The following is a 126,213-nucleotide window of genomic DNA, read 5'->3' on the forward strand; positions in this document are numbered from 1 at the left end:
ATTACTATTACATTATCAATAATATGCTGTAATTGATACAAGCTACATACAGATGTCTTTTTATATGGCATAAAATACATAATTTATACATTTTTCTATTGCATATAATACACAGTATATACAAATATTTGCATAAATATTAAACACCTGTTTTCTATAGCACATAATACATATCAGATACACATATTTACATACGTACTAAATACACATTATACACACATCAGAATAATTTATATTCTAATGCTTTAATATAATGATAATAATTAATGGAATGGAATGGAATGGAATGGAATAGAATAGAATAGAATAGAAAAGAATAGTGTGATATATATTACAATTTATAATAATATAATATTTATTTTGCATAAATATTAACTACCTACTTTCTATAGCACATACTACATATCATATACACATATTTACATACTTATAAAATACACGTTATATACACGTTAGAATAATTTATATTCTAATACTATAATATTATTTGATAGTACTAATAATGATGTTATGATAATTGACGATAATGTGATCATAAGCAATAATGATATGATATGATATGATATGATATGATATTATTATATAATCCCTGCCTCCATATATAATTATAATAATAATATACTATATTATTAATTGTTAAATAGACGATATTATTAATTATAGCATGTAGTATAATAATATAATGTTATGTTATATAATATAATATAATATAATATAATATAATATAATATAATATAAATTGTAATACATTATTACATTTCATTACATTACATTACATAATAAATATGTAATAATATGCAATAAATAGATAATAATATAATAATAATCAGTAATGCTGCTATGATAATAAACAACACGATGACAATTAACAATAACTATTTTCCTATTCCTCTGCTCCCTTACTCCCCAAACAAAGCCCTTTCCCCCCCCGCGCCAGGCGCGCAGCAGCGCGGCACTATTTCCCTTGGCGGAGGGATCTCGGCGCGCCTGGCAGCGCGCAGGGATCCGGGCGCTGCGCTCCGTCAGTCAGCGCCGTCAGGCGGCGCCGGGACGCGGCGGGCGCAGCGCTGAGCGGAGCGGCCACGCCGGGCTCGGCTCCCGCGCCCTCCCCGCGCCCGCAGCCCCGGCCCGCCGCTCCCTCCCGCCGGTGCGATGCTGCTGCCGCTCGCCGTGCTGCCCTGCGCCTTCGTCCTGCTGCGGGCCGCAGGTACGGCGGGCCGGGGGCGCGCCGCGAACAATGGGCTCGGGCGGACCCCGCGCTGCGGGGGCTCGGCGGGGCCGCGGGGTGGCGGAGACAGGAGGAGGAGGAGGAGGAGGAGGAGGCGGCCGAGCCGGGCTGGGCTGGGCTGGGCTGGGCTCCCCCGGGGCCGGGCTCGCTGCGCGGGGGGCGCAGACAATGGGCGCGGAGGGGATGCTGCGTGCGGGGTCGCGGCGGGCTCGAGGATGCTCCCGCGGCCGCCGCCCTCCGCCGCCCGCCGGGGCACGGACGCGGCCAGGGAGGGAGCCAGGGATGCGATCGCCGTGGAGCGGCTGGAATAATAAAAGGAGAAGGAGGAGAGGGAGAGGAAAAAAAAAAAAAAAAAAAGAGAAAAAGGAGGGGCGCGGGGCGCTGCCGTTGTGGAGCGGCCCCGGGCGCGAGCCGTGGTGCGGTGGCCCCGCTGTGGCCGCTCGGTAGCCGCGGTGACCCCCCCGGGGTCGCCACCGCCCCGGGTTCGGGAGCGGCAGGTGGGCTGGGAGCGGCGGGATGGAGCGGCCACACCTGCGCCGGCCCCGCCCCAGCCAGCATCCCTGCTCCGAGCCGCATCCCCGTTCCGAGCTGCATCCCTGCTCCGAGCTGCATCCCTGCTCCGAGCTGCATCCCTGCTCCGAGCCGCATCCCTGCTCCGAGCCGCATCCCTGTGTGCTCCATCCCCGCTCTGAGCTGCATCCCCGTGTGCTCCATCCCTGCTCCGAGCTGCATCCCTGCTCCGAGCTGCATCCCCGCTCCGAGCCGCATCCCCGCGTGCTCCATCCCTGCTCCGAGCCACATCCCCGCTCCGAGCTCCATCCCTGCTCAGAGCCGCATCCCCGTGCGTTCCATCCCCGCTCCGAGCTCCATCCCTGCTCAGAGCCGCATCCCCGTGTGCTCCATTCCCGCTCAGAGCCGCATCCCCGTGTGCTCCATCCCCTCTCCGAGCCGTTTCCCTATGCTAGCCATCCATCCATCCGTCCGTCCGTCCGTCCGTCCGTCCCTCCTCCCCGGCGCTGTCCGTGCCGGCGCTCCCCGGGGAGCGCTCCCCAGCCGCGCTGCGCTCCGCCGGTGTTTGTTCCCTGTCCCGTCCTGTCCTGTGCTCCTCAGCCCTTGTGCCCCGTCCCCGGGGAGCATCCCGGGCCGGCGGTGCCATCGGCCCCTCGCAGCTGTCCCCGCGCCTGGCTGCGCTCCGGGATTTCCCCGGTGCCGTGTCCGTGTCCCCGCGCTCCCCGCAGCTGTCCGTGTGTCTGTCCTTGCCGTGCTCCCTCCCTGCCTCCTCCCCACGCTGAGGATTTTTATCTCCTTAAGCAATTACCGCCGCTGGGGCTCTGTCTGCGTTCTCGGTGACAGTGGCTGTCGCGGTGACAGTGCCACCAGTGTCCCCAGGGCTGCTGCCAGACCCGAGCCACCTGTTTAACATCACCGCCCCCCCTGCGCCCTGCCCGGCTCTCCGTTTAGCCTCTGTTTAATTCAAATAAAAACCAGGAGTGCTCGTGAGGGGCTCTGTGCATGGCGGGGGGGTCGCGCTCCCGTTCCAGCCGCTCCTGCCCTGCCCAGCTCCGCATCCTGCCCGGCCACACCCTCCCATCCCCGGGGCTGCACATCCCTGACACATCTGACACATCTGACACATCCCCGCCGCCCTTTTCCGCTGGGGGAGGCCACAATAAAGCGCCTTGCTTTGGGGATTTTTTTTTTGGTTCTTTTTTTTTTTTTCCCCCCCAGGGGAAATAAATGGGAGTAAGCAAAAGAAAAATTATCTGCATATCATCTGTTGCCCCACTCGAATACATGTTTATCCAATAATAATAATTATGAATATGGAGACTGCCTAGGGAGCTGCACAGCTGGATCTGTTAAATCAGCACAAAATGGAGAACACAAAAACCAAATAAAATATTAAAAAGCTAGAACAAAGCAGCAGCAGTGTTTATGGTGAAAGCAGCACCAAGCACATCCAGCTCTGCTTTCCACCCTAAAGGATGCTCTGCTTGTGTTCCTTCTTTTTTTCCCCCACTCTGTGATGGAGGAGAAGGAATTTTGCTTTGAAAGCTGTGGAGATGTCAGTGCAAGAGGGTGTTTTATTTATTTTTATTTATTTTCTGATTGTGCTGCTATAAAAACCCTTAAGCTTAAATGTAAGAGGAGGCAAGAGGGAGATATTCATCAGTGAGGAATCCCTGAGGAAACTGTTATGTGAGCACAGTTGTGGGGTGGGCTCCCAACCAAACCGTGTCTTTTATGGCTTTTAGAATAATTCCACATTTCGTGTGTACCCCCGTGGCCTGTGGTAGTGATGATTTATTTTATTTAGTCTGCTGTAAAATTAAAACGTTCTCTGATAATGTAGAAGCTGATTTATAGACAGAGCAGATGGCTCCTCTCCTTTCATGTGCATCCTGAGAACTGCGGTTTCCTAAAGAATAGAGAGGATTTTGTATCAACTTTATCCCCTTGACACATGAACTTGAAAATTCCCCAGCTGACTCTTGGGCTGGGTTTTGTTTTTTGGCTTTTTTTTTTTTATTTTGGGTCTTCAGCGTGTGGGTTTTGTCAGAGGTTTATTTTAAGGACATTTCACATGAGTAACTCCACAACTACCCGGTTTTTAAGTGTTAAACATTGTGGCTGCTCTCCAGGCTGAAAGTGCCTTCACTTTTCCTGGCTGGGCTCCAGAAATGTATTTTAAGGATAACTGCTCTGCCTGGGTGCAGGCGCTGGGCACAGAACGCCAGGGGGGTTTTTTGATGGTTTTCCTGCTTGTTTGGGGTGGGAGGGCGATGCCGTGGATTTCCTGCACGGGCTGCCAGGGAAGCAGAACCAATTGCTGGGGGAGGAGGAGGAGGAGGAGGAGGAGGAGGAGGAGGAGGGGATCCTGCATCTGCTGCCATCAGTCTGCGAGGAGCAGAGGGACGGCTCGGGGAGGAGACAAAGCCCAGTTCATTTCCTCGTTTCAAAGGCCATGCTGCGGTTTTCCTCGCTGTTTTACACACCTGGTGATAGCAAAAAGGCACATTTCTGCGGGTTTTTGGTGGGTTTCTGAGGTGGTTTTGGAAACATCATCTTTGCAGTGTGTTCAACGTGAGATGGGCACTGTGAACTTCCCCAAATGCCTCTGCAGGCAGCCTGGGAGGAGCTGCTTCCCCTGGAATTGTGTCGTGGCTTTTGTGCAGGGAATTCTGAGAAAGCTCCAAGGATCTGATGCCAGCAGGGCAGTGTTTTCCAGGTGCTCTGAAAAGAGGGCGTTGATTTCTTTGTTTATTTCCCAATTCTTCCCTTTCCCACGGATGTGAGACAAGCAAAGCCACTCGCTCGTGAATGCTCACTTTGAGAATGACAGGGAAACAGAAATGTGCTTTCCTTGCTGTTTACAACCTGGGAGAATGGGGATAACTGGGCTGAGGGTGTGTCTGGCAGGGAACTACGGCTCCCAGCAGCTCCCCTCTCCTGGCTGGTTCCTTTGCGCATGTTTTTCGGGAATTAATGTGATTAAAAAAAAAAAGAAAAAACAAAAAAAAGAGCCACCAGGCAAATAGACTCTGAGGCATCCAAATCACAGGAGCAAATGTGAAGGTCAGCTCTGGGCTGGCTGTGGCTCCTTTTGTTTAGGAAAACACATTAGCATGGAGCAAAGGGCTGGCTGTGCACGGGGATGGAAATGAGCAGGGCTTGGCAGCAGGGCCCTTCTGGGTTCCTGGTGGGGAAATGCAGCTGCTCATTAGCAACGATGCCTTTTGAAGTGACCCGGAGCCAAATGGCAGCTCCTGCTCCTGCCTGCCTCCGGGATTGGCTCAGGCAGCCACTGCAGGGAGGTTTTCATGGGGGTTTGGGTGTGCAGTGCGCGTGGAATGGAGGGAAATAGATCAAAATCAAGGATAAAATTCAGATTAAATAAATGTATGGCTTTAAATCCGGTACTTTTCGCTGTATTGATGGTAAAGCAGATAATCCCTCTCCATAGGGTTGGTGATGCAGATTCCAGACCTTCCCAGGGTAAATGGCACACGCAGGATGGAGTCACCATCCCTGGAAGTGCCCAGAAAATCCCTGGAAGTGCCCAGAAATGGCACTTGGGGCAGGGTTTGGTGCTGAACACGGTGCTGTTGCAGGGTTGACAGTGACACTTGATGATCTTCAAGGTTTCTCCCAACCTTAACAATTCTCAGTTTCAGCAGGAATTTCCTCATGGGAAGGGTTAAACCCGGGCAGGGCTGCCCTGGGAGCTTTGGATTCCCCATCCCTGAGGTGTCCAGGGAATTTCTGGGCAGGGTGGGGACTGCTCACAGCTCAGACCTGATGGCCTTGGGGGGCTTCTTCAGCCTCAGTGGCTCTGACTCCATGGCAAACCTTGTGCCACAGCACCTTGGGCTGTGCAAGGATCTGATGCTGCCAGGGCTGCGTTTTCCAGGTGCTCTGGAATGAGGGTGTTGATTTCTTTGGTTATTTCCCAGTTCTGTCCTTTCCCATGGATGTGACTCACTTGTAAAGATGGACCTTTGGAAATGACAAGGAGCAGAATTGTGTTTTCCTTGCTGTTTATAAACTGGGAGAATGGGAATAACTGGGCCCCCAGGGCAGGACTCCCCCCCAAGGGAGGTGCTGACATCTTCTAAAATCCCCAAAGCCACCTGAAAACGTCCCCAGAGCATTTTTTGGACCCTGTTACAGCTTTGGCTTCTGAGCTTGCTTTCGACCCAAGAATTTGAGTACTGGAGGTGCATCAGCTAAATTCTGACTGGGACAAATGTGGGGCATCAGCAGCCTCAGCCCAGCTGCCGGAAAAGCTGATTTTTGGGGAACAGCACACAATGGGAGGTTTATCCTGCACAGCAAGTGCAAATTGCTTTAAGATTCCTCTGAAGAAGCAGCAGCAGCAGCTGTGGGGTAGAGTCACATAGAGCTGTGCTTAAGAGCAGGGGGAGTTATCTGAATTCTTCAACGTGAATAATAATTAGGATGGAGAGCTGAGCAGCAGAAATCACAGAGCAAGAGCAAGATAAAAATTGTGCTTGTGCCTGAAGATGAATGTCTCCACTTGCCTCTGCAGAAACAGAGCTGGGCTTGGGAACTGGGGGGGATTTGCAGGAATCTCTGTTTGCTCTGTAATTGCTCAGTGTGGGTTCAGTGCTCCTGCCCTGCCCAGGGATGGAGGCACCAAAGGTCCCAGGTGAGCTCAGGCTGAAAACCAGGTCAGAGATGGGACAGAGCCCAGGGCTGGCAGGCCCTGATCCCATTCCTGCTGCTCTGGCCCAGGCAGGGCCATGTCCCACCTCTGATGCAAGGAAATCCATTTGGGGCTGCAGGCAGTAATGGGATCTGTGTCAGGGCTGATCCATCCTCTATTTTCATCCAGATCTTGTGACAGGACAGATGCAGGGAGTGTTGGGAAAATGGGAGTTGGCTGGGTCAGTACAGCCTGGGAAGAATAACGTGGAAAAATATTTGGGAAATCCATTGAAGTGGTCGATTTCTTTAAAAGGGAAGCAGATTTGATTTATTTTGAGTTAAAACAAATGTCCACCACTTCACCAGGGCATCACTGGCCAGGACAAAATCCATTTAAAGAAACTCTTGACTGCTTGAATTGTTGCAGAATTGTCCATCTCATCATGTCTTGAACAGAAATATTTATGTATATATTTTCTTTCTAGCTGAGTTTTTAAGGCTGTTACAGCCATTGGGTCAATCAGGGTAGGTGCTTTCCACAGTTGGTTGTTAAAATCAGGCGAGTTGGGTTAATTCTCTAAAAATCCACCTGCCTCTGAGTGCTGAGGCCACGTTTGGAGTGTGGGGTCCAATTGTGGACCACAGCCAGTGGATTTCCTGCAGAGGGACTGGAGGAGCATCTTTGGTGTGAGGAGAGGCTGAGAGAAGGCCCCAGGGGACGTGGATGTGGACAAATCCCTGCTGGCAAGGAGTGAGGACTGCCAGGATCTCCCAGCAACAGAGCAAACTGGAATACAGCACAGCAAATCCTCTCTGCACAGATGAAAACACACCAAAATCCCTGTTTTCTTTTCATTTTTATTTTTTTATTATTATTATTTTTGTTGGATGACTCCTGGACCAGGCTGAGTGGGGAAATTGTGGATCCTCCATGCATGGACCTTCAGAACACACCTGGCCAGACCCCTGGTGACCTCCTGCCCTCCCCTCCTGCACTGGATCACCTCAAGATGTCCCTTCCAACCCAATCATTCTGTGATTTTCCTACCTCTACTCTTATAAAAACAGTTATAATAGAAGCTTATTTGAATATTTAATCCACTTTTCCTTCTTTGTTTATGTTCATGACATTTATCACCCTTGAACCTTTCGGATGAACAAGAATTGTTAATTGTTTGTTGCTGGTTTATGGTTAATTGTCATTTACCACATTGATTAACTTGAAATATGACTGCAAAGACATGAATGGGAGTGTGTAAATCTGTTACAGAAATGGAGAATTGTGTGAAAGGAAGGGTTAGAGGAAGAAATGAGCCAGGTGACATTGAGGCCACGTTTTGGGCAGAGTTTGGTCAGAATCAGTGAAATTCAAGGTCCTTTGCAGAGGAGAGCCCTGGCTGAGCTGGGGAATTGAGGAGGTGATAAATGGTGAAATAAAGTGATGAAGATTTTAGACAATGGAAATAGAAAATCGTTGCCTCCATATTTGAATGGGCTTTCCCAGATGTTTAATATCTCTTGTCCCAAAAGCAACTGTATAAAAAATACTTTAAAATGTTACTACAACTGCAATATATTCCTGCAGAATTTAGTTAATTGTCCCTGAAATCAAGCTGTAGGATTGTAAATGTCCTTGTTTTATGGAAAAAAAACCCCTAAAAATTTATTTACAAAGTGCAGTTCTTTTTACAGTGAAGACTGATGTGCATTAAGCATTCAAAAATTGAAATCCCATTGTTTTCCCAGCACCTTCTTATGTGGGATATTCAAGGCTGGGTTTGAATAAAAGCAAAGGAGGAGCAGCCACTTTGGAGGTGTTGGCACAATATGGGCAAACTGGGCTCTGATTATGTAATTATTGCATATTTTAAAATAGGAGCAGCCAGATTGGTGGTGTTGGCACAGTATTGGCAAACTGGGCTCTAATCTGTGGCATTATTTCATAATCTAAAATAGGAGCAGCCAGATTGGTGGTGTTGGCACAATATGGGCAAACTGGGCTCTAATCTGTGGAATTATTGCACAATTTCAAGCAGGAGCAGCCAATTTGGAGGTGTTGGCACAATATTGGCAAACTGGGCTCTAATCTGTGGCATTATTTCATAATCTAAAATAGGAGCTGCCAGATTGGTGGTGTTGGCAGAATATTGGCAAACTGGGCTCTAATGCATGGAATTACTGCACAATTTAAAATAGGAGCAACCAGCTCGGAGGTGTTGGCACAATATGGGCAAACTGGGCTCTAATGCATGGAATTATTGCATATTTTAAAACAGAAGGAGCCAGATTGGTGGTGTTGGCACAATATGGGCAAACTGGGCTCTAATGCATGGAATTATTGCATATTTTAAAACAGAAGGAGCCAGATTGGTGGTGTTGGCACAATATGGGCAAACTGGGCTCTAATGCATGGAATTATTGCATATTTTAAAACAGAAGGAGCCAGATTGGTGGTGTTGGCACAGTATTGGCAAACTGGGCTCTAATCTGTGGCATTATTGCACAGTTTGAAACAAACACAGCAGGGATTGAGGGCAGCTCGGGCTGGGGATGCTCGTGGTGGTTCCTCAGAGCCCAGCCTGTCCTTGCATATTAATCACCCTCTCAAAGGAGCTCTGATGTGCATTGTGCAGGCTCTGGGATTGTGGTGCTCAAAAGGGTTTTTATTCCATTCAAGTGGAGGGGCTGAGAGCAGCAGAACCCGGGCAGTGGCTGGGGAAGGACTGCCCCGAGTGCCCGGAGCTCTGCCCTGCCAAATGGGCACTAAACTCTCAAATATTCACCCCCAGGTCTCCCTGGCTCTTCTGGCAGCTGGGGGGTAAAATTAAATATTGGGCAGCTGAGATTTCAGCAGGCCAAGATCGAGGTCTTGATCCCGTTGGGAAAATTGGAGGGGGTAAAAGTTGGGGAAATGTCAGATTTGTGAGTTGGGAATAACAGGATTTCTCCCAGGTAAAGGTTGGGGAAATTCAGATTGTGTGGGTTTGGAATAACAGGACTTCTCCCAGGTAAAGGTTGGGGAAATTCAGATTGTGTGGGTTTGGAATAACAGGATTTCTCCCAGGTAAAGAATGGGGAAATGTCAGATTTGTGGGTTTGGGAATAACAGGATTTCTCCCAGGTAAAGGTTATGGAAATCTCAGATTGTGTGGGTTTGGAATAACAGGGACTAGCACAGCATTCCTGTGGTGATGTGGTTTTGTGTGACTTCAGCTGCTGCTCTGGGGCAGTGTGAGGTGAGGTGTTAATGAGCTGTGTCTGCGTGAAAAAATCCAGAAAAGGGGAGATTTTGGCTCCTTTTCTTTGCACAAATCTCAAAAACCCTGTAGATACTGAAACATGGACTTGAGTGAGCAGTAGGGATGTTTCAGTGGGTGATGTTGGTATTCTGAAGGAGACAATGGGCAGATAAAAAAAAGAAAAAAAAAAAAATATATATATATCTATCTGGATGGGTACAGATGTACATACAAATGTTCTAGTCCAGGAATTTTGTACAATGAGTAGAGAACTGGGCTGCAGGCTGTGCCTGTGAGTTACCACCAGCCCATGGTATGAAGAGAGGTGAAAACTGATCCTGGTTGTGCTGGAGAAAACCTTTTGTTGGAAGGAAAAATCTGCATTTCAGACAAGCAGTGAACTATCCCTGTGCTCCCCAAACGCTGTTGTCCTGGCTTTGTGTTTAATCAATATTATTGAGCTGTTTGTTGAGCCCTCGGTGTCTCTCTGCTCCTGCTTTTCCTCCTTTTATCAACTCTCGGGCACATTTTCTTACACTTGATTATTTGGTTCTGTGAGAGCACTGGCAGGGTTCCCTGCTAGGGTGAATTTCAGCAGTGAACTTATGGAAAGGAGCAATTCCAAACAGGCACCCAGGGAGCTGAGAAAGCCTTGAGGGACGATGTTCAGCCTGGCCTGAGGTTGCTTTTAAGGTCTTTGTGGAAATGAGTCACTGGAGTGGAGCTTTTGGTGTGTTTGTTGTTGTTTTCTGTGCACAAAATGGCATTTTCTGGGCATGTTTGTAGGGAACACGAGGGATTTTAGTGTGATTTGGTGACATGGAGAGCGTTTTTCTGCTCAGTGTTCATTTTTGCCGTATTTGAGTGAGAATTGTTGGGTTTAGGTGTGCATGTTTTGGGGTGGGAACGGGTGGATTTTCATGGTGCAGCAGAGCCCTGCCTGTGTCACTGCAGTCAGAAGGAAACCCCCAGACCACCCCTGCCAGCCAATGTTGTTGTTCTCCGTGTTCAAAATGGCATTTTCTGGGTATTTTTGTAGGGAACACGAGGGATTTTAGTGTGGTTTGGTGACATGGAGAGCGTTTTTCTGCTCAATGTTCATTTTTGCCGTATTTGAGTGAGAATTGTTGGGTTTAGGTGTGCGTGTTTTGGGGTAGGAATGGGTGGATTTTCATGGTGCAGCAGAGCCCTGCCTGACACAGGCAGAAAATCCACCCATTCCTACCCCAGACCACCCCTGCCAGCCAATGTTGTTGTTCTCCGTGTTCAAAATGGCATTTTCTGGATATTTTTGTCGGGAGCACGAGGGATTTTTGTGTAATTTGGTGATGCTTTAAGGCAGCAAGACAGGGAGAGCATTTTTCTTCATTTTTGCTGCATTTGAGTGAGAATTGTTGGGTTTTTGTGTGGGTGGTTTGGGGTAGGAATGGGTGGATTTTCTGCCTGTGTCACTGCAGTCAGAAGGAAGCTCCCAGACCATCCCTGGCAGCCAATTCCCATTTATTTCCCTGATAATCCCATTTAAAGCCCATTGCACTTGCAGTGTTTGGAGGTGAAGTGTAGCAGGAAATACTGAATACAACCAACACTGGTATTTCCCTTTAGTGAGAGCTGCCTTCAAATGGTTTTGAATTAATTGTGTGCAGGCTGTGGCACTGCTCTGGTAAAGCACTTAGAGCCCACCTGGGTGTGCTCTGAAACCCTCAAAATAACCAAAATAAAACTGATTTCAAATTTCTTAATGTGCATCACAGATCCCATGCAGTCCAGGGGATCAAAATGCTCAATCATTATTGGCTAATTATAACATTGGAGGATTTAATTTTGCATTTTTCACTGTGTTAACGGGGAGGGGAAGACACTTTGGGCATTTTAGCAAAACACAACCAACAGCTGCTTGGCCAAGGAACTTTTTTAATTCTTGGGAGCTGCAGGAGCCAAAGGAACAGAGCTGGGGAGTGTTGCAGTTGTGTCTGCAGCAGATAATCCCCAGTGCAGCGTGGAGCAGACACAGGAATTACTGCACACTCCTAAATCCTGTGCACTTTAATCTCCCCATGATCTCTGGGAATGCTCACAGCATTTATTCCATTTATTCCTTTTATTCCTTTTATTCCTGGCTGGGGTTTGTTGGGAATGAAGGAGGGAAGCTGTTATACACGAAGGGAATAAATTTTAAATTTATTTATTGTGGACAGCTTGCAACAACTTTTTTTTTTTTTTTCCCTGTAAAAAGAGCTGCAGATCAGAGATTTAATTTATATTGATTCACAATGGCTTTGCCACTGGGTTTTATTTGGGATGGGCTTTGGCTATTTTGCTCTCTGATTTTTCTCCATTTCTCTGTGAAATGAATATTTCATGAAATACAAGCAAACTTGGAGTGGTTTGTGCTTCATGGACAAAAATAACGTAGTGCTGCAGTGATTGTTTGTAATTTTAATTTCCCACTGCAGGCTGGCATGGCTGTTAGCTCCAGAGCAGGAAATACTGTGAAATATTTCTGTTTAGAGTAAAAGTTATTTAGTATAAACACTAGTAAATAAAAATTTATTTAGTTATAAATACTTTTTATGGAATAAAAGTTATTTTTGTCTAGCAATGGGTGTTTCTGTTGCTTTCAGGATGCTTTAATTCCTGGCAAACAAGGTGGGATTTTTGTGGTGTGCAGTTTGGTTTTGCACAGTGTCAGGCACCAGGAGGTAATTCCTGCTTTTATCCAGTCCCAGGGAATACCCAGGGAGGAATCCAGGAATTTTTCTCGCCTGCTCTCAGGTACTGAGGGATCCCTATGAAAATTCCAAGTGCCTCCTTGAGTAAAAATCAATGTAAATCTGCACAACGACCATTTATTTTTAAATAAATCGCTTGTGCTGATCTTTCTTACACCTGGTGAAAAACCAGGCTTTTCATTGAAAGGGAAAATGGGATTTTTTCTCCCACCCAGGCCCTGCCTGGCTGCTCCCACTGCAGTTAATGTGACCTGCTGTGTGGGTGGGGAGGGAAAACACAAAAATTGATGTAAACTCTGCTTTTTTCCTTGCTGGGTGCTCTGAGGAGCTCTGGGAGGGTTTGAACCAATCTCTCAGCATTTTGTGTGTCCCACACAAAAAAATCTCAACATCATCAGCAAAGCCCTGAGCAAACCCAGCTCTGAGGTATTTTTTCACTCAGTCTCTTTTCCAGGAGAAAACTGAACTTCAAACCCTTTGATTTTTTTTAAAAATCTCTTTAAAACAGTCTTTTTTAAAACCACACAAGTTCTGGAGCAGCTTTTGCCATTATTTTATTGAATATTCAAAGTGAAAAGGTGCCCTTGGAGCAGTCCCTGGAGTGTGTTTGCTGTGGGTTTTTGATGTTCTGGGCAAACACACTTCAGGAATTTCTGCTTTTATCAATGGCAGTGCTTGGTGTTTGCTGGTAAAACAACAGTAGAAATAAATGCTGATAAAAACAAGAGTAGAAATAAATGGTTTATGCCCAAGCCTGTGGGATTGCATTATTTTAATGTGAAAATAATACCTTGTGGGAGATGGGGGAACTCTAAAGGCTGCCTTTAGGACAATCTCTGTTAGTGCTATCTAATACAATAAATTACAGCTTTTTTTGCTTTTTACTAGGTGTGCTTCAGTTTCTGATAACCTGTCCCTGTTTTAGTTACATTTTACCTATTAATCCCCCCAAAAAAGCAGAATGTGCCAGAATGTGCAGATGAAATCCCAAGTTTTGAAATCCATCTTATTTTGGTTAAAAGAAACCATTTTTATATGAACAATTCTTGCTTCATGAGACTGGATCTGGATTTAAATGCAACCACAGAGCCATTGTGGACCATTTTTGTTGTGTTCAGCCCTGAATTTCAGGACCATTTTTGTTGTGTTCATCCCTGAATTTCAGGACCATTTTTGTTGTGTTGTGCCCTGAATTTCAGGATCATTTTTGTTGTGTTCAGCCCTGAATTTCAGGACCATTTCTGTTGTGTTGTGCCCTGAATTTCAGGACCATTTTTCTTGTGTTCATCCCTGAATTTCAGGACCATTTCTGTTGTGTTCATCCCTGAATTTCAGGACCATTTTTGTTGTGTTCAGCCCTGATTTTCAGGACCATTTTTCTTGTGTTGTGCCCTGAATTTCAGGACCATTTTTCTTGTGTTCATCCCTGAATTTCAGGACCATTTTTCTTGTGTTCAGCCCTGAATTTCAGGACCATTTTTCTTGTGTTCAGCCCTGAATTTCAGGCTCTGGTTTGTAGCTGCAGGCACTCTGGCAGGTCTGGAGGGTGATCAGTGCCCTATCCCAAAGCTCCTGTGCATTCTCAGGAGCTGCTTTTTATCAGCCTAAATTGGTCCATCCAAAGCAGCCTGGAAATAAAAATAGAAATCCCCCACTCCTGGTTTGGGCCCTGCATTATTGATGGGTTCCTGCAGTGTCCTCTGTGTCCAGGAGATTTATGGGGTGTGATTTATTATTTAGTGGCACATGCAGAAGCACCTCCAAGCATTAAAGAAACAAAAGATATTTCCTTATCAGGCCAAGGGTTCTCTTATCTCCTTTTCCTTGGAGATTGCAGCAGCAGTGGGAGCAGAGGAATTCAGCTGGAGTGGTGAGTGAAAGCAATGCTGCTGATTCCCTTGGAATTTAGCACTTTAAATGGATTAGAACTAAAAATATCCCTGCCTGGCATTGCGTCAGAGCCTTCCAGAGTATCTGCATTTCCATGTTTGATGGCAATTTCCAAAGATTCCCACGTGGGAGCTAAGTGGGAGCCAGGGTTGGGAATAACTGTAAAATTCCTGGGGGTTGCTAAAGTGGGAGCAGCGCTTGGGAAGGAGAAGGTGATTTTTGTTATGGACAAAATAAGGTGGTTTTTGTTCCAGACAGGTGTGGAATTGTGTCCTTGGACATGTGGGACAGAATGGGGTTGTAACTTTGGGGTGGGATCTAGCAGCATCTGCTCCACCACATCTTGTTGGTCAGTTCTGTTGCCACTGAATTCACTCATTGCTCACGGTTTGGGGTTTTTGTTGATAATGGTGTGTGAACACTGCATTAGGGGTTATAATCCCAAACCCCAGAAATGGTTCTGTACCAGTGGAAAGGGAAATAATCACATTTGTGCTTACCTAAAGCCTGGAGTTTCACTACCATAAGGGAAGGGTTTGATGGAGCTTGTGGTGTGTGCTCCTGCTCTGTTTGGACAAATCTGACTTTCCTAGAGCAGAGGAGTGATCTTGTGAAGGGGCTGAACCAGAGAAACACAGAATCCCACAGTGCTGATTGGGGTGCTTTTAATGAAAGGTGGTGGTACCACCATGTTAAACATCCTCGTGCATTATTAATTCTAAACTGCTGGAAAATCCCCATAAACCAGTGCAGGATTTCTTCCCCTACACTGAACATTTCTGTTGATTTTTGGCCCGTATTTTGTGTGACTGCAGAGCTGTTGGCTGCACGTTCAGGAGCTCCAAAGGTGAGTTTCTGTTGATGCTGGAGGTGTGTTTTGGGCCCCATGTGCTGGTCCTGCAGCTTTGTGGAAGGTGAGGGGAGCTGAGCAGTGTTAAACTCCTCAGTTTGCCTCATCAGCTGCCTGCACTGCAGGGAAGGCTCTTTGAGAGGCTGTGAATTCCAGACAGGTAAGATTTGGAAGCTGTGGTCCAGGTTAACATTTTGGACTCCACTAGATGGCACTGATTTATTGTGCTGTTGATAAAAAACCATCAAATGCAGTGGGAGACTTTTATTTTTTGAACAGGAACCATAAAGGAGGTGATGAGGATGCTCAATATTTATTTGTTTGTCTGCTGGGTGCATTGATAGTTTCCTTCATGACCTCCTGCTTCTGATGAGGAGTTTTGGATGGAGTGGGTGTATCTTTTAAATATTTAGCACTGGGAAGACATCTCTAAATAAACACCTGGTTTTTCTTATCCTCTTTGTGTGGAAGGAAGAAGCTGGGCCAGTGTTGGTGCAAGCATCTGGGTTTGCCATAACTGTGTCTCAAACCATCACAGAATCCAGGATAAAGAGAAATTCTTCTCTTTCTGATAAGAAAAGAGTGTTCCTGGTGGGTTACAGTCCCACAGTGCCACTTCTGGGTGACACCAAAGTGATTTCAGTGTGTTGGTGCTGAGGGCACTGGCTGGGAGCAAATAATGAATGATTCCAGTTCCAGGGGCAGAAATGGCTGCCCCTGAGAGTTCTTTTGGTAAATTTGGTGCCCAGATTCTCCCCAGGACCTTCTGTGTGCTGCTGCCCAGGGTGGGAGGGCAGAGAATCTGTAATTCCATCTCTGCTGTCCTCTCCCTGCATCCCTTGGGCTGTCCCTGGAGCATCCCACATGGAGCAGGAGCTGTTCTGCTCAGCATTCAGGACACTCCATGAGGATAAACCTGGGCTTAGGCTTGGTTCCACCTGGTTCTCCTCCTGTAATCTCCTTTTGCTGGCAGCTGAGGGGAGCTGAGCAGGGCTGCAGCTTGGCCTTGCCTGACTCCAGCACTGGTGGGCGTTTGGATACGAGAGGAGTTGTTCTGCAGGGAGTGTGCATCTCTCCCTCTCCAAACCAAATCCTGCCTGTTTCCTTGCCTTCCTTCCAAGGCATCTGCAATTCAATGGTTTCCCAAGAGATCAGCCTCTTTCTCTACTGCAAAGATCAGTTCTGTGCTTGTGCTTGGAGGGGTGAAGCCTTTCAGGAGCCTCAGATGGATCCAGCAGTGATTCCCCAGAATTCAGCGTTTTGTGGGTGCTGCTGCCTCCTCCAGCTGCAGTTTTTGGGGCTGTGTGTGGGGTTTCTGCAGCTCCCTGTGTGTTTCCCTGGGGAATTTGTGTTTCCCCTCCCCAGAAGCTGCATGGAGACGTTGGCAGGGCTGAGCAGGCAGGGCACTGCAGGGAGGCACTGAAACCCAGTTTTGTGCAGCTTTTGTGGTTTCAGTGCCACAGAGCTGGGGCTGATGTGCTGATATTCCCTGTCTGCTTTGGGGGTTCTTGGTGGTTTTCCCTCCTCTCAAACTGGAGGTTCAGTTGTTATTTGGCCTCAGTGATGTTTCTCAGGCCCAGCTCACTGCAGTCTCTGGGACTCCTTCCTGGGACATTGGCAGGCTTGGCTTTTTCTAAATATTATTTTTTTTTCCTTTTGACACCATGAATTTTTACATAAATGTATGAATTTTACCCTTGGTGGGGAAGTATGGGGTGATGTGTTCTGGCTTTGAATTAATTCCTAATACCATTGTTTCCTAACTCCGTGATTTATATCTATTCCATTTCATTCTGGGCTTTATACATTATTAATTCCTAATTCCATTATTCCCTGACTTTTTCCCATTGCCTTTTTTTTTTCCTTCTTTTTCACAACGTTTGTCTCTTGTTTGCTGCCTACTGAAGCTTTGATGTTCCTGGATAAATGGATTATTATTAAATTGAATGGATTATTAATAAATTGATCATGTGCAGTGCCTGGGAACAGCCTGGCTGTCCCCAGGGCTGGGTGGGGACCAGGTGCTTTCTGTCCCTTGGATCTCACAGGTCTGGTTTATCCTCAAATAAATTCATCCAATAATAATAATTATTATTATATATAATTACAATTAAATATAATAAATAAATAATTATAATACTATAATATATATAATTAATAATTTTATTATAAATAGTTATAATATAAATAAATTTATCCTAATATATCCAATATAAATAAATGAGGATGAAGGGGAAAATTGTCCTCATTGAAGAGGGGAAAATCCAGCTTAATTCAGAGCAAAGTGTAATTAAGGGGGAGAGTAAATTGGCCCAAAAAGGGGGGACTGAGTGGAGCATGGCTGGGGCTGAGGGGTTTGTGCTGGTGGTGGGAGAATCAGGCAGGGCTGGCTGGGGACTCCAGGCTCCCTTTGCTGTTCTGTTTTCCAGCACAGAAGGTGGAATAGTAATTTATTATCTGACATTCTTGGCAAACAGATGGAAACCACTCTGCCTGTGAATTTGCAAGGGAAAGGATTCTGGGAGCAGGCTTTGCATATGTCCTTCCCCCCTTGGTTTTTGTGCATACTTAGGAAAACAACAATGAAGTCATTCCTCGTTGTTGGAAGGAAACTTGTGTGGTGTTCCCACTCCTGCTGTCAGGATGGGTAAAAGAGACATCCACTCTGAATGTGGCAAGGGGATGGAAGAAATGGGAATAAAATGAAGCTGAGAAGTGCAGTGAGCTCTGCGAGTTCTGCTTGGTTCTCGTCCCACATTTGCATTTTGTAGTGTAGAATAAACCTCTCTGTTTGACGGTGAAGAAAGAAATGTTAAGGCTAAAAACATCTAATTAAGAACGAGCAGGAGTGTAGAATAAACCTCTCTGTTTGATGGTGAAGAAGGAGGAGATGCGAAGGCTAAAAGATCTAATTAAGAAGTGAGCAGGTGAACAAAAGGCTCAGATCAGTGAGCAGTGAACGTGCCCTTTGCAGCACTGACATGTTTGTGTTGTAGTTCGCCTTTGTTTGTGCTTTTCTTCAAGAGGGCAATTAATTAACTTGTTTCTTTGTTTTGCTGGGCGGGTTTTGCCTTTAGTGAGTTTCACACCAGGGAGTTCTCAGCCTGCAAAGATGAGAAAGGGGCTCTGGCTTTGGGAGGGCAGATAAGAGCACTTGGGAACGGGGATTTTGCAGTTTTGGGTAATTAATTGCCCTCTGGGTGTGTGAGCAGGCATTGCAGAGGTTCCTAAAGCGCTTGGATTGTTCAGGAACAGCAGCCAGGGTTTGTGGCTGGGGCTGGAGCTTTCCCCTGCAGAGCACAAAGCCTGGAGGAGGCACTGGAAGGAATCAGCCAGATGGGTGCTTAACCTAAATCCCCTGAACTCCCTGGGGACACCTGGCCCAGGCTGCTCTCCTGGCTCCGAGCTGCTGTGGGAGCTCTGTGAGTGCTTTATTCAACATCCAGGGTACGTGAAACGGCCCTGAGAGCTCCTGGAGGGGGAAGAGCTGCTCACAGTGTCAGGGAGCCATAGAGGAGATGGCACCAAGATCTCCTGGGCAATCCCAGCAGGAACCAGGGAGATTCCCACTCACAGCTTTGGGGATGTTTGGCTTTCCCTTCTGGCTGAAAAAACAGCCATGGCACGAACGTTGACTATAGATCAGTGGGAATCTCCCATCCGTGCACCACCAGTGCATTCCCTCCCATTTTTTACATCAATCACTTGGATCTGTCCATCCCATTTATAGTGACTTGGATCTATCCATCCCATTTATAGTGACTTGGATCTGTCCATCCCATTTATAGTGACTTGGATCTGTCCATCCCATTTATAGTGACTTGGATCTATCCATCCCATTTATAGTGACTTGGATCTATCCATCCCATTTATAGTGAGATACAGAGATTGAAATGAACATTCAGATATTTTCACCATCTCAGTGCTCATTTCAGTCTCTGCACCTCTGCCTTTCTGCTCCCCACCACAGCAGAACCTGTTATCTCAGAATTCCACCCCTGAATTTCTCCCTGTGCTGCCTGGAAGAGGCAGAACGGGAGATGCCAGCACAGTGATTCCCCATGAAAACAGCAGCTCCTGCCTGACCCAGGGCAGGTTCCTGCTGCAGGAGCAGAAAATTTCCTTCCAAACCCTGGTGCCAATTCAGCAGAGCCGGGCAGGACCCTGTCCTTGTTCTGGTGCCCATTAGGAGCAGCTGCAGGCTGGACTTTGATGTCCTGCAGGACAATGGGGTCGCTGTTCCAGCTCCAAATGCCTCTCCTTGCTGTGCTCTTTGTCCGGGGGCGCTGGGACTGGGGAGAACGTGAGGGGCAACACGAGATGGAAATCCCAGGCAGGAAATGGCTCCCAAATGCCATCACTGGGATGTCAGGGTTTCAGCAGGGATGCACTGGGAGGCAGCAGAATTTTAATGCTGGCAGATAAATGAGGATGAAGGGGAAAATTGTCCTCGTTGAAGAGGGGAAAATCCAGCTTAATTCAGAGCAAAGTGTAATTAAGGTGGGGGGGGGGGAAACTTCTGGCGTAGATGGAGAGAGCTGAGAGATGGCAGGAGGAGTTCTTGTGCACAGATGAGATTTATCTATTCCTGTCTGGTTTTCCTAGAGAATGTGCCCACCTTTTCCTGGGGTATTTTATGCAGTGGACAGACAGAAATTCTGGGTGATCCCCCTCCTGATTTGGGCAGCGAAGGAGGAGCCTCTGTGCAGGAAATCTGAATTTCTGCAAAATGAGGTGCTTTAAAAAGAGCAGGAAAAGCAGAGGTGGTGGATCCTTGTGGTTGTGAGGAGCAGGAATTGGGAGGGATTGGGATGGGATAATTGGGTGACAGAACCCCCATCCAGTGCTTCGGGTTAGGGCTTGCTGTGAAATAACACCAAAACAAGATATTTCTGTCCCTTTTCTCCCTAAAATCTCTCATAATTTGCCCCAAAGCCTGGCTCATTAATCTCAGCTCCATTCTCCTTTGTGTTTTCCCCAGAGCTCTGTGGCAGGATCCCAGTGAGTCACCTTCTCCCAGGGTTTTGTTGCCGTTCCCTCAGTGACAGGAGTGACTGAATTCCTGCTTGCAGGCATGTAGGAGATCCCACATCCCTGCTGCCATCTGTTACCAAACTTTGAGGGTTCTGTTTTTCCCAGTTTGCAGCAATTTGAGGGAGAGTAGGGGAAATAGGAGCAGGTGATTAAAAGGAGGATTTGAGTGATGCAAAAACATTGGTGGAATGACCAGGAAAAGAAGAGTGCCTGCAGTGGGGCTTCAGGAAATTCAGCAGCCTCTGACAGAAGATGGTTTTAATCAGATATTCTGACTGTATTCCCCCTGTCATGAATCAAATTTCAGTTTATTTATTTCTTTATTTTCAGTGGTGTGTGGCTGTAATTGCAGCTCATTATCTCTGTTGTGGTGAGGGCAGGGCTGTGGATGTCCCAGGAGGTGCAAGCTGATCACAAAAATCACCTTGCACGTGAACTCTGAGTGCCAGCCCGGCCTCCAGAGTGCATTTTTTAATGAGCTCACCCCGTGGAAAGATCCATTGTTCCCTGCACAGACAATTGCTGGCTTGTGATGTTTGCAGTTCTCTGCTTGGCCACAGTTCCTGGCTTCTGTGGGAATTATCCTTTGGGTTTGGCTTTTTCTTCAGCAGATACAAAAAAGGAATAAAATACATCCAAATACATCTTTAATTATTTGTGTTTTAGTCATACAAAGCTCCCACTTCATTATGTGGTGCTCAAAGCAGACTTTTTGAGCATGGATGAGCAAACAACACTTTGTGTTTTTCCCACAGGGGAAGAAAATGTTTCTTCAAACTGAAATAATCCCCCGTCATTCATGAGTCAGGGCTGATTTTAGGAAGGAGTTGATTGGACATGAATTACGTAGATGCTACTCCAGAGTTGAAATTATCTTGGGTTACTGTGGGTATTTTTATCTGTGCAGCTGCAGGATTGAAGGCAGAACTGTGCCTACAGCTCTGCTTTCTGTAAAGAGGAATTTATAACAGAACATTTTAATTTTTCCCTTCAAATATTCAATTAGCAAGCTTTGATTTTTTATCTTTTTCTGTCGCACAGACAGATTCCACCTGCACTTTGGATTCCCTGACCACGCTGACTTAGGCACCAAATCCTTTTTCCCCTCATTGCCGGAAGAGTGTGAATCCACTGGGCACATCTGTCCCCAGATGTGGGGGTCAGCTTTGGTTCAAGGTCCTGCTTTTGGCTCTTGAGCTTGGGGTTATTTTGGGTATCTCAAAGTGGAATTGTGCTTAAACCTGAGTCAGGAGCAGCTGGATCTCAGCAGGTCCCATGCGGGGCTCCCGGGGCTCCTCAAATTCTGGTTTTCTATACCCTAAACCCTTTTATCTTCTTACAGCCTTGATTTTTTTATTTATTAATTTTTTATCCTCTTACAGCCTTGATTTTTTTTTATTTATTAATATTTTTTTCCCTAGAAGGCACAATACATTTATTAAGAGCTGTGAATGATCTCGTTCATGCGTTTTTGAACCCTTTGGGGAGGAGCAGCCTGAAGTTGTGTTCTGGTGTGTCAGTGATTGCCCAGAATCGTGGGCATGGCAATCACAGATCAGCTTTGGCTGCTGTGCCCCGTGTCAGGTATTATTAGCTGTGCTGAGCATCCAATCCATCCAAATCCAGCAGCTAATCCCCTTGTTTGAGGGAAATTTTAATGCTGCCCGGTGTCAGAAATGTTTGTTGGTGCTTCTGTGCACGTCGTGGGGCTCCTGAGGGTTTGGGTTTGAGTTGAGGATGGTTTTGTGTGGTGGAATGTCACTTGGGCTGGGCTGGGAGAAGGAGTTAAATCAGGGTAACAGTGACAGCTCTGGGAGGACAGAGCTGGCTGCTGCTGCTGCTGTGTTGGAACTCAGCAAGCTGAGCATTGTTGAGGTGCAGAGGGTGAGCAGAAAAGCCTCAGCCAGGGGAAAGTGATGAACTGAGGAAAATGGTGAACAGGAGAAAATGATGAAATGAGCAGCGTTGTTTAAAGAAGCCCTTGCAGGCCTCCCTGGTGCTGTCAGTGTGGCAGGCACGGTCTGGAGCAGGGAGTGCTGTGCTCTGCAGGAGCTGTGTGTGTGCACCTGCCTGATGTGCCACTGCAGCAATCCTTCACCTGGCAGCCAAGAGATCAGAAAATCCAAATATCTGGGTGGGTTCAGCCCAGAATGAGCTTTGCTGAGCATTCCCAGGCAGGGTTCCAGGGCCCTGCACTGCTGCTGGGCCTCCTGCACTGCTGCTGGGCCTCCTGCACTGCTGCTGAGGGCCCTGCCCTGCTGCTGAGGGCCCTGCACTGCTGCTGAGCCTCCTGCACTGCTGCTGAGCCTCCTGCACTGCTGCTGAGGGCCCTGCACTGCTGCTGAGGGCCCTGCACTGCTGCTGAGGGCCCTGCACTGCTGCTGAGAGTCCTGCACTGCTGCTGAGGGCCCTGCACTGCTGCTGAGGGCCCTGCACTGCTGCTGAGCCTTCTGCACTGCTGCTGAGCCTCCTGCACTGCTGCTGAGGGTCCTGCACTGCTGCTGAGCCTTCTGCACTGCTGCTGAGGGTCCTGCACTGCTGCTGAGGGTCCTGCACTGCTGCTGAGCCTCCTGCACTGCTGCTGGGCCTCCTGCACTGCTGCTGAGGGTCCTGCACTGCTGCTGAGGGTCCTGCACTGCTGCTGGGCCTCCTGCACTGCTGCTGAGGGCCCTGCACTGCTGCTGAGCCTCCTGCACTGCTGCTGAGGGCCCTGCACTGCTGCTGAGGGCCCTGCACTGCTGCTGGGCCTCCTGCACTGCTGCTGAGGGCCCTGCACTGCTGCTGAGGGCCCTGCACTGCTGCTGAGCCTCCTGCACTGCTGCTGAGGGCCCTGCACTGCTGCTGGCCCAGCCTGCAGAGGCTGCTCCTGATGGAGCAGCTCCTGAAGGCGCTTTGTGCTGCACCCAGGTGTTTTTCCTGCATCCCAGGTGTTTTTCCTGCATCCCAGAGGTCTGTCCTGCATCCCAGGGGTTTTTCCTGCATCCCAGGGGTTTTTCCTGCATCCCAGGGTGTTTTTCCTGCATCCCAGGGTGTTTTCCTGCATCCCAGGGTCTGTCCTGCACCCAGAGCTGCTCCTGGTTCCAGGTGTCTTGTCCTGCCTGATAAATTGGGATATTCCAGGAGGAATTTCCTGCTCTTAAAAACCAAATTTTTGGAGCATCTTGCAGAGCAGGCCCTGAGTTTCTGGCTGTAAAATCAGTCAGGCTGGGTGCCCCTTAGAGCATCCTCGTGCAGAGCCTGATGTTGACTAAATGTGCATTAAATTGTGTTTGCCTGGATATCCTGTTAGCCACAGCTACCAGCACCTTTCATAGCCCCATTAACCCTTTTGGTGGCATTTTCTCTCTGCTCTGTGCTGTTCTCTGTTGCTCACAGAAGTTTTTGCCATCTTTGTATTGAGCTCTTCACCCTCAGGTGCTTCTGGAAAACCCTGAGGAGATGAAACTGAATTTTGATTTAGAATGTTTGTTTTATGAGGTCTGGATTTCCGATTGAATTTTTTTCAATACAAATTTCTGATTTTTATTTTTTCCCAATAAAAACCCTTCTCCTGGGGAACCTGAGCCCCACAGTTGAATTCCTGCCTCCCCTGCCACCCACAGGCTTGGCCAAAAATGCCATTTTTAAAAACTCTGCTCAAATGGTGTAAAGTGAGTGTGAATCTCCTGCTCAGCACAGATGCCCTTTTCCAGCTCTGGGGTTCCTTGTGCAAGGAAAACCATCCCATGCAGCCAGAGGAGGAAATTATGGGATGCCAGCAGTGCTGTATAGGAGCCTTTCAGTGCCTGCCCACAGAGCACTTCCAGAAAAACTCAGAGCCAACACTTCCCTTGGCAGCAGCTGCTTCATTTTTATTTTTTTTAAGTTAATTTAAATTATCATCTCCTGCAGAAATCCTGACTCAATGTCCTTGGTTTGAGGCTTCTCCAGCCCAGGCACACGGGGCTGTTCCTGTTGGATGTGAGCAGCTTCAATCCCTGTCAGTCCTTGATTGTGGGGAGCATTTTGGCACTGCTGGGAGTTGATTTATTATTATTTTTCCCCCCTCCCAATAACGTGATGTTGCTGGAATTTTCCATGAGTGGGAAAGCTTGTCCTTGGCTAATTTTTGTTTGGAAGTTTTGTGGTTGAGGGGGTTGGGAGCACAGCCTGGGATAACTGAGAGCAGCTGGGATATCTGAGTGGGGTGGGGAGGCTGCTGAGTCCCTGGGGATGGGGGATCCCTCCCAGTGTCCCCCTGCAGCATTTTGGGGTCACAGTTGGCTTCCAGGCTTGTTATAACTGGAGATGCAGCTGATTTTTACCCATTTTTCCCTGCTGAAAAAAGCCATTTCTGAGCCCTCAGCCAGGCTGGTGTCCCTGGGCACAGATTTCCCAGTTCTGTGTGCAGGGAGGGAGCTGGGACAGCTCGGTCCTGCAGGGAATTTCTTCATTCTCCCAAGGTGTGGGGAGCCCACAGAGCTTCCCTGCGTGTCCAGAGTCTGCCAGGGACAGACGTGCAAATTGTGGTTAAAAATGGATAATTGTGCCAACAAAACAGGCACTGGGCTGTGAAGGGAACACAGTGTGCCTGTTCTCAGGGCAAGAATTGCAGTGTTTGGGTTTCTGATGGATTTTTAATTGCTATAAGCAGCGCCCTGCGTGTGTGTGTGTGTGTGCAGGACTCCCAGGGGCTGTGCTTGTTTGACACATCTTCCTTCCCATGAATTTCCAGTTGGTTTCTTTTCTCTTCCTGTGCCAAAGGTGTTTTCTTCCTTCTGAAGGGGATTTCGTGATTCATTCAGGCAGAGGCTGCAGGGCTGCTGACTTTAGGGTCACTTCCCAGCCTTTTTTCGTTGGGGAAGTGCCCCTTGGATTATTCCTGGAGGAGCTGCAATTCTCCACCCGCTCTCACCAAGCCTTACCATCATCATCCTCACTGGCCAGAAATGGGGATTCTCTGCACATCTGCCTGGGAGGGAGCCCTGCGAGTGCTCCTGGCTGTGATTTGTGACCCTAATGAGGGTGGCAGTGTCCCACAAGGACAAACCCCATTTCCATTTCCCTGTTGTTCCTGTCCAGTGGAGGCTCCCAGAGCTGGGGGCAGGATTTGGCTGCACTCTGTGCCTTGTGATGCCCCAGAATGAACAAGAGACCCATTCATGGCTGGAGTTTCCCTACAGAGACAATAGGGAAAATAAGGAAATTGTGTCACTTCTCATCCCCAAACATATTTCAGTTTGAATTTTCCTTGTTCTCCCTCTCTTCCTGGGTTATAAATCAGATTGCCTCTCCGTTTTTTGGGTTGCTCCCAAGGGCTGCATAACATTTTTAAAGAATAGAATGGATATTCAGTGCTTTTAAATGACAGAATGTATATTCAGTGCTTTCAAATAACAGAATGTTTATTCAGTGCTTTTAAATAATAGAATGTACATTCAGTGTTGCAAAAAAACCCCTTGGGATTGTATCTTGGGAGTCAGTGGCTGTGTGGGATCCTTGACTGTGACATTTCTCAGTGAGAAATCTGCCTGCTGAAATGGATTATTGAATGGGACTCATTGGAAAACAAGCACAGCTATATATCATTTACTTTTGAAGGGAAAGAATGGTAAAAAATGGCCTAAAAACAACCCAGAACTGCTTTAGGCTTTAACAGCTCCACACCCAGATAGGAAATGTTTGTGGGCTTGGGGAAGGTGCCTGGATTTTTAATTAATGATCAGGAATTCCAATTCCATCAGCTGTGCCCCTGCAGGATCCCTTCTGCACAGCCTTTCCCTTCCCTCTTCATTTTCATTGCAGCTCATTTTTTCCTGGTGTTTCATTCTTTATCATCTGTTCCCTTTTCAGAATAATTAAGGAATGAAACATATGATTTATGGCAATTATCTTGCACATTAGAGGGGGGAAATACACAGTTTGTCTGGTTGCTTTGGTGTTGCAGTTTGCAGAGTTGATAAGCAGCCCCAATTTCCTGACACATTCATTTTTCAAGTTGTTTCAAGAGAATCTGATGTGACACAGTGAACAAAAGACTAATCTAATTTATCTTTTTTTATTTTTTTCCTCATCTCTCTCTCATCCCTGTCATGTTTCTGCTTGGCTGGCTGCATATGCGGATGGGTTTTGTGGTGGCGTTTCAATTTTGGGGTGGGTGCTGAGGCAGGGAACGTGTCCTCCCCTTCCTTGTGGTTCCAGAGTGACACCAAAGCCTCTCTGGCTGTGAATTCCAGAGCCAGGGATCAGTCTGGGAGCAAAACTCTCCCTCCCTGCAGAGACAGACCTGTGGGGTTTTATAGGATCAGTCTGAGAGCAAACCTCCCCTTCCTGCAGGGACAGACCTGTGGGGTTTTATAGGATCAGTCTGGGAGCAAAACTCTCCTTCTCTGCAGGGACAGACCTGTGGGGTTTTATAGGATCAGTCTGGGAGCAAAACTCTCCTTCTCTGCAGGGACAGACCTGTGGGGTTTTGTAGGATCAGTCTGAGAGCAAACCTCCCCTTCCTGCAGGGACAGACCTGTGGGGTTTTGCAGGATCAGTCTGGGAGCAAACCTCCCCTTCCTGCAGGGAAACACTCGTGGGGTTTCCTGTGATCATTTCCAGTGAACAGCAGCTGAATTGATCAGGTTCTGATCAGTGAATTATCAATGAATCAGTGAATTACCAGGTTCTGATCAGTGCATTGATCAGGTTCTGATCAGTGAATTCTTGAGGTGCTGATCAGTGAATTGATCAGGTTCTGATCACTGCATTGATGAGGTTCTGATCAGTGCATTGATCAGGTTCTGATCAGTGAATTACCAGGTTCTGATCAGCAAATTGATGAGGTGCTGATCAGTGAATTGATCAGGTTCTGATCAGTGCATTGATCAGGTTATGATCAGTGAATTCTTGAGGTGCTGATCAGTGAATTGATCAGGTTCTGGTCAGTGCATTGATGAGGTTCTGATCAGTGAATTACCAGGTTCTGATCAGTGAATTACCAGGTTCTGATCAGCGCATTGATCATGTTCTGGTCAGTGCATTGATCAGGTTCTGGTCAGTGAATTATCAGATTCTGGTCAGTGCATTGACCAGGTTATTATCAGTGAATTACCAGGTTCTGATCAGTGCATTGATCAGGTTCTGATCAGTGAATTACCAGGTTCTGGTCAGTGAATTACCAGGTTCTGATCAGTGCATTGACCAGGTTATGATCAGTGAATTACCAGGTTCTGATCAGTGCATTGATCAGGTGCTGATCAGTGAATTACCAGGTTCTGATCAGTGCATTGATCAGGTTCTGATCAGTGAATTACCAGGTTCTGATCAGTGAATTACCAGGTTCTGATCAGTGCATTGGTCAAGTTCCCAGTGCCAGAGGTCCCTGACAATCTCTTTTACACCATTCCCAACTTCTCCACTGCCTGCTCCTGGTGTCCCTTTATCACCCCAACCAAATCTCAGCTGCCTGCAGAATCAGCTTGGTTGGGTTTTAATTCCTTTCCAAGGGGTGAGGAGTGAACTGTGTGTGTGGAAGGAAGCTCTGCAGACAACAAATGCTGTTTATGTGCTGCTGCTTTGCACCAAGGCTGGGCCCAGCCTTAGGAAGTAGCTGAGCCCTGAAAGGAAAGACTGAGGGTTTTTTTCCTAATCCTGTTTTATCTTGGCAGCAAGAACAGATTTTGCAACTTCAATAATAATAGATTTTGCAACTTCAATAATAACAATAGTAATAGTAATAATACTAATACTACTAATAGTATAATTTTATTTACTAATAGTATAATTTTATAAACTAATAATTTTATTATCAATATCATTATTATTATTACTATTACTATAATAGTAATAATAGATTAGTAATCCTGTTTTACCTTGTGGCAAAATCAGTTCTTGGCAGGAAGAATAGATTTTGCAACTTTAATAATAACAATGGTAATAGTAATAAAATAATAATAATAATAATAATAATAATAATAATAATAGTAGTAGTAGTAGTAGTAGTAGCAACTTTAATAGTGCTGACCCCCAGGCCTTAAACACAGGGATTTAGCAGTGCCTGGTGGCTGTGATGCAGGGAAATGCCATTTTCCTTGCTGAGCTGTCAGCAGCGCAGTGGGGTTTGGTCTGTGTGTGTTCACCTCCACGATCACAGGGATGGCAGGGGATGGGGACCTGCTGAGGGACAGGATTGCTGCTGGCACTGGGCTGTGGCTCCTGTTCCTGGCCAGAATTGCAGTGATTTGGGTGTCAGGAGCCTCCAGTGCCCTGGCAGGACTGGTGCCCTATTGGACTTGTCACCAACATCAAGGAAATATTAAAATAACCAGCCAGGCTGAAGCAGCACAGGAGGAACACAAGGCTGGGCAGGGTTTTGCTCAAGGTAAAGCAGAATGTCAGAGTTCAGAACAGCTTCATCATTCCAGTAATTGAGGCTGGAAAAGCTCCTGTTCCACTCTGCTGTCCCCTAGACCCAGTCTTCACGCTGCTCTCAGATACTGGGTATTAGATAAGGTTATTTCACCACTCCTCTTGCCTGGCAGAATTTGCCACTTATGAAATGATTCCATTTAGCAGATTAGTTTCTGTAACTGCATATTGCTTTTCATTAAAATTTCATGGGGCTTTTATTTAACATGCACTGGAGCCTTGTTTATGTGGGACCTGTTGAAGACAAAGTGGATTAGGCCATTTAAGCCATGTATAATCCATTCCCCATGGGCTGGTGTGTGCTGCTGCCTGCCTGCTGCTCATCCCTGTCCGTCCATCCATCCACCCACCCATCCTGAGGAGCAGCAGCTCTGCATTTGCTGCACAAGGAATTGGCAGTGCTTTAATTGCGTGATAACGAACTTGTTCCAGGCCTCTCCTCAGCTGACTTCCAAATTTTGCCCAGTTTTGGCCCTGGAATGGTGCCAGTTCTTGTTTGTAGGAGCTGGCTGCTCCTCACATGGAGATTTCTGCCCTGTTTTCGTGGGTTGAGGGCAGGTGTTTGTTACTTTGGAGGCTCCAATTTGTTTAATGCTTTGTCCACTGTGGAATTTTTCTTCACTTGGGGTCACCAAATGTGGTGGTGTTTGAGGGTCCCCAGGATGAGGGAAGAGATGAGAATCTTGACTCCATGTTTCAGAAGGCTGATTTATTATTTTATGATATATATTATAGTAAAAGAAAAATGTATATTAAAATTATACTAAAAGAAAAGAGAAAGGAGACATCAGAAGGCTTGAAAAGGAAAGGAATGGAATGAGAATAAAATCTTGTGACTGACCAGAGAGTCTGAGACAGCTGGGCTGTGATTGGCCATTAATTAAAAACAACCACATGAGACCAATCCCAGATGCACCTGTTGCATTCCACAGCAGCAGACAATTCTTGTTTTTCTTTCCATCTGAGGCTTCTCAGCTTCTCAGGAGAAAAATGCCGGCAAAAGGATTAAATATAATGTGTCCGTGACATTCCACTGTGTTCAGCTGAGTCAGGAAGGCCCTGCTCGGGTTTGTTGTGTTTATTCCCACCTTATTCAGTGCCTGTCACACAGGCCAGGGCTTCTGGCGCTGAACTGGGGCAGGATTTGATCCAGTGTGGGTTGCACACATTGGCAGCACGGGAAGGAGCCCATGGGACACGAGCTCGGGGGCTTTGTGCCATGGCCAGCCCTGTGTGTGCCCCAGCACGGAGAGGATGCTCCAGGAGCCTGGGATTAGTCTGGGCTTCAGCTTGGGGTTCACTTTGGGCTTCAGTTTGGGGTTCATCTGGGCTTCAGTTTGGGGTTCACTTTGGGGTTCAATTTGGGGTTCATCTGGGCTTCAGCTTGGGATTCAGTTTGGGGTTTCATTTGGGGTTCACTTTGGGGTTCACTTTGGGACTCATCTGCACTTCAGTTTTGGCTTCAGTTTGGGGTTCAGTTTGGGGTTCATCTGGGCTTCAGTTTGGGAGTCAGTTTGGGGTTCATCTGCACTTCAGTTTGGGGTTCAGTTTGGGGTTCAATTTGGGGTTCAATTTGGGGTTCATCTGGGCTTCAGTTTGGGGTTCAGTTTGGGACTCATCTGGGCTTCAGTTTGGGATTCAGTTTGGGGTTCATCTGAGCATCAGTTTGGGGTTCAATTTGGGATTCATCTGAGCTTCGGTTTGGGGTTCAGTTTGGGTTTTAGTTTAGGGTTCAGTTGCACTTCAGTTTGGGGTTCAGTTTGGGATTCATCTGAGCTCCAGTTTGGGGTTCCTCTGGGCTTCACTGGCGATGGTGGCACCTGCAGGAGTGGTGAAGGATGGAGAACTCCTGATTCATGCTTTTTTTTTTCCTGATTTTTTTCATGCTTTTTCCCTGGTTTTCCCTGGTTTTTTGCCTACTTTTTCCTGCTTTTTTCCTGCTCCTCCTGAGTCCTTGCGGTGCAGCCGAGCCCGTGGAGGAGCCCTGTGCTGCTGAACTGGTGCAGCCCTGGTGCTCCTGGGGGGTGCTAATAGCTTAATTGTCACTTGCAGCTCCTCTTGATTTTCAGCTTCTTTATCCTCTGAAAGGTGATAAAATAAGGCCAAAAAATCCAGAGGCATTTTCCTTTCTAAGCCTCCTTTTTCCAGGCTTCTGAAATGTATTTATGCACAGGGCTCCTCCTAACAAAGGCCTCTTTGAGGGTCCTGTGGTCGTCTAACATTCCCTCCTTTCACATGAAATTAAGGGCTGTGATTTACTGCAGTGACCTGAGTGCCTGAGTGCTCTCATTTACAGCCAGCACGGCTTTTTTTTTCCCCTCCCCTTTCTTTTTTCCCCTTTTTTCTTTCTTTTTTCTTTTCTATTTTTTCAAATTTTTCCCATTTTTTTCTTTTTTCTCTTGTTTTTTTTTTTTTTTCTATTTTTTCTCTCTTTTTCCTCTTTTTTCTCTCTTTTTTTTCCTCTCTTTTTTTCTTCCCTTATATGGGATCTGTAGGATTTTTTTCTATTTTTTTCCTTTCCTTATGTGGGATTTTTCCAGGTTTTTTCCTCTCCTTCTGTGAGACCTGTAGGATTTTTCCTCTTTTTCCTTTCCTTATGTGGGATTTTTCCAGGGTTTTTTCTCTCCTTCTGTGGGACCTGTAGGATTTTTCCTCGTTTTTTTTTTTTTTTTCCTTTCCTTCTGTGGGATTTTTCCAGGGTTTTTTTCTCTCCTTCTGTGGGATCTGTAGGATTTTCCTGGGTTGTTTTTTTTTTTTTTCCTTTCCTTCTGTAGGATATTTCCTGTTTTTATTTTTATTTTCTTTCATTCTGCTGGATTTTTCCTGTGTTTTTTTTTTTCTCTTTCCTTCTGCAGGATTTTTCCTGGTTTTTTTTTCCTTTCCTTCTGTAGGATTTTCCCTGGTTTTTCCTCTGCTCCTTTTCCCTGGCAGGTGCTGGAGGAGTCCTTTGAGAACCCGATGGAGATCCCATTAAAAGCTGGGTTAATTGGGAGCTGTCTGCACTGCTCAGCCTGGCTCTGAGCAGCTCCACAGCTGCCTCTCCTGGGAGCTGCTTTATTGCAGCAAATACAAATTCAGGACAAGGATTTGCACAAGGGAAAAAGGGCCAAAGCTGGGCTGGGCAAACAGGAATTGATTCCTTTCCTTTAGTCATGACCGAGTTTGTGATGGGTACAGCTCAGACCAGAGTGTGACGTGTCTTTGATGATGTTTTACGCTGCCTTTAGCCAGATTAGCTGTAAAATAACAGGTGAAAATGCAGTTTTTTTAGCCAGATTAGCTGTAAAATAAAAGGTGAACATGCAGTTTTTTTAGCCAGATTAGCTGTAAAATAACAGGTGAAAATGCAGGTTTTTTAGCCAGATTAGCTGTAAAATAGCAGGTGAAAATGCAGGTTTTTTAGCCAGATTAGCTGTAAAATAACAGGTGAAAATGCAGGGTTTTTAGCCAGATTAGCTGTAAAATAGCAGGTGAAAATGCAGGTTTTTTAGCCAGATTAGCTATAAAATAACAGGTGAAAATGCAGTTTTTTTAGCCAGATTAGCTGTAAAATAACAGGTGAAAATGCAGGTTTTTTAGCCAGATTAGCTATAAAATAAAAGGTGAAAATGCAGGTTTTTTAGCCAGATTAGCTGTAAAATAACAGGTGAAAATGCAGATTTTTTAGCCAGATTAGCTGTAAAATAAAAGGTGAAAATGCAGGTTTTTTAGCCAGATTAGCTGTAAAATAAAGGATGAAAATGCAGGGTTTTTAGCCAGATTAGCTGTAAAATAAAGGATGAAAATGCAGGTTTTTTAGCCAGATTAGCTGTAAAATAAAGGATGAAAATGCAGGTTTTTTAGCCAGATTAGCTGTAAAATAAAGGATGAAAATGCAGGTTTTTTAGCCAGATTAGCTGTAAAATAAAGGATGAAAATGCAGGTTTTTTGCCGAGTCCCAAGCGTGGCTCAGCACAGGGGCTGCTGAGAGCGTCCCTCTGCAGTTTATTATTCTTGGCATGCAGCACCAACCCTCTGAGGAGCGCTGCAGTCCCCCTGGGCAGGGACATTCCTCTCTGTCCTGCTCTGTGTCCCTGCCTTTGCTGCAGGAAGTTTTTCCTCTCCCGTTTCCAGCCTGCTGCTCCCCGGGATGTGGCAGTGCAGTTGTGCTGCTCTGTCATCCTCTGTCTCCTTTTCTTCCTCCCGTTTTTATCTGTCCTTGTCCGTCTTGTCCTTCACTCCAGCAGGAACAAAACTCCCTTTGTGGCGGCAGACGCGGTGCCAAATGCTCGGAATAACTGTAGCAGTGCACGAGTGAATGTAAACCGTAAAAGGGCCAGTAAATTCCTTTTAATGCCATCCTATAACAACCAGAATTCCCATTTTAATAACTAGGGCAGGGCAAGGCTTGACCTGGTTGTTTGGTGCAAGCATTCACTTGCTTGGCTGGGTTCAGAGATTGTGTGTTCAGCTCTGCAGCCGTTTGCTGTTAATGATGCTGCATTCATTAACATCCTAATGAGAGCCTGGGCTCCCTTCCTGGGCCAGATCCTTCCCTTACCTGAGTCCCTGCTCTGGAGTGCAGCTGATTTCTTGTGTCTGGGGAGGGGAAGGGCACTGGGGGCACATGGATCAGCCATTGCTCAGAATTTATTATTTTAATTATTTTAATTATTATTAATAATAAATAATGGACACTTATTATTATTATTACACTATATGTACATATAATATAATACATTAAAATAATATATTATAATACATATATACATATTAATATTTATACATTATATGTACATATAATATAGTACATTATAATAATATATCATAGTACATATATACATATTATTATTATTTGTACATTATATGTACATATAATATATTATAGTACATTATAATAATATATTATAGTACGTATATACATATTATTATTATTTGTACATTATATGTACATATAATATATTATAGTACCTTATAATAATATACTATAATACATATATGCATATATAATACGTCTGTATACATATATACATATATTATAATACATATAATATATTATAATCATATAAAACATATATACATACATAATACACGTATATATACATCTATAATATATTATTACATTGCTGTTTGCAGTGTTGCACAGGAATCTGCTTTGGCATTTCTGGGGGGTCACCATGCCCAAACTGAGGCCATTCATTATTCAGGGAGGATTTGCTCTTAGTGCCAGCTCTGCCTCCTGCTGTGGAACTCCTGGGTTGGGTTTGCATTTTGGGCTGACCCAAGCAGAGCAGAAGGAGTTTGGGATGAGTGGACGAGTTTTGCTTTGCCATCAGTGGCTCTGGGGAAAGGAATGTTGGTTATTTTACCTCTCTCGGTCTGCATTGTGCTCGTGCCTCTTGCAGCCTGTCCCAGCTGCTTTTTTCTGCTGGGGAGGGGCCACGTTGATGGGATTTCATTGTGGGACCCAGGAATACAAAAATAAACCCTCCCAGCCCCACTGTGGCCTTCATCCCAGCAGCAAGCAGTTGTTAGTGGCAGCAGAAATGTGTCCCAGAGATGCAGAAATAGCAGTGGCAGAGCTGGAGCAGGCTCTGGGCAGGGGCCCCATCTGCTTCTGATAAAAATGTGGGGAGAGAAAATGCAGAAAATACAAAAAATACAGAAAATACAGAAAAGGGGTGGCTGCTCCCACTCCTCCCTTTCTGTGTCTGCCCAGAATCTCAGGATATCCTGAAGCCACCAGGATCAGTCTAGTCCAGCTCCTGGCCTGCACAGACACACAGAATCCCAGCAGAGAGGGTTGTTTGTGCAGCAGAAAGTGAATTAATATTGCTTTTCCACTTGCTGCACCAGCTTTGATGCCAGCTCTTTCTCCCTCATCAGGCATCCTGGAAAATGGGAACACCAGGTCCTTTTTGCCCTTCCATGGCCATTAACCTTGTGCTGTGTGCCTGAGCCCAAGTGTTTTCTGAATTAGAGTGGAAAGTGCTGCTGTCCTCGGGTGCAGTGCTGGTTCCTGGCTCTGTGTGTAATGCATGGCACAGGTTTGTGCTGGGAATTTTGGAGAATTTCATTGGGGTGGAGGAGGGCAGGGTTGGAATCCTGTGCTGTGAGCGCCTGACTTGCAGGCACAAAGAAATTGGGTTTAATTTCACTGAAATTTGGTTTCATTTCACTGAAATTGAGTTTGATTTCACTGAAATTGAGTTTAATGTCACCGAAATCAGGTTTAATTTCACTGAAATAAAGGCAGTTTCTTGGCTGTCCTGACCTGTCAGAATCCAGATTATCCCCAGTGAATATTGGGGCTGAACTGAGCCATTCCTGCAGGTTTTGCCTTTGTTCCTTTCTGGATCCTTTGAAGGAGCAGATCAGCAGAGTGGTGCTTTCTGACCTTAAAATACATGGTTTAGGAGGGCAGAGCCCCCATCCCTGTGTAATTCAGGAAACTGGCAGGAATCCCAGTTTTCATGGGCACTTACAAAGGATTATTTCATGTGCTTGCTGGGCAGGGGATGAAGGAGGGAGCAGGGCTGAAGATGTTTTCCTTTTTATTTTTCTCTAAGGAATGTTCAGTTCTCCACTTCCATTGCCACTGAAGAATGTCAGGGACATTGCTCATCCTGTCAGGATTTTCTGCTGCAGCCTAGACCTGTTCTTTGTCCTTTCTGGCCTTATTTGCCCCAGTTTACACCAGTATTGTTTTTATTATGAACCAAAAAACCTGCATTGACCTTTTATTGTCAGATAAACTCAGGAGGTTTTGATTTGTGTGGGGTTTTTTCCTCATCTCTGTTGATAGGGGAGGGTTTTTATATCCAGGTTTTCTCAGGGAAAAGGTGACATCCTGAACTCTGTTTTTGGGAGATGGTGAGAAAAGGGCCTTGCAAATAACCAAAGGAATGTGGGTAACAAAGAACACAAGTTATTATTTAATAGAAATTGTGGGAAGAAGGTATTCCAGTTTCATCCCTTCCAGAACCTTCTGCCATGGCTGTTTTTGTGATGCCTGTCCCCACATTTGATGGGCAATGTTGCGCTGTCCCAAATGAAGTTTTTGCACTGATCAGATTCCAATTTTTAGCCTGAAATGATGGGGAGAGTTTGCAGCGTTGATTTCCCCTCTTGTTCCTGCTTCTCTGCACAGCCTGGGTGAGGCTGGGGAATCAGGGCTGGGATTTGGGCTGGAAGAGCAGAGATGGGCTCTGGTGATGAGGATGGGAGCAGGATGTTGGATCTGGGGTGGGTGGGCAATGTTGTGTTGTCCCAGCTGAATTTTCGCACTGATAAAATTCCATTTTTCAGCCTGAAACAATGGGCAGAGTTTGCAGTGTGATTTTGCAGTGTGTGAAACGATGGGCAGAGTTTGCAGTGTGTGATTTCCCCTCGTATTATTCCTGGTTCTGGAGTCAGGGCTGGGATTTGGGCTGGAAGAGCAGAGATGGGCTCTGGTGATGAGGATGGGAGCAGGATGTTGGATCTGGGGTGGGTGGGCAATGTTGTGTTGTCCCAGCTGAATTTTTGCACTGATAAAATTCCGTTTTTCAGCCTGAAACGATGGGCAGAGTTTGCAGTGTGTGATTTCCTCTCATATTCCTGGTTCTGGAATCAGGGCTGGGATTTGGGCTGGAAAAGCAGAGATGGGCTCTGGTGGTGGGGATGGCAGCAGGGATATTGGACCTGGGATGGATGGGCAATGTTGTGTTGTCTCAAATGAAGCTCTGCACTGATCAAATTCCTCTTTTCAGCCTTGAACAATGGGGTGGCAGCAGGATATTGGATCTGGGATGTTCAGCTGTGTCTCTCAGTGCTCCCTGGGGATGCTTTAAAGCAAAGAGCAATTAATGGTGGTGATTGCAGGGGGGTTTTAGTGGGGCAGGAGTGCTGGCCAGGCTCTGGCACTCAGCACATCGATCCCTTGTCACTCTGGGGACATTTCCATTCTGCTGCTGCTCTCAGAGGACGTTTCTCTGACTCCTGCTGCCTTTTCTGGCTGTTCTCTGTATTCCAGAGCAGTGCTGCTGTTCTTGTGCTGTCATTTCACACCCAGGGGAGGAGCAGGGAGTGTGGGAGGGCAGGAATTCAGCAGGAATCCTCAGGTGCTTTAAAGGTCTTTGCCCTCACAGATCACTGAGCATCTCCTTCCCTTCCCGTTCCCTTGCAGTGAGTGCTTCTTACACTGTAATTCCAATTAAAACATTGCAGGGACCAGGAAAACGTGGCAAAGCTGATTGGATGAGAGCCCTGTTGTTAGCATCAGCCAAAGACATCAGTGTCCAAAGTCATCTCGGGATGAGGAGATGAATCTCTGTGGGTGCCTTCTTCATTTTATTGGGGTTTTTCAGAGTGTCAGGCACCCAGCAGCAGCAGGAGTCTGATTCCCTTTTCTTCAGTTTTCCCTCTATCCTGGATTTTACTGCAGAAGGAGAGGTGTGAAAATCCAGTTGTGTTTGGAGATCACTGGAGGTGTGAAAATCCAGTGAAAATCCATTTTGTGTTTGGAGATCTGGAGATTGTGTCTTGGTGCTTTCTTGCAAAAATATAATCTAATATAATTTAATTAAATTAAATTATAAATTTCATAAAATTTAGTAAATTCTTGCAAATCTTGGAGTAAATTCTTGCAAGTAGGAGTAAGTTATCCAGTTGTGTTTGGAGATCACTGGAGAGAGAGGTGTGAAAATCCAGTGAAAATCCATTTTGTGTTTGGAGATCACTGGAGATTGTATCTTGGTGCTTTCTTGGAGAAAATTCTTGCAAGTAAGAGTAAGTTATCCAATTGTGTTTGGAGATCACTGGAGGTTTTCTTTTGGTGCTTTCTTGGAGTAAATTCTTGCAAGTCTTGGAGTGAATTCTTGCAAGCAGGAGTAAGTTACTTCAAGGAGTGTCTTGCTTGTAGAGACGGAGGGAGGTTCAGAGCTGAGCTCCCGAATTTCTCTTAAATTCTGGGCACAAAAGCTCAGCTGAAGCCTTTTTGTGTGCCTCGCACAGCTGATGGGCTGCAGTGATTACATTTCTTGTGCTGTGAATTCCCCTGGGTTTCCAGGAGCCTGCCCAGAGGCCAGGGATGAGGGGATGAGGGCTGAAGGTTTTTCCTGGCTCCTGGCAATCCTGGCAGTGTTTATCCTGTCACTCACAGCTGATGCTCAAGGCCTTGCACCCCCTGGCCGGGCTCAGATTCTTTTTGTTCCTCCCTTGGCATCACCTGGTTCTGAGCTTCTGTAAATGATGTCTAAATCTGGGGTTGTGTGAACGGTTCCTGTCATTGGAGGGGCTCTGATTTATTGCCTTCACCTTGGCTGTGCTGTGCAGACAGAGCTGGAGGGGTGGGCAGCAGAGAGCAGTGAACAAGCTCAGTTCTCCCTTGCCTAAAGGGATCTTTGCTTCCTATGCTTGCTGAGCAAACAGAGCAGTGGATCAGCATGTTGTTCTTCCCAGCCTTCTGCTTTGGTTATAATAATATTCCAGTTTTTATTGATGATTCTGATAGCCCTGATTATGTTCTGGAGGCTCTTTCTCTTGCAGTTAACACACACTGAAATGTTACCCACAAATTCCAGTGGCACTGCAGAGGACATCAGAGAAAAGAATGGGAAATAATTCTGATCTTTACTTGTTGTACTTGTTGTGAACTTGGGAGATGTGTTCTGGAGATTTCTTTAGCAAAGGCTGCTTTCTTAATTTATCAGTGGTGACATTCTACAAATTCTACACATGAATTTCCTGAATTCTACTCATGAATTTCCCAAATTCTACACATGAATTTCCCAAATTCCACTCATGAATTTCCCAAATTCTACACATGAATTTCCCTCATTCTACACATGATTTTCCCAAATTCTACACATGAATTTCCCAAATTCTACACATGAATTTCCCTCATTCTACACATGAATTTCCCAAATTCTACACATGAATTTCCCAAATTCTACACATAAATTTCCCTCGTTCTACACATGAATTTCCCAAATTCGATACACGAATTTCCCTCATTCTACACATGAATTTCCCAAATTCTACACTTCAATGGTGATGGTGTTTGGATTGCAGGACCAACTAGGTCTCGTTGCAATGTGTTTATGAGAGTAATGGTTTTTTTTTAATGGAGATTGGTTAGTTTTCTGTGAATCATGAAGTTCATACTAATTATTGCCCCTTGCAACAGCACTTGAGGATGAAATCTGGGGCTGGGGGTGCTGCTGGGGAGGAGTGGGGCTGGCAGGGAGCAGGGGTTGCTGCCTCTGAGGAAGAGGAGCAGCTCCTCCCTGGAGCCCCTCCTGCCTGACAAACAGGAATTTTGTGCTCCCTGCATGTGAAAAATGCCTATTTTATGATTGGCTTTTCCCAAATATTCAAATGAATGTTATATGTGCTGTGTTAGAAAGTGATGCTGTGTTAATTCCCTTAGGTAGTGTGTTAAATATAGTTTTAGGTTATAACATAATGTTAAAGTAGAAACTGTGCTATGTAAGATACTTTTTAAGAAAGGACTCACAGTGAGATAGCAGCCACAGGACACATGAATCTTTCAGAGAAATGGAATTTATTGCTCCCTTATCAGCAGAAATGAACTCCTGCCTGCCTTGCTCAGCCCTGCAGAGCTGTCAGGATTCAGAGGAAGAAGCTGACCCTGCCCAGCCAGAATCCTGTGTTTGAGTGGAATTTCTGCACCATGGATGAGGTGTATGAATATGCAACAGGCTGTTGCTTTTAAGGGTTAATCCTCTGTTAACGTGGGTCCTTTTTCGGGCTGCCCAGAAAAGTTACCCAGACTGTCCCTAACTCTTTATTTCTATTGTCTCATATTGTCCTAATCCAAATTGTCCAAATTATTATTCCTCTAATTCTATTGCTATTTTTATAACCATTTGATTACTATGAAACTTTTAACATTTTAAAACCAAGTGATTGGCATTTTTCACACTGCAGGATGCAGTTTGTGCTGCTCTGCACCCTGCCAAGACAACCTGGCTGCTGCAAGAGCAGCCCTGAGTCCTGTGCTTTTACAAATCCTGCTTCTCTCATCTGCTCCAGGTTCTTCCTTCTCACCCACCCAGATTTCTCTTCCAGCATGAGATTGTAACTTGCTTGGTTTTTAATTAAAGTTGTCCATCCTCTGATTTAATGGCTCCATAAAGCATCCTGGCTTACCCTGCCTCAGGTAAATGAAAATATTTGCTGTGGTAAATAGGACTATTAGTTTTATGATCCATAGCAATAAAAAGCTTTTATCAAGAATGTCATCAAAAGAGGCATAAAATTGTGTTCCATGTAAAAAACACTGAGATGTCTGGGAAGTTTTACTGCAATTCATAAATTTCTGTAGGGAAAGGTGTTAATAGGATCATTTTTTGCTGTGCCTTGTGGTCATTTAAAAATTAAAAGCTCTTGTGAGCAGATCCTGTACAAGGAAGTGATGGGGTCACAAGGTGGACATAATTGGAATTATTCCCTTTTCCCTGCACAGATTCCCCACATCAGCTTGGCCGTGTCGCTTTGCTCAGGAGCAGAATAATCCTGACTGGAATGGAGCAGAGGAGGAGTCTCTGAGGGCCCTGCCTGTGCTTTTGTGCTGCCACTGCTGCCTGGGCCCTGACTGCAGCCCACCCATCCCTGGCACTCTGAAACCATCCCCAGGGATGGGTGGGCTTGGCTGGGAGAGCCCCCCTGTCCCTTGGGGGTGCTGGGTGAGACCCCCAGGCCAGGGGGCTCCTCAGTGTCCAGGCTGGGCCCTTTGATAGAATAATCTGAATTATGTCAGCTCTGGAAGTGAACAGCAGTTGGTTCCTCAGTGTCCAGGCTGGGCCCTTTGATAGAATAATTTGAATTTTGTCGGCTCTGGAAGTGAACAGCAGCTGCTTTTCCTGCAGCAGGGACTGAATTGCCCTTCTGCCACCCCCAGCATCCAGCAGGTCCTGCTGGGAATGGGGAATCCCGGTGGAAATGGGGATTTTTCCTTTGGGGTGTCCCTCCCCTGCAGGTGAATTTGGTGTCTTTGTTTTGGGGTGTCCCTCCCCTGCAGGTGCCTTTGTTCTTATTTTGAGATGTTCCTCCCCAGAGGTGGCTTTGGTGTCTTTATTTTGGGGTGTCCCTGCCCTTCGGACCCCTTTATTTCGGGCTGTTCCGTGCTGCTCCTGCCCTCTCTCCGGGTCCTGCCATTGCCCAAAGGGCTCCTCCATCCCCGCCTCCCGTTCCTGGCAGATTTAGGAGCGGTTGCTATGGCGACGGGGCAGGAATGGGATCCGCAGCCCAGCTGGGATCAATCCCAGCTGCTGCCTCCTCCTCCTCCTCCTCCTCCTCCTCCTCCTCCTCCCGAGCGCTCGGCGCATTTTTAATAAAGTGACCGCGCTCAGGAGCCTTGTCTTTGTCTTGTTAAGCCTTTGTTGTGCATTAAACCCCCGGGGCTTTCACCGTAATCTGCTGCAAATCCCGCCCTTGCTCCATGTGCCCGCCGCATCCAGGAGCTGCTTCCTTCCTGGTGGTTTTTATTCCTGGAATTGGGTTGAGTTGGTGAATCGTTGCTAGAAACGAAGGGAATTAAAGGTGCAGCCTGTGAGAACGGAGCCAGGGGTTCGGTGACACCTGAGTTTGTCCCTGCTGGGCTTTGTTTGCCCAGATATTCTGGATGTTTTGATTTTGGGTTTTTTTATTTTGGTTTTTTTATTATTCTGGTTTTTTTTATTCTGGATTTTTTGTATTCTGGGTTTTGTTGATTCTGGTTTTTTTTTTTTAAATTCTGTTTTGTTTGGTTTTTTTTTTTTAATCCTGGGTTGTTTTGATTCTGGGTTTTTTGTTTCTGGGTTGTTTTTTATTTTTTGTTTTTGATTATTTTAATTATTATTCTGGGCTTTTTTATTCTATTTTTCTATTTTTTTTAATTTATTCTGGGTTTTTTTGATTCTGAATTTTTTTTTTTTTTGATTCTGGGTTTTCTCTGGGCTTTGTTGCAGTAATGCATCATTTCCTGGGTTACCTGTGACAGAATTCCTGCTCCTGGAGACCCACTCCAAGGCAAAGCCCATCCAAATTCCCTCCTGGGCTCAGAGTGGGAGGGAGGGAGAGCCCTTAGAGCTTAGAGGGAGCTGCAGTGTGGGCACATCCCTGGGGATGTGAGTGTGGGGACACCCCAGTGCTGGAGTGGGGTGAGGATTCCAGGAGGTGAGGGTTTCAGAAGGTGAGGATTCCAGGTGAGGATTCCAGAAGGATTTCAGGAGGATTTCAGGAGGTGAGGATTCCAGGTGAAGATTTCAGGAGGTGATGGTTTCAGAAGGTGAGGATTCCAGAAGGATTCCAGGAGGATTTCAGGAGGTGAGGGTTTCAGAAGGATTTCAGGTGAGGGTTTCGGAAGGTGAGGATTCCAGGAGGATTTCAGGAGGTGAGGATTCCAGGTGAGGATTCCAGAAGGATTCCAGGTGAGGGTTTCGGAAGGTGAGGATTCCAGGAGGGTTTCAGGAGGTGAGGATTCCAGAAGGATTTCAGTAGGTGAGGATTCCAGGAGGATTTCAGTAGGTGAGGGTTTCAGAAGGTGAGGATTCCAGGTGAGGATTCCAGGAGGATTTCAGGAGGTGAGGGTTTCAGAAGGTGAGGATTCCAGGTGAGGATTCCAGGAGGATTTCAGGAGGTGAGGGTTTCGGAAGGTGAGGATTCCAGGAGGGTTTCGGAAGGTGAGGATTCCAGGAGGGTTTCAGGAGGTGAGGATTCCAGGAGGATTCCAGTCCTTGCTGAGCTCCAGGTGGGCCCTCTCAGGGTCAGTGCTGAGCTGCTGGGGCTGGAAAGGAGCAGTGCTTTTGTGGGAAGGGAGGGATGCGAGGGGCTGAGCTCCATTTGTCTGAGGGAGTAGAAGCCCACGGTAAATCCCTAACTGGGTGTGTTTAGTGTTCCAGGATACTCCTTTTGTGGAGCCAGAGCAGTGTGAGCACTCGTATTCCTGTTCCAGGTGTGTCACCTTTGGAATTTGGGCAGCCACAGACCCAGTTGCCAACAATTTACTTTATTTACTTTATTTCCTTTATTTCCTGCCCAGGTACAGCCTCCTGCCTTAAGCTCAGCCTGAGCCCAGCAGGGACACAGCCTCCCTGCCTATTATCAAAACCACGGCTTAATTTGAGCTCATTTCTTTTGTTGAGATGCAAAACTAATTATATTGAACTACAGATGAACAGGAAGTTGCATTAGCAAATTTGTTGTCTTTTCTTTTTTTTTTTTTTTAATCAATGGGGAATTATTCAGCATTTTTTGGGGGCTGGGGAACTTTATAACCAGATAAAAGATATGGGGGAGGGCAGAGCTATAAAAAGTGTTATTGTGTGATTATGAAGAGGGCCTTTTAATGCAGTTATTATGTGATGCTAAAAAGGCCTTTATTGCTTGAAGTTGGAAGCAGAATACAAATGGGCTCGCAGTGTCTATTAAACGAAGAGTGGAAAAAATAGTCCCCATTTCCCTGAGCTGCAAAGCAAAAATAACGATTAAACAGCGATTAAAATCAGCAGAGCTGGCTTTGTGTGTGAGCTGAGGGTGGGCATGGTTGGTGAGATTGCAGGTGTGAAAAACGCCAATCACTTGGTTTTAAAATTCCAAAAGTTTCATAGTAATCAAATGGTTATAAAAATAGCAATAGAATTAGGGTAATAATAATTTTGGACAATTTGGATTCAGACACTCAGAGACAATAAAAACAAAGATTTAAGGATAGTCCAGGTACCTTTTCTGGGCAAAATAAGCCCAAAAAGGGCCCAGGTTAACAGAGGATTAACCCTTAAAAGCAACAGCCTGTTGCATATTCATACACCTCATCCATGGTGCAGAAATTCCATTCAAACACAGGATTCTGGCTGGGCAGGGTCAGCTTCTTCCTCTGAATCCTGACAGCTCCTCAGGGCTGAGCAAGGCAGGCAGAAGTTCATTTCTCCTGATAAGGGAGCAATGAATTCCATTTCTCTGAAAGATTCAGGTGTCCTGTGGCTGCTATCTCAGTGAGAGTCCTTTCTTTAAAAAAGTATCTTACACAGCACAGTTTCTATTTTAACATTATGTTGTAACCTAAAACTATATTTAACACACTGCTTAAGAAAATTAACACAGCATCACTTTCTAACATAGCACATATAACATTCATTTGAATATCTGCCAAAAGCCAATCATAAAATACTCATTTTTCACAGCAGGCACAGCCCCTTGTTCTGGGGACTCGCGTGTCTCGGTGACAGTGGCAGCACACCCAGGCTCTCTGGTGTGAAGTGAGGACAGAGGAGCTGGGAATGTCACTGTCACATTTTCCAAAAAATCCCTTCACTGGGATTTTCTGAAAAATCTGAAAAATTTCAGAAATTTTTCTGAAAAATCCCTTTGCCAGGATTTCTTCTCCTGGGAAGCTGAGAAGCCTCAGAGAAAAATGAAATCAATATTATCTGATTTGCTTCTTGTGTGTTTGGCTGCTGTGCAATGTGGTTTGGACGTTGTTTATCCAGCAGGTGGTTCTTTGATTGGTTTCATGTGAATTGTTTTAACTTAATGACCAATCAAGGTCAGGCACTGTCAGGACTCTGGAACGAGTCAGGAATTTTCCATTATTATCTTTTTAGCCTTCTGTCTGCATTCTTTCTGTATTCTTCAGCATAGTTTCAGTGCATTAAACCCCCAGGGCTTTCCTCATAACCACGGGCTCTGCAAATCGTTCTTTATTCTGTATTTGCAGTGAGATGGTCCCTGCTTGTGTGATTTCCTCCTGTTGTGTGCAGCTGGTGTGGCACAGCCAGGCTGAAAAAAGCTGTAAAGGTGCAGCCCAGGTGCTGAATTGGGGGTGATGGAGAGTTCAGTGCTTTCCACAGAGCCTGGAGCAGAAATCACCTGGGCACGGGGTGAGAGGCATTGGCCAGCCCTGCCAGGGCTGCGTTTGCAGAGTGCAGCGTGGGGAGAGAAATCTGAATTTCTGTCAGATCCCAGAGGGTTCCCATTTCAGCAGCTCCCAGTGCTGAGCAGAGAAGTGCTCTGGAAGCCCTTCCTTGGGCTGGCTTTCCAGCTCAGGAGCTCCAGGGGTACCTGAATGTCCCTGTCTGGAGTCACTGCAAGATCTGCAGCCCCTGGGTGACCCTGGGCAGAGCTGGAGCCCTCAGCAGTCCCAGCTCTGCTTCCAGCCGGCTCCTGGCTGGGTTCTTGGCGTTTTGGGTATTTGGAATTTATCAGGACAGCTGCTGAGCTGCAGAGAGGAGAGCAGCAAAGTGCAGGAGCCTTGCACTGGGGTTATCCCAGCTCCCATTATTGCTTCTCCTGGAGAGAAGGGCCATGGCAGGGGGGGTGTTGGCCACAGGAACGTGCTCAGAAAATCCTGATATTGCTGTGCTTTCCCCCTGAGGGCAGGCAGAGCTCCCCCACTCCAGACTCAGTGCCTGACCCCCAGCCCAGGTGTTTCCCCAGCACTTTAAGCAGTGTTGCCATTGGCACGCACAGCCGGGTTTTCATTGCTGAAGCAGTGCTTGTTTCTCATAACCCCAGGTGTGCTTGGCAGCTGGAATAATGCCTCTGTGGTCTGGAGGTAAAATTAGCTGCTCTGGGAGAGAGATTTTCAGCTTTCCGTGCACTACATGAAAGCACAGAGGGTGTTTTCCAAAGAAAACCTATTTTGGCGTCCTCAAATTCAACTTGACCCGGGCTTGTTAGGCCACAGATCTGCTGTGGAATTAAGCTATAGCTGGAGGAGAGCCAGAATCCAATTACATTTTCTGCCTAATGGGTCATAATTTATGCAATGAAGATGGAGGCAGGGATGGTGCTGGGGGAAAAGGGCACTGGGCCTGCGTGGGTGTGCACTGGGAGGGGCTGCTGGTAAATGGGAATGGACAGGGCAGAGGTGCTGTCCTTTGCTTTAAAAAGCTTTAAAACCTTTCTCTGGTGCTTCAAACCTTGTTGTGGTGTTGAAAACCTTGTTATGGTGTTTAAAACTTTGCTGTCATGTTTAAAACCCTTCTCTCATGTTTAAAACCTCTGGTGTTTAAAACCAGCAGTTCAGATCACAAAGCAGGTGTCATCCTGGACTGTGAATTGAATGAGGGATCCATGGGGATTGTAAGGCTGGCAAAGGTGTTTTGCTGGAGCCCACAGCCCGTGTCTGACTGTGCTCATTCCCTTCCCAGCCTCTCTCCAAGTGGACATCGTTCCAAGCCAGGGGGAGATCAGCGTTGGAGAGTCCAAGTTCTTCTTATGTCAAGGTGGGTGCTGGCCGAAGGCCCCTGGGTTTATTTATTCAGTTTGAAATGAGACAGACCCTGCTGGGATGGAATTGCTGCTGTGGGGTCACTCAGACCCTCAGCACTGGGGTTTGGGGCAGACCCTGGGGTTTGGGTCAGACCCTCAGCAGTGGGGTTTGGGGCAGACCCTGGGATTTGGGGCAGACCCTTGGGTTTGGGTCAGACCCTCAGCTGTGGGGTTTGGGGCCATGCAGTCCTGGGCTGTCTCACTGAGCTGTGGGGTCAGTCAGCCCCTCAGCACTGGGGTTTGGGGCAGACCCTGGGGTTTTGGGCATTCCCTCAGCACTGGGGTTTGGGGATGCTGCAGTCCTGGCCTGCAGTCTCACCCTGCTCTCTCTCTCTGTCCCCTGCAGTGGCCGGGGAGGCCAGGTCCAAGGACATCTCGTGGTTCTCCCCGAACGGGGAGCGGCTGAGCCCGGGCCAGCAGCGCATCTCGGTGGTGCGCAACGATGACTTCTCCTCCACACTCACCATCTACAACGCCAACATCGACGACGCCGGCATCTACAAGTGTGTGGTCAGCAGCCCCGAGGAGGGCGACTCCGAGGCCACTGTCAACGTCAAGATTTTCCGTAAGGAGCCCCCACATGGCCCTTGTCTTGCCCCCCTGGCTCTTGTCATGCTCCCCCTGGCTCTTTCCTTGCCCCTCCAGCTCCTTCCTTGGCCCCCAGCTCCTTCCTTGGCCCCCAGCTCCTTCCTTTCCCCCCAAGCTCTTTCCTTGCCCCCCCAGCTCTTGTCCTGGCTCTTTCCTTTCTTCCCTGGCTCTTCCCTTGCCTTCCCAGCTCTTGTCTTGCCCCTTCACTCTTGTCTTGCCCCCCCCCAGCTCCTTCCTTGCCCCCCCTGGCTGTTCCCTTGTCCCCCTGTGGTGTTTTCTGAGACCCCCCCGACGTTGGAAGCAATGAGGGAATTGAGAATCTGACTGACTCTGTGTTCTTAGAAAGCTGATTTATTATTTTATGATATTATATTATATAAAAGAATGCTATACTGAAACTACACTAAAGAATAGAGAAAGGATACAGGCAGAAGGCTCAAAGATAATAATGAAAACTCATGACTCTCTCCAGAGCCCCAACACAGCTTGACCATGATTGGCCAATAAGTAAAAACAATTCACATGTTGGATAAACAATCTCCAACCACATTCCAAAGCAGCAAAACACAGAAGAAGCCAATCAGATAATTATTGTTTTCCTTTTTCTCTGAGGCTTCTCAGCTTCCCAGGAGAAAATCCTGGGCAAGGGGATTTTTCAGAAAATGTGACAGTGACACCCCCCTGGCTCTTTCCTTTCCCCCCTGTGTAGAATTTGCAGCAGCCCTGACGAGGGGAGAGATGAGTGAATCTGACTCCATGTTCTTAGAAGGCTGATTTTTTGTGATATGAAATTATATACTAAAACTATAATAAACCATAGAGAAAGGATATATCAGGAGGTTAGAAAAGAATGAATAATAAAAACCTGTGACAGACTCAGAGAGTCTGACACAGCTGGCTGTGGTTGGTCATTAAAATAAAACAATTCACATGCTGAGTAAACAATTCTCCAAATCACATTCTGAAGTACCAAAACAGGGAGAAGCTGAAGCTTCCCAGCTTCTTAGGAGAAGAAATCCTGGTGAAGGGATTTTTATAAAATATCACAGTAAGAGGCATGCTGTGGGCAGTGATTTACTCCCACCTCGATCCTCCCCTGGGAACAAGGAGATCTCTGGGGTTTGGGGGTTTCTCTGCTCCAGCTGTGCTGAGGAAGCTGCAGTGACCCTCTCCTTTCCCATTTTCCAGAAAAGCTGATGTTCAAGAACGCTCCCACCCCTCAGGAGTTCAAGGAAGGGGACGATGCTGTGATCGTGTGCGACGTGGTCAGCTCGCTGCCCCCCACCATCATCTGGAAGCACAAAGGCAGGGATGTCATCCTCAAAAAGGATGGTAAGGCCTTGCTTCTCGTCCATCTCCCTCCCACACACAGTGCTGGTGGTCACAAGGGATGGGGAAGCAGCTGTGCCCGACCCAAGGCCGTGGGGTGTGGATTTAGTCACCCCAGGTGCTGTGGTTTGCCTGTGGCAGGGCAATCGCGTTCCCACTGAAGGGGCCGCCAGGCTTTGGCACCAGAATCAGCCAAGGAATGCTGGAAATAAAATACATTGAAAGAAATGCCATCAGAGAGAAAAGCTGGGTGTTGTGACACCCTCCACCTTCCTGAGGAAAGGGGCTGGAAGCTCCTTGCAAGAACATTTCCCTTTCTTCCCAAGTGCTCCAGCCAGCTGTGTCCAGAGGGGCTGGCACAGGCCCTGACTCCAGCTGAGCAGGTTTCCCACACCTGGCACACAGGTGGTGAGGCTGGAGCCCCTGGGCAGGGGCAGGAGTCCCCAACTGCTCCCTGGCTGGTGTGATGCAGTGTGAATGTGTCTGTGGCACCTCGTGGTGGGGCTGAGGTCACCTTCTGCTGTGGCTTAGGCTGGGAGCACAGAGCCCACGCAGGGAGGAGAATCTGAGCCTGAAAATCCTGTTGGTTGAGATAAAAACAGTTTAACAAAGCAAAGCAGACCAAACCAAGGGATTCCTTCAGTGCACCCCATCATTCAGCCAGGTCTGCTGTGTCCCCCTGGATCTGTTCACCTCCCTGAGCACAGCCCCAGGGCAGGGGCAGAGGCAGATCCAGCTCCAGCAGCAGATCCAATGCTGGTGGCGAGGGAGAGGAGAGGGAGAGGAGAGGCTGAGTGAGCTTCCCTTGCCTTTCTTTGTGCTTTGCAGTGCGCTTCATCGTTCTGTCCAACAACTACCTGCAGATCCGGGGCATCAAGAAGACAGATGAGGGCACCTACAGGTGTGAGGGGAGGATCCTGGCCCGTGGGGAGATCAACTTCAAGGACATCCAGGTCATCGTCAACGGTGAGGGGCTGGCAGCAGCACCTCACCCCAGGCTGCTGCAGGAGCTGCTGCCTCACACTCACACCATCCTCTTCCTCTGCTGTGTCCAGTAAAATGTCCATGGAACACGGGGAGTGTTTGCCAGGTGTTTACAGGAAAATAACCCCTCCAGGAGCCTGAGGGTTCGAGTGAGGAGCTGAGCTTGGTGGCACTCACGAGTGGTTCTGGCCACCACAATGATTTCTTTTTTCTCTCCCCACCCACTGCCCTTTTTCCCCTGTTCTGATGACTTTGGCCATGCCTCAAACTCGCTGATCAAACCTTGCAGGTGATGGTGCTGACAGGGTTTTTGGGTGAGAGGTGCCCAGGAGCTCTCTGTGCTGGTGACTTTGGCCATGCCTCAGACTCTCTGGTTATGACTGATCAAACCCTGCAGGTGGTGATGCTGACAGGGTTTTTGGGTGAGAGGTGCACAGGAGCTCCCAGTGCTGGTGACTTTGGCCATGTCTCAGACTCTCTGGTCAATCCCTGCAGGTGGTGATGCTCACAGGGTTTTTGGGTGCCACCAGAGGTGCCCAGGAGCTCTCTGTGGCTCTCACCTTTGTCCTGCCCAGCTCACCCTGGCTCTGCTCTCTTGCAGTGCCTCCCTCTGTGCGTGCCAGGCAGAGCACCATGAACGCCACTGCCAACCTCAGCCAGTCTGTCACCCTGGCCTGCGATGCCGACGGCTTCCCCGAGCCCACCGTGTCCTGGACAAAGTAAGAGGCTGTGTGCAGGGTCCTGCTGGGCCAGGGCTGCTTCCCCTGCAAAGGAAAGGGAATGTTCTGGCTGGGATGAGCTGGGTTTGCTCACAGCAATGGCCTCGTGATGGGGCTGAGGTCACCTTGTTGTATTTTCTGGGACAAAGGAAGGAATGATGAGTTTGAGGCCTTGTTCTCAGAAGGCTAAATTATCATATCATATCATATCATATTATATTATATTATATTATATTATATTATGCTATACTAAACTATACTAAAGAATAGAGAAAGGATACAGACAGAAGGCTACAAAGATAATAATGAAAAACTCAGGACTCCTTCCAGAGTCCTGACACAGCTTGGCTGTGATTGGTCATTAAGTTAGAACAATTCACATGAAACCAATCAAACATGCACCTGTTGGATAAACAATCTCCAACCACATTCCAAAGCAGCAAAACACAGGAGAAGCCAATCAGATAATTATTGTTTTCCTTTTTCTCTGAGGCTTCTCAGCTTCCCAGGAGCAAAATCCTGGGCAAGGAGATTTTCCAGAAAATGTGACAGTGACACCACCTTCTGCTGTGGGTCAGGCTGGGAGCACAGAGCCCACCCAGGGAGGAGAATCTGAGGGTGAAAGTGCTGTTGGTTGAGATAAAAACAGTTTAATAAAGCAAAGCAAACCAAGGGATTCCTTCAGTTCTCCGCATTGCTCAACTGTGTCCCCTCCCAGCTCCCTGCACTGCTTTGCCAGGCAGTGATTCCCACTCCAGGGACTCTGTCCTTGGAATTCTGCAGCCTTTGGTGAGGGTTGGGAGCACAGAGGGACCTGGAAAGGCTGATGGCAGCTTGGAGTGTTGCCTTGGTAGGCAAGAAACCACCTTTGGGGGGGGTTACAGCTCTGTGCTGTGCCAGGAGGTGAGAGCTGGGGCAGGAAGGGGTGGGAATGGGTCCCCAGCTGAGCTCTGGAGCCCACGGGGAGAGGAGAAGGGGCTGGTCCCTCTGAGCTGCAGGGCAATGACTGCATGGCCAGGCCTGAACCACAGCCCCTGTGCTCTGTGCCCCCAGGGATGGAGAGCCCGTGGAGGAGGTGGAGGAGGAGGAGGAGGACAAATACAGCTTCAACTCGGACGGCTCCGAGCTGGTGATCCACAGGGTGGACAAGAGCGACGAGGCCGAGTACATCTGCATTGCTGAGAACAAGGCTGGAGAGGCTGATGCCACCATCCACCTCAAAGTCTTTGGTAACAGCCCCTGGCAGCCCAGCTGGGTGCTGGCCACATGGGGGGAGCTGGGGGAGCTCTTGGTCCCGGTTAATTCATGTAATTCATGCCTGCTGCTGTGCCTGTGCCCCTGTGCCACGCTGGGTGTGTTGGAGCTCCTGTCTGGAGCCATCCATCCTGTCCATCCCAGCTCCTGTCTGCTCCAGCACAGCCAGGGCTGCTGGGTCACACCCACAGCCTGCTGGAAGTGCCCTCCAGGATATTTCCTGGAGTCCTGATCCACCAAAGCTGCTGTTAAAAGGGATTTAGCACTTGAGTGGGGCTTGCTGCAGCCTGGACGGGGAGGTGAGCTCCACCCCAGCACTGTGGGAGTGACCTCAGGCTTGCAGGGGTGAATCAGGAGCTTCCCTGCCTCCCAGGGGTATGGAGGTGCTGGGGAATGTGGAATTCTCCCTGCCTCCCAGGGGTCTGGAATTGTTGGGGAATGTGGAATTCTCCCTGCCCTGTGTGCAGCCACCTGCCCGAGCTGCTTGGCAAAGGGCTGATTTGGGCAGGGGGGTGGAAGGGGGAGCTGGTAATCCCAGGGGAGAGCATTTGTGCCCTCTGAACTGGCTCCTCCTTGGAGCCTCAGCTGTGGGAATGAGCACGGGAGGTTCTCCAGGTCCTTCCCTTGTGCAGGAGGTGCCCTGGTGAAAGCCCCTGTGCCCCTTCCCCAGCGGGCAGGAGATGGTCCCAGATGGTCCCAGCTCTCCCCAGCGCTGCTCACCCTGAGCCCCCCTGAGCCAAGGCTCCTTTCCCTCCTCCTCCTCCCCAGCCAAACCCAAGATCACCTACGTGGAGAACAAGACAGCCATGGAGCTGGAGGACCAGATCACGCTGACCTGCGAGGCCTCGGGGGACCCCATCCCCTCCATCACCTGGAGGAGCTCCAGCAGGAACATCAGCAGCGAGGAGAAGGTAAAGGTGTAAAGGTGCTGCCAGGCCTGGGGGGCTCAGCACAGCCCCTGGCCCTGCATGGGGGCATGGGGGGGCTGGGCTGCTGCTGGGGGGGGGGGGGCACTGCCACACCTGGGGCACACCTGGGGCACAGCCACACCTGGGGCACACCTGGGGCACTGCCACTCCATGCAGTTATTGCACTGCAGCTCGGAGGGACCAGCCCCTTCTCCTCTCATTATGGAGGAGTTTTCCATAATTTAACCTGGGGCTCTGCCACACCTGGGGCACACCTGGGGCACTGCCACCTGTGCCACACCTGGGGCACTGTCACACCTGGGGCACAGCCACACCCAAAGCAGTGCCACAGGTGCACACCTAGAGCAATGCCACAGGTGCCACACCTGGGGCAGTGCCACACCCAAAGCAGTGCCATAGGTGCACACCTAGAGCAATGCCACAGGTGCCACACCTGGGGCAGTGCCACACCCTGAGCAGTGTCACAGGTGCCCTCCTGTGAGAGCCACCTGGGCTCTGAGCACCTCCTTCAATTCCTGCTGTGTTCACTGGGGGGATTCGATTGGGGACACCCCAAACCCTGTTCAGAACAGCTCCTCCAGCTGCAGGGAACATCTGGCAGGGGGGATGAGCCCCCAGAGCTGTGCAGGTGCAGGTGGGGGCTGCTCCCTCTCCAGGGGCCACAGTGAGCCTGTCCATCCCTGCTCCCTGCTGCCCTCTGACACTGCACATCCCCAGAGCACAAAAGCCTGCCTGCCTTTTGTGCTCACCCGTTCTGTTGATCCCATCAACACCATTTTGTTCTTAAAAGGCAAAAATAATTAGCAGTTTTTTTCCTTCTTGAAAGAGAGTGCTGGTGTTGTTATTGCTCCCTTAATTAGAGCAGGCTGGGTGTGCTGCTGCTGCACTGGAGATGTTTCATGAGTGATCAGGGGGCAGAATTTGGAGCCAGAGAAGGCCTAGACAGAAGCAGGAGTGAGGAGTTGTTGCTAATTAATAATCTCCTATTAACAGGATGATGTTTCAGGGCTCAGCTGCCTTGGCCATGCCAGGGGCTCTGGCTCAGTGTGAAACTCTGAAAGTCTTGGAGCAACAGAGGTGTCCACTGTCCCTGCTCCCCACAGCTGCCCTGCAGCTCCTAAATGAGCTTTTTTAATTGCCCCCATGACGTCAGCCCCTCCCCTCGTTGTCCATGTGTAACTTTATTAATCAGGGTGCCAGAGTTCTGCAGCTTCAGTTCTTTCTCAGCATCTCTTGGATCCCAGGGCTGCTGTGAATCCCTGCAGTGTGCAGGGAATGTTTCCTGTGCCTGCAGAAGCTGCAGCCTGCCTGGGGCACCTGTTTGGGCAGGATTGGAGGTTATTCATTCATGGGTTTGTGTCTCTGTTAGCTCTGGGAGGTGCCAAGGGCTCCAGTGCTGCTGGCTCTGCAGTTTGGATCCCAGCCTGGACAGACTTGGGCAGGGAGGGGATGCCAAAGCTGAATAAGTGGTAGAGGAGCCGCCCCTCTGAGGCCAGTTAATCCATCACAGCCCAGTGCAAAACTGCTAACTCATTTTTGCTGGTTTTTGAGACTCTGCTTGCTGCTCTCAGGTGGGTGATCAATAGCAAGGGGAATGTTCATGCTCTGACACTTGAGATGGGGGAAAAGCCAAGGTTTGAGGTGCTGCCATGTGTTCATGGGCTGGTTCAAACCTTCAGGGCAAACATTGTTTTATCATATCCCATGCACTTTCTAGGCTGGATTATTTTGTGTGTGTGTGTGTGCATTTTGTTTCGGTTTGTCTTGCACTTTTCTCATTCTCTCTCTTGTGCTCTGAGTTGAGGGAAACCTTTCAGATGTCCAGAAAACCCTGAGGTCAGAACAGCTCTATAAATACTCTACTACAAATTCTATTAGAATATTTAATTCTATTAAATATTCTGTTCCAGATGCATATATTCAGTTTATTCTCCACTTTCTTTCTCTGGGCCAGCACAGGGAAGTGGATGGTCTTTGATGCAGGACAAACAATGCTATTTTAGGAATTTTCAAACCCACTTTTGAACATTTCTGTTATCCAGGTACTTGGATGCTTCTCTCTTGCTTTGTGTTGTTTGCTCTTGTAATGATCCCTCAGTGAAGGTTTTAGAGGTGTAGAGATGCCTCAACTCCCAGAACATTCTGGAAAACCCACCCAAAGCCCCAAAGGAAGAGGCAGGTTTAGTTCAGCTGTGCCTCCTGGCAGATTTGGGGCTGTCCCAGCCTGGGAGAGCTCAGCCAGTGCAGCTGTGGGGACATGGCTGGGTTTGTCACCCAGCAGTGCAGCTCAGCCTGTGGGGATGGGAGGGAAAAGCTCTGCAGGTCCCTGATCCTTTATCCAGGGCTGGATCTCCTGGGAGCTGCTCCCCCTGCTCACCATTCCCTGCAGGGCAGAAAACATCTCTGAAAACAATAAAGGACTGAGGAGCAGGGGAATCAGCTCTGAATTCCCCCTCCTGCATCCCAGACACACATCCTTGATCCTTTATCCAGAGCTGGCTCTCCTGAGAGCTTCTCTCCCTGCCCAAAATTCCTTGCAGGCCAGAAAACAAGGGAGCATCTTCTCAAGAAACGAGTGAGGAGCAGAGGGATCAGCTCCCTCCTGCATCCCAAACTCACTTTAACCCCTGTGGTGCCACTGGGCCTTCCTGCAGGGCTCCCTGTGCTCCTGTCCCCGTGCCAGCCCAGCCCATTGCTGTCCCATGTGTCCCATCTGTGCTATCTCAGTGTCCCCTGGCAGCAGGGCTCTGTTTCTGATCCTCATTCCCTGAGCCTCCATCTCCATGCCTGTCACCCGTGTGTGCTGTGACACCCCTGCAATGTCACTGTGCCTCTCAGCCAGTGCTGCCACCCTGGGGATTTCTGACTCCTGAACAAATCATAGGGAGCTGAAATATAAATTACAGGGGGGGAATGGAGCACAGCAGCCTGGCTCTCTGTGAGCCACAGGGAACGTGGTCCTTGCTGCTGGTGGCTCTCTCTGAGTGGGAAATATTTGCTTTGCAGTGAGCTCTGGGCATGTTCCCCTGCTCTGGGGCTGGGTGCTGCCATCCCTGAGCACAGGGAGCTGGGGCTGCTCCTCCTCCTGGCACAGCCTGCATGGAACCAGGCCTCCAAATGCATGATGGGCACTTTAATTAGCATTAATTAATCGGTGTGGGGTGGCAAACGGACCAGGGGCACAACCCTGGGGCTGCCCTCAGCAGCTCAGTGGGCAGAGGCGCTTCCTGAGCACCAGGTGTGTAGGAAAGGTGAGATGTGACAAAGGAAACAGTCCCTGATGTAATAAATCAGCCTTGAGGTGCCAGCAGCCTTTTTTAGCTATTTAAAAACCAAAACAGAGGCTGTGAAATGGCGAATTCCAGCCTGAAACTGATGGGAGAGGGAAGCTGTGATCCCCCCACCCCACACAGAGGAGATGTTCAGCTTGGAGCCTGCATGTGCACCCAGCTCAATGTGCTGCAAACACTGGTACCTGAAAGCAACCTTTGACAAACTTTTATTGCTTTTTTTCTGTCGTTGTTGTTGTGTTCTATATCTGTTCTCTCCAGGCTTCGTGGACCCGGCCCGAGAAACAAGAGGTATCAGATTCTCAGAGCTTTAGCAAAACTTCTTTAGGTTCTTGGTTTTTGGTTTCTCTTCTAAGCATCACAGATTAACAAATCTCTAGTGCAGTAACCAACTAAACAAGCATTAATCTGACCCACTTGAATTGCCAGTACATACAAGAAGCAGCTTCTAGAGGTAGAAATTGCTTGGCATGTAGTGATGCAATTTTTGGATGAGCAAAGTGGCTGTGTTGGGAGTGAGGAACTCTGCTCGTCACCTAAAAATGAAAGGAAAGGCAATTAAAATGAAAAGCAAATGTAAAAATGTTCTTTTCACCATTTTTTTTTCTGTGCTGCCAGTGTGAATCATCCTCTCCTTCAGAGAGGGAAGAATTAGCACTAACCTGCATTTTGGGAAAGTCATTTTTCCCCAGGAAAGCCTCCTCTGCTCCAGCCAACTCACCTATTTGCTCATGGCACTCCTTCAGTTTGACCTTCTGTGTGAAGGAGACTGCATCATGCTCCACTTCCAAACCAACACAGAGAAACCTTGCACGAGGGGCATTTCTGCAGAAAATGCTCCAAATTGCTCAATTATTTCCATTTGTCTTTGATTTTTAAGGGTCAGCGAGGGGGAGGTGGGATAATGCAGGGACTGGGGTTGGTGCAAATGGGGTTTGATTTTATTTCACATTCAGTGCTGTGCTATAATAATAATAATAATAATAATAATAATGCAGCTGATTTGTAGCCCTCTTGCTTCAAAATGGACCAGAAGGAAAGTTCCCAAGCAAATAACAGGGGTCAGGTGGAGAACAAAATGAGCTGTCAGAACTGGGTGACTTGGATTTGTATTTTTAGGATCAACTTAGTGGAGGCTCTGATTTTTTAAATCGTTTTGAAGCCATCCCAAATCCCAGAGAGCGAGCAAGGGGAAGCTGTAACTTGAGCACCACCCAGCTGTGTTTCATGGGCAGATCCTGCCCATTCTCCCTTCAGGATAATCTGCTGGGCTGTGGCAGGTGGAGGCATCGGATTCTCAGAGCAGTTTGCGCTGAAGAATTCGGAATTTGAGTCGCTGCATCTCCCCAGGCCTCAGAGGAATTCCTGTCCCAGCTGTCCCCTCCCTGCCCCAGTGTTTTCTCTGTGCTCTCTCTCTCCAGCTTTTGATTAATATGAGCACTAATACTATTAAGTTTGCTGTCTCTAAATTTCTTACTGCCTCTGTGTCTTAAAATACCCCAGCGGGGTGCAGGGCATCTCTCTAAAATTGCTTTTAAATTGCTTTAAAGTTGCCTGGGGGCTTTTAGCAGTGGATTCCAGCAGCAAGAGGAAGGTCAGGGAATGTTTGGCATTAAATATTTCACTTTTACTGAAGGAATTTCGGGTGAGGAGGTGGAGTCAGTCCTGGCAGCATCTCTGGGTACCCCCAGTGACACCCCAGACTGGTGACTGGGAATGGGTGCAGCATTAGGAGCATTCAGGGCTGCAGTTAAATGCAAATGTCAAACACTGCTCTGCAAGCACAGAGCAAGGAGAGACCCCTCCTCTTCCTCAGTGCAGTTCCTGCCTGGGTTGGGGTTTTCAGGGGTTTGTGGGGGTGTGGAAGGGAGGGGCAGGCAGGACTGTGCAGAATTTATCCCTTGTTTGGGAAAGCTGAAAGCTCCAGAAGGTGAAGGGCAGGGGATAAATGCAGTTTATTTGTCTCTGCTGTCCCCCTCTGGCCCTGAGCTCTGATCACAGTAGCTGTGCCCCAGGGCATGGCCAGAATTTGGGGGAAATGCCTGCAATAGAATAAATTGCAATAATTGGCAATAGAGAGAACATCCTGCTCTGTTCTGAGGAGTGATCCATCGAGCTGCTCTCCCCAGCATCAGGAGTTTGTTATTGTGATCCCTGCAGTTGGGGGATTTGAGTAAAAGGGTTGCAGATGTCAACATCTGGCTCCCAAATTCCTGCCTGTCCTGTTTGCTGCAGCAGGGAGAGAGAAAACCTCAGTGTGCTGTCTTGGCTAGGCCTTGTTCTCTTCCTTGGAGTGTTCTTCCTGATCTCTCTTTTTCTTCCCTTTTGCCTTTCTGCATTAAAAACCCCAAGCTTTATTTTCAGAATGAGTTGCATTGCTCATGGAATCCTCCCTGACCACGATTCCCTGGCTCTCCTTTGGGGTGGGAGAAAGGCAGGAGCCATTTGGGTGTAAAAGTGCCTTTTCTAGAATCACCTCTGGTGATCCCACACCGGTGTTTTGTTCTTTCCACTCTTCTGGTGAGGTCCCAGAGACAAATATTGAGAATATTCCCAGGTCTGGAGTGCTGGTGCTGCTGGAATGAGCTGGGCTTGGGAGGGAAATCCAGACTCAGACAGAAGGAGAGCAGGGCAGTGAGATAAAAGCAGATTTTAGTGGTGTGGCAGCACAGCAGCTTCATGTCAGGCTCTGAAATGATGCCCACAGCACCACATGTCCATGGAATAACTGCTCCAGGGCAGGGATGGAGTCTGTGGCTCGTGGCACTGGCCAGGGATTGCAGCAGAGAGGAGAGAAATACACCCAGTTGTTTGTGTGTTATCAAAAGATGCTATTTTCATGCATTTGAAATTGGCCTGGTGCCCATGAGCTGGTGCTGGAGCTAACTGAGGTGACAAAAGAGATTTATTTGTAGAAGCTTTGCCTGTCTCAGCACAGAGAGAGGCTCAGGCCCAGAGATCTGAGACACCAGAGATGCTTTTTGTGCACTTGGCTGTTGGAAATCCTCAGGGTTTTACTCATTTATCAGCACTTGTCCTGCACCTTCCAAGGAAACAGATGCTCCTGGAGGGTGGCAGGATGCAGCAGCAGGCACAGCCCTGACAGTGCCAGATTTACTCCCTGGTGTTTGTGCTGCAAAATCAGAAATTACAGGAGGGAGCTGGTGCTTCCAGGCTGAGGCAGGAGCAGCAGGAGGGAGAGAGGAGTCCCTGGCTTTGTGTTTTCATGGGTTTGGTGACAAACTGGAGAGGGAAGCCAGCCTGGGGTGGCTGGGTGGGTGCAGTCCCCGGGGATTTTGCATTCCTTGTTTCTCTCTGTCAGTGGCATCCCCACACTCTCTTGGAGTGGGAAATGGTTCTGGCATTTTCTTGGGGCAGGGCTGACTCTAGAGGCTTTCTTACCCTCTTCCCTGCCCTTTCCTCTCTTGCTGTGCCACGTTCAGGTGAAAGTTCTGAGCTTCCTTTTTGCCTGATTCAGCTCTGGGCTCTGGATCTGATCTTCCTTCCCCATTTCAGGGGCACTGAGATAAAACCAGTATTGCTGGGAGGACAGCAAGGGCTGGGTTCTCTGTCTGGGAGCTTTTGGGGAGGTTTCCTTTCTTGTTTTTTCCTCTTTTTTTTTTTTTTTTCCTCTTTGCATGCTGGCAAAACTTTTTAACCAGAGCTGGGTCTCTGCATTTCCCACCCTGGGGAGAAGCTTTGTTCTCAGTTTATGTGGTGTTCTCAGCCGTGTGGGAGCTGAGACTTTGCTCCTTCTTCTGATGTTCCCCCTTCCCCGGAGTGCTCTGAGCCACTGCCCACACAGTGACAGGGAGCTGCCCCTGCTGCTCTCACCTGGCCTCAGGTGAGGGATCTGCAGTGCTGGGGGCTGGCTCAGCCAGGGGGTGTCCCATCCTGGGGCAGGCTGGGTGCCCTGCTGGGGCTGCCAGGGGCAGAGGCAGGGTTTGTGCCATCCTGGGGGCATCCTGGGGCTGGGTTTGTGCCATCCTGAGGGTGCCCTGGGGCTGGGGCAGGCTGGGTGCCATCCTGGGGCATGGTGTGTGCCATCCTGGGGGTGCCCTGGGGCTGGGTATATGCCATTGTGGGGCAGTCAGTGTGCCCTGCCCTGACGGGCTGTGTGCCCTCCTGGGGCTGGCAGGGGCAGGGGCAGGCTGTGTGCCATCCCAGGGCAGTTTGTGTGCCCTGCCCTGACGGGCTGTGTGCCCTTCTGGGGCTGTGCTGGGGCTGCCAGGGCAGGCTGTGTGTCCCAGGGCTGCCCCTGAGGGGCTGTGCTGCTGTCGCAGACGCTGGGGCTGCCAGGGGCAGGGGCAGGCTGGGTGCCATCCCAGAGCAGGCTGGGTGCCCTGCTGGGGTGTCCCTGGGTGCCCAGGGCTGCCCCTGACGGGCTGTGCTGTGTCCCCTGCCCTGAGGGGCTGTGCTGTGTGCCCTGCCCTGAGGGGCTGTGCTGTGTGCCCTGATGGGCTGTGTGCTCTGTGCCCTGAGGGGCTGTGCTGTGTGCCCTGTGCCCTGCCCTGAGGGGCTGTGCTGTGTGCCCTGTGCCCTGAGGGGCTGTGCTGTGTGCCCTGTGCCCTGCCCTGAGGGGCTGTGCTGTGTGCCCTGAGGGGCTGTGCTGTGTGCCCTGAGGGGCTGTGCTCTGTGCTGTGTGCCCTGCCCCCTGCCCTGAGGGGCTGTGCTGTGTGCCCTGTGCCCTGAGGGGCTGTGCTGTGTGCCCTGTGCCCTGCCCTGAGGGGCTGTGCTCTGTGCTGTGTGCCCTGCCCCCTGCCCTGACGGGCTGTGCTGTCGCAGACGCTGGACGGGCGGATCGTGGTGCGCAGCCACGCTCGCGTCTCCTCGCTGACGCTCAAGGACATCCAGTACACGGACGCGGGCGAGTACATCTGCACTGCCAGCAACACCATCGGCCAGGACTCGCAGGCCATGTACCTGGAGGTGCAGTGTAAGTGCCCTGGGGGGGCTGATTCCTTCCCTGTTCCCTCCCTGTGTTCCCTGTTCCCTCCCCTGGGTGCTGCTGAGGGTGAGGGTGTAGAGGGTGAGAAGTATTTTCATTTAAACCAAAAACCAATTTATATTATGTAAGGAAAAAAAAAGGTCAGGTAGATACTCCATTTATCACCATTACAAAGGGCTGTAACACAGTGATGAAAGGAAAGAGAAATTAATTACAAGTCAGAGGCTGCAATAACTCTCTCTGTAGTTGAGAAGCAGCTCAGGCTGGTGAAAGTCTCCATCTGAGAGGTTGCAGGGTGTTCTCTGTGCCTGGGTCTTCTTTGCAGCTCACCACAGACCTGCTGCAGTCCCATTTGTTGGGAGTCAAATTCTCCTCTAGAGCACCTTCCCAGCCCCGTGCTGCTGTGTGCTCCTGCCCTTCCCTTTGTGCCCTTCAGCAGGAGATGTTCCCCATGCCCTGCAGGAGAGGACAGCTCCCCTTTCCCACATTAGATTCCCTTTCCTGCATTGAGGTGGACTCCAGCCAAGGGATCCTTACAGGGAGGCTTTTTTTGGGAGCTCAGCTGGCTCCAATTTTCTTCCCAAATGTGTCTTTCAGATGCCCCCAAGCTGCAGGGCCCTGTGGCCGTGTACACCTGGGAAGGAAACCAGGTGAACATCACCTGTGAGGTGTTTGCCTACCCCAGTGCTGTCATCTCCTGGTTCCGGGATGGGCAGCTGCTCCCCAGCTCCAACTACAGCAACATCAAGATCTACAACACCCCCTCAGCAAGTTACCTGGAGGTGAGGAAAAGCCAGGGGTGCCATCAGATAAATGATGATGAAGGAGTTCAGTCTGGTCTCCTTGGTAGAAGTGAAGTTGGGGTGGTTCTGGCATATAAATTCTGAGGAAATCAGGTTGTGGAAGGTAAAGAGGAGCAGGAAATGGAAGAAAAAGAAAATCAGGTAGCAGCAGAGACAGCCCCTGCCTGCCTCTGCTTTGTGCCCACTGCCCTGGGAGCACAAACACCTGGATTTTATTGTAGCTTCTCCCCAGCTAAACTCAGGTGCCTTGGCAGAGTGGAAAGGGTTTTGTGATCCCAGCTGAGCCCTCCTTGCCCCCACAGGTGACCCCAGACTCAGAGAATGACTTTGGGAACTACAACTGCACGGCCGTGAACCGCATCGGGCAGGAGTCCTCCGAGTTCATCCTGGTGCAGGCAGGTGAGCAGGGAGGGCAGCCAGGGTGGGTGGCACGGGGGCCCTGCTCTGCTGGCTCCTGACAGCAGCTCCTGCCTTCAGAGAGGCTGTCCACACATTCCCTGCTGCCTCGGAGCTGCTCAGCATCTCTGGCCCCCCGTTTCCCCAGGGGTTTGTTCTTGCCTGTGCTCCCAGAGTGCTTGGGCAGAGCTGTGATCTCGGATTTGGGCACCCCAGCTCAGCAAAACCCCTGAGAGCAGCTGAGCTGCAGGATCTCAGAGCTGGGCCAGCCTGGGAGGGCTCCAGGGCACATCTGGGGATTATTAAGCTCCATTATTAAGCTTAAAACTTCCTAATATCTCACTAGAGAAACTTTTCTGCAGCTTAGGGAGTCATTCTAGCCAAGCATTAATACACCAACCGTTGTTCTATTTGTCTTTACTTTTCTGCTTCTTACATGATTTCTCTGCTGACCAATCTCATGGCTGCTGCTCAGCTCCAGTCACAGCTCTGCTGTCTCTGAGGCCTTTTGCAGCTTTCCCAAAACCCTGTGATTTTATGGATTCCCACCATGGAGCTCTGCAGTGCCCTGTGGAGGGGACAGAGGGCACAGAGTGGCACCCAGGAGTGGAAGGGACACTGGGGACATAGTGACACCCAGAACTCAGAGCCCTGTGGAAGGGACACTGGGGACAGAGTGGCATCCAGAACTCAGAGCCCTGTGGAAGGGACCCTGGGGATAGGGTGACATCAGAGCCCTGTGAAAGGGACAGAGTGACATGCAGAAGTCAGAGCCCTGTGGAGGGGACAGTGGGGACAGAATGGCATCCAGGATAATTTTGCTGCACTGCCCTGGTTGTTCCCTTTTGGAGAAAGGACTGGGAGTCTCCACCCTCTTAGAGAGGAGACAAAATTAACATCTGTGCACTAATTAACATCTTTAAATGTGCCTAAACCCCCTCAGAGCTCAGCCCCAGCCCTGCCCTGTGCTGTGTGGGCCCAGGGGCTGCGGGCTGTGCCCAGCTCGTGTCTGACCGCTGCTGTCCCTTGTCCCCAGACACGCCCTCGTCGCCCTCCATCGGCAGGGTGGAGCCCTACTCCAGCAGCGCCCAGGTGGAGTTTGAGGAGCCCGAGGCCACGGGCGGGGTGCCCATCCTCAGGTACAAGGCGGAGTGGAGGGCCCTGGGCGAGGGGGACTGGCACTCCAGGCTCTACGATGCCAAGGAAGGTAGGAGGCACAATGAAAACTGGTTCCTTCCCCACCAGCACTGAAAAACATGGACTTTGCTGTCCAGGGAGGGTGGTGGGTTCAGGCTGGAGGCTCCAGACAAGTTTTTAAACATTTTTGCATTTTGAGCATTTGCTGTGAGGGACACGTGGAATTTTCAACTGGAAATGAGGGTTGGGCTTTGCTGAGAGGTCAAGAACCCTGTGTTGGAATTACAGTTTTCACTTGCTGCTTCCCACAGGAGGCTTTTGAACCCTCATCTGTCACCCCTTGGTCCCCCTTGGACAATAAACTCTGCTATTCCAGCAGCAAAGCCGTCCTGTTGAGGTGATCTATAGCAGTGCTTGTGGCACAAAATCCATTTTGGAGTCAAATAAAGCAAAATAATTTTGATTTGGGGAGGGTTGTAAGAGGGAGAGTTCTGTTCCAGAGCTTAATCCTCCACCACCAATCCCATGTGGAGCTGAAATTCTTATTTTATTCCCCACTGCAGTGCTGTGATCCCAGCTAGGGCCAGGTCTATTAATCCCTTTTCTCCCCACATGGGGGACAAACAAACTTTGTTCATTTCTTTCTTTGAGCCCTGAGCTTTTCTGTGCTTTTTCTCCCCGCAGCCAACGTGGAGGGGACAGTGACCATCACGGGGCTGAAGCCTGAGACCACCTATGCAGTGAGGCTGTCAGCAGTCAATGGCAAGGGCGTGGGGGAGCTCAGCCCGCCCGCCGAGTTCAAGACGCAGCCAGTTCGTAAGTACAGCCCAGCCCAGGCTCCCCTGCTGCTCCCTGCAGCCTCTCCGTGCATGGATCTCGCCTCTTCTCTCTCACAGACCTCGCTGCACCCTCTGGTTTCTCTGTGGGCTTGGGCTGGGGTGGGTTTTGCTGGTAATTCAAAGGTTTCTTTGAAGGGAGGAGCTGTTCCGTGTGCGCTGGTTGGTGTTTGCAGTTCAGCCTTGGTGTGGTGCCAAGGAGAAGGGGCTGTCAAGGAGAATTTTAATGAGGAAAAGCAGCTGAGAAGGGTTTTGGTCACAGAGAGTGTGATGTCGCTGTCACAAGGTTTGTTTTCCACATTGAGGTGTTCAGCCCAGGACTGGCTGTGGACTGTGGAAGGTGAAGGAGGGAGGGTTGCTCTGTTCTGCACATGCTGCTCTGAGATGCCCCTGCAGCTCTGGAGGGGATTCCATGGATTCCTCAGGCTCTTCTCTGCTCTGCCTGGGCCATTTCCATGTTCTGCTGTGGCCCAGCACTGTCCTCCTGCTCCAGGGAAGAGTTAAACCCCAGGGAGCTCTTCAGGGTGGCAAGGAGAGCAGGAGGAGGGGATGGAAGGTGGAGTGGGCAGGGCAGGTGTGACCAGAGCAGGCAGGGAGAGGTGTTTGACCTGGTTCTGTCCCTTTGCTCCTGCACCCAGCCCTGACTGCTGTTCCCAGCCCTGAGCTGGAATTCTCTCTTAGACCCTTGTACTGAATTCTCTCTCCAGACCCCTGAGCTGGAATTCTCTCTCTCAGACCCCTGTGCTGAATTCTCTCTCAGACCCCTGTGCTGAATTCTCTCTCTCCAGACCCCTGTGCTGAATTCTCTCTCTCCAGACCCCTGTGCTGAATTCTCTCTCTCCAGACCCCTGTGCTGAATTCTCTCTCTCCAGACCCCTGTGCTGAATTCTCTCTCTCCAGACCCCTGTGCTGAATTCTCTCTCAGACCCCTGTGCTGAATTCTCTCTCCAGACCCCTGTGCTAAATTCTCTCTCCAGGCCCCTGTGCTGCACCCAGGGCTGTCCCTGCATGTCTGGAGTCCCCTGAGCTGTGCCCAGATCCCTTCTGAGCAGGGCACACCTGGATGCTGATTTTCCAGCTCCATATTCTCTGTCTCCTCACATCTTCTACATTTATATTTTTTTTTGTTTGTGTGTGTCTATTTCTGTCTTTTTATTTCGTTTTTGGTCTGTGTCCCATCCATGGATAAACTGCAGGCATCCCTCACCCACGTAAGTGCTCTCTGCATTTCTTTCACTCTCTCTTTTTGTGTTTTTAGAGTGTTCCTCTAACACTTCCAGCTTTTAATTTAGCACCTTTTTCCATTCAGGGGCTGTAGGACTGGAGTAACTGGTAGTGTTCATTTCCTAACCACACTGACTCTGGAGTAGCCACTCTGCTCTTGTTTAGAACAGAACTGGGGTTAACTCTTTGTCTGTGCTCTACAGCATGCAGTTGGAATATTTAATGTAGTGATTATCTAATCATAATAATAATAAAAATAATAATAGTTAGCTTGTTGACTCAGAGTGGAGTAGTGGAAGGCTCCATATTTATGAACCCATTAAAAACAGTTCAATTTTAATGATGCTGAGATCATTCAGGGAAATCAATTCAGCCAAATTGCAGATCTGGTTTAGACCAGAGCCAACCAAAAACTTCAACATTTTGACTATCTCCACAATATTGAAAGCACAAAATGGAAGGAAAAAAATTCAATTTTTTTTCCTCTTCTAAGTAATGATTTTACCATTGGGCAGTCTTCCAGCACTTGTGTAGATTGTGTGATTAAATAAATAAACCTCATACTAAATTTTTTTAAATGGCATGTTCCCCCCTTCCCATGCAAAATGAGTCAGGAATGTGATGGATTTGTGTAATTGTGAGTGAAAAGTGGAGATGGCTCCATAGCTTTGTGCCTTTCCAATCAAACCTGATCAATGGAGCTAAAAAACCTCTTTATCCCAGTGAGCATTATTCCATTTATCAGTGCATCCCTGTGGGGAGCTGCTGCTACTCCCAAGATTACAAGGACGAGCTTGAAGAAGCTTCTTTGAGATTCCTGAAGTGAAAAACAGGAGAGGATTTTTTAATATTTTTATTAATTTTTTTTTTAATTTTTATTTTTAACCCAGATTTTTAATCCTACTTGTGCCATTTCCCCTAAAAGATTGCATTGGACCAAAGCTTGGGTGTAGGAGAGCAGGAAGGGGAAGGATGGATGGACAGACGGACAGGCAGGAAGTTTTGTCCCCTCAAGTGTGATTTGAAGGTCACAGAGATGTCTCAGGAATTTTACAGCTCAGATTAACCAAGGCCATTTGTTTTCCTTGCCCTATTATTTAAAGTCTCTGTCTGAATGTAGAACCTGACACAATTTTTAATGCCTGCTGGGATAAGTCTGAAGTCATTTTGATTTATTTAATTTCCCTCAGTAAGAAAAAGAAGTTTCTGTCTATCTTAGAGGGCCTCTCCATGAGGTAATTAGTGATAATTATGGATTGTAGTGGCACAGATGAGAATTCTGGAGATTGGAAGAGTGTCTGAGTTGACCTGGGTTTGTATTTTCATTTTAACCATTTGCTGCTTTTCTTCATTTCCTTTTCCTTACAAATCTGCGGCCAGACAAAGGCTGGAGGAGGACAGGGATGGGGTTTGAACCCAAAAGTGTTCAAAGAGAGCAGACCGTGTGTGGGGCTGGTACCAAAATACCTTGGGGTGCAAACCAGCCCTGCAGTCACCCCATATCCCACATCTCACACCCCACATCTCCTGGGGCTGGTACCAAAATACCTTGGGGTGCAAACCAGCACTGCAATCACCCCAAACCAGCACTGCAATCATCCCACATCTCACACCCCACATCTCCTGGGGCTGGTACCAAAATACCTTTGTGAACAAACCAGCCCTGCAGTGACCCCAAACCAGCCCTGCAGTCACCCCAAACCAGCCCTGCAATCACTCCATATCTCACATCTCCTCATCCTGGGCTGGTACCAAAATACCTTTGTGAACAAACCAGCTCTGCAGTCACCCCAAACCAGCTCTGCAATCACCCCAAACCAGCCCTGCAGTCACCCCAAACCAGCTCTGCAATCACCCCAAACCAGCTCTTCAGTCACCCCACATCTCCTCATCTCCTGGGGTTGGTACCAAAATACCTTTGGGTACAAACCAGCACTGCAGTCACCCCAAACCAGCACTGCAAATCATCCCACATCCCACATCTCTCACCCCACATCTCCTGGGGCTGGTTCCAAAATACCTTTATGTACAAACCAGCCCTGCAGTCACCCCACATCTCCTCATTCCCTGGGGCTGCCAGGACCCCTCTCCCTGCAGCAGAGCCTGGCAGGATTTCTGCAGCTCCCTGGGTGACACAGCCCTGCCTCCCAGGCTGGGTGTCCCCCTCAGTCCCCTCCTCCTGACCCCTGCCCTGGTTCCTAGCTGTCACCCCCTGGTTCCCAGCCTGTGCATCCTTGTGTTTCCATAGCAACCCCAGCTCCAGCTGCTGCATCCCCGAGCCCCGTGGCCCTGAGTGAGTACCTGGGGCTGCTGGCCCTGCTCTGGGGGCTGCTGGAGCCCTGGATCCCCCAGTCCCAGGGCTCTGGGGCACCCTGGGCTGGCTGCTGGCAGCAGTGTGTAGTGTGAGCATGTTCACAGCCCAGCATGCTGCCCCTCTTCCCCCTTCTCTGCCAAGCACGGGCTGAAAAATGGGAATAAAAGGCTCAGAAAAAGCACAGAGGGGGAGGGAAAGAGGAATAACCCCCTCCAAATCATCCTTTCCAAAAGGAATGTTTTCCTTTCACCCTCCCCATTTTAGTGTTGCAGCTGCCTTTGCAAAAGGCAAGTGCATGAAATCATTTTCTTGCTGCCCTGCCTTGCTCTGTTTGCTTTGAATATAGGGAGATACAGTTGATATTAAAATGAGGGATATTGGGTGCTGGAAGAAGATGCAAATGAGGAGGTAAAATACCCTGCAGGAGAGATCCCAGGGCCCTGCTTGCCTTAAAAGAGGCCTCAGGCTTCCAGAAAATTCCATGTCTGAGATGGGAACTGGATTCAGCCTGCCTTGGTTGGGTTTCCTCTCCTCAAGGGAGAGGAAAAGCCCTCAGTGAGGATCTGAGTTCCCTGGTGCATGTGTGTGGTTTGAGTCACCGATGGTCTCTGCCAAGCCAAATGCTCTTTTTGTGCCTTGCAATAACCCAGAGTGTGTCTGTGGTCACTGAGGTGTTTACCTGACCTGGGTAGGAATGGGTTTCTGAATGGAAAACACCCCAGGCATGAAGTGTGGGCTGATCTTGGGGTTGGGATGGAGGGAGAGGACAGTGTGGCCAGCCAAAGGAATTTATAATTAATTCTAATGAAGGCATTTACGACTGGCACGTTTCATGGTCTCACAGGTGACTTTAAATGTCCTTTACCTGCCAGTGGCCACAGCAGTGTGTTCCTCATGCAGTAATTTTCATTTCTAAATGCCAAACCCCAGTCCCTGCTGCACTCAGGGGCTGAAGAGACCTTTTCATTGCTGTCAGCCTTGGAGGACGGGCTGGAGAGGCCGAAGGGCAGGCTCTGTTCCTCATCCTTCATCCCTCAGCAGGCAGAGACGCCCTCCTGGCTGCTCCTGTGTGGGCTGCACACAGCTTCCCTTGGAGGGAAAACCTGGGGTCATGTTTTACAGAACAGCTTGTTCTGAAAGAAAAAAGGAATCTTCACCCAGAAAAGCTGCTAAGAGCTAATGAATGATAAACATTTCCCACAGCTTGGTTGGTGTGGGGGCTGCGTGTGGGGAGGAGGAGGAGGGGGAAGTTTCCCTTTCTCCCTGCCCTGGGGCTCAGGCTGTGAGCAGGAGCAGGGCTGTTGTTTGTGTGCACGCTGCATTTGTGCCAGCACTGCCCACATTGCAATGTGGAAATGAGGAGTTCAGCAGCAGGGAAAGGGCAGCAGCACGGGGCAGGTGCTCTGCATCATTTCATTGCTGCTGCTGGGAGGGATCTGTGCCCTGCCCTGGGCTCAGGGAGGGAGAGCAGCAGCGATTACAGAATGAGAGCTGCCCTGTGGCACCACGGAGGCAGGGACAGAAACCCAGGGAGGCTGCAGGCTTCTCTCTGCTGCTGTTTGGGCTGGGGGATCAGGGGGATCAGTGGCAGTGGGAGATGTCTGGAGCCATGGAGGAGCTTTAGGAATGTCTCTCCTTGGGTTTAACCCTCCGAGGTTGCTCCAGGAAATAGTTCTGTGCCAGTTCTGATGTTTTTCTTGCAGCTCTTTCCACTCTGGGATCTGCTTTGCCTTGCAATGGTTCAGCTCACTTGAAAAAAGGGGATTTTTTTTCAGGTTGGAGGGGGCCTGGAGCAACCTAGTGGAAAGTGCCTCTGCCTAGGACTGGATAATCCTTCCAACCCAAACCATTTTATTCTCTTTATGCTGCTAACTCTGCCCTTGATCTTTACCTAAAGCTCCTTTCCTGAGGATAGGCAGCCTCTCTTGCCTGGTGTGAAATCTCAGGTTATATTGAGTTTACTGCAGGCTGGGAGAGGTTTCTTCCTGACCAGAAGACGTGAATTTTCCTTCCAGGCAACCTCACAGCAACTCCTAAACCTCCCTCCTTCACAGTGCCCAGAGTTCTGTGTTTGAAGAGAATGGATTGAGGGCTTGGCTGTAACAAATGGATTTTACATTTTGTGCCATCAGTTCTCTCCCCAGTAATGGTCTGCCCTTAATCTTGTCAGAGACAAGCACCCAAAAGATTAAGGGTTTAATTCTCTGTACGTCAAATTAGCAGGGAACTACCAGAGCACTGTGGAGTAGCCTCATTAGGGTGAGACAGAGGTGAGAAATGGGAGTTCTGGAGTGATTTGGGAAGGGAGCTCGGGCTCAGTGCTGAGTTGGCAGCTGATTTTTCCTCATTTCTGCCCTGCCCATCCCTGCCAGCAGCTGCTGCCTCCCCTGAGCCCCATTGGGGATGGATTCCCTGTCCCTGAGCCCCATTGGGGATGGATTCCCTGAGCCCCATTGGGGATGGATTCCCTGTCCCTGGGTCCCTTTGGGGATGGATTCCCTGTCCCTGAGCCCCATTGGGGATGGATTCCCTGTCCCTGAGCCCCACTGGGGATGGATCCCCTGTCCCTGAGCCCCTTTGGGGATGGGTTCCCTGTCCTGGGGCAGAGCCCAGCCCGTCCCCTCGCTGTCACCATCCAGCCACAGCTCCTGGATGAGGAGTGTCCCTGGCCATGTCCCCTCAGCAGGGTTTTCTCTCCTGCAGTTGTTGTTGTTGTTGTTGTTGTTGATCAGGAGCAGTTTGTGCTGCAGAGGGAGGACACACACACCCAGCACTGTGGGGTGCCATGGTTTGTGGTTTGTCCTCCTTTTGGGCTGGTTGTGACCCTTTCACCTCCTCTGCCTCGGAATAACAATAATTCCCTTTTTCTTCCCAGCAGTTTGGTGGATTCCTCCAGCAGTCCTGGCACTCACTCCAATGATTTTGTCCCTTTTGTTCCTTGTATGACTAAGCAGTGACGCAGCTGTGCCTAACACAAGGCCATAACTCAGTGCTTGCTGTGGTTAATATTCTTATTTTCCAGGCGGTTTTACTGTCCCCCTCCCCTCAGTGTTTCTGATATATGCTGGCTAATTTAATTTTGCTCCTATTTTTATTTACTCTGTAATTCTGTTGTTGATTTTTTTCCCTTGCCCATTGTTTACATCAGTTTTTTAATTTTTTTGTATTTTCCATGTGACCTCCTCCACTTTCCTTTCAACCAAACTCATGTGCGTGCGTATCATGTGAATTTGTCATGTGGCTTGCATGGTGCTGATGATGTCGTCCTCGCTGGTGAACAGAAGGTAAAACACTTTGTTCTGATTGGTTGCCTAGATTTTTGGGGTGAGGATTCCCCTGTGGGATCTCCAAATTCCAAAAAAAAAACCCCAAAAAACCCCAAAAATCTCACCGAGCCTTTTTGGAGGAGTTGCTCGTCACTGTCTGCATGGGAAGAACTCGACTTCAGTCCTCTGCATTGAGCTGGAAAAGACTTGGAGGGAAAACAGGAAAAAAAACCCAAAAAAATCACCTGGCTCAGTCATTTGCTGCTTCACTCTCTGAGTCCAGCAAGGAACTTCCCTAGGAAGGTGCTAAAAATCCTCTGGAGTGAGCACCAAAGGCCAAAATCCTTTTGCCTCTCTGTGGGACCAACCACAGACTCAAATGGGAAATTAGGGCTCAATTCTGGGAGCACCCTCTCTCCTGTTGCTTTAGCAGCATTTTGACCCTATAAAATACACATTTCTATAGAGATGTAGGCACACATCCACACTGTTTAGTAACCTTCCAAAATAACCCTGAATTCTCTGAAATCTGGTTATTTGGAGTATGTCACACTTTGATTTAAGAAATAATTCCCTTTTTATTGTGAGTAAAACTTAAGCATAGCTAGAATGAGAGCTGTGTTATGAAATACTCTCTCTGTAAAACGCTGTTATAAAATCCTCTCTCTGTACAAAATTCTGCATATAAATCCTGTGAAATAGCACACACAGAGTCTGTGGTGGGAGCCAGACCTCACACAGATCTCATCAGAGGGAGAATCTGGCTCCTGCCAGAGCCCCTCATTCCTCCCACCAAGGCTCTGGGAGCCTGGCAAGGCTTTAAGCTGGGCTCAGCAGATGATTGAGCCTGGCAGGGCTTTAAGCTGGGCTCAGCAGATGATTGAGCCTGGCAGGGCTTTAGGCTGAGGAGCAAATGATTGAGCCTGGCAGGGCTTTAAGCTGAGCTCAGCTCCTGAGAGCTGCTGGTCCCCAGCACACCAAGGAGGAGAGGATTGAGCCTGGCAAGGCTTTAAGCTCAGCTCAGCAGATGGTTGAGCCTGGTAGGGCTTTAAGCTGAGGAGCAAATGATTGAGCCTGGCAGGGCTTTAGGCTGAGCTCAGCTCCTCGGAGCTGCTGGTCCCCAGGAGAACAAGGAGCTGATGGTTGAGCCTGGCAAGGCTTTAAGCTGAGCTTAGCTCACAGGAGCTGCTGGTCCCCAGCAGATGGTTGAGCCTGGCTCAGTCTGAGCTGGACTCAGCCTGCAGCAGCTGTGGGGTGCTGCAGAGCAGCTCCTGGCACTGCCACACCTCACCCTGGGCCCAGTCCCAGCAGGGCAGGGGGGGAAGCTCCTGCTCTGCTGCTGCCCCAGCCACAGGAGCAGCTGGGAGAGCCAGGCAGGAATTGGCTTTTGACAATCCAGGGCTTCTGGAATCACCTTTCTGGCCGGGAAAGGATTTAGGCTGGGCTTTGCCAGGAAAACAGAACTAACACCAGTAACCTCCCCACGTGGCTGCATGCACAGAGAGCCCTGTCCTGTCTCCTCCCTGTGCTGGACCCAGCAGGGTGGGAGATGTTCCTGTCTCATTTCTGCTGGACCCAGCAGGGTGGGAGAGGTTCCTGTCTCATTTCTGCTGGACCCAGCAGGGTGGGAGATGTTCCTGTCTCATTTCTGCTGGACCCAGCAGGGTGGGAGATGTTCCTGTCTTGTTTCTGCTGGACCCAGCAGGGTGGGAGATGTTCCTGTCTCGTTTCTGCACCTCTGCTTTTGTTCCTTATTTCTGCTGCTGCTCTTTGCTGCCCTGGTGTGCACCCTGACCCCAGCCTGTTCTTTCTCTGTGGTTTTGCCCTCCTGGAGGCTCTCCCTGGTGTCTGTTCCCAGTCCTGGTTTTGTGGTGCTCAAAGATTGCAGAAATCAGCCCTTCCCTTCTTCCTCTGCTGCAGAATTCTCCAGGTTTGCTCTCTGAGCACAGGGAGGATGCAGGACCTTGCCTTGCTGCCAGCTGGGCAGGGATTTAACCTCAGAGATTTTTCATTTTCTCCCCACCTCAAATTGCACCCACTCCTGGTGCTCGTGGCACCCTCTGAGAAACACAATAAAAACCAGAATTTCTGCAATCCAGCAGAGCAGTGTCAGGACAAGGAAGCCCTGAAGAGAAACCAAAGGGTTCAGAGGATACCAGGAAACATTTCCTGCTGCCCTGCAGCAGCAGATGATCAGAGTGTGATGGCTTAGCAGGGAGTGGGTGAGAATTAAATTGGAAATGCAGTGGCTCCGAGCCCTGCCCTCAGCTCCCCTGCCACCAGCAGCTTTGGGAGCCTGGAGCAGAGTCCTCATTTCCTTGCTCAGACTGCCCCTGGGTTCCTGTGGAGCTGGGCTGCCCTGGATCCCAGCCCAGCAAAGGCTGCTCCTCTCACTGCTGGAGCTCCTGCCTGGGGCTTTCTCCTTTCTGAGTGTCCTGGGGGAGCTTTGAGCATCAGCCTCCATCCCTGGGAGCACAAGGTCCTGCACCCTCCTGCACAGAGAGGGTTTAATCAGATATTTGGTGATCCAGCAGGAGATGTGGGCTCTGTGGAGCTGCTGGCTCTCCCCAGCCAAGCAGCAGCAGCAGCCAAGGGGGTCCCCCGAGGGTTCCCCTGTTTCAGAGCTGGGAGGGCTCTGGGGAGGGAGGGACAGGCTGGTTCCTGCCTGCCTGAGCATGGAGCACCCCTGGATGCTGTTCTGCCCTGCAGCCCGTGCATGTCTGAGCATGAGTCCTGTTGCTGACCACTTCTCTCTGCAGCTACTCACATCTTCACTCATTATAGGGTTGCTGATCTGCTGGACTAAACTTTTCCCACTAAACTTCTTCCTCCTCTGTTTGACACACTAACCCAGTTTTCATTTTACAGCCCTCTGTCTGGATTGCATCCACCTGCTTGAGATAAATGAAATAAACACTTATTTCTGGAGAGAAAACTATGCCTTAGCAGGGCTTGCACTGCTCCACCTGTTGGTTTTCAGCACTTAGGAGTGTTCTTTTCTTTGAAGAGAAATGTTTCTCAAAGCTGAAATGAATTTAAACTATTGGGGGAGAAAGGAGTGAATCAGGAGCTAGAAATTAGATAATTCAAAGTGAAGAAAAGCAAGAAAAGTTTCAGCAGAGCAGGTAATTAATCATGGGAATGGCTGTGTGTAAAGTACAGCAGCATCTCTGACATTTGAAATCAAGAATAAACATCTTTTCTGAGGATGTTCCTGCTACTCTCAGTGCTCAGTCACTGGGAACAAAATGCTGGCTGTGTTAGAGGAAAGGTCAGATTCTGTAAGTGCAGTGTTCCCTCAGCCCTTGGGGATCTCTGTGCTCATTAATGATCAATTAAGGATCATCTCTGAGATGGGGAGTGGGGAGGGAGCGAGGAGATGCTGCTCTTGTTCTGTCCCTTTGCCACAAACACTGAGAATTCAGCCCAGCTGCTCCTGGGGGCTCAGGGTGACAGAACCAGGCTTTGGCTCCTGGTTTCTGTGAGTTCTGGTGACTAACCAGGACAATTGGTGACTAACCAGGACAATTGGTGACTAACCAGGAGCAGAGCAGCTCCTGCCCCTCAGCCCCACAGTCAGGAGCAGGGACTTTGTGGTGCTGTTTGTCTTTTGGGATGGAGGAAAAAATATCTCTGCTTGTTTAACTGATGTGTTCAATGTGCCCAGGTGAGGATGGAGGTTTCCTGTCTATCTGTGCCTTAAACCACACTTGTGTCACCTTTTCCTGTTCGGTGTGCACTGGGAAATTGTCCAGGGTGGGATCCACATCTGGAGCATCCAGGGGGTGTGGGAGCCCTGCAGTGGGGATAAAGGCAGAGGAGAGGATTTGGAAAAGCAGGACAGCCTGGAAAAAAGGAGAGTTGCCTCTTTACATCTGTCAGAGGAGCTGCTGTGTTGTTAAACACAAATGTGTGTGTCCCACACTCCTGCAGTGGGATTGATTCCCTTCTTGGAGCAGTGCTGCAGCCTGGAATTCATCTTCAATTACAGCTCCTTGCAGTTTTCCCATTGGTATTTCACCAAAAAGCTGTGCTTATATTCCTTTGAAAGGGAGGAGGGAGGGGAAAGGGCTTCAGATTCCCTCTGAAGGATGGTGGGAGATGAACCTTCCTGTCCACAAATCCAGGGTGCAAATCTGCAGTCAGACCTTCTGTATTTGGCTTTTTTATCAGAGCTGCAGGGTGGGACTGAGATCCTCCATGGCATGGAGGAATTGAGGAGCTAGGGAGGAAAAGCAGCGTGGGAGCTGTGGGTTGTAGGGCTGGGGATGTGGATCAGGGTGCCCTGCAGGAGGAAGGGACATTTCCATTTTCTGCTGGTGGCAGTCTGGGACATGATAGCCTTTTTCTCCTGGAAATGGAGAAATTATTCTAGAGGAGCAAAGGGGTTTCTCAGAATTGCTCTCCAGCATGCCCTGGAGTTCCTCAGTGCAGGCTGAGTGAGGGGATGTGCTCTGGGTTCTGTTCAGGGGTTTTCACACTCATTTAAATGGTCCAGCAGCTCTAAAACCCCCAAACAAATTCAGGGTGCAGACCTGGGTCTGTGTGAGAGGCACGGGGTCCTTCCCAGTGGTGCTCTGTACATCCCATCCTCAGGAGCAGCCACCGAGAACCTCCTGGTGTCTGCCAGGGGTTCCACAGCACAGGAATTGCTCCTTGCCTTGGGGTCTCCTTGGGGAGGGGGGATCTCTTTCACACTGACTCCATTCCAGCACACACAAAAACGGAAATTTGGTGTTTCAAATGCAAGAAACACTTGGGTGTGGCAAATATTTACCTCAGACACACGGCGTGCTCTGTGTCTGGGTCGGCTCATACCCTGAGCTGAGGACGATGAAGTATTTTTCTGAATTTTTCCAAGCACTTTTTCCTTGACAATGCTTTTTGTTTTTTTCCCCAAATAACCCTGAATGCCCCGTCGTTGCAGGGGAACCCAGTGCCCCCAAGCTGGAAGGTCACATAGGAGAAGATGGCAACTCCATCAAAGTGAACGTCATCAAGCAGGACGACGGTGGCTCCCCGATCAGGCACTACCTGATCAAGTACAAAGCTGTAAGTGTGGCACAGCCCCGAGCCCCTGGGCCTCCCTGGGCTCTGGGAGGGGATGGGTTGAAGGGAGGAATCTCTGTCACTCACCTGGTTTAAATCTGACGTGCTGAGATGTGAAGAAGTGCTTTGGAAGGAACAGAACTTGCAGCTTTTGCTGTCTGGAAATAATTTAGTGATGGGACAGAATGAGAGGAGGAGGTGAGGGGATTTTGTCTCAGAAAACAGGATTCTGAGCAGGAGAGAGGCTGCTTTGACATCTCAGCCTCTCCCCCCAACAGCATTTGAAGGTTTCAGTGAATCCTGGTATTGTGAACACGTGGAATGTGTCATAGAGATCTGTTTACCAAAGAGTAGTTTCTTAATTAGCCAATAGCGTTTGAATTAGAGGAGCAATTAAATCTACCTGTCTATAAAAGCAATGGGTTTCTTAATTGTCTTGGTTTGAACAGACAGGTGTGTGCTAGGGAAGGCAGGAGCCTCCCCTGAAATGGAAAATGTAATCCCCCTGTCTCCAAATTGCTGTAAATTTGAAATTAAGGGGGGCTCTCAGGCCAAGATGTGGGAGCAGGAATAACAGTTCTTTATTAGGGAAGAAAACAAAAATAAACTAAACAATGCAGTGAACTAAAACAGCACTGCCAGAGTCAGAACCCAGCCTGACACCCTGTGGGTCAGGGTGTGGGCAGCAGAGCCATTGGAATTGTGGCTCAGCCCTCCTGCAGTGCCAGGGCTGGTTCTGCTGGAGCAGGGATCCTGGAGAAAAGGGTGTAGATCTTCTCCCTCTGAAAGTCCAGTGGAAAAGTGGATTTCCCTTTCCTCTGGGAAATGCAGTGGAAAGGCTGTGCTGGTGTCCCAGACCTCAGACTATATCCAGGTAGGAACGCTTGGCTCCTCCCCCTGGGCGGAGCTTCTCACAATGTTTATCAGTCATGCAGTGACACTCAGTGGCCATGAACAGGAGATACCACTTGTTTTTAAAATTCTAAAGGTTTAGTAGCAATAAAATGGTTATAAAAATAGTAATATAATTAAAGTTAAGAAAATTAACACAGCATAACTTTCTAACATAATACATATAATATTCATTTTAATATTTGCAAAAAGCCAATCATAAAATACGCATTTTTCACAATCAACCACCTATGAATCACAGAGTCAACACTAATTATCACAGCCACACCCTGTCAAATAAAATTGCATTTTTCACAATCAACTTTCTGTGGATCGTAGAGTCACCGACAGCAATGGCCTGTCAAATAAAATACACATTTCTCCCAATCTCAAGCTTTCTGTGGATCACAGAGTCAGTGCTCACTATGACAGCTACACCCTGTCAAATAAAATATGCATCTTTTCACAATCAACCTTCTGTAGATCATAGAGTTAATGCTCATTATGACAGCCACACCCTGACAAATAAAATATGCATTTTTCACAATCAGCTTTCTGTGCATCACAAAGTAAATGACAACCATGCCCTGTCAGATAAAATACACATTTTTCCCAATCAGCTTTCTGTGGGTTACAGAAATACACATTTTTCATGATCAAACTTCTGTAGACCATAGAGTTAATGCTAATTATAACAGCCACGCCCTGTCAGATAAATTATGCATTTTTTCACAATCAACTTTCTGTGCATCACAGAGTCAGTGCTCATTATACCAGCCCTGCCCTGTCAAATAAAATACTCATTTTTCACAATCTGCGGGTCACAGAAATACACATTTTTCACAATCAGCTTTCTGTGGGTCTAGAGTCAGTGCTCACTATGACAGCCACGCCCTGTTAAATAAAATACAGATTTTCCACAGTCAGCTTTCTGTGGGTCAGAGTCAGTGCTCACTGTGGCCCTGTGCCCTCCCTGCAGAAGCACTCCTCGGAGTGGAAGCCCGAGATCCGGCTGCCGTCGGGCAGCGACCACGTCATGCTGAAGTCCCTGGACTGGAACGCCGACTACGAGGTCTACGTGGTGGCTGAGAACCAGCAGGGCAAGTCCAAGCCTGCCCACTACGCCTTCCGCACCTCCGCCCAGCCCACGGTGATCCCAGGTACCGCTGCTGTGCCCGCCGGGCCCTGCCGCCCCCTAATGCCACCGAGCTGCCCCCGTGTGCCCCAGTAACCCCCAGAGCTCGCTTGCTTCCAGCCCATTCTCTCATGGTTGGTGCCCCCATCCGAGGCTGAGGGTCGTGGCTGCGTGCATACCTGTGGCAGGTATGTGGGAGTGAAACCCCTGCCTGGCTGCTCCCAGGGAATGGTGGCTCCTTGTGTGGGGTAGGAAAAGCTTTCTGAGAGCGGGAAGTGAAATTTGTGTTTTAAACCCCAGTAGGGCCTTCAGCTCTGCAGGGGGATGCTCTGCACAAGGCAGATTTCCCAAGTCCATCTCTGGAGGAGTAAAGGCATCAGGAGTTTGCTGGCAGTTGGATGAGAAGGCAGGGAAATGTGACCGTGTTCACAGGGGTCTGAGGATGAGGGAAGGGACCAGGATCTGACTCCATGTTTCAGAAGGCTGATTTATTAGTTTATGATATATATTATATTAAAACTATACTAGAAGAATAGAAGAAAGTATTTCATCAGAAGGCTGGCTAAGAATAGAAAAAGAAAGAATGATAACAAAGGCTTGTGACTGACTGAGACAGTCCGAGCCAGCTGACTGTGATTGGCCATTAATCAGAAACAACCACATGAGCTCAATCCCAGATGCACCTGTTGCATTCCACACCAGCAGATAACCATTGGGTACATTTTGTTCCTGAGGCCTCTCAGCTTCTCAGGAGAAAAAAAATCCTAAGGAAAGGATTTTTCAGAAAATATCATGGCTCCAGTGAAAGATCTCTCTCTGAGCATTTTTCAGTTCAAATTACCAAATGACAGTGACTTTCAAACAGCAATGATTCAGTGTTGAGGAGGACATCAGGAAAAAATAACTCAAAGGCTTTAGGGTGCTGCTGGAAGCTCTTAAAACAGAGTGTACTCATAAAGTGAGGGATAAGGGCAATTACTGCAAAAGCCAAGCAGAACTCTCAGCTGGGAAACTGGAACTGAGCAGTTTGTGGCAATCTGTTGGAAGGACAGTTAAGATTTCTTTTCTACACGTGGACATTTAAAAAAAGCAGTGGGGAAACCCACACAAAGCAACCAAAACCTGAGGATGTGTGGCTGGAGTAGCTGTAAATTGAAGTTGTGGTGGTTGAAGACAGGGATGCTGAGTCAGGGCCTCCCTGCACAGGCAGGGTTGGTGCTCCAGCCCATCCTGATGGGATTTTATTGATGTTTTCTCTTGAAAGCAGAGAGTTTCCTTCAGTCTTTCCCTGAGAACTCGGTCCCTGCTCCCCTGAGCCCATTCCCTGGCTGGAGGGAGCAGCTCAGACCTTGTGGGAATGCTGCAGGCCCCTTGGCTGAGGCAGGCCACGTTGTTGAGCACAGAAATAGGTGAAAAAGTGGGAAAAGTGGGACTGGTAGTGAGGAGGAGGGAGATGGGCCAAAGGAGAGTCTGGGGGTGCTTGGACAGGGCGTAGTTTTGGGTGGAAGGACCCTCAGTAACTCATTAACTCACTCTGTGGTTCTCATTTTCAGCAGCTCTAACCCTTGCTCCCCCTCTGAGCCCTTTAACCCATGTAACATGAGCAGGAACCCACTAAAAACCAGGGGAAAGCCAGTTTGTTACCAGAGCTGAAACTTCTCTGGCCTCTCTGCAGTTACTCCTTGCTTAGCTTGGTGTGGAGCCCAGGAGGAGCCGGGGTCTGAGGCTGCCTCTCTGGTGTTGCAGGTGGAAAAGCAGATTTGGGGTGTGCAGGGTTGCCCCAGGAGCTGGAGCTCAGCTGCTCCTCAGCAAGGGCTGTGTCCTGGTGCAGTGCCCTGCTTATTGCTGCCTTTGTGACTCTCTCTCCTGGGCTTTTGTCATTTTGGCCTCCCGAGGTGTTCCCTGGTGCCCAGACTGAGATTCTGAGGAGAATATTTCCAGGACAGGTTGGTTTTTCCTCTGCTGTGCAGCCCCACAGGTTTCATTGCCAAGCTGCACCAGGGAAGAGGCTCTGTGTGTTCCTTTTTCTTTTCTTTCTCTTTTTTCTTCTCCTTTCCTTTTCCTTTTCCTTTTCCTTTTCCTTTTCCTTTTCCTTTTCCTTTTCCTTCTCCTTCTCCTTCCCCTCCTCCTCCTCCTCCTTCTCCTCCTCCTCCTTCTCCTCCTCCTTCTCCTCATCCTCCTCCTTTCCCTCATCCTCCTCCTTTCCCTTTCCCTTTCCCTTTCCCTTTTCCCTTTTCCCTTTCCCTTCCCCTTTCCCTTTTCCCTTTCCCTTTCCTCTTTTCCTTTCCTTTCCCTTTCCTTTCCTTGTTGTTCCCATGGCATTTCTGTGGTTTTATCTCAGAATGAGCTGTGCAGGAGTCAGAGCCAGAGCTGTAACAGGAATTGTGCTGTACCTGACAGCAGTGATCAGGGATTCCCTGCAGGAAAATGTGCATTTATTGTGTGGAGTCCTTTGTTCCCCTCACCTGTGCAGAGTTCTGGGTGGCTGGAAGGATAAGGGTGTTATTTTCAGTAATAATAACAGTAATAATAATAATAATAATAATAACATCAATTATCCCACTGGCATTGGAGTGGTTCCCAAGCAGCTGGGAGGCTGAATGGCAGAGTCAGAGGATTCCTGAGGCCTTGGTGCTGCCTCAGGATAAAGTGGATTTATTACCCAGGCTTTGGGGCAGGGCTTGGACAGGCAGGTGGATTCTGTGCTGCACCAAAGCTTTTCTTGTTTTCCTTTTTTCCCTGCTGAAGGCAGCGTTGTGCTCTCAGGCTCCAGACACCATCTCCCTGTGTCTCGCTGAGCCCCTTCTGTCCCTTCATTTTAATCTCATTTTAATCTCATTTGCCTGCACTCCCCACCCTCCCTGCCTTGGACCCTGCTCTGCAGCTTTGGGCTTTGCTGAGCTTCTGCCCCTTTTGTGCTGAATGTGCTGCTCCTTGAACCCTGAGCCATTTTAATTTACGAGATTAAATTAAACCTTTGATTCTTATGTTTTCTGTATTTATGACCTAATTTTTTTTATCTATTTTTCTCTCTCTTTCTCTCTCTCTCTCTCTTTTTCTCTCTCTCTTTCTTTCTTTTTTTCTTCCTCTCTTCCTTCCTTTCCCTCCCCTCTCCCTTTTCCCCCAACTCCTTTCCTATGTCTGTCATCCATGGTCACCTTGGATCTCACGGGGAACATCCACGCTTGCCACATGCACCAAATTTGTTTTTCAAACAACCATATCCCCCCTCCTGGGAACCATTGTCTGGCACCTGCAGCGACCTTGGGAAGTCCATCAACGTCGTCCTCCTTTGTCTCATTGCTTCTCTCTGCAGTGACTCTGCTTTTGCTCTGTTAGAAACTTTCAAAAAAAAGAGTCAAATAAAGCAATATTTGCTTGGGAAGGCCTGGGTCCCACCAAGGTGTGGAAGGAGATAACTTTGCTTCAGAGGATCGTGTCAGTTCAGAGAAAAATTAAAAAAAAAAAAGAAACACAGAACTTAAAAAAAATGTTTAATTTGAAAGAGTCAGTATTTTGTAACAAGGAAAAAAGGTTTAAGCCAAGTTTTTTTTCTCTTTAACGTTTTTTTTTTGTTACTTGTAATGAATTTGCCCTTTTAAATGGATGTAAAGAAAGATTTTTTTTGTGTTGTTTGCTTGCTGTTTTCATCAAAGGAAGGTGCAATGTTGAAAGCCTTTAAGATCCTGCTTTTTACTGATTTCTCTGCACATCTGGTGCTGATCTTGTGCAAAAGGAGGCCCCATCCACAAACCCACAGACTGTAAAAAGAAAGAGAAGATTTGTCAGAGACCATCCTGCTGATTGCCCAGATGTCTCTGGGGGCTCTTGCATGTGGATCCAAATGTCTGGAAGGTTTTCCTGCCGTGCTGCTCTGACCATAAACATCTGCTGGGATCCCACTGCTGCTTTTCCTCCTCCTCCTCCTCCTCCTCCTTGTCCCTCCCTGGTGTGCAGGGTGGAGCTGGGCACGCCCAGCCCATGGACACACCCAGTGCCCGTGGATTTCCAGAGCTGTGTTCTCACAGATCCCTTTCCTTGCTGTCCTGACAGGAAATCTTGGCTTGGATGGAGTGAGCTGAGCAGCAGAGTTGTAATTACTGATCCTTGCTCATCTTCCTGGCTAGCTGTGGGTGTGGCAGCATTAATCCCTGGCTAAACTGGTTCAGTAGAGCCATCTTTGGTATCAAATCCCAGGAATTCCCTTGGACAAAACTCAGATGATTTTTGCATTGCTTCTTTGAAAAAAAAACCCAAAAAAAACCAAAAACAGAACTCCCCGCCCCCCCCTCCAAAAAAAATCTACCCAAAAAAACCTGACAAAACAACCCCAATTAATTTTTTGGGAAATCCATTGGGATAGGAAATCCATTGGGGTATGAAATTCGTTGGGATAGGAAATCCTTTTGGGATAGGAAATCCTTTGGAACAGGAAATCCATTGGAATAGGAAATCCATTGGGATATGGAATCAATTGGAACAGGAAATCCATTGAGATAGGAAATCATTGGGATAGGAAATTTGGGATATGAAATCCATTGAGATATTAAATCCATTGGGATATGAAGTCCATTGGGATAAGAGATCCATTGGGATAAGAAATCCATTGGGATAAGAGATCCATTGGGATAGGAGATCCATTGGGATGGAAAACTTGGGATATGAAATCCATTGGGATATGAAATCCATCCCCTCTGATGCTCCCCTAAAACCAGGGGTCTCTCCCTTGGATTGTCTGTGCCCAATGTCTCAAGGCCTCTCAGCTGGGTGGGTTCATCTTCCCGACAGAATTCTCACAGGGACAGACAGAATCCTGCCCTCACTCGTGGCTGACTCTGCCTTTTCTGCTCTGCTGTGTTGGAACTTTCCTGTCTGGATTGTGAATGCAAACCTGATGCAGGTGTCACACACAGAAACCTGTGGGTTCATTTTTTATTACAAACCCCCTCATTTCCAGTGTTGTAGAGTGTAGACACTTTGTTAGAGCTTTGGAGTTTGCTGAAGTGCAGCAAAATAATCCTGATACTAAAAAATGGTGTGATTTGCCCTCTAACTGCATTAATTGAGCTCATTGTAGATCTGAAATCAGCTTTTTGTGGGTTTCCCCTTATCCAAGAGGGAGGTCCCTGCCTGAGGCTGAGCTGTTTCTCATCACAATCACAGCTATTAAAGTGATCTCTGTAACTTTGTGAGGTTGGTGTGGAGAGAGCAGCACCTGTGGAGGGGGTTCTGTCCCTGAGAGGGGTTCAGGATTCTCTGTGGCACTCTTAACGTGGCTGAAATGAATCCCCAGCTCCACAGCAACCAGGAGCCCAGCCAGCATGGAGTAGACAGAAATTGCTTCTTTCTGTTGGATAGAATGAGGAGCAGAACTGGGTTTTTAGCACTAATTTGTGCAGATTTGTAACATGCCAGGTACCAGAGATCAGGCCCTTGGGGTGTCACATTCAGGGTCCCAGCCCTTGGTGTGAGTAAAATGAAATTTTAAATAGAGTTTTTAGAAAAGCCAGCGAGGAGGCAGAGGCTCAGATGTGGAAGCAGAAGAGGCTCAAGCGCTGGGATTTTCCTGCCCCAGGCACCTGCAGTTCCTGTGTGTGTGTGAGGGGCTGCAGCCCTGGAGGATTCCCAGTCTCTTAAAGTCCCTCCACATTCCCAGAGCTGCTTCTCAGAGCATTGTTTGGGCTGGAAGGTTTGGGAATGTCCTGCTCCACCAGGAGCAGCTGCAGGTGCCTGCACCTCCGGGGTTCAGGGGGATAAAAAGAAGGTTTTATCTAAGAGGTTTTAAACCCAGCTTCTCCTGGCTCTTGGAGCTGCTGGGATGGGGTGGGCACTTGGGGCAGGGTGTGATTTATCCAGGAAAGAGGATTTTGGTGTCACTGTGTTTTGGGACAGGGGTGTGATTTATCCAGGAAAGAGGATTTTGGTGTCACTCTTGTGTTCAGCCTGCAGAGGAGAAGCTTTGGGGTGACCTCAGTGCCCCTTGCAGGACCTGGAGGAGCTGGCAGGAAAAAGGGAGAGAGATGATTTCCATGGGATGGGGGGACAGGAAAGGGGGAATGGCTTCAGACTGACAGAGGGCAGGGTTAGGTGGGGTTTTGTTCCTTGTGAAGGTGGAGAGGGGCTGGGATTGAATTCCCAGAGCAGCTGTGGCTGCCCAGCATCCCTGGAAGTGCCCAGGGCCAGCTTGGATGGGCTTGGAGCAGCCTGGGATGGTGGAAGGTGGCCCTGGTCGTGGCAGGGGTGGGGTGGATGGGATTTTGGGTCCCTTCAGGCCCAATAGAGCCAGAAGGAGCAGAGCTCTGAGGCCACAATGCACAGGAATCCAGGGCAGCTCTGGGAAATCCCAAATCCCCATCCCTGCCCCAGGCCAGCTCCCCAGGCTGCTGGGAGCTCACTCACAGGGTTTGGAACAGGGATTTCTGCCCCTGGAGAGCAGGAACACTCACTCCTCACTCCCCAGGCTGCTGGGAGCTCACTCACAGGGTTTGGAACAGGGATTTCTGCCCCTGGAGAGCAGGAACACTCACTCCTCACTCCCCAGGCTGCTGGGAGCTCACTCACAGGGTTTGGAACAGGGATTTCTGTCCCTGGAGAGCAGGGACACAGCTCCCCAAGCTGCTGGGAGCTCACTCACAGGGTTTGGATGTGGATTTCTGTCCCTGGCAGAGCAGGGTCCTTGTCCCCAGGGTGGGCTGGGGGAACAGCCCTGAGAATCCTCCTGCACAGGGAACAAAGAGCTGTTCTCCTGGGGTTGGCTGCTGGCTGCAGAGTGGATTTTTGTTGGGTTTGTCCCTTCTTTTTCTCCCTTTTGCCAAATCCTGTAGGGCCTTGGCCATGCCTGCGGTCCCACCTGCTTCTCTCCACCCTTTTTGTGTCTTTGCTGTGCCTGGACATTTTGTAGTGAGACCCCCCCAGGAAGACACAGCTGAGCTCTCTCTGTCAGGGCAGGTTTTGTGCAGAAATTAAAACTGCTGGGTGGTTTTCCTGTGCACTGTGAAATGAGGGGGATTAGAAAAGCCAGTCTCGCAGGAAGCTCATTTTCCATTGGAAAACATAATTTGTAATTAATAAATTCTTCACTTCTTTAGAATGAAGGACTCCAGAAGTTCTTTAATGGTTTGTGTTTCCTTATTTAACTGGTGGAAATGTTGTTCCTCCATGTCCTGAGAATGGCAAAAGGGGAGTAATGGAAGGGCTGGATGTGGATCAGGTCAGAAATGTCCAACATCAATTTATTAAATTTATTTCACACACACAGTGTGAGCAGCTGCTCCACATTATTTATACATTTCTTTATTTATTTATACATTTATTTCTCCATTTATTTATGCATTTCATTTGTACACAGAGTTGTTTTAGGCTCCAGCAAACCCTTGAGGGATGTCTAAATATTAGTTTCATTTAATACAACATAAATCCAGCTACAGGATGGAGGGAATGTTTCAGGAAGTATTTGGAGATCAATTGAATTTAATCAGATGGGACAGTCTGTGAAAAGAATAATCTCTTCTATGATCCTGCATTTTGTTGGAGCAGCAAAATTCCTCTACAAGGAAAAAGAAAGGCAGCACCAAGAGCCTCCCATGTCCATGAGGCTGTGGAGGATTTTTATATTATGTTTCCTTGTGCCAGTCCCTGGAAGGTTTGGAATTTCAATTCATGCCACGAGTTAGGATTTCTGAAACCACAGCTAATGGGAAAAGGTTGGAAAGTTCCTGCAAATTGCAGGGCTCCCTTACCAGCCTAGAAACCCAAATTGCAGGCAATTACCTTGGCCCAGTTTCCTTGTCTTGAGGTGTAAAATCCCAGAATAGCACAAGAACAGGGACATTGCTCTGCAGGCCTGCCCTGCTTCTCCCCAGCTCCATCCTCCTCCTCCTCCTGGGGCAGAGGGGCAGGGCTGGGGGCTTTGGAGGGCTTGGTGCCTGCCCAGGGCTCGGCTCTGGGGGAGCACGGGGCTCTGTTCCTGTCAGGGCAGGAATTTGGGGGGTGACAGCTCCTGGAAAAGCTGGGGGGAAGAGGAGGCAAAGAGCAGCACTCTGGTGGGAGTGGAATTCTCCAGAAAGGGGAAAATTGCAGCTCTGGAGGCACCCAGAGAAGTCTGATCCCGGGATGGTCCCCTTGGCCCACACAGGGGGGTGGATGGGAAGTGTGACACAGCTCACCTGAATTATTGAATCATCCCTGCAGGGATCCTGAGCACACCCAGAGGGGAAGATCCCTGCCCTCCTCACTCCCTGCAGGCACCAGAGGGTGGTGGATCCCTGTCACCATGTCACCCTGCAGCTTGCTGGCACGGGCTGGGCTGTGGGACCATGTTCTGCTCACCAGGGGCTGGACTTGTGATCCCTCAGGTGTCTCACTGTGGCTTTTCTGCACTTTTCCTGCTGGGACCTGCATTCCTTGATCCGTCTCAGGGTCACAAAATGAAACACCACCTCTCTGCCTCCTGTTTTTAACCAAAGAAATGCGTGGCAGGGGCTATGGCTCTCTCCAAGCCCTGGGAAGGGTCTTCTCACCTGTCCAAGTGGGGATCAAGGGGCTCTGCTGGGGTTCTGCAGAGCAAAGATTCCAAGGGTTTGGGGCTCCAGGGGCTGGGCTGGTGTGAGGCTGGGGAGCCATGAGCAGGTTCTGCAGGGCTGGGTCTCACCTGAGCTCCAGGGAGGGCTTTGACTCAGTTTCACCCCCCCAGCTGGGGGTTCACCAGCGCTGAGCATCCCCCAGTGATTTGCATCCCACCAGGAAAACCCTGCTGCAGAGCCTGGCCTTTGCTTCCACTGCTCCTTGGGCAGGGCCAGGGACACTCTGCACCTTCCTCCTGAGGAGGAAGAGGGAAGCAGGAGCCCTGCCTTGTGTGCACAGCAGGGACTGTGCTGTTTGCTTCCCAGGCTTTATCCCAGCAGGCATGGGAGAAGCCCCAGCAGGGCCATCCTTGCAGGCAGATTCTCTGTAGGATGAAGCACTGGTATTGCACAGGGCTGGTACAGGGGTGGACTTCTAAAAAAGCAACTTAGTGCAGCCCAGTGTGAGCCCTGAAACCCCACATTTTAACCCGAACGCCTTCTCTTCTTCTCTCCCTCGGTGTCTGAAGCCAGCACCAGCCCTGCCTCGGGCCTGGGCACTGCTGCCATCATTGGCATCCTCGTGGTGGTGTTCGTGGCGCTGCTGGTGGCCGTGGATGTCACCTGCTACTTCCTGAACAAGTGTGGGCTGCTCATGTGCATCGCCGTCAACCTGTGCGGCAAATCCGGCCCGGGGGCCAAGGGCAAGGACATGGAGGAGGGCAAGGCGGCCTTCTCGTGAGTACTGACCCCAAAACACCCCCTCTGTGCCCCAAAACCCCCCTCTGTGCCCCCAGAACCCCCTCTGTGCCCCAGGGGCAGCAAAGGAGCTGCCTCAGGGAGGGGGCTGGCAGGAAGGTGGGTTTGGAGCTGCTCCTCTGGGGTTTTTTCTCGTTCCTGTTGGTAGCCATCAAATAGGTTTCCTCAGTGCTGGACATCCCAGAGCTGGACATCCCAGTGCTGGACATTCCAGTGCTGGACATCCCAGTGCTGGACATCCCAGTCATCCCAGTGCTGATTACACCAGTGCTGGACATCCCAGTCATCCCAGTTCTGGACATCCCAGTACTGGACACTCCAGTCATCCCAGCGCTGGACACGTCAGTGCTGGACATCCCAGTCATCCCAGTGCTGGACACCCCAGTGCTGGACATCCCAGACATTCCAGTCATCCCAGTACTGGACATCCCAGTTCTGAACATCCCAGTTCTGGACATCCCAGTGCTGGACATCCCAGTGCTGGACACCCCAGTGCTGGACACCCCAGCCATCCCAGTGCTGGACACCCCTGGAGCTCTGTGCTGGGTGCCTGGAAGGAGCAGTGACCCCAGGAGCGCTCGGGCCCGTGTCCGTGTGTCTGGCCGTGTCCGTGTGTCTGGCCGTGGCCGTGGCCATGCCTGGCTGTCCCTGCAGGAGCAGCCATCACTCCCTTTGCCGTTCCCTCGTTGCAGGAAGGATGAGTCCAAGGAGCCCATCGTGGAGGTGCGCACGGAGGAGGAGAGGACCCCCAACCACGACGGGGGGAAGCACACGGAGCCCAACGAGACCACCCCGCTGACAGAGCCAGAGTATGTGGCCTTAGGCAGCCCTAGCACAGGGGCACTGCATTGCCCTCAGCTGCCCCAGCCCCTCAGGAACAGCAGTTAGGGCAGCAAGAGAGGAAGAAAGGTAAAATCTCCACGTGCCAGTGAGGAAGTGCCTCCTGTCAAGCTGCAGTGGTTGCTGTTCCCAGCACTGGAAGGGAAGTGGAAGGAAGCAGTGTTTGCTGAAAGGCTCTGTCCCGTGTGGAGATCCAGCACTGTCCAGGATCTGCAAAGGATCCAGAGCAAAACCAGCCCCAGCAGTGCTGGGTGAGAGCCTGAACCCGTGGGGAGAGATCCTCCCCAGGAGCTGGGCGCTGGATGTGGAGTCACAGCAAGGCTGAGCATTCTGAGAGAGAGCTGGGAGCTGAGTCTGCATTTATGTGTGAGGAAGGAGTTTGGGTTTGAGGGGGGCTTAGACAAACCTGCAGCTGCAGGACAGGACGAGGTGAGGGGCTGGACCCAGGGTCCCATCTTGTGTTGTGTTGGTGGCACAGGGCTGCAGGCTCAGGGGGGTGGCAGAGCTGCCTGGAGAGCTCAGGACCACCAGGCTGAGAGGAGGGTTTTAGGTGAGGAGAGTTTCTGCAAGCTGACAGGATCCCATTTGCCTCAGCCCAAGCACTCCACATGAACAAACCATCCCTGCAGGTCACGTCCTCTTGGCTTTTTTCTCTTCCTGATGATCCTGAGCCATCCCAGCCTTGCTCCCTTTGCATGTCTGACCTCTGCACGTCTCTGCTCCCGAGTCCCCCTCCATGTCACATGTGTGTGCTGTCCTCTCTCCCTCTCTGCCCTCTCTGCCCCCTCTCCCTGCTGTCGTTTCGGGCCTTCATTGTCTTTCTCTCTCTCTCTTTCTCTCTCCCTCTCTCTCTCTCTTGTCCCCGTGTCCCCCTCGCAGGCACCCCGCCGACACCGCGGCCACCGTGGAGGACATGCTGCCTTCTGTCACCACGGGCACCACTAACTCTGACACTATCACTGAAACCTTTGCCACTGCCCAGAACAGCCCCACCAGCGAGAGCACCACGCTGACCTCCAGCGCTGCCCCGCCGCCCGCAGGGGCTCCCGACGGGGCCGCGGCTCCCGGCCAGGCCACCCCGGCCAAGGGCACGGCCGCCACCTCGGCAGTGTCACCAACACCCTCCTCCGCCCCCAAAGTGGCCCCTCTGGTCGATCTCAGCGACACCCCCAGCTCTGCTCCGGCCACCAATAATTTATCTTCAGGTGTGCTGCCGGGGCAGGCCGTGCTCAGCCCCAGCGCCGCCGATGCCGCCCCAGCCGGGAGCAAGGCGGGCGCCCCCAGCCCCGCCAGCCTCACGAGCCCTGCAGCTCCCAACGAGGCCAAGCAGGAGGTGGCCAAGAGCCCCGAGAAGGAGCCCGTGCAGCCCAGCACGGTGAAGAGCCCGGCAGAGACCCCCAAGAACCCGAGCAACGCGAAGAGCGAGGCTGCCGCGGGCAGCGCCGCCAACCCCTCGCAGAACGAGGACTTTAAAATGGACGAAGGGACCTTCAAGCCACCAGACATTGACCTTGCCAAGGATGTTTTTGCAGCTCTTGGCACTGCTTCTCCTCCTGCTGCCAACGGGGCTGGTGGGCAAGCCCCCGAGGCTGCTGCTGCCGCTGCAGACAGCTCTGCCCCCGCAAAGACCGAGTACGGCCGCCTTTACTCTTGTGTTGGTTGTGTGCTGTGTCCCTCGTGCCCTGGTGCTCGTGCTGTGTCCTCTGTTGGGTGTTCTCTTGACTAATCTCACTGTTCCCTTAGCCAACTAACTCACCTGAGAGGCCACAGGGCTTGGCTTGGAAGGTGCCAGGAGGAGAGCAGGAGAGGCTGTGCCAGGGAGGCAGGGACAGGGAGCTGGGAATTGATCAGAGATAAATTGTTGTTCCTCAGGCTTTTGGGCAGCTTTGTCTGTCCTGGGTTATTGTTTCGTAAGGAAGAGCAGGAATAGTTCAGTTTGGTGTAAAGAGCTTAGAGTGCTGATGTTCTGCAGGTCAGTGATCCAATCTCCTGCAGGTCAGAGGAGCCTCAGGGCTCACTCAAGGTCAGGCTGGGCAGCAGGCAGTGCCCTGGGCAGGGCTGACAGCACTGGAGGCTCTGGAGCTGTCCCCAGGCTGGGGCAGTGTGAGCCTGGCTGAGATGGGGAGCACCCTGAGCCAGGCAGGAGAGAGAGAGCAGCACCTGGGGGCTGGGGGGTCCCAGCTGTGCTGCAGATGTTGGGCCCTGGCTGGGCTGGCAGTTGTCACCTCTGAGGGTGGTCACCTCCCTCAGGCTTGTGAAGATGTCTGTGACAGAATTCCCGTCTTCTGTGTTCCCCTTTCTCCAGCACCCCAGGGGTTTCAGGACTGGCTTCCTGTAGGAACACAAAAAAATGGGATTGCTGCTGAATTGTCAGCAAATTCCAAATTGTTGCAGCAAATTCCAGTTTCGGAAAACACCAGTTTTGGTAAATACCAATTTCAGAAGATCTCCATTTCAGAAAATCCCAATTCCAATGAATACCAATTTGGGGTGCTAAAGCCAAATCCTTCTGCAGCCGGGGGAGCTTTCCTTGCTGCTGAATTGCATGACTATTTTAGTGTGAACCGTGTTTTTTGTCATAGTATTGAAATAATAAAAGCTTCAACATACTTTGGATGTGGAAGGTGTAGCGCTAGTTCAGGTTTGAGAAACAAAAATTTAAAAAACAAACATTCAGGAATTAAAATAATTTAAAAAGAGAAAGAGAACAACTCTTAGAAAGAGCAGAAGCCTTTAACTGAGAGGAGCAAGCTGACAATTTGGCTTTAGCTTGGGGTGCTAAAACCAAATCCTTCTGCAGCTGGGGGAGCTTTCCTTGCTGCTCCTTTCTGCACCCCTGCAGCTGAGCAGGGAAAGCCAAAAAATGTTAATCTAGACCTGAATGAAGCAGGGTGGGGAGCTGAGCTGGGCTCTCCAGACTCCTGCATCAGGAAATGCTCTCCCAGAGGGATCTGCTCCCACCAGCCACTCTGTCCCCGTGGCTAGCTCAGCCCAGCTGTGTTTCTGTGCCTCTAAAGCCTGTCCTTGTGGTGCTTCTCCCCAGGAAAATGCCAGCAGAGGACAAGGGCGCCGTGCAGGACAGGAAGAGCCCCGCGGCAGAGGTGAAGACGGTGCCCAACGAAGCCACACAAACAAAGGAGAGCGAGAGCAAAGCATGATCAGCACCAGAGGGGACGGCAGAAACCTTCACCCGAGCATTGAAATCACAACCCACACACCCATCTCATTCCTCTAGTGTCTGTTGCCTTTTTTTAAAAAAGAAAGACAAACAAACCAACCAGAAAAATGCATAAATGGGGGGAGGGAGGGAATGTCTCTTTTTTCCTTTTCTTTTTTAATTTTTTCTCTTCTTCTCTTTTTTTTTTAATTTTGATTTCTATTTTTTGCTTTCTTTGAGATTTCTAGAAAGGTTCTATTCGTTGTGCACTTGCTTTTAAAAAGTAAAACATGTTAAAAACAGGGTTAAACCCGTCACCAAATCAGGGCTCAGCTGGCCCTGTGTATATTCAAACAAGCAAACATTGCAATGCTAGTTGCAGTGTGGTTGGGAAGCTCAAAATCAAGTAGTCCTAGACACAAAAAAAAAAACACAAAAAAGACAAAAAAAAGAAAAGAGACCCTGTTGTTTCCTTTGTTAGTATAGCAGAGATAACCACTGTGCTGCTGGGCACAGCTGGTGCTTAAAGAACAAAGTCCACAATTTATTTTTATACTTTTCAGTCGAGTTTGAAATATGTAAAGCCTCATAAATAAGTTATAATTTCTGTTCACCTTGTATCTGGTCAGTATGCAAAGTGTCTCGAGCTCTTTGTGACTGAATCCTGCTCGCCACGTTAGACCTTTATTTGGGGTTTATTATTATTATCTATTTTTTAGGAAGAATGCCAAAATTGCAGCTTTGGGGGATGTATTTCAATTTGCAGTATTCAGACTCTACATTTCTTTTCCAACTTTACGTTCAATTTTTTTTTTTTTGGCCAACTTTGGTTCTTTCCAGTGTTTACAATTGACAGATATTTTTTTAACTTCTGTTGTGTTGAAATGGATGTGTAAAATAGCTGCCTTTTTTTTTTTCTTTTTGGTTTTGGTTTTTCAGTCAATCCAGTCCTGTAGACACTAGGGTAGCAGCATGCTTGCTTTGCAAAGGGAGACATTTTCAACCATGGATGTTTACAGTAGTCGTTTCCCCTTTTATCTTTTCTTAATTATTGTTATTATTATATTATTGTTATTATTATTATTATTATTTCTTACTGGAGTAAGAAGAAAAGCGATGCTGGGGTTTGGTTTGGGGTTTTTTTGGGGGGTGGGGGTGTTCAAACCTCTTGGCACCAGTCAAGGGCTTTACCCAGCAATCCCCAAATCTGCTTGGGGTCAGGGAGTTGCTGGAGAAAATCCTTCTGGCCTTAAATTTAGTTTGAAGTCCCTCGCTGGACCTGGGCCTGACTGCATAAGAGAAATCTCATCTCTGCTTTTTTAGGACATTCTCCCCTTTCCTTCACAGAACCCTCCCGCAGCTCTGAGGGGCTCAAGGGAGGTTGGACAGTTTGGGCTGGTCTGGGCTCAGGTGTGTGACCAAATCAATCCCTCCTGATCAGGGCAGAAAATTCCAGTTGCAGAAAATCCCAATTTCAGTCAATTCCAGTTTCAGCAAATTCCAGTTTCGGAAAATACCAATTTCAGAAAATACCAGTATTGGTAAATACCAATTTCAGAAGATCTCCATTTCAGAAAATCCCAATTTCAGTAAACACCAATTTCAGAAAATACCAATTTCAGTAAATAACAATTTCAGAAAATCCCAATTTCGGTAAACACCAATTTCAGTAGACACCAATTTCAGTAAATTCCAATTTCAGAAAATCCCCATTTCAGTCAATTCCAATTTCTGTAAATACCATGTCCTCTGACCCTAAAGCTAAAACCCAAAAGATCTTTTCCCCACAGGTGCTGGGCAGAGCCCAGGCCCTTCTGCAGGTCCAGCGCCTGCAGGACCCACCCTGGAATCAGGAGCAGGGGCTGGAATTCTGTGCCAGGGCCATCCCTGGGCAAGGGCTGAGGCAGCACCTGAAAAATTAAATTATGGATGGGGGAGCTGATCAATGGGATTTATTATCAGGAATTGTGGAGCAACACTGAGATTTGGGGTGGGAGTGCTGATTAATGGGATTTATTATCAGGAATCGTGGAGCAACACTGAGATTTGGGGGTGAAAAGGAGCTTTGAGCAGAAGGAAGGCAGAGGAGTGTAGGGAGAGACCAGCCCATTGTATAGAGATGTTCCTCCTGTTGGGGTTTTGGGTATTATTTCCTTTTTTCTTTTAATTTTTATTTTATTTTATTTTCCCTTTTATTTTCTTTTTTTTTTTTTTTAATTCTACTTTAGATCTGCAAGCTTGTGCACTGTGGGTGCGTGACTATTTTAGTGTGAACCGTGTTTTTTGTCATAGTATTGAAATAATAAAAGCTTCAACATAGTTTGGATGTGGAAGGTGTAGCGCTAGTTCAGATTTGAGAAACAAAAATGAGAAATAAATATTCAGGAATTAATTTAAAACAAAAAGAGGAAGAGAACAACTCTTAGAAAGAGCAGAAGCCTTTAACTGAGAGGAGCGAGCTGAGGAGGGGCGTGGAGGCTGTGTCTGTGTGTTCCTTGGGAATATTCCCTCTGTTCCAGTGCATCCCAGCATTCCAGCTGTGAGGGGCAGTGCTCTGTCCATTCCAGCTGTGAGGATCCATTCCAGCTGTGAGGGGCAGTGCTCTGTCCTGTGCTCACTGTGGGGTTTTTGGTTTTGTTTTGCTCAGCTCCTGGGACCCCAGGGAGGGCTCTGGGGGTGCAGCTGAGGCTGCCCCACCTGTTCTGGCAGATTTTGGGCAGGATGGAGCCTTTTCCCCAAAGAAATGAATCTATACCACAGCTGGGCAGCAGCAGTGCCTCCATACCTGTGGGTGAGCACAGTTTGTCCCTTTTTGTGCCCAATTCTGGCTGCTTTTGTCACCTTTGTGTGCTGAGCAGCTGGGAGGAACCACAGCCCCATCCCAAAACCCTGCCCAGGGATCTCCACCAGCACCTGCCAGGTGGGCACTGGGGGAGCTGCCCCACCTGGGTTGGCATTTTTGTCCCAAAAGGGGACGAGCTCAGAGCCCAGCCCAGCACCTGGTGACAGCCTGGGGGTGGCACTGGCTGGGCTGGATGATCCCTCCATCCCAAAGCTCTGGTTTGGGCAGGATGGAGTGAGCTCAGGAGGGAGCAGCTCCTTCCAGTGACCCCTCCCCACTGCCACGGCTGCTCTGGGCTTGGTGGCACTGCTGTGGCTCTGTGTGTCCATCCTGGGCTTGGTGGCACTGCTGTGGCTCTGTGTGTCCATCCTGGGCTTGGTGGCACTGCTGTGGCTCTGTGTGTCCATCCTGGGCTTGGTGGCACTGCTGTGGCTCTGTGTGTCCATCCCCAGGGTTGGTGGCACTGCCGTGGCTGCTCCATCTGTCCATCCCCAGGGTTGGTGGCACTGCCCCCTGCCTGTCCCCAGTGTCACAGGAGCGGTGCCATCTCTCTCGTGCTGCACCATTCGTACAGGTGACAATAGTGCATCCCGCCCGTCAGCTTCCAGAGTGGCGTTTTCTTTTCACACTTTTCTATGGAGCCTTCAAACCCCACGTCTTTCACCACCAGGCTGTTTTGATAGTTGTTCTCAGCCCCTCCATGGCCATCCTTCCCCAGCATTCCCTACTTTTGGGGGCCTTCTATCTTGTTAAAAAAAGAAAAAAACAAAAAATCTTTTTACCGAGTGAAACATCGACTCCACCTTTATCCCCATTCTCACTGGTGTAAATACTGATACTAACTGAGGATTTTGACTTTGCATTCTGTCAGAATACTGTGTTCAAATAAAAACTACAAAAAAAAAAAAAAAAAAAAAAAAAAAGCTGATGCCTGCAGTCTGCCCTTCTTTGCTCCTGCTCCTCGTCCCACCTGAGTGGCACCAAAAGCACTTGAGCACTTGCAAGTTTGTTTCTTTGTCCCTCCACATTTATTTGCTTCTTTCCTGGAGATAGCAAACACAAAAATGCAGTTTCACAGCTACTGGGAAGCTCCCAAAAAGGCACTTTTGTGTTGCCTGGCTGTGGAAAGTGTGACCGAGTGTTGGGTGTGAGAGGTGACCTCTGCCCAGCCTGAACTTAATGAGGTTTGAGTTAATTAATTCATTCAATTAATTCATTTTAAAGTCTTGATTTTTTTTTTTCTAAATCCTAGATAAAAATTGACCAAATGCCCAACTTTAATTTTTTTTTACTCTGGGGATTATGGGGAGGGGAGGGTTGTCTCACCTTCACCAATTCAGGCAAACCAGAGTTGATTCTCACACAGGAGTTCCCACTTAGCTGAAAAAGAGCTTTTTAAGTCACTCCCTGACCATTTGATGTAAAAAACACCAAATCTGCCAAGTGGGGAAGCACCAGTTGGCCCAAGTCCTGGTTGGGGTTGGAGGGGGAGGTTGGGGTTGCCCCTGGATATTTGGGGTTGTCCTTTCTGGGTTCAGAGCCCCCTCAATCCCCCCGGTCCCTGTGCGTCGTGGGACCTGTGCCCTGCCTTTCCTGGCTCCCTGCTGCACCCTTTGAGCCTGGAGGAGCTCAGGGCTTCCTCCCTCTTCTCCCAGAGAACTGAAAAGGGATTTTCCTGCTCCTGGAGCTGGGGCTGTGCTCAGTGGCAAAATCACTGAGAGATCCTTTATTAGAGCTTTGTGTTTCTTTGGCCATTTTCTCAACCCTCAGACCTTTTAATTTCCATTTAATTTTAATTTTCCCTCGTCTCTCCCTCTGTTAAGGCCATGGCACCTGACTGGCAGTGTCATCTTGGCTGAGTGTGGCTCCTTTTCCCCTGGGCTGAATTTGGGGTAAGTCTGAGTGGGGCTGGGGGCTGGAGGGAGATTTTTGTGCTCTTTCTTTCATCCCTTCTAGAAATCATCATTATCTGGCCTTTTATCAGATAGCAGTATGTAAATATCATGCATGAGCTTCAGAGCATAATTTAAGGGCTTTTTGAAGTACTCAGAGACTAAAGGTGCCTCTCCCTGTTCACATTAACTGGCCTGTGTGTTATTCCCCAGCTTTTGTGGGATAACAAATAAACCCAAAATTCCTGAGCATCCCACTGCCCCAGCTATGGCCTTGTGGGTATTTTTAACTGGACACTGGGCTGGGAACAGCTTCATTAGAGAAGAAAAAAACATTTTTGGGATGGAGGGTGGTGTGGGCAGAGCTGATGGCAGTGAGGGGAGGGACAGGAAATGTTTGGGTTTGGGACATGAGGGGTAAAGGGATGTGCTGGCTGTTCCTACAAGGAAAAGGGGTATCCTTTTTGTTCCTACAAGGAAAAGGGGTATCCTGGCTGTTCCTACAAGGAGAAGGGATATCCTTTTTGTTCCTACAAGGAAAAGGGATGTCCTGGCCGTTCCTACAAGGAAAAGGGGTATCCTTTTTGTTCCTACAAGGAAAAGGGGTATCCTGGCTGTTCCTACAAGGAGAAGGGATGTGCTGCCTATTCCTACAGCCAAGGGGTGGAAGGGATGGGAGTCTCTGGCTGCCTGTGGAGCTCAGCACCTCTCTGGCACCTCAGGATTCCATCTCCAGCTGATGAGGATGGATGGGGAAGTGGGCAATGGATGGGCAATGGATGAGGCTGGGCTGGCGGCTCCTGGAGCCGCAGCAGCCTCAGGGTGAGCTGTCCCTGTCCCTGTGCAGAATGTGCGATCTCGGGATGGGTTTGTACCGGGAATGGCCATCCCAGGCTGAGCCTGTGCCGGGAATGTACCAGGAATGGCCATCCAGGGATGGGTTTGTACCGGGAATGGCCATCCCGGGATGGGTTTGTACCGGGAATGTACCGGGAATGGCCATCCGGGGATGGGTTTGTACCGGGAATGGCCATCCCGGGATGGGTTTGTACCGGGAATGGCCATCCCGGGCAGCGCAGCTCCGCGGTGCTTGGGCTCCCTGCGGTGGCCGACTGCTTCCATCGCTGCCGCCTCGCAGAGAGCCGGGAAGCCTTTCAGGAGATCGCAACAGGAAAATAGCCCGAGTCTGGCATAAAAATCGGGACGAACCTCAGGCTGGACATCGGCAGGAATTGCTCCATGGAAAGGTTGAACCATGGGCAGGGGCTGCCCGGGGGGTTTGAGGTGCCCCCTTTCCCTTCCCTTCCCTTCCCTTCCCTTCCCTTCCCTTCCCTTCCCTTCCCTTCCCTTCCCTTCCCTTCCTCATTTTTTCTCCACCAGAGAACCCCAGTCCCAGCAAAGCTCAGTTTTGTTCATGGTGGAGGAAGATCTGCTTTGCTTTCACCCCACCAACACCCACTCCTTCAGCCCTGCAGGATCCTGCCTGCCCTGGGGAAGCTCCAGGAGCAGAACCAGCCCTTCCTGCCCTTGGTTCTGCCCATCAGGGGCTGGTCCTGCTGCCCAGGGTGCCCTGCCCACCCCTGCCCATCCATCCCATCCCTGTCCATCCCTGCCCACCTCCCCGTGCTCAGGGTGCAGGGCAGGGTGCAGGGACACAAAGCCCCGATCCCATTGCCATGGAGATGCTCACTCAAGCCGAGTTCAAAGGAAATTGTTCCAGCTAAAGCTGATGAGGCTGGCAGGAGAGGCTGGCTGGCAGCTGAAAGGGGCCAGCTCCTGGTGAAAGGAGGTGGGGTCAGAAAGGGGCCCTGCTCCAAAGAGCAGCTCCAGAGAGCCCTGGAGAGCTCCTTTGGAACAGAGCCTCCCCCAGCAGCACAGGAGGCCAGGCAGCATCCCCAGAACACCCCTGCAAGGTGCAGAGAGGGCAGGACAGAGAGAAGGACAGAGAGAGGGCCTGGACAGAGAGAGGGGCAGGACAGAATGCAGGACAGAGAATGCAGGACAGGGAATGCAGGACAGGGAAAAGAGCAGGATAGAGGAGGGCTGGACAGAAAGGCAGGACAGACAGAAGAGCTGGACAGAGATGAGCAGGACAGAGCAGGGCAGAACAGAATTCAGGACAGACAGAAGGGCAGGACAGAGAGAAGGACAGGACAGAGCAGGGCAGGACAGAATGCAAGACAGAGAATGCAGGACAGAGAATGCAGGACAGAACAGGACAGGACAGAGAGAAGGACAGAGAAGAGATGGACAGGGAGAAGGGCGGGACAGAGAATGAAGGACAAAAAAGAGATTTGATAGGGTTTTTTTAGGGTCCTTTCAAGCATGACAGGCTGGGGGCAGCTCGAGGGGCACTGTGGGGGCTTGAGGGTGGCAGAGGCTGGGAGCTGAGGGAGGAGCAGGGAGAGGGCACAGTGGGTGACACACAGAGATGCTGAGGGCGGCAGGGGCAGCTGGAGGGTGACACCGAGAAGCTGGGGGCTGAGGAGCAAAGGAGAGGGAGTAAGGGTGACACACAGGAGCTGAGGGGCAGCTGAGAGGGGGCTTGAGGGGCATAGAGGGGGCTTGAGGGTGACAGAGCCTGAGGGCTGGGGGGCAAAAGGAAAAGGGCTGGCGTAGGTGTTTGGGGGTCTGTGGCCCGCAGTGGCCAGCTGCCATCACCTGGCACTGACGTGTTTGATGAAAATCCTTTCGCTGGGATTTTTCACCTGAGAAGCCTCAGAACAGAAATGGAACCAATAACGATCTGCTGGCTGTGGAGTGTGGGCTGGAGATGGTTTAGCAACAGGGGCATCTTGGATTGGTCTCCTGTGCATTGTTTCTACTCGATGACCAATCATAGTCCAGCTGTGTTGGGGCTGTGAGCAGTCCCAGGTTTTTATTATTCATTCCTTTCCAGCTTTCTGATGTCTCCTTGCTCTTTTAGTATAGTTCTAATATCTCGATTTCTATTAATATAATAAAGATCATAAAATAATAAATCAGCCTGCTGAAAGAGGGGGTCAAGATTCTCATCTCTTCCCTTGTCCTGCGGACCCTCAAACACCACCACAATCACCGGCTTGAGCTGGTCTGGGCAGCATCAAACACAATTATTTTTCTATTTTAAAGCTTTTTATTTTTAAGGTATTTTTACTTTAATTTTTATTTTAAATTTAAAAAATAGAATTAAAAATAAATGAAAAACAAAATAAAAGCTGTAAAATGCTGTAAAGTACCATAAAAGTTCCATAAAGGGTAGTGCTGTAAAAAAAAAAAAAATTAAAAAAATAAAAAAGCTTTATAAATAGAAAAATTTAAAATAAAAATAAAATTAAAAAATAAAATTTAAAAATAGGAAAAATTAAAAATAAAAATTAAATAAAAAAATAAATTAAAAAATTAAAATTAATTAAAAATAAATGAAAAACAAACTAAAAGCCGTAAAATGCTGTAAAGTACTATAAAAGGTCCATAAAAGGTAGTGCAGTAAAGCACGACAGTCGTAAAAGGTGCCTTAAAAAAAAAAAAAGCTTTAAAAATAGAAAAATTTAAAATAAAAATAAAATTTAAAAATAGAATAAAAAGCTTTAAAAACAGGAAAAATTAAAAATAAAAGTTAAATACGAAATAAAATTTAAAAACAAAATTAATTAAAAATAAATTAAAAACAAAATAAAAGCTGGAAAATGCTGTAAAGTACTGAAAAAGGTCCATAAAGGGTAGTGCTGTAAAGCAGAACTGTCGTAAAAGGTGCCTTAAAAAAAAAAAAAGCTTTAAAAATAGAAAAATTTAAAATAAAAATAAAATTAAAAAATAGAATAAAAAGCTTTAAAAACAGGAAAAATTAAAAATAAAAATTATATAAAAAATAAAATTAAAAAAATAAAATTAATTAAAAATAAATGAAAAACGAAATAAAAGCCATAAAGTGCTGTAAAGTGCCGTAAAAGTTCCATAAGAGGAAGTGCCGTAAAGTGCAATTGCCGTAAACGGCCGTAAAGAGCGACTGTCGAAAAGTGCCGTAAAGCGCGACTGTCGCAAAAGGTGCCGTAAAGCAGAACTGTCGCAAAAGGTGCCGTAAAGCGCGACTGTCGCAAAAGGTGCCGTAAAGCGCGACTGTCGTAAAAGGTGCCGTAAAGCGCGACTGTCGCAAAAGGTGCCGTAAAGCGCGACTGTCGCAAAAGGTGCCGTAAAGCGCGACTGTCGCAAAAGGTGCCGTAAAGCGCGACTGTCGCAAAAGGTGCCGTAAAGCGCGACTGTCGCAAAAGGTGCCGTAAAGCGCGACTGTCGCAAAAGGTGCCGTAAAGCGCGACTGTCGCAAAAGGTGCCGTAAAGCAGAACTGTCGCAAAAGGTGCCGTAAAGCGCGACTGTCGCAAAAGGTGCCGTAAAGCAGAACTGTCGCAAAAGGTGCCGTAAAGCGCGACTGTCGCAAAAGGTGCCGTAAAGCAGAACTGTCGCAAAAGGTGCCGTAAAGCGCGACTGTCGCAAAAGGTGCCGTAAAGCAGAACTGTCGCAAAAGGTGCCGTAAAGCGCGACTGTCGCAAAAGGTGCCGTAAAGCAGAACTGTCGCAAAAGGTGCCGTAAAGCGCGACTGTCGCAAAAGGTGCCGTAAAGCAGAACTGTCGCAAAAGGTGCCGTAAAGCAGAACTGTCGTAAAAGGTGCCGTAAAGCGCGACTGTCGCAAAAGGTGCCGTAAAGCAACACTGTCGTAAAAGTGCTGTAAATGACTGTCGTAAAAGGGAGTGCCGTTCAGGACTCAGGTGTTTAAAGCACTTTAATGGGATTTCCCGCCGGGCCGTAGCTGCCCCGGAGTTGCTCTCAGCTTGCCAGGCGCTACTTGAGGCGTTTGCTGCACGGGGGATGCCCGCAGCAGCCGCCCCGCCCAGCTCTGCTCGTGCCGCGAGTCTCCAATGGGACACGCCCCCCACAGCTCCGGTCTCCGCCGCCGTGCTCACCGCTGCCGCCCCGCCCTCGCGGTCCCGCCCCCCGCCCCTCCCACCGGCCCCGCCTTTGCCATCCCTTTTTTCCCCGCTGTCCCCGCCCCCCCGGTTTCGCCATCCTCGCGGCCCCGCCCCTCAATTCCGCCTCTCTGAGCCCGCCCACCGGCACCACCGCGGCTCCCCCCCCCCGATCCCGCCGCTTTCCCCCCCGCTACCCGCGAGTGCGGCCGCTCCTGCCGCCCCCCCCCCCCCCCCCCCGCCCCCTTTGCCGACCCAGCGGGGCCGGTGCTGGCCCAAGTCCCGTCGGTGCTGCTGCGTCTTTGCCGTTCCCCGCGGCTCCGGGATCTGCGGTGCCGAGCTCGCCTGGCGCGGCCGCGCTGCGTCCCCAGCGCCCCCTGTGCGCGCTGCCGCGGGCAGCCCTGTTCCCCCCCCCGCCCCGCGCCGCCGTTCAAGCGCACGCAGCGCACCCCGAGCTGCCCACGGGCCCCGCGGCAGCGCACACGCCCGTGTTTAATCCCGTCCCTGCCGGCGTTCCGGCGCAATCCCCCGGTCCCGGCACGGCGCCGCCGGCGCTGGGACCGGGGCGCCCCGGCCCGCCCCGTGCCGGCGCCGCTCCTGCCCGCCGGGCCGGCAGCCAGCCCGGCTCCCAGCGGCCGCACGCCGCGCTCCAGCCGCCCGCCCAGCGCACCGCTCGGCACGGGGCCCCCGCGGCAGCCTCCCGCCGCCTCCCGCCACGCCGGGATCATCTCCCGCTGGCGAGGCCGCCCCGCCGCCGCCCGTGGCCGCCTTCCCGCTCCTGCTGCCGCCGCTCGGCACCGCGGCGCCGGCCCGAGCCGTGCCGTGCCCCGCCGCAGCCTCCTGCTTCCGAGCTGCCGGATGGCGCGGCTCCGCCGCCCCCTGCAGCCACCGACGTCTCGTGGTTCCCACCCGCGGCCGCAGCCGCAGCCCCGTGCCCCGTTCCCGCAGCCCCGTGCCCCGTTCCCGCAGCCCCGTGCCCCGTTCCCGCAGCCCCGTGTCCCGTTCCGGCGGCCCCGTGTCCCGTTCCGGCGGCCCCGTGTCCCGTTCCGGCGGCCCCGTGCCCCGTTCCCGCGGCCCCGTGTCCCGTTCCGGCGGCCCCGTGTCCCGTTCCCGCGGCCCCGTGTCCCGTTCCGGCGGCCCCGTGTCCCGTTCCGGCGGCCCCGTGTCCCGTTCCCGCGGCCCCGTGCCCCGTTCCCGCGGCCCCGTGTCCCGTTCCCGCGGCCCCGTGTCCCGTTCCGGCGGCCCCGTGCCCCGTTCCCGCAGCTCCGTGTCCCGTTTCCGCAGCCCCGTGTCCCGTTCCGGCAGCCCCGTGTCCCGTTCCGGCAGCCCCGTGTCCCGTTCCCGCAGCCCCGTGTCCCGTTCCCGCAGCCCCGTGTCCCGTTCCGGCCGCCCCGTGCCCCGTTCCCGCGGCCCCGTGTCCCGTTCCGGCAGCCCCGTGTCCCGTTCCCGCAGCCCCGTGTCCCGTTCCCGCAGCCCCGTGTCCCGTTCCCGCAGCCCCGTGCCCCGTTTCCGCAGCCCCGTGTCCCGTTCCGGCAGCCCCGTGTCCCGTTTCCGCAGCCCCGTGTCCCGTTCCCGCCGCCCCGTGTCCCGTTCCGGCAGCCCCGTGTCCCGTTCCCGCAGCCCCGTGCCCCGTTCCCGCAGCTCCGCCGCCTCCCGCGCCCCCCCCATGGCCGCCCCCGCCGCCCACGCGTGCGCCATTGCTCCAAGCCCCGCCCCAGCATTGAAATCGCAGCCCGCGCACCCATCTCATCCCTCAGTGTCTGCTGCCTTTTTTAAACAAGAAAGACAAACAAACCAACCTGAAAAATGCATAAATGGGGGGGAGGGAATGTCTCTTTTTTCCTTTTCTTTTTTTATTTTTTCTCTTCTTCTCTTTTTTTGTTTTTTTAATTTTGATTTCTATTTTTTTGCTTTCTTTGAGATTTCTAGAAAGGTTCTATTCGTTGTGCACTTGCTTTTAAAATGTAAAGCATGTTAAAAACAGGGTTAAACCCGTCACCAAATCAGGGCTCAGCTGGCCCTGTGTATATTCAAACAAGCAAACATTGCAATGCTGGTTGCAGTGTGGTTGGGAAGCTCAAAATCAAGTAGTCCTAGGCACAAAAAAAAAACCACAAAAAAGACAAAAAAAAGAAAAGAGACCCTGTTGTTTCCTTTGTTAGTATAGCAGAGATAACCACTGTGCCTCTGGGCACAGCTGGTGCTTAAAGAACAAAGTCCACAATTTATTTTTATACTTTTCAGTCGAGTTTGAAATATGTAAAGCCTCATAAATAAGTTATAATTTCTGTTCACCTTGTATCTGGTCAGTATGCAAAGTGTCTCGAGCTCTTTGTGACTGAATCCTGCTCGCCACGTTAGACCTTTATTTGGGGTTTGTTATTATTATCTATTTTTTAGGAAGAATGCCAAAATTGCAGCTTTGGGGGATGTATTTCAATTTGCAGTATTCAGACTCTACATTTCTTTTCCAATTTTACGTTCAATTTTGGTTTGGTTTTTTTTTTTTTTGGCCAACTTTGGTTCTTTCCAGTGTTTACAATTGACAGATATTTTTTTAACTTCTGTTGTGTTGAAATGGATGTGTAAAATAGCTGCCTTTTTTTTTTCTTTTTGGTTTTGGTTTTTCAGTCAATCCAGTCCTGTAGACACTAGGGTAGCAGCATGCTTGCTTTGCAAAGGGAGACATTTTCAACCATGGATGTTTACAGTAGTCGTTTCCCCTTTTCTCTTTTCTTAATTATTGTTATTATTATATTATTGTTGTTATTATTATTATTATTATTATTATTATTATTATTATTATTATTATTATTATTATTATTATTTCTTACTGGAGTAAGAAGAAAAGCGATGCTGGGGTTTGGTTTGGGTTTTTTTTGAGGGGTGAGGGTGTTCAAACCTCCTGATCAGGGCAGAAAGTTCCAGTTGCAGAAAATCCCAATTTCAGTCAATTCCAGTTTCAGCAAATTCCAGTTTCAGAAAATACCAATTTCAGAAAATACCAGTTTTGGTAAATACCAATTTCAGAAGATCTCCATTTCAGAAAATCCCAATTTCAGTAAACACCAATTTCAGAAAATCCCCGTTTCAGTCAATTCCAATTTCTGTAAATACCATGTCCTCTGACCCTAAAGCTAAAACCCAAAAGATCTTTTCCCCACAGGTGCTGGGCAGAGCCCAGGCCCTTCTGCAGGTCCAGCGCCAGCAGGACCCACCCTGGAATCAGGAGCAGGGGCTGGAATTCTGTGCCAGGGCCATCCCTGGGCAAGGGCTGAGGCAGCACCTGAAAAATTAAATTATGGATGGGGGAGCTGATCAATGGGATTTATTATCAGGAATCGTGGAGCAACACTGAGATTTGGGGTGGGAGTGCTGATTAATGGGATTTATTATCAGGAATCGTGGAGCAACACTGAGATTTGGGGGTGAAAAGGAGCTTTGAGCAGAAGGAAGGCAGAGGAGTGTAGGGAGAGACCAGCCCATTGTATAGAGATGTTCCTCCTGTTGGGGTTTTGGGTATTATTTCCTTTTTATTTTATTTTATTTTCCCTTTTCTTTTTTTTTTTTTTTTTTAATTCTACTTTAGATCTGCAAGCTTGTGCACTGTGGGTGCGTGACTATTTTAGTGTGAACCGTGTTTTTTGTCATAGAATTGAAATAATAAAAGCTTCAACACAGTTTGGATGTGGAAGGTGCAGCGCTAGTTCAGATTTGAGAAACAAAAATGAGAAATAAATATTCAGGAATTAATTTAAAACAAAAAGAGAACAAGAGAACAACTCTTAGAAAGAGCAGAAGCCTTTAACTGAGAGGAGCGAGCTGAGGAGGGGTGTGGAGGCTGTGTCTGTGTGTTCCTTGGGAATATTCCCTGTGGGGATCAGTGCTCTGTCCATTCCAGCTGTCTGTTCCTACAAGGAAAAGGGATGTCCTGGCTGTTCCTACAAGGAGAAGGGAGATGCTGCCTGTTCCTACAGCCAAGGGGTGGAAGGGATGGGGCTCTCTGGCTGCCTGCGGAGCTCAGCACCTCTCTGGCACCTCAGGATTCCATCTCCAGCTGATGAGGATGGATGGGGAAGTGGGCAATGGATGGGCAATGGATGCGGCTGGGCTGGCGGCTCCTGGAGCCGCAGCAGCCTCAGGGTGAGCTGTCCCTGTCCCTGTGCAGAATGTGCGATCCCGGGATGGGTTTGTACCGGGAATGGCCATCTGGGGATGGGTTTGTACCGGGAATGGCCATCCCGGGATGGGTTTGTACCGGGAATGGCCATCCCGGGATGGGTTTGTACCAGGAATGGCCATCCCGGGCTGGGTTTGTACCGGGAATGTACCGGGAATGGCCATCTGGGGATGGGTTTGTACCGGGAATGTACCGGGAATGGCCATCCGGGGATGGGTTTGTACCGGGAATGGCCATCCCGGGATGGGTTTGTACCGGGAATGGCCATCCCGGGCAGCGCAGCTCCGCGGTGCTCGGGCTCCCTGTGGTGGCCGACTGCTTCCATCGCTGCCGCCTCGCAGAGAGCCGGGAAGCCTCTCAGGAGATTGCAACAGGAAAATAGCCCGAGTCTGGCATAAAAATCGGGACGAGCCTCAGGCTGGACATCGGCAGGAATTGCTCCGTGGAAAGGTTGAACCATGGGCAGGGGCTGCCCGGGGGGTTTGAGGTGCCCGTCCCTGGATGTGCCCGGGATGGCCCGGACGTGGCGCCAGAGCTCTGGGCTGGGGACAAGGTGGGGACGGCCACAGGGAGCGCTCGGTGCTGCCGGAGCCCCTTCCCAGCCGGGATAACCCCGGGATTCGGCACGGACCTGCCGCTTTCCCGCCAAACTACCGGCTCATTTGCATAACCGCGCCCATTTAATTTAAATAGCGCGACCGTTCTTATTTGCATAACCCCCGCCTTTCATTTGCATCGCCACGCCCACCCTCGGGTGCCGCGTCCGGCGCGTTCCCCTGGCAACGGCGCCGCGGGTTCGAGCTCGGCCCCGGCGGCTCCCGCTGCCCCTCGGTGTCCCCTCGGTGTCCCGTCAGTGTCCTTTCGGTGTCCCCTCTGTGTCCCCTCTGTGTCCCGTCTGTGTCCCCTCTCTGTCCCCCCGGTGTCCCCCGGCCATGCTGCGCGACAAGGACACCGAGGCGGATTTCCAGCGCTTCCTGCGCCGCGTGGACGATGTCAGTGAGTGGCCGGAGGGGCGCGGGGACAGCGCGGGGACACCGCGGGGACAGCGCGGGGACAGCCCGAGGACAGCGGGGGACACCGAGGGGACAGCCAGGGAAGGGGAGCCAGGAGCGGGGCCGAGGACGGCGGAACATCGGTGGGAAAGGGGCAGATCCCCGCTGTGCCCCGGCCGGTTCGGTTTGTTCGGTGTTTGCCGGACGCCCGGAGGGGCTATCGCCTTTATTTGGGACGCTGGGAGCCGCTTCCTTCTGTGCATTTCGGTAATGGTGACAGAAACTGCAGGGGGCTCCCGAAAGTGACAGAAACTGCAGGTTTCTGTCCTGAAAGTGACGGCAAATCCACCCTGGGAAAGTTTCTGTTTATTCCAAGTGCCGCTTGTTTCTGTGGATTTCATTATTGTTTGCAGAAACTGCAGGTTTCTGTCCTTAAAGTGACACGAAATCCACCCTGGGAAAGTTTCTGTTCATTCAAAGTGCCCAAGGCCACGCTGGAGCATCCCGGCCTATGGGAGGGGTCCCTTCCCATGGGACTGGGTGGGTTTTAGGGTCTTTTGCACCCCAAACCACCCTGGGATTCAGTGGTTTTATGGTAAAAGCCATCCTGGTCAGCTCTGCCTTCAGAGCAGGTGCCACCTGAACTCCCGGTGCTTCCACGTTTGAAGTCCTATGTGTACATTTATTTTATCTGGGATTTTTCTGTGATTTTTTAGCCAATTTGCTGCAAGACCTGAAGTCCCCGGACTCAGCAGTGCAGGAAAAAGCCATTGCTGAGACAGAGAAAAGGCTCCGAGAGCAAGGGGCCAGCAGGGAGGAGGAGGAGGAGGAGGAGGAGTGCAGGACCACGGTGAACAGAACACTCATCAACACTTCTGTAAGGGCTTTTCCCTCTGGAATTAAGGCTGGGCTCAGTCCGGGTTAAAGACACAGATGGGAACTTCCCAGGACTGCCAGAATTTATCAAATCTTTACCATTTTTTGTTTAAATGTCAAACATGGTGCTCCTGCTGTCAGGCTGGGGGTTTCAGACATTCCTGATGCTGCTGTGGCTTTGTGCAGCCCAGCCAAGTGTCCCTGTGCTGCTGGGGCTTTTCCCAAACCATTTGTGGCTTTTCCCAAACCATTTGTGGCTTTTCCCAAACCATTTGAGCTCTGTTTCTGTTCTTCCAGGGCACGCCGAGGGTGCAGGCAGCAGATGCAGGTAGGACACTGCTCCTCTCTAAAACCAAGCTCTAAAACCAGTTCCAGCAGGGATGGAGCTCATGCAAGAGCTGATTCCGCCCCTTTTCCTGGCGTCTGTAACCAAAATTCAGTCACACCCAGGAGCACACTCGAGGTCTCAGCAGCATGGCTGTGTTTTCCACAGGTGGGAGCCTTGTTCTCTTCTGGCTCCTCATCTTTTTACACTTTTTACTGTGAATTTCAACGCAAACCTGTTTGTTTGGCCCCGGGGAGGAGCAAGGCAGGTGTGCAGCTCCTCAGGGGTGGCATCATCCTTGGCTGTGACAGCCTCTCAGCCACTTCCACTTTAATTGCTGAAACAGCCCCTTGGTGCTGGCTTTTATTAAGAAATTACTCAGAAGTACCCTGGGAATTATTGTTTTTTTCGCTATTTTAATGAAGTTTGCTCTTCTTTTTCCCCTCTAAAATGCCACCAACTCTGCTCTTTGGAAGATGGCTTCCTGGCAGCTTTGGAGAAGGATGCCAAGGAACGAGCGCAGAGGAGGAGGAGGAATGAGCAGCTGGCAAACGGTGACTGCTGAGAGCAGCTCCAGAAACCCCTGCCAGGGGCTGGGGGAGGCACAGCTGGGCTCGTCTGAGCCCTGGGACGGGCTCAGGGCTCCTCAGAGCTGCTGCTCCTGGTGCTCTGCACGATCTCAGGTGGTGGAGCTGGTTTGGGATGCAGGGAGGGGAAGGGAACACTCAGTTCTCCCTCTGGAAGGGGAATGGTTGCAGGGAAATAATGGAAATAATGGAAATAATGGAAATAATGGCTGGGCTGGAACCCTGGGGCTGTTCCAGCAGGAGAGCCTGGCTCTGCCTGCTCAGTCCCACTGGGGATGAAATAAATTAAATACTGATGGACATTGTTGCTGTTCTCAATGCACTCTGCTGCTCTCAGCCCTGAAGGAGCAGGGCAACGAAGCCTTCAGGGCAGGAGACTTTGCTCTGGCCATCCAGAGGTACTCAGAGGGGCTGGAGAAGCTGAGGGACAAGCAGGAGCTCTACACAAACAGGGCCCAGGTCAGTGCCAGGGCAGGAGTCACTTCTGGCTGGGTTTTGTGTGGCTGTGCCAGGGTAAAAGCCCAAACCATTGTTCTGTTACACCCCTTGGGTGTGGTGAGCCCCTGCTCCTGCACAGCAAGTGAGGGAAAATCCTTCCAATTCCCAGTTTGATTCAAATACTCTGCATTTTTTATTATTAATAAAAAATAAAATAATAAATATATATTATATTATATATAATATAATAACACTATATAGTAATATTATACTATATACTATGTATTATATATAATATATACTATATAATATATAATATATAATATATACTATATAATATATAATATATAATATATCTGTATTATATATTATATAATATGTATTCTATATTCTATACTATATATTATATATTATAGATAGATATTTTAGATGTATTAGATATATTAGATATTAGATATATTTTAATATATTATATTATAATAATAAGTAAAAATAATGATTTTCCAGGAATGACTTCTATAACTGCAGAGTGAAATATTTGCTTTGCAGTCTCTGTTTGCCTTGTGCACTCTGTATGTTTGTGTGTCATTTAGAATTCTATTCCATTGATTCTAAATTAGAACATCCAGGGAGATGGCAGACGAGTTAAGAATGGAAATTACCCTGCAAAATCAATGGCCAGGCCAATCAGCAGCCTCATTTTATTCTTTTTAATTCGCCAGTGTTTGTGCAACAGTGAGCAGAAATTGCTTAAAGGATTCCAATTCTTCTGCCTGGACTTTTTTTCTGTTTATTTCAGGCCTACCTGAAGCTCCATGAGTATGAGAAAGCCATCAGTGACTGTGAGTGGGCATTAAAGGTAATTCCACAATTGCCATGTAGAAAAGACCCCTAAAATCAGCATTATTTACAGAAATCCATATTTTTGTCTCAAATTAACTGGAAAATAATCACCTTTTGGAAACCCTGCTTTCTGTCCTCACCTCAAGCCTGTGGTTTTTGGTTTTCTGTGGGCAATAATTCAGCATAAAAATATTAGCCACCACTAATAAATGGTATAAACACCCTGATCTTTGCTTTGGGCAGCTCTGCTAATAATCAGAATTTGAATAATTAATAATTAATAATTAGTAATCAGAATGCTAGAAAACATACTGAAAGGCTGAAATGTTCTGAAGACATAACTCATAATAATTTCTGTTTTACCTCAGTGCAATAAGAACTGCCTGAAAGCCTATTTCCTCATGGGGAAGGCTCACCTGGCCCTGCAGCACTTCTCTGAGGTGAGCTGGGTGAATCCTGGGGCCCTGGGCCCACATTTTGTTCTGCTTTGGGGGGTGAGAGGGACAGAGTTCCATGCCATGCCTCAGTTCCTGGTTTCCACTGGAACTCTGATTCTTTGCTCCTTGGGTTTTACTGGAAAATTCCCTTTGAATTTGCAACAGCAGGCAGATGTAGGGACTGAGAATATCTGGCTTTTTTGGGAGTTTTGCCATCTGTGTCCCCATAAATGTTACTTTTCCCATTTATTAAGGGCTGTGGCCCCAGAAACCTTTGGGATCTGACTGGGATATCATTGCTATCACTGATTCCTGTTTCCAGCTGCAACTCAGAGCCCTTTTTGTCCCCCTGCAGTCCAGGCAGTGCTATGAGAAGATGCTGCAGATTGATCCCCAGAAGGAAAACCTCTTTAAAGGTGAGAAATAGATCTTTTCACCTTTGTTATCTGCTGAAGGGGGAGCAGAGCCTCCCTGCCACACTTGGTTTCCCTGTCACCTCCTGCCACTGTGATATTTCATGAAAAATCCATTGGCCAGGATTTCTTCTCCTGGGAAGCTTCAGCTTCTCCCTGTTTTGCTCCTCTGGAATGTGATTTGGAGAATTGTTTACAAAACATGTGAATTGTTTTTAATTAATGGCTAATCCCAGTCCAGCTGTGTTCAGACTCTCTGGGCAGTCATGGGTTTTTAATTATTCATTCCTTTCGGGCTTTCTGATGTCTCCTTTCTTTTTCTTTAGTATAGTTTTAGTATATCATTATCATATAATGTTATATAATGTTATATTATATTATATTATATTATATTATATTATATTATGTTATGTTATGTTATGTTATGTTGTTATGTTATGTTAATGTTAATGTTATGTTATATTAATTATATATAGACATATATTATTATGTCTATATATAATTAATATAACATAACACTAACATAACATAATAACATTATATTATATTACATCACATTACATTATATTCTATCATATTAATTATATAATGTATAATTACATATTATATATAAGATATTTTTATAGAAAAATATAATATAATTATAATTATAATGTAATATAATTATTATAATATAATTAATATAATATAATATAACATAATATAACATGATATAATTACTATAATATAATTAATATATATAATAATTAATAGAATATAATAATATATAAGCCTTCTGAGAACTTAAAGCCAATTCTCTTCTCTCCCCTGCTGCTGGGGACCCTCCCGTCCCCCGTCCCCCTCTCAGAGTGCGTGGCCGAGGCCAGGCTGGAGGAGCAGAGGCTGAGGGAGGAGCAGAGAGCGCAGAGGGAGCTCCAGGCCGGGAGCGTGGCTGCTCTGCCCATCCAGGAGCTGCTGCAGAGGCTCCGCCGCCCTGGCCACGACCTCCCCTACTACACAGGGGCCGTGGTGCTGCTGGCAGGAGCCGTGAGCTCTTGTGAGTCTTTGCTGCAAAATGTTCATTTTGTTAATTGTTGTTGATTCTGGGAGGTGTAAGCCAGGCAGAGGAGGGCAGGGCAGCAGCTTTTAAAGGATATTAGTGGATACAGCCCAGCAACTGTTCCTGGATTTCAAACACAAAACTGGCAGTGGTGGATATTTCAGCTTGGCCACTGGGTGTTTACAGCACCTTTTAGCATCAGACTGATGCTGTAGCTGAGCTGCTGAGAGTCCTTGGGGATTTGGGGTCTCATTTGTCTATAAGTATTTGTAATTCATAAATATTTGTAATATTTGTAATATTTGTTTATAGATATTTGTAATTCTCTGTTAAAGCCCATTGAGTTACAAAGCCAATTTTGTGTTTCAGCCTTCCTGAATAATATAATTAATATAATATAAACAATATAATTAATATAATAACTATAATATAATTAATATAATAACTATAAATAATATAATTAATATAGTGTAATATAATTAATATAATATAATTAATATAATATAATTAATAATTCTTTCACTTGAACCCAACAGCACCGGGCATGAACCAGAGCAATTTTCAGCTTCAGAACCACTCCTCCTTCCCTCCTCCCTGAATTCTCCCCCATTCCCAGGGATGTTTTTCCCCAGAGCTGCTGCTGCTGTGACCTTTTCTTTTAGCACTGCTCAGGAAGAGCAGGAGCCTGCCTGGCTGTGCCCCAGCTGAGTTTGTCTGTGCTCTTGCAGGCACTGGGCAGACACTCTTCAGGACAAACAATGGCTTCAGTATCCTGAGCAACGAGGCTGTCAGAGGGTGAGAGCTCCCCGAGGGCCTCTCCAGCCTGGGGAAATGCAATATTGTTTTCAAGAAACAGAACCAGCCCTTGAAATGCAGCTGGACCGATCAGAGGAGGATGAAATGCCAGATTTGAGTGTGTGAATGGAGGCACTTGTACCTGCCTGTGGCACAGACAGTGCTCCCTCAGATGCAGGAGGAGAAGCCCTGGGTTGCTGGTGGTGTCTGCTCTGGCTGGGCACTTCTCCCATCCCTGGTGCTGAGAGCAGCTGTGCAGGAAAATCTGAGTGGGAAAGAACATGTGAAGGCTCAGGGGGCACCCCTGGGGCTGGGCTTGGGCACCAGGGAATATTTGGGTGCTCCTGGCACTTTTTAGGTTCCATATTTTGGGTTTTTTTAGTTCATCCATATTTTGGGTGGGGGCTGCAGACAGACCTGAGGGGTGAACCATGTACAAATCCCCATTCCCTGGATATTTCCCGTGGTTTGAGCCACCCTTTGCTCTGTCCACAAGCTGACTTTTCCCATCCAGGGCCTTCTGTGCAGAGAGCAAAAGCCCTGCTGAGGTGGAGCTCTGTGTTTCCCTTCTGCTGCTGTGGCAAGCTGCCTGTGCTGGCAATGGTAAAGGCCTGGAATCCCCCTCATCCCTGTTAATTAATGTGGGATTCATTTGGCATTTCTGGGCTGGGGCTGGGGCTGGGCATGGCCACCCCTCTCCCAGAGCACCTGCATCCATCCAGGCGTGGTTGGAACCCAAGTTTTGCAGGTCAGAGGAGGCGTTGGGTGCAGGATGGAATTTCCACTCTCTGAACATTTCCAATCCACCCAAGGGGTGGGCAGTAAATTCCCTGGGATTTTTGCTGCTCCTAAGATAATACCCCTTGCAGAGTTTTCTCTGTTTTAAGCAGTTACACCTGCAAAAAGCAGAGTTTTACAGAAGAGAAGGCTGAATTTATTTAGAATTATCAATCCACAGCGCTTGGGCAGGTACCTGCCTCTGTTTTTAGGGAATACCCACGTGGGTGAGAGATGGGCTGGGGTGGGCGCTAAAGTGGAAATGCAGAACATTGTGTTGGCTTGTGGGGTTCAGCTGATGCCAAATAAAATATTCATGCAGAAAAAAATAAAATAAATGAAACGAGGAGGCCAATGAGGGACATTGCAGAGATTTTCTGTCCCTTTCCAGAGGAAAACCAGCGTGTGCTGCTGGCCCAGGCCGAGGTGGGTGCCCAGCTGCCGGAGCTGCTGTGCTGTGGCACAGCCCAGATCCAGAGGGAGGCCCTGGCACTGATCTCCCTCTACTCTGAGCACGAGGGGGGCCGGAGGCTGCTGGGCAGGCAGGACCTGAGCAGGTGAGAGCAGCAGGGAAAGCTCCAGGCAGGGCTCAGAGCTGGCCCAGCTCAGGGGAACAAAGGGAACTCAGGGTGCCCTCATGGCTCTGCACAGCTCCTCAAAGGCTGGGCTCGGTCTGCAGGGCCTGACAGAGCCTCGAGCTGCACCGAGGGAAATACAGGCTGGGTGTTGGGGAAAAGTTGTTTACAGAGAGGGAGATAAAGTTCTGGAATGTTCTGCCCGGGGAGGTGGTGGAGTGCCCATCCCTGGGGGTGTTTAACAAAGCCTGGATGTAGCACTGGGGGCCAGGGTTTAGTGAGGTGCTGGAGCTGATGATCTTTGGGATTTGATGATCTTTGAGGTCTCTTCCAACCCAGTGATTCTGTGAATTCTCTGAATTCTGTGACTTCTGTGAATTTGGGGGGATTTTAGGAATGCCCAGGGAATGGGAATGGTGGAGTCACCATCCCTGGGGGTGTTTAACAAAGCCTGGACGTGGCACTGGAGGCCAGGGTTGAGTTGATGTTTTGGGGCTGGGTTGGACTCTGTGATCTTCAAGGTCTCTCCCAACCTGGTCATTCTGTGAATTCTCTGAATTCTGTGACTTCTGTGAATTTGGAGGAATTTTGGGAATTTCCAGGGATCAGGGAGGTGGTGGAGTCCCCATCCCTGGGGGTGTTTAACAAAGCCTGGATGTGGCACTGGGGGCCAGGGTTTAGGTGAGGTTTTCTTGGGGCTGGGTTGGATTTGATGATCTTTGAGGTCTCTCCCAACCTGGTCATTCTGTGAATTCTGTGAATTCTGTGAATTCTGTGAATTCCTGAGGGGACCCAGTGGCACTGAGGCTTCTGCCCCTTGGGGACAGGCCTGGCCTGGCAGAAGTGGGAGTTGGATGTTCTGATGTCCGAAATAAAGGATTTTAAATGAGTTCCTGTAATTTGGAGTCCCCTCCTCCAAACCCCTGTAGCTCTCAGGCAGAGCTCGCCCTGGTGCCTCTAAAATCTCCTGGATTGCAGCTGAGCCTCTCCTCATTTAAAAATTGGGATTCTGGGGTTATTTAGTGTTGCCATGGCTCACTGAGTGGGGAGGAAAGCCCATTGCCTTTGTCCCTTGTCCTGCTGCTTCCTCCCCCTGAGAAATGTCCATTTACTGCTTTGGAGCAATAATGGGTGCTCATTGTCCATTTTCCTGGGGAGGAAAGGTGAAAGGAATGAGCCACATCTCAGAGGGTGCTTAAAAAGGCAGATTTAACTGTGGCTTCAAATACCAACAACCTAAAAAAATCCAATTTTGATCTTTAATGATTAAACCAAGGCTGACACCAATTTTTGGTTGGTTTTTTTTCTATATTATTTTAACACCAGATGGCTGCAGATTTTGATGGCATTTGTCAAGTGCACTGATGCAAGGGCTGATAGTGCCATGAACATCCTGTCTGACTTAAGTGGGGAGGAAAGGTAATTTATTTAAATTCCTCATTCATTTCTCTGAAGCTGTGTGAAATGAGCCAGGGACAGGCTGTTGGCCACCTCTGCTGTGAGCTTACTGAGAGGTTTCCATTGCTCCTCTCTTGCTTTTAGCTGTGTTTTTTGACTAAAACTTTGGTTCTTTATCCCCCAACAGGTTCCAAGCCCAGTGTCGGGCCACGCTCTCCACGGCTGTTTCACCTTTATTCACCCAGCTGCAGGTAGGGGAGATCTGATTTTGTATTTCCAGTTTGTTCTTGTGTGTGCTGGGCAAAGGGATTTTTTCCAAAAAATATGACTGTGACACCTTGGGCAGCTGGGGCTCACCAGAGAGCGCCTGGAGTGCCAGAGGGTGGCACACACACCCAGAGGTGCTGTTTGCTGGTGGTTTGGGCTGATTCTGCTTTGAAAATAAAGTGAAAATGAGGGAAATCCCCAAATTTTGGGCAGCTGGGGTTGATCAGAGAGCTCCTGGAGGGCCATTCCCCATGGCCAGAGGGGTGACACACACACAGTGCTCTTTGGGGCTGATCCTGCCTTGAAGACAAACTGAAAATGAGGGAAATCTGCAAACTTTGGGCAGCTGGGGTTCACCAGAGAGCTCCTGGAGTGCCAGAGGGTGGCACACACACCCAGAGGTGCTGTTTGCTGGTGGTTTGGGCTGATTCTGCCTTAAAGATGAAGTGAAAATGCAGGAAATCTTCAAGCTTTGGGCACCTAGGGTTTATCAGAGAGCTCCTGGAGTGCCAGAGGGTGGCACACACACCCAGATGTGCTGTTTGGGGCTGATCCTGCCTTGAAGATAAACAGAAAATGAGGGAAATCTGCAAACTTTGGGCAGCTGGGGCTCACCAGAGAGCTCCTGGAGTGCCACTGCCCATGACCAGAGGGGTGGCACACCCAGATGTGCTGTTTGCTGGTGCTTTGTGTTTATTTTGCCTTGAAGATAAAGTGAAAATGAGGGAAATCCCCAAAGTCTGGGCAGCTGGGGTTTACCAGAGAGCCCCTGGAGTGCCACAGGGGTGGCACACCCAGAGGTGCTGTTTGCTGGTTTATTGATTGGGCAGTTGTTGTTGATTTTGCCTTGCCTTGCTGTGATTTCTGAATTGCTGTGTCTGCAGGCGTGTGCCAGGCAGGCGTGTGCCAGGCAGGTGTGTGCCAGGCAGGCGTGTGCCAGGCAGGTGCCCTGGGCAGCCCTGGAGTGCCAGGAGGGTGGCACACACACACTCACACACACACACACACTCACACACACACACTCACACACACACACTCACACACACACACACACACACACATGTCCTGTTTGCTGGTTTGTGCTGACTTTGCCTTGCCTTGCTGTGTTTCCAGGTGTGTGCCAGGCAGGCGTGTGCCAGGCAGGTGCCCTGGGCAGCCCTGGCCCGTGCCCTGGCCGTGCTGGGCAGGCTCTGTGCAGATGTTGGGCTGAGGGCACAGCTGGCTCAGAGCAGGGAGTGCTGGCAGGCCTGCCTGGAGCTGCTGCTGGTAAAGGGAATCCCCAGCCCTTCCCCTGTCTGTCTGTCTGTCTGTCTGTCTGTCTGCGCCCCTCCCAGCCCTGAGCCCTTCCCTCTGAATGGGGTTTGGGGGAGGTCTCAGAGCTGCCCCCCTCAGCCATGTCCCTTCACAGTGGCCCCGTCCTGCTGGCAGCTTTTTCTACAGCCTCAGGTCAAATAAAGGATTTCCTTGTGGGTCTGTGCTCTTCAGCATAGAAAGTTCCGAATTCTAGTTTTAAATTCTTCAGCACTGAAAGTTTCAAACTCTTCTGCACAGAAAGTTTGAAATTCTTGTTTGAAATTCTTCAGCACTGAGTTTCAAATTCTTCTGCACAGAAAGTTTGAAATTCTTGTTGAAAATTCTTCAGCACCAAGAGTTTAAAATTCTAGTTTTAAATTCTTCAGCACTGAAAGTTTCAAATTCTTCTGCACAGAAAGTTTGAAATTCTTGTTTGAAATTCTTCAGCACATAAAGTTTGAAATTCTTGTTTAAAATTCTTCAGCACAGAAAGTTTGAAATTCTACTTTAAAATTCTTCAGTGCACAAAGTTTAAAATTCTACTTTAAAGTTCTTCAGCAGAGAAAGTTTGAAATTCTTGTTTAAAATTCTTCAGCACAGACAGTTTAAAATTCCAGGATTGTAGCACCTTCCAGAGGAGGCTGTGCTGTGAGCACAGTCCCCAAACCCTGAAGGTTCATGGGGTGGGAAGGATCTTTGTGACACCCCAAACATCCCAGCTTTGGGGTGCAGCTTTGGGGTGCAGCTTTGGGTGCCACACGTGGGTTGGTGTCATGGGGTGGCCTCAGCTCTGCTCCTCCCAGAACTTTTCCTGCCCTGGAGCTGCCCCAGGAAGGGCCTGTCCTGCCCTGGGCGCTGATTCTGCTGCTCTGTGCCAGGATGGGAGCCCTGATGCCAGCCCTGGGTACCAGGACTGTGTGTTTGCAGTCCTGGGGCTGATGATGAACCTGCTGCTTGAATCCAACGGCACCATCCAGGTAAGCACACTCTGGGAATTTAAAAAAAAAAATAAAAATTACAGTGTTGCAGGTTGTTTTTAAGGGTGGGTGATAATTTAAGTAGGCTGGGAAGTGAAAAAAGCTTCAGGATTTTCTCCTCTGCCACCACCTCCAATATATAAAGAGCCATGAGGAAAAACCAGTGTCGAGTGCACAAATGATCTTTCTGTGGTGGTGTCAATGTTTTGTTTGGAATCCCTCTCCAGCTGTGCCGTGTTCTGAGGTCCTGGTTCCACGTTCCCAATTTTCCAAAGCTCAGGATCCCATCAGGAGTTCCCAGGTTGCTGCAGAGCTGCTGACTCCTGCTGTCCCCTGAGCTCCAGGGGATTCCTTTGGCCTTGGACCCATTTCTGCTCCAGCCCTCCCAGCTCAATTTTCCCTGAGATTTCCCTGAGTTTCCCCTATCTTTTCCCTGAATATTCCCTGTGTTTTCTTCTCTATGTTTTCTTTCCTGACTTTCCCCTGAGTATTTTGTGTTTTCTTCCCTGTATTGTTTTCCCTGTGTTTTCCCTGAGTTTCCCCTGTGTTTTCCCTGTGTATTTTTCCCTGAGTATTCCCTGTGTTATTTCCCCTGACTTTCCCCTGACTTTCTCCTGACTTTTCCCTGTATTGTTTCCCCTGAGTTTCCCCTGGGTTTTCCCCATTTTTCCCCTGAGTTTCCCCTGAGTTTTCCCCATTTTCCCCCTGATTTTCCCCTGTGTTTTCCAGGACTTTGCTGTGCCCATCAGTGGCAGGTGCCTGGCTCTGCTCAGCCACCAGGACGGAAGGATTGTCACAGTAAGTCACCCACCAAAGCTGGGTTTGGCTCTCCTGAGCTCTTCAGAGCCAACTTCTGCCCTGTGCAGGAGGCTTTGAAGCCTAAAACATTCCTAATAGCAATAAAGAAATAACAAACCACTTTTATAATCATTTTTATATGGTTTGATGCAGGAGGTTTTCAAGGTTCCCTTGAAATCTGCTTCATAGAAGCTCTTAAAAACCATTTCAGTGTGAAACCCTTTAAAAATCAGCGGAGAAGCAAAGCAGCCAGAGCAGTTTGGGTGTTGAGCTGTTTCCCTTTGCAGTTCTTGTGGGGGATTTAGAGCTGGAACGGGGTGGGACTCAGGGAGAGCAGCTCCTGCAGGCAGGGGCAGATGGGGGCTCTCAGTCCCTTCCTGAGCTCCCAGGAGCTGCTCTGAGCTGTTCCACCTCTCTCAGTGCCTCTGCTCTCTACCAGGAGTTTGTGTTTTTATTTTTTAATGAATGAACACCCAGGGTCCCAGTTTGGGTTCCTCTCTCCCTGTGCTGAAGCTCTGCTGTGCTCAGTTTCCAAAAAAGCCACATCCTGAAGATGTTCTTTGTTAGACTCTGCAATTCTGGGATTTCCTTAATTCCTGTGAATTTCTCCTTCCAGCACTTGAATTACTTCAGTTTTACCATGCAAGAACAAACCAATTAAGCTGCCTGGACTAATAAAAGTTTTGTTTTGCCTCTCTCTCTTTCCCCCTGGCTTAGAGAGCCACTGGAGTGCTGAGCCGTGTCCTGCCTGCGTCCCCCTCAGCCGTGCAGGAGGTGGTGGGAGCAGGAGTGGTGAAGAAAATGCTCAAATTCTTGAAAGTAAATCCAACTTCCTTTATTGCTGCCTGCAGTGTCCCCTGAGCAAATCTACCTCTCCCTGGTTTTATCCTCCTTTCCCTGGAGGCTGTGTCTGCATCCTTGTCCATTGTAACACTGCTCCCGGGGTTCATTTTAAATTTTTTTTAAAATTCTTAATTCTAATTCTTCTTTAATGTTTTTGTTTAATTTTTTATTTTAATTTTTTCTTTAATTGTTCTTAAAATTTTTTCGTTCTTAATTCTAATTATTCTTTAATTTTTTTCTTTAATCTTTTTTCATTTATTTTTTCCTTTCTTCTTAAATTTAAAAAAAATTCTTAATTCTAATTCTTAATTTTTTTCTTTAACTTTTTTCTTTTAATTTTTTCTTTAATTCTTTCTTCTTACATTTTTTTAAAAAAAATCTTAATTCTAATTCTTCTTTAATTTTTTTCTTTAATTTTTTCATTTCTTTTTTTCCTCTAATTCTTTCTTCTTAATTTTTTTTTTAATTCTTAATTCTAATTATTCTTTAATTTTATTTCTTTAATTTTGATGTATATCTGTGCCCAGCAGGTGTTTATGCAGAGCAAGTTAGTCTAGAAAAAAAATCTGTGGCACGGGGCTCTTTGTCAAGGGGACCTGATTTGAAAAGGAATGGCCTGCAGAGACCCAGGGAATGCTGTGTGTTCATTACTGGCAGGAATTAAATGAGATTTCTGTGATTCTCAGCTCATGTTCACCCTGAGATCAATGCCCTGTGAAGGTTTTTATTTAGCTGAGTGTGCCCCTGGGTTTGCTCACTTTGTTCACTCACTGGGTTTTTTGCTCCCTGGGTTTTTTGCTCCCTGGGTTTTTTGCTCCCTGGGTTTTTTGCTCACTTTGTTTGCTCACTTTGTTTGCTCACTTTGTTTGCTCCCTGGGTTTTTTGCTCCCTGGGTTTTTTGCTCACTGGGATTTTTGCTCACTGGGTTTTTTGCTCCCTGGGTTTTTTGCTCTCTGGGTTTTTTGCTCCCTGTGTTTGCCCCTTCAGGCTGGGGGACAGCTCACTTCCAGCTATGCCATAAAGACCCTTTCCGTCTGCACCAAGAGCAGCAAGAGAGCTCAGGAAGAGCTGCTGAAGGGGGATAAAAGTAAGTGAAACTGGTCATTTCCTATTAATATAAGCCCTGATTTCCAGGCCTGGGGGCTGTTTCTCCCTCTCGTCCTGGATTTATCCAGCCCATGTTCAGTGACCTCAGGATTCTGGCCTGAGATGTTGCTGCTGCTCTCAGGTGTCAGAAGCCAAAACTCTGCCATCCTTAGGGGCAGCTCCCAGCTGAGCTTTGGTAGCTCTGGATGCACAGGAAGCTTTTTTTATGTTCATTTTTCCAGCTGTTCCCTCCACAACAACATCTCAGCTTTTTAAATGTTCCTTTTTCCAGCTGTTCTCTCCACAGCAGCATCTCTGCTTTAAGGCAGTTAATAATAAAGCACTGGAATGCTCTTCCCAGGGAGGTGCTGGAATCACCATCTCTGGATGTGTTTAAAAACAGACTGGACATGGCACTGGGTGCTATGGTCTGGTTGAGGTGTGAGGGCACAGGTTGGGCTCGATGATCTTAGAGGTCTCTTCCAACCTCACCATTCTGTGATTCTGTGATTCTGGGATTCTGTGATTCTGTGATTCTGTGATTCTGGGATTCTGTGATTCTGTGATTCTGTGATATGGCACCTTCAGCTCTCTGTGAGAGAGATCTCTGGCCAAGAGGAGCTGAGGCAGCTCCTGGCTGCTGAAACTGCTGTGAAATCTCCTTTTCCCCAGCTTTTCCAGGCAAACAGCACCAGAGTCACAGCTGGAGCAGCTCTGGCTGTGTGTGACAGAGATTTCCCTCCTGCACGGTTCCAGGTGCTGATGGAGCAGCCCTGGCTGTGTCTGACAGAGTTTCCCTCCTTCAGGGTTCCAGGTGCAGCCCTGGCTGTGTCTGACAGAGTTTCCCTCCTTCAGGGTTCCAGGTTCAGCCCTGGCTGTGTCTGACAGAGTTTCCCTCCTTCAGGGTTCCAGGTGCAGCCCTGGCTGTGTCTGACCAAGATTTCCCTCCTGCAGGGTTCCAGGTTCAGCCCTGGCTGTGTCTAACCAAGATTCCCCCTCCTGCAGGGTTCCAGGTGCAGCCCTGGCTGTGTCTGACCGAGATTTCCCTCCTGCAGGGTTCCAGGTACAGCTCTGGCTGTGTCTGACAGAGTTTCCCTCCTGCAGGGTTCCAGGTGCTGCTGGGGCTGTGTCTAACCAAGATTCCCCTCCTGCAGGGTTCCAGGTGCTGATGGTGCAGCCCTGGCTGTGTCTGACCAAGATTCCCCTCCTGCAGGGTTCCAGGTGCAACCCTGGCTGTGTCTGACCAAGATTCCCCTCCTGCAGGGTCTCAGGTGCAGCCCTGGCTGTGTCTGACCAAGATTCCCCTCCTGCAGGGTTCCAGGTACAGCTCTGGCTGTGTCTAACCGAGATTCCCCTCCTGCAGGGTTCCAGGAGCAGCCCTGGCTGTGTCTGACAGAGTTTCCCTCCTGCAGGGTCTCAGGAGCAGCCCTGGCTGTGTCTAACCGAGATTTCCCTCCTGCAGGGTTCCAGGAGCAGCCCTGGCTGTGTCTGACAGAGTTTCCCTCCTGCAGGGCTCCAGGAGCAGCCCTGGCTGTGTCTGACAGAGTTTCCCTCCTGCAGGGCTCCGGGTGCTGCTGGCGCTGCTGCGCTCCGGGGATGAGCTGACCGTGGCCAATGCAGCTTTCTGCCTCAGCCAGTGCCTGCTGCTGCCCGGGGCTGCCTCGGCCCTGCTGGGCTCTGGGGTGGTGCAGCTGCTGCTCAGGCACGCTGGGGGTGATGCTGCCAGGACCTCAGTGCAGCAGAACTCGGCCATTGCCCTGGGCAGGCTCTGTGTGGCTGAGCCAAGGTAAGCCCCAGAACCCCCTTTCTTAATTTCCCATTTCTGTTATTTCCCTTTTTGGTTATTTTGGTGTTATTATTATTCTGTGATTTCTGTTATATTTTTTATTTCCCTATTCTGTTATCCCTGAGAAAGCAACCAGGGGAAGATCTGGAGTTGTTGGGTTAATTTAGATAAACACTCCATGAATTCCATTTCTTTCCCCCGGCCAGAACTCCCCCTTGTGATCTGTCCCCAAATCCCTTTAGGGCTCCTGGGGTGCCAGTTCTGTCCCCACATCTCTCAAGGGGTTCATTGACCTATGCTGGAAGAAATGCTGCTCATTTGGGATATTCAGACCTGTTAGGAGTCTGTAGACCCCAAATGAGCAGTAGAGAAAACATCAGCCCTGAGATTTGTCTGAAACAGCAGAGATAGAAGGGAAACTCTTTCTTTTCTTAGTTTTCTTAATCTGAAATTAACCTATTTGAAGAATGTCATTTATGCGCCTTTCTGAGGGCAATGATAACTAGAAACTCTATTAAGAGTATCTGCATTAACTCTGTTATTGTTATTATTATTATTATTATTAATAATAATAATAATAAAATCTGTTTTATAATGAATAAATTATACTTTATATAAATACATAAATTATATTTTATATAATATATAGAATATTGAATATTTTATATTCAACATTTTATATTGAATATACTGAACTCTTTATAGAATGAAACACCCCTGAAAGCTTGGGCAGAGCAGTGAGAGGTTAAAACTTTAATTTTTAGTCACCAGCTGTCCCCCTGTTGTCTCTGCAGGCACATCCATCAGCTGAGGAAGCTCAATGGCCTGGCCATCCTGAACTCCTCCATGAAATACGTGCAGAGCAGCTGAGCTCCTCAGAGCCCCTTCCCAGTGCCCTTCATCTCGCTGCTCCTGAGTTTTCGTTGCTTTAATAAAATTAATTCAAAGCACATCAGCTTTTCAGTGGCTTTTTGGAGTGGTTTTGGTCCCTCACAGAAGGCAGTGAAGCAAAACCAGGAGGAAGGAGTTGATTTATTATCTCAGCTACCAGATAAAATACTCCCCTGCATTAGGCTGCCTTTGCTTTAATAATTGACATGAATTTAATAAATGGCCATTAGTACAGTGTAGCTTTTTTTGTTGGTTTTGAACACAGGAAACAGAAGCATTTATGACATTTCTGTGAAGAATAAGCACAGGCCAGCCCAGTTTGAGTTTGAAATGGCTCTTCAGCTCCTGTCCTTGGCACCTGAGGGTGTCAGTTCTGGGGGAACCTTTGTCCCCTCAAATTCTCCAGCAGCTTTTCCCAGAGAGAGAGAGAGCAGCTGGATCAGCTTCCCCCTGTGAAAAACACCAACCCTTTGTTTTTAAAATGTTAAAAGTAAAATATTTATAAATTATAAATTTAAATTATAAATTTATAAATTTATATTTATAAATTATAAATGTATAATTAGAGTTATAAGAATATTTGTGAAAAGCCAATCATAAAATACACGTTTTTCCCACCCCTGGAGAGAAGGGATGTCCTAGGATGGAAAGGGTGCGACAGATCACCTCAATTTAATAATCTGGGAGGTTTGGGGTTGCAAACACAGGTAAAAACCCCCACCTGAGGGCTCAGGTGCTCTGCAGGTCACAGGAATTTTCCTTCCTGTGGGAGGGGGAAAAGCTGCAGGGCCCTGCCAGGGAGGGGAGGGCAGGGCTGGGCTGGCACTGGGGTCAGGGAGCTCCTGCTGGACCCTGGCCCAGCCTGGGCAGTGGGGAAAATATTGTTCAATAATGGAGAATATTGTTAAATAATGGGGAATATTGTTAAATAATGGGGAATAGTGCTGAATAATTGGAAATATTGTTCAGTAATGGGGAATATTGTTGACTAATGGAAAATATTGTTCAATAATGAGAATATTGTTAAATAATGGAGAATATTGTTAAATAATGGAGAATAGTGCTGAATAATTGAGAATATTGTTCAGTAATGGGGAATATTGTTGACTAATGGAAAATATTGTTCAATAATGAGAATATTGTTCAATAATGGAGTATATTGTTGAATAATGGAGAATATTGTTGAATAATGGAGAACATTGTTGTTCCCAGCTGTCATTAGGGCCCTTATCTGCCCCTGCTCAGGTGTTCAGTGCCCTCACACAGGCAGGGCAGTGTCAGGATCCTCTCTCAGCCTGGCTGCAGGTTTGTGTGCCTGGCACTGATTCCTGCTGGGTGCTGCCTGCAGGGAATGTTTACAGGTATTTGGGGGCTTTGTGGCTAAAAGAAAGGGTGTAGCTGTGATTGTGCCCCAGAAGCCTCTGGGCTCTCTCTGCTCAGGAAGGTTTGAGTTCTGTGCTGGTTTCACTGTGGTTTCTGGTCCTCCCTGGGATCCAGGCTGATCCCTGTGGATGTTTGTAGTGCCACAAACTGGCAAAAAAAAATCAGAATTATAGAATAGTTCAGTTAAAAATGGCCGACACCATCACCCAGTGCAGCTGTCTGAGCTCTCCAGGGCTGAGCAGAAGTCAGAGTGTGTTCAGGGCATTGTACAAAATCCCCTCTCCAGGGAACCCTTGCAGTGTTTTACCTCCTTTTTGGCTAAAAAAATGCTTCCTAATACCGAGCTTGAACTCAGCATCTCCCCTCCATGTCTCCATGTCCTCCTGGGCAGCTGCAGAGAGCCAGGAGGTCTCCCCTGATCCTGCTTTCCCCTGCTCTGGCTGCCCCCAAGCCCCTCACATCCTCCCCAGGGAGGGTTTCAACCCCTGCCCAGGGCTGCTCTGGTGTTTACAGGCACATTTTCCACCTTTTGGATGCAAACCTGCCCAGCTCTGCTCTTTTGTTCAAAACCCATTGATTCCAATTGGTGCAGGGTTTTTTTTCCTGGACCAGGTTATTGGTTGGTGTCTGGCCTAAGCTCCTATAAAGTGACCCAGCCCTCTGCTGCCCTGCAGAGCGGCACCTGGGAGGCAGCAGTGAGCCCAGGGAGCTGCTGCCAGCTGGGACATCCTTCACTGGGATGGCTCAGGACATGCAGGAAAAATTCCCCCTCTTGGTCCTGCTGGCAGCTGCACTGCTGGAATTGTCTGGTGAGTGCTGGGCTTTGGTTTGCTTTCCAGAACTGCTGCTCTGCTGCTTTTCTGCCTCTCTGGCTCTGCTCTCGCTGCTTTCCTGCCTGTCCTGGGCCAGCCTTAGGGGTTCCTCTCTGGCTGCTTCATGCCTTGGGTGCTTCAGGTGGTGCCGAGTGGCAGCAGCAGAGGAGGAGGGTGGGAATGGGAGTGGGAATAGAACTGGGAATGGGAATGGGGCTGGGACTGAGAATGGGATTGGGAATTGGAATAGGGCTTGGAATGGGACTGGGAATTGTAATGGGAATGGGAGTGGGAACGGGACTGGGAATCGCAATGGGAATATGGAACTGGGATTGGGACTGGGAATGGGGCTGGGAATTTGAATGGGATTGCGAATGGGACTGGGATTAGGACCAGGAATGGCACTGGGACTGGCACTGGGACTGGCACTGGCAGTGCTGCCCCGTTCAGCTGTGCTGAGGTGCTGCTGCAGCAGCTCAGGGCTGACTCCAGCTGACCCCAAGGGCTGTCCTGTGTCCCCAGGTGCCTCCAGGAGTGGCCGTGCTGGCGGTGGGGCGCTGGCCCTGAGCCCTGCTGGAGCAGCCCAGCCCAGCCCCGAGCCCAGCACCGAGGGGGACAGGGCTGAGGGCACCTCCCCGAGCCCAGGAGCTGCTCCCAGCCCTGGCACGAGCAGCAAAGGCAGGAACTCAAGCTCAGCTGTCACAAAGGGCTCAGCACACCCAGCCCAGCTGCCTGCTCCTCACAGCCTCCCTTCTGCACTGTGGATGGAAGCCCCAGCTGCTGAGGGATCCCTTCCATCTCCATTCCAGGCTGGCACCAGTGATGGACAGCAGCCCCTCTCTTTGCCTCTCAGCTGCACCAAGCACCTTCCCCCGGGGAGCAACAGGAGCTCCCAGGAAATGGCAATCCAAGGAGATGCTGCTCCCTGGGCAGGGACAGGGAGCCCTGGGAATCCTCCCTCCCCTGAGAGCCCACAGCCTCCTCTGAGCTCATCCTCATTAACCCAGCTGTGGATTTCCACACCCAGACCTTCCCCAGCTCCCAAAGAAGCAACTCCTGCCCTCTCTCCAGGCATGCCCACCTTTGGGAACGGTGACCTCCTGCCCTGGGATCCTGTCCCAGCAGGGCTCCAGCCTCCTGCTGCCTCTGCTGCTGCTGGGATGCAGCCCATGGGCCTCCACACCCCGAGCACCTCATCCTCACCTCCTGGCTCTGGCTCCCAGCTCCAAGGAGCTTCTGCCCCTCCCGTGCCCCAGGGAGCCTTGGCTGGGATGCTGCAGGTGAGCACAGGGAGAAGGAGCAAACCTGGTTCTCCAGCCCTGTCCCCAGCAGCCAGCTCTGTCCCCAGAATTGATTCTCCTCAAGTGTCCCCAGCAGCCAGCTCTGTCCCCAAAAGGGATTCTCCAGCCCTGTCCCCAGCATCCAGCCCTGTCCCCAAGGCCCCAGCCCTGTCCCCAGCATCCAGCCCTGTCCCCATAACTGATTCTCCAGCCCTGTCCCCAGCATCCAGCCCTGTCCCCAGAATTGATTCTCCAGCCCTGTCCCCAGCATCCAGCCCTGTCCCCAGCCCCTCTGGAGCACCCAGCCACAGGCCCCAGGCAGTTCCCAGCCTTGTCCCCCCCAGCCCCCCTGAGCTGGCAGCTCCTGCCCTGCCCTCGCCCCCGGCCCAGCCTGGCCCAGGGGTGCCCAGGGAGGTGCCAGCAGCCCTGGCACAGGCTCTGGGGCACCAGTTCAGGACAAGCCCTGGTGCGGCTGCTGAGAGCCCCAGCACAGCCAGAGGGGAGCCCCCAGCCCTGCTGCCCTCGTCCCCAGTCCTGTCCTTCGTGCTGCAGAGCACTGAGAGCACAATCTGCCTGCAGCCCATGCAGGATTCCCCTCTGCCCCCTGGATTCCCCAGTTCCAGCCTTGGGGGGCTCCTTTCCATCCAGCAGGTCCTGGCAGCACCCAACTCTTCAGTGCTGGGCCTGGCACACTCCCAGCTGAGCCCCTCCAGCCTGGTCCTGGTCAGGCCTGTGTTTGTCCTGCTGCCCAGGGACAGGGCACAGGGGCTGCCCCCTCCTCAGGGTGGCCTCGGAATGGCCCCCCTGGCCACCAGCGTGGGGACACCTGCCAGCAGCCAGGGCACCCCAGTGAACGCCGGTCCCTCCTATGCCGCTGGGAAGTCTGTGGGAGCTGGAACTGCTCTGCCCACTGTGGCCAGGCAGCCAGCAGGGAGAGCAGAAGTCAGTTCTGAGCCAGTGCCAGCCAATCCTGTCCCTGCTGCCCCGTCCCCAGCTGTGCCCTCAGCCCCAGTCCCTGTGCTGGAGCCAAGGGTGAGCCCCACGCTGCAGACCCTGCCCAGGCTGCCCGAGGAGGTGCAGATTGCTGCTCCCCATGCCCAGCAGGCCACTGCTCTGCTTTCCCTGGCAGCAGAGCCTGGCACCTCCCCTGTGCCCACCCAGAGCCTCCAATCTTCCCCTTCCAGAGGGCATTTCACCACTGAAAGGCCACAGTCTTCACCTGGAGCTGCTTTCTTGGCAGCAAAGGGACCCCGGGGCTCCCCAGAGC

At 49.3% G+C, this 126,213-nt stretch overlaps 2 protein-coding genes across 16 annotated transcripts; both read left to right on the plus strand.

Moving 5' to 3' along the window:
- The first annotated feature begins 1,015 nt into the window (after window positions 1–1,015).
- Window positions 1,016–93,813, plus strand: NCAM1 (neural cell adhesion molecule 1). Of its 12 annotated transcripts, none has more exons than XM_071449663.1 (20): window positions 1,016–1,207; window positions 45,651–45,725; window positions 46,118–46,336; window positions 47,548–47,691; window positions 48,517–48,654; window positions 49,274–49,391; window positions 50,445–50,620; window positions 51,414–51,556; window positions 55,126–55,155; window positions 59,650–59,800; window positions 60,410–60,594; window positions 60,918–61,014; window positions 62,048–62,218; window positions 62,833–62,985; window positions 74,722–74,840; window positions 76,708–76,888; window positions 85,955–86,162; window positions 86,876–86,992; window positions 87,903–88,655; window positions 90,067–93,813. In XM_071449663.1, the coding sequence occupies exons 1-20, from the start codon at window positions 1,153–1,155 to the stop codon at window positions 90,179–90,181; spliced, it is 3,348 nt and encodes a 1,115-aa protein (XP_071305764.1). In that variant the 5' UTR covers window positions 1,016–1,152; the 3' UTR covers window positions 90,182–93,813. The 12 variants fall into 12 exon arrangements, 10 of the variants coding, with proteins under 10 accessions (XP_071305764.1, XP_071305765.1, XP_071305766.1 ...); XM_071449664.1 differs by having other exon boundaries at window positions 1,017–1,207; window positions 62,833–62,964; window positions 74,716–74,840; XM_071449665.1 differs by lacking the exon at window positions 55,126–55,155 and having other exon boundaries at window positions 1,017–1,207.
- Window positions 93,814–104,226: 10,413 nt separating this feature from the next.
- On the plus strand, window positions 104,227–121,530 carry TTC12 (tetratricopeptide repeat domain 12). Of its 4 annotated transcripts, XM_071449575.1 has the most exons (21): window positions 104,229–105,031; window positions 105,744–105,904; window positions 106,201–106,231; window positions 106,705–106,782; window positions 107,153–107,274; window positions 108,053–108,112; window positions 108,465–108,536; window positions 108,889–108,949; window positions 109,794–109,982; window positions 110,714–110,780; window positions 111,295–111,383; window positions 111,949–112,114; window positions 113,459–113,551; window positions 113,718–113,781; window positions 114,911–115,063; window positions 115,969–116,067; window positions 116,797–116,865; window positions 117,583–117,684; window positions 118,696–118,795; window positions 120,355–120,580; window positions 121,375–121,530. In XM_071449575.1, the coding sequence occupies exons 1-21, from the start codon at window positions 104,968–104,970 to the stop codon at window positions 121,448–121,450; spliced, it is 2,142 nt and encodes a 713-aa protein (XP_071305676.1). In that variant the 5' UTR covers window positions 104,229–104,967; the 3' UTR covers window positions 121,451–121,530. The 4 variants fall into 4 exon arrangements, with proteins under 4 accessions (XP_071305677.1, XP_071305676.1, XP_071305678.1 ...); XM_071449576.1 differs by lacking the exon at window positions 109,794–109,982 and having other exon boundaries at window positions 104,227–105,031; XM_071449577.1 differs by lacking the exons at window positions 104,229–105,031; window positions 107,153–107,274 and having other exon boundaries at window positions 105,801–105,904; window positions 106,705–106,911.
- The last annotated feature ends 4,683 nt before the right edge of the window (window positions 121,531–126,213 follow it).

This window comes from Agelaius tricolor, unplaced genomic scaffold (genome assembly GCF_023055355.1).
Source record: "Agelaius tricolor isolate 1412-34295 unplaced genomic scaffold, bAgeTri1.0.p SCAF_29, whole genome shotgun sequence".
Taxonomy (NCBI): Eukaryota; Metazoa; Chordata; class Aves; order Passeriformes; family Icteridae; genus Agelaius; species Agelaius tricolor.

What these genes read in the sequence shown, in the direction of transcription:
- NCAM1 (XM_071449663.1), top strand. Translation starts at nt 1,153, where the DNA reads ATGCTGCTGCCGCTCGCCGTGCTGCCCTGCGCCTTCGTCCTGCTGCGG. An exon ending in CAAGTTCTTCTTATGTCAAG is followed by an intron (nt 45,726 to 46,117) that starts GTGGGTGCTGGC and finishes TGTCCCCTGCAG; the next exon opens with TGGCCGGGGAGGCCAGGTCC. An exon ending in GCTCTACGATGCCAAGGAAG is followed by an intron (nt 62,219 to 62,832) that starts GTAGGAGGCACA and finishes TTCTCCCCGCAG; the next exon opens with CCAACGTGGAGGGGACAGTG.
- TTC12 (XM_071449575.1), top strand. Translation starts at nt 104,968, where the DNA reads ATGCTGCGCGACAAGGACACCGAGGCGGATTTCCAGCGCTTCCTGCGC. An exon ending in GCGCCGCGTGGACGATGTCA is followed by an intron (nt 105,032 to 105,743) that starts GTGAGTGGCCGG and finishes GTGATTTTTTAG; the next exon opens with CCAATTTGCTGCAAGACCTG. An exon ending in GAAGGAAAACCTCTTTAAAG is followed by an intron (nt 108,950 to 109,793) that starts GTGAGAAATAGA and finishes TCCCCCTCTCAG; the next exon opens with AGTGCGTGGCCGAGGCCAGG.